At 45.6% G+C, this 141,143-nt stretch overlaps 37 non-coding genes and 2 pseudogenes across 37 annotated transcripts; 15 read left to right on the top strand and 24 right to left on the bottom strand.

Annotated features, from left to right (window-relative positions):
- The first annotated feature begins 4,277 nt into the window (after window positions 1-4,277).
- Window positions 4,278-4,359, top strand: trnas-gcu (transfer RNA serine (anticodon GCU)). The gene has a single exon. It is a non-coding gene; the product is annotated as a tRNA-Ser (tRNA).
- A 1,342-nt stretch (window positions 4,360-5,701) lies between these two features.
- trnas-uga (transfer RNA serine (anticodon UGA)) lies at window positions 5,702-5,783 on the top strand. Its single transcript has one exon. It is a non-coding gene; the product is annotated as a tRNA-Ser (tRNA).
- A 7,213-nt stretch (window positions 5,784-12,996) lies between these two features.
- LOC138226700 (U5 spliceosomal RNA) lies at window positions 12,997-13,107 on the bottom strand (annotated as a pseudogene).
- Window positions 13,108-14,393: 1,286 nt separating this feature from the next.
- Window positions 14,394-14,467, bottom strand: trnai-aau (transfer RNA isoleucine (anticodon AAU)). The gene has a single exon. It is a non-coding gene; the product is annotated as a tRNA-Ile (tRNA).
- A 971-nt stretch (window positions 14,468-15,438) lies between these two features.
- LOC138226673 (U1 spliceosomal RNA) lies at window positions 15,439-15,602 on the bottom strand. Its single transcript, XR_011184633.1, has one exon. It is a non-coding gene; the product is annotated as a U1 spliceosomal RNA (small nuclear RNA).
- Window positions 15,603-17,375: 1,773 nt separating this feature from the next.
- On the top strand, window positions 17,376-17,494 carry LOC138226699 (5S ribosomal RNA). The gene has a single exon (XR_011184656.1). It is a non-coding gene; the product is annotated as a 5S ribosomal RNA (ribosomal RNA).
- A 636-nt stretch (window positions 17,495-18,130) lies between these two features.
- On the bottom strand, window positions 18,131-18,294 carry LOC138226672 (U1 spliceosomal RNA). The gene has a single exon (XR_011184632.1). It is a non-coding gene; the product is annotated as a U1 spliceosomal RNA (small nuclear RNA).
- Window positions 18,295-20,101: 1,807 nt separating this feature from the next.
- On the top strand, window positions 20,102-20,220 carry LOC138226687 (5S ribosomal RNA). The gene has a single exon (XR_011184645.1). It is a non-coding gene; the product is annotated as a 5S ribosomal RNA (ribosomal RNA).
- Window positions 20,221-20,856: 636 nt separating this feature from the next.
- On the bottom strand, window positions 20,857-21,020 carry LOC138226674 (U1 spliceosomal RNA). The gene has a single exon (XR_011184634.1). It is a non-coding gene; the product is annotated as a U1 spliceosomal RNA (small nuclear RNA).
- Window positions 21,021-22,808: 1,788 nt separating this feature from the next.
- Window positions 22,809-22,927, top strand: LOC138226668 (5S ribosomal RNA). Its single transcript, XR_011184630.1, has one exon. It is a non-coding gene; the product is annotated as a 5S ribosomal RNA (ribosomal RNA).
- A 3,759-nt stretch (window positions 22,928-26,686) lies between these two features.
- Window positions 26,687-26,828, bottom strand: LOC138226689 (U4 spliceosomal RNA). The gene has a single exon (XR_011184647.1). It is a non-coding gene; the product is annotated as a U4 spliceosomal RNA (small nuclear RNA).
- A 1,340-nt stretch (window positions 26,829-28,168) lies between these two features.
- On the bottom strand, window positions 28,169-28,310 carry LOC138226690 (U4 spliceosomal RNA). The gene has a single exon (XR_011184648.1). It is a non-coding gene; the product is annotated as a U4 spliceosomal RNA (small nuclear RNA).
- A 230-nt stretch (window positions 28,311-28,540) lies between these two features.
- LOC138226693 (U5 spliceosomal RNA) lies at window positions 28,541-28,657 on the bottom strand. The gene has a single exon (XR_011184650.1). It is a non-coding gene; the product is annotated as a U5 spliceosomal RNA (small nuclear RNA).
- A 5,261-nt stretch (window positions 28,658-33,918) lies between these two features.
- Window positions 33,919-34,088, top strand: LOC138226678 (U1 spliceosomal RNA). Its single transcript, XR_011184637.1, has one exon. It is a non-coding gene; the product is annotated as a U1 spliceosomal RNA (small nuclear RNA).
- An 11,317-nt stretch (window positions 34,089-45,405) lies between these two features.
- Window positions 45,406-45,487, top strand: trnas-cga (transfer RNA serine (anticodon CGA)). Its single transcript has one exon. It is a non-coding gene; the product is annotated as a tRNA-Ser (tRNA).
- Window positions 45,488-58,912: 13,425 nt separating this feature from the next.
- On the bottom strand, window positions 58,913-58,985 carry trnar-ccu (transfer RNA arginine (anticodon CCU)). The gene has a single exon. It is a non-coding gene; the product is annotated as a tRNA-Arg (tRNA).
- Window positions 58,986-66,268: 7,283 nt separating this feature from the next.
- Window positions 66,269-66,342, bottom strand: trnai-aau (transfer RNA isoleucine (anticodon AAU)). Its single transcript has one exon. It is a non-coding gene; the product is annotated as a tRNA-Ile (tRNA).
- Window positions 66,343-67,172: 830 nt separating this feature from the next.
- trnag-ucc (transfer RNA glycine (anticodon UCC)) lies at window positions 67,173-67,244 on the bottom strand. The gene has a single exon. It is a non-coding gene; the product is annotated as a tRNA-Gly (tRNA).
- A 7,862-nt stretch (window positions 67,245-75,106) lies between these two features.
- Window positions 75,107-75,188, top strand: trnas-acu (transfer RNA serine (anticodon ACU)). Its single transcript has one exon. It is a non-coding gene; the product is annotated as a tRNA-Ser (tRNA).
- Window positions 75,189-75,899: 711 nt separating this feature from the next.
- On the bottom strand, window positions 75,900-75,971 carry trnag-ucc (transfer RNA glycine (anticodon UCC)). The gene has a single exon. It is a non-coding gene; the product is annotated as a tRNA-Gly (tRNA).
- Window positions 75,972-78,213: 2,242 nt separating this feature from the next.
- Window positions 78,214-78,355, top strand: LOC138226684 (U4 spliceosomal RNA). The gene has a single exon (XR_011184641.1). It is a non-coding gene; the product is annotated as a U4 spliceosomal RNA (small nuclear RNA).
- Window positions 78,356-82,708: 4,353 nt separating this feature from the next.
- Window positions 82,709-82,779, top strand: trnag-gcc (transfer RNA glycine (anticodon GCC)). The gene has a single exon. It is a non-coding gene; the product is annotated as a tRNA-Gly (tRNA).
- A 5,460-nt stretch (window positions 82,780-88,239) lies between these two features.
- Window positions 88,240-88,381, bottom strand: LOC138226682 (U4 spliceosomal RNA). The gene has a single exon (XR_011184639.1). It is a non-coding gene; the product is annotated as a U4 spliceosomal RNA (small nuclear RNA).
- Window positions 88,382-89,673: 1,292 nt separating this feature from the next.
- LOC138226665 (5S ribosomal RNA) lies at window positions 89,674-89,792 on the top strand. Its single transcript, XR_011184627.1, has one exon. It is a non-coding gene; the product is annotated as a 5S ribosomal RNA (ribosomal RNA).
- Window positions 89,793-90,427: 635 nt separating this feature from the next.
- On the bottom strand, window positions 90,428-90,587 carry LOC138226681 (U1 spliceosomal RNA). Its single transcript, XR_011184638.1, has one exon. It is a non-coding gene; the product is annotated as a U1 spliceosomal RNA (small nuclear RNA).
- A 12,940-nt stretch (window positions 90,588-103,527) lies between these two features.
- LOC138226701 (5S ribosomal RNA) lies at window positions 103,528-103,646 on the top strand. Its single transcript, XR_011184657.1, has one exon. It is a non-coding gene; the product is annotated as a 5S ribosomal RNA (ribosomal RNA).
- Window positions 103,647-104,281: 635 nt separating this feature from the next.
- On the bottom strand, window positions 104,282-104,445 carry LOC138226676 (U1 spliceosomal RNA). The gene has a single exon (XR_011184636.1). It is a non-coding gene; the product is annotated as a U1 spliceosomal RNA (small nuclear RNA).
- A 1,806-nt stretch (window positions 104,446-106,251) lies between these two features.
- On the top strand, window positions 106,252-106,370 carry LOC138226667 (5S ribosomal RNA). Its single transcript, XR_011184629.1, has one exon. It is a non-coding gene; the product is annotated as a 5S ribosomal RNA (ribosomal RNA).
- A 772-nt stretch (window positions 106,371-107,142) lies between these two features.
- Window positions 107,143-107,216, top strand: trnat-agu (transfer RNA threonine (anticodon AGU)). The gene has a single exon. It is a non-coding gene; the product is annotated as a tRNA-Thr (tRNA).
- Window positions 107,217-109,095: 1,879 nt separating this feature from the next.
- trnas-cga (transfer RNA serine (anticodon CGA)) lies at window positions 109,096-109,177 on the bottom strand. The gene has a single exon. It is a non-coding gene; the product is annotated as a tRNA-Ser (tRNA).
- A 1,389-nt stretch (window positions 109,178-110,566) lies between these two features.
- Window positions 110,567-110,648, bottom strand: trnas-gcu (transfer RNA serine (anticodon GCU)). The gene has a single exon. It is a non-coding gene; the product is annotated as a tRNA-Ser (tRNA).
- A 596-nt stretch (window positions 110,649-111,244) lies between these two features.
- On the bottom strand, window positions 111,245-111,358 carry LOC138226695 (U5 spliceosomal RNA). The gene has a single exon (XR_011184652.1). It is a non-coding gene; the product is annotated as a U5 spliceosomal RNA (small nuclear RNA).
- A 393-nt stretch (window positions 111,359-111,751) lies between these two features.
- Window positions 111,752-111,865, bottom strand: LOC138226697 (U5 spliceosomal RNA). The gene has a single exon (XR_011184654.1). It is a non-coding gene; the product is annotated as a U5 spliceosomal RNA (small nuclear RNA).
- A 3,299-nt stretch (window positions 111,866-115,164) lies between these two features.
- On the bottom strand, window positions 115,165-115,306 carry LOC138226686 (U4 spliceosomal RNA). Its single transcript, XR_011184644.1, has one exon. It is a non-coding gene; the product is annotated as a U4 spliceosomal RNA (small nuclear RNA).
- A 1,468-nt stretch (window positions 115,307-116,774) lies between these two features.
- LOC138226692 (U5 spliceosomal RNA) lies at window positions 116,775-116,891 on the bottom strand. The gene has a single exon (XR_011184649.1). It is a non-coding gene; the product is annotated as a U5 spliceosomal RNA (small nuclear RNA).
- Window positions 116,892-122,170: 5,279 nt separating this feature from the next.
- On the top strand, window positions 122,171-122,306 carry LOC138226679 (U1 spliceosomal RNA; annotated as a pseudogene).
- A 623-nt stretch (window positions 122,307-122,929) lies between these two features.
- Window positions 122,930-123,048, bottom strand: LOC138226664 (5S ribosomal RNA). The gene has a single exon (XR_011184626.1). It is a non-coding gene; the product is annotated as a 5S ribosomal RNA (ribosomal RNA).
- Window positions 123,049-131,641: 8,593 nt separating this feature from the next.
- On the bottom strand, window positions 131,642-131,723 carry trnas-uga (transfer RNA serine (anticodon UGA)). Its single transcript has one exon. It is a non-coding gene; the product is annotated as a tRNA-Ser (tRNA).
- A 1,540-nt stretch (window positions 131,724-133,263) lies between these two features.
- trnan-guu (transfer RNA asparagine (anticodon GUU)) lies at window positions 133,264-133,337 on the bottom strand. The gene has a single exon. It is a non-coding gene; the product is annotated as a tRNA-Asn (tRNA).
- Window positions 133,338-141,143: the final 7,806 nt, after the last annotated feature.

The following is a 141,143-nucleotide window of genomic DNA, read 5'->3' as shown; positions in this document are numbered from 1 at the left end:
AATTAAAAAAAAATAAGAGCAATACTATCAACAAGAATATCACAAGCACAGGCTATATACAACCAGAGAAGGAAATTCAGAATCACTATATACACAAGAGATAAAACCGGAGAATACTATATACAAAATGGTAGGGTAGGGTACTTGTTGGTAAATGTGCACAGCGTTATGTTTGGAGATAACAAAACACTGCATACCAACTCCAAAACCTCATCCCACCTGGGAAGCATAGCGGAGGCTGTACGGCTTGCAATCATCGAGGGACCGATGAATTCCAAGATGTATCAGGAAAATCTACAGCAGAATGTCAGGGTGTCTGCCTGTGATCTAAAACTCGAAAGACGCTGGGTCATGCAGCATGACAAAAACAAAGGAGTACATCAACAACAGAGTGGCTGAAACAGAAGAAATTCCGTATTTTGGGATGGCCAAGTAAGAGTCCTGACCCCAATCCCATTGAAGTGCTGTGGCGTGATCTGAAGCAGGCCGTTCAGCGCAAGACATCCCAAAAATATACATGAACTGAAACAGTTTTGCATAGAGGAATAGGCCAAAATACCTCCTAACCGCTGCTCAGGTCTGACCAGCCGCTACAGAAAGTGGGGGTTGAGGTTTTTGTCATAAAGGAGGTTCCACTAGCTCCTTAATATAAGGGTTCACGTACTTTTTCCATCAATGACCTTGATTGTTTAAACCATTTGGTCAATAAAGAAACAGCAATGTCAAATGTTGGGCGTGTGTTGTTTGTTAAATCAGACTCTCTTTATTAATTATTATGACTTAGATAAAGATAAGATCACATGCAACACGGGGAATAGAGATGTAACGCAACGGGGGCTCAGGCGGGCGCCCTTGCCGCATCTGGTCGGCCCCATCCCGACTGGAGGCTCGAACCCGGGACTTCCGCGTCTCTCTGCAGCGACCTAGCCCCGTGAGCTAAAGAGAGATCTCTCAACAGCCCAGTAGCTGTAGTCCTGCTATCACAGGGAAGGGCGGCGACGTCACCTGCTCTGGTACGCCGGCTCTTACACAGTGCCTGTCGGCCGTAAGCGTTACACTCTCCCCCGCTTAAATCGCCGTCCCCGGCGAAGGGCTATCCCATCCCACTGCTAACACCAATGTAACGTAAATTCCTGCTTCGACACGTAACGGGATTATAATCAAGTGCAGGAGCTGAGGGCTTTAGTTTTGTTTCGTTTTCCATGGCGTTCGTAAGCGCGCAAATCAAAGGCAATTCCTGCGTCTAACACGAATGTAAATGCTTTTGAAAGTGCAGTGTGGTGCAGCTTGTAAAATCCTTGTCCACATTTTTGGTTTGTTGATGTTTTTTCTGTCTGCCAAAGTTGCATTTTGACATCCGGACTGGGGGACTTTATCATTTGAACGTGAAGCCAGCCTTAAACCCTCTGAGGCGTGTCTGTCTGCCGGCACAAATCTTGTGAAAGGTATTTTTTTTAACGGAGAGCAACTTTAAAAAGGTTTCCGCAGCCACCTCGCACTCCGTGTTATATTATAGGAGGAATGCGGCGGCAGCGAGCTCACTTTTGTCATGGCCGAGTGGTTAAGGCGATGGACTCGAAATGCGTTGGGGCTTCCCCGCGCAGGTTCGAAACCTGCCGACTCCGGCGTCTGCCGCACGTCGCCTTGTGCCTGCGCGGCAGAAGCGAAGTGCCGCTTCTCCTTTCCTGGTACTATAACAACGCGAAATCACTTGGACCCGCTGCCATGGGAAGCAATTCTTCAGATAACCACACATTTTGCGTTCGCACCTCTGGTGCTCTACTTATGCCTTTGAAAACCTAATGAATAAAGCTGAAAGAACCGACACGATATGTAGGTGCTGGTAAAGCACGCAGTAAAGAACTGTTAACAGCAAGGGTTTCAGTGGGTTAACTGAGGAGAAGGCGTGATCGCTAATTGTTGACTTTTTATTTGGTGTTAGAAACACTCTTACTGTGCATGACGTGCAACAAATGTAGCCACAGAAATTGCATCACGCTTTCATGTATGCTATTGCAGACACCAACGTTGCCTAGATAGAAAACCGAAAAAGCCGTGGGTTTGCTTGCTGGTCTGAAGGATCTCTCTTCGAATCTCTATCATTTGTCAATGGAAGTAAAAGGCGCTGCAATCTCATACGTTCAGAATCAAACTCGCAGCTGTTGTTCGACTTTATTTCTTGACTAATTACAACTGAGTGTCGCATGAGCAGTTATATAAACTTGTCTGGTATATTTGAACACAAATGCCGTTCTTCAATTAAAACTAACAGTACATTGTCAGGGACATTCAGTTCTATACAAACAAGAGACAGACAAGAGAATATTTCTACCGTTCATGTGGACTACGTGTTGACTTACTGATCGGAATAATTGAAAAGTTCGGGCTCATAGCCGATGCAGTGCGTGCTAATTAGAACAGCAACGCTAAGCTCTCAGCACCGTACTGAGCCCAGGTGTTTTTCTAAAGCTGTCAGGTGCAGTTCATTTACATGAAGGAAATCTCTTACTGGGTACGATTACAATGCAGTAAGTAGCACAGACTACTTAGGGAGTAACCCGATGCGTTTAAAAACGACCTGACCCAGGCAGGAGTCAAACCTGCAATCTCCTGATCCGTAGTCAGACGCGTTAGCCATTGCGTCACTGGCCCTGCTGTGACACTGCAGGACTGTAACCCAGCGAGATCAGCACTGCACCTAGTAAAATATTACCCCCGGTCCATTCTTTTCCAAAAGTGAGAAACACCTGTTTTCTACATTTTGTCTGTTTTAAAACCATATCTCTTTAAACCAAACCAAGAGTTTGTCTTTTGCACTGATATTCTGATTCATTTCGATTTCAAAGAAAAAGAAAACATTATCTTCCAAAGCATCATAAAATTGTCCATTCTTCCAGACTCTACTTCTCTCTTGTAGTAGTACAGCAGACCTTTCCAGGTGAGCAGATCACAGAGTCCGAAATATGCTTCCTCCATCAAGCAAAGTACCTGAACATGACTCTGTCTTCATAAAAGCGCCCCTGTAATAAAGAAATTAAATCCGAAATCAAGAGGGCAGTTGAATACTGAAGTTCAAGAAGTCATCAATTTTAACCTAGCAACACATTAAAGGCTGCATCTATACAAGTACGATTCTAGAAATGCTCACCAGATTACGTTTTAAGAAGGAACTGCGCCTCAGGTTCCGCCGAGATCTTAACTTGGATGGCAGGATTCAGAGTCCGGAGTGCGGACTGATGGCGCACAGAGGGTCCACATACTGTGGATCCCTCAGTTTTCTTCCGCGTGTTTAAACCGCCAGCGTGTGACTCCCCTGTCCCCGTGACCTCATTGCTCTGCTCTCGCCTCTGTGCAGCTGAGCCCGACTCATGGTAAAGTGGAAAAAAATATGCCCTCATCGTGGGATTTACTCTGGATCGAGGATAGATGTCACCTTTTTATCGTTGAACAGGATGTATGTGATGTGGCGACTAGGTTCAATTTTGTATCCTTTTAAAAGATTAAGGACTGGGGTGAGCATGATTTACCACCCTTTCAGCTAAGAACCCGACGTGAGCACCGTTTAAGCTGCATAGACTCGGTCGTTTAACTCTTCTCCATTAGCAGGGTTAAGGTTAAAGAAAAAAAAACATTGCTGGCTTCTTTTTTTTGCCAGCCGCTAGCGCTGATTAGCAATGTTTGTATTTCATGTTTTGCAAGTTCCATCCATTTTAAGAAAAACAAGTCGCGTTAAAGACAGGAAATGAATACTTGCATTTAATTAAGTCTAGCCGTAGGCGGTTGTCTGTAAGGACCAGTTCTGTTCGAGAAGACAGAACAAACAAGGCACCACTGGGATTCGGACTCAGGATCTCCTGTTTAAGAGACAAGCGCTTTAACCAACTAAGCAACGGCGCCCCGGTAGTGTTGTCCTTTTGCAGCCACTTGGACACACCACTCAGACACATCTGCATTCGGTGTGTGCTCCGCCTGCTCGCTGAGCAAGTTGCCACCTTTACATACAATAGCAACATCGACACCAAGAGAAAGGATGACAAATGGCTTTTATCTGGAACTTTTCATGTCCAAGGAGCTCAATGTGCTTTCTGTGTACAACAGGGCCACTGAACTCCACACTGGCCACTGAACCACAGCAGTGGCTTGCTGGCTTGACATCTCCCAAGGAAAATGTTGAAATCGCATGTGGAACAGGAAAAGGACCCTCGAGTACGAGGGAAAAAAAAAGAAAAAGATCATCTGGAGCGCGCCAACCCATGTCTGGACAGCCCAGTTTCATCGACAAGGTGGCTGAGTGGTTAAGGTGATGGACTGCTAATCCATTGTGCTCTGCACGCATGGGTTTGAATCCCATCCTTGTCACTCTCTACGTTTGACGTTGGCTCTCCTGTTGTTTGCTCCAGTACTAGAGCCTTACATTTTCTAGCGGTGGCTGAACATGGTATAGTAGGCTAACGTCGGTATCGAGCAGTGGTAGTAACAGTATTTACGTGCCGCTGCTGCCAAGTGGCTCTGGGTTGAGACCGCGTTTTCACTTACTTGCAGCACAAACGGAGAAAGCGATTTTTGACAGTCTCTCGAGAGACTGCGCTAGGTGTTTAGGGATAGACTTTGTCAGTTCCCCCTGGGATGATGGCCTCTCAAATAGTTTGTGATTCCTCTAGACGTTTATACAGTATAAGCCTGCTTCGTGGCTTAAATCCAAGCTAAGGAAACGAGTTAGAGGTCTGATGCAGAACTGCGAATTCAATGAAGGGGAACACTACAGTACATTGCACTGTATGTGTGAGGAAAGCTGCCCCCTTCTGTTCCTTGTCGACCGAACAGAGGACTGTAAAGGATACCGCCAAGAAACTTTAGGATGCTGGTTGGAATCCAGCTCCAAAGAAGCCCCTTTGGGTGTTATGTCATCAAAAAGCAAGAACAGAGAATCTCCCTTGGATCAAAAGCGCAACAGAACTGTTTTCCGTGGAGCAGGTTTCAGACCCGTAGACCTGTTTTATTTGTAGGGCAGGGCGCATTCCCAAACGCGAATCTCCTGTTTTAGAAATGCTTTGGGCGGCGTGAAGTGAAAATAAGTGGGCTCCAGATGCACATGGAAGCAATCAAGTGTTTCATCCGAGCTGTTTCAAAGACTGCTCAACAGCTTTCCTTTTACAGAGGCCCAACGATTAATGATGGGGGTGCACCCTTCAATGTGCCTTACGACTCTAGGGAGTGATTGAGACGATTCGTAGCGTGTGTTCATTTCCCTCTATTCCCCATGTTGCAGTGGTAAGATGACGTAAATTCCTGCTTCGACACGTAACGGCATTATAATCAAGTGCAGGAGCTGAGGGCTTTTGTTTTGTTTCGTTTTCTATGGCGTTCGTAAGCGCGCAAAACAAAGACAATTCCTGCGTCTAACACGAATGTAAATGCTTTTGAAAGTGCAGTGTGGTGCAGCTTGTAAAATCCTTGTCCACATTTGTGGTTTGTTGATGTTTTTTCTGTCTGCCAAAGTTGCATTTTGACATCCGGACGGGGAGACTTTATCATTTGAACGTGAAGCCAGCCTTAAACCCTCTGAGGCGTGTCTGTCTGCCGGCATGTATCTTGTGAAAGGTATTTTTTTTTTAACGGAGAGCGACTTTAATAAAGTTTCCGCAGCCACCTCGCACTCCGTGTTAGATTATAGGAGGAATGCGGCGGTGGCGAGCTCGCTGTAGTCGTGGCCGAGTAGTTAAGGCGATGGACTTGAAATCCATTGGGGACTCCCTGCTCAGGTTCGAATCCTGCCGACTACGGCGTCTGCCGCACGTCACCTTGTGCCTGTGCGGCAAAGGCGAAGTGCAGCTTCTCCTTTCCTGGTACTATAAAAATGCTACATCGCTGGGACCTGCTTCCATGGAAAGCAGTTCTTCAGGTAATTCTACTCTCTTACCAGAGCTGTTAGGTTCCTTTCCGTGGTGAGATGGGTTGTCATGCAACGCTGCCACATAGTGCCGACAGACAAGTGTGTTGCGGGAGAAGAGAAAAGTGTTTGAAGATTTAAGAGTGTCTTAGGTGGAGCCAAAATCAAGTGTCACAAATGCAAGTGGGAAGACTTCCAATGTTTAATATGGTCAAAATAAGCGGAAGTTACCAGCTGGTCCGGCACAGTCTGCCATGCTTTTGTCATATACTGTAAAGTGGTGTGGAACTGGGTGTCGAACTGGAGCCTCACCATTTGCATATGTGAGGCTCCAGTTATACATCGAGTATCACATTAAATGACAAAAATGAAGAGAGTTAAAGCACCTGGAGAGGTTTTCTTACAACTTTTGAGCTGACACAGTTTTGGAAAATGTTTCCTTCACGCTGCACTGAACAACATAGGCAGCCAAGAGTCTCCAAAACAAAACAGAATGGACAGATAGGAGAAAATTCCCACTCGTCCTGAAGTTCCCAAAATCCAGCACTGAGCGTAAACAAAGTGTCTAAGTAGCGTGGGAATGCTAACCCTAACCCTAGCTGGAGTTTGAGCAATCCGGCACTGAGCGTAAGAAGATGAGTCAAAGTAACGTCTAATCGGATTAGTTTCCTTAGAGCTGGTTCAGAGTTTGCTCAAGAGTTTACCTTTCACAGATGCGCAAAGAAGAATGTTGGGGGTGCACGCTTCAAGGCGCCTTACAGCTGTAGGGAGTGATTCGAGACGATTCGTGGCGTGTGCTCGTTCCAATATACCGTACGACCCGGGGTGCAGTGCTAGGATGACGTACAATACCGCTTGGGCACGTAACGGCGTTATATGCAAGTGCAGGACGTGAGGGTTTTCGTTTGTTCGTTTTGTTTTGCTCTGCTTTGCTTTGTTTTGCTTTCCATCGCGTTGGTAAAAGCGTAAATAAAAAGGCGATTCCTGCGTCTACCACTAATGTAAGAGCTATTTCAAGTGCGACGTGGTGCGGCTTTTCAAATGCTTGTGGGCATTTCTCTGTTGTTGATTCTTTTTTTGTGTGTAACAAAGTGGCATTTTCATGTCCGGACGGGGAGACTTTATCATTCCGACATGAAGCCACCCTTAAGTCCTCTGAGGCGTGTCTGTCTGCAAGGCTTGTATTTTGGAAATGTTTTTTTGAAACGGAGAACGACTTTGAAATAGGCTTCCGCCGGCGCCTCGCGATCCAGGTAAGATTGTAGCAAGAATGCAGCGGCGGTGGGGCTTTCTGTAGTCGTGGCTGAGTGGTTAAGGCGATGGACTAGAAATCCATTGGGGTCTCCCCGCACAGGTTCCAATCCTGCCGACTACGTTGTCCGCCTTCAGTCGGTGTGTTTCGGCACAAGCAAAGAAGAGCGCCTCTTTGCTGTTCCTGGTGGTTCTAAAACACCCAATCGCTTGTACCCGCTGCCTTGGAAATAAGTTCTTCAGTGTCTGCAAATGGCATTTTGCAGCTGGAAGCAGATGTCGATGCGTTTTGCACAGAGCACCAAAAAAGCGTCTTTTTTGAAGGCCCAGGCACTGAGCATTGGTGGTTCAGTGGTAGAATTCTCGCCTGCCACGCGGGAGGCTCGGGTTCGATTCCCAGCCAATGCAGTGGCTTTTGCAGCGAGCGGCTCCATCACTTGCATCCCATTGCAACTCGCAACTGAAAACCCACTGAAGCTAAGCAGGTGTGAGCCAGGTCAGTACCTGGATGAGGGTGAGCTACAGGGAAAAACAAAGCTTCCAGCTGGAAGCGGTGTTAATGGTGCCGGCGGGGGGGCGCTCACCCTGAGGTCTGTGCGGGTCCCAATGCCCCAGTATAGTGACGGAGATGCTGTGTTGTAAAAGGGCGCTGTCTTTTGGATGAGATGTAAAACTGAGGTCACAGCGCTCTGTGGTCATTCAAAATGACCACCAAAACCTTTGACAAAAGCTCTTGGTAATTGATGGTCTTCAATAATGCTTCTCCTTTAGGTACATTTTAAATCAGCTGAAAAATGCTGTGAAATGGGGGGGCACTTCAGGCCAGTGTAGGATTTGGGTTACAAGAACCATGAAACTGCACGAGAAAGCCCGTACACTGAATTACACGGCTTTCTATTCAAAGGAGGACAAAAGAAATTCCCTGAGTTTGATTTTTTGCAGCACAGAGAGGAGCACTGTCGTGAGGCTGGTTAGCTCAGTTGGTTAGAGCGTGGTGCTAATAACGCCAAGGTCGCAGGTTTGAGCCCCGTACGGGCCAGGTCTAGGTCCAGGTCCCTGTTTGTGAAACAGGCAAATGACTGTCTCAGGGGCCCATTCCTCATTCTCAAGACACATGTATGCAGTATGTACACCGTGCATTGAGCAATAGGGACTTAATACACCACAGGTAAGGTTAGAAGTCATTCTGAGGTGCTACATGTGAGGGATACAGCTAGGCATCTGAAATGTAGGGTTTGAGACCCTTCAGGAGTACTGCATCCTTTGAGACAGACCCGTGCATGTTAAACAAATGATCATTTCTTTCGGCATTAGGGACTAAATATACTAAACATATGATGCTAAAATGTTATTTTCACATATATTAATGTAATAAATGAATGCTTATGCTTTATAAACAAATCTAATTAAAATAAAAGCTTAAGTTTTGTATTTATCTTGTACCATAGAACATGATTTTCTTTGTATTTCAAGCCCACAAAGTGTCCAAATGACGCACTACATGATATAAGGAAGATTATCACATGCATATCGGTATTATCTTTCTTATGAAAATGCATTCCTTTCATTACCTTTTACTTTTTAAAATGAACTCAAATTGAGTATAATGTAATAATTTAAGTAGAATAGATTCTAATAGTATAATGATCCAGTGTTTTGCACTACTTCACTGCTTCACTGCTCTATTCCATCTGGAAATAAATCCTCAGACTGCTTACTGCCCTGGGCATGTACCAATAAATTAAAGGAGCACATCTGTTTATCACTGCATTGAAGCAGGAGACACACAGTCTCTGCAAACACATCCTAGATACAGTGTTCCAGCACCTTTGACCTCATCCAGAACGTATCATTTCTTGAAAGGGATTGCTGTCCGAATGCACATCTGAATCCCAAACAGAATCTCTAGGAAAATACGATCATTTGTGAAACAGGCAAATGACTGTCTCAGGGGCCCATTCCTCATTGTCAGACACATGTATGCAATGCTTTCACCGTGCATTGAGCAATAGGGATTAAAAAAACGGCAGGTAAGGTTAGATGTCATGTTCTATGATCATTTCTTTCAGCATTAGGGACTAAATATACTAAACGTATGATGCTAAAATGTTATTTTCACATATATTAATGTAATAAATGATTGCTTATGCTTTATAAACAAATCTAATTAAAATAAAAGCTTAAGTTTTGTATTTATCTTGTACCATAGAACATGATTTGCTTTGTATTTCAAGCCCACAAAGTGTCCAAATGTTCTATGATCATTTCTTTCAGCATTAGGGACTAAATATACCAAACGTATGATGCTAAAATCCTGAAAAAAGGATGTGCTCCATCTCGTCAGTAGATTGGATTCCAAAACTGATTTGGGTCAATATACATTACCTTTGAAATTAAAGTACAGTCTACTGTAGGGAACCATCAACCTAGAAAGCATTGGCCTTCCCTGGGGGTCAGGTAGGTGCAAAAGATAAACCTTTATCCTATCTTTATCTTAAGATAAGTGGCCAAGCAGTATTTTTCCAAGTTTCACCAAGCTCATCATGTTGCCATAGTAGACAAAGTTCTATAAAATGTTAAATAACTTTTTAAAAAAGCATCTTGGTCTTTCAGTACTGTACAAGGTGAATTAAACTGTGCCTGGTAATAAAAAGTAATTAGAAGCATCTCAGAAACTTTATCTCTAGAAACATTAGCTGTTTTATATCATGTAATTTAGTGTGATGTTGTCAGAATTCAAGGACATTATCACACACAGAAATTGGTTCAGTTAAATCTAAAAAACACAGCTAAACATGGGTTTAAATGTAACAGAAGTCTTACCTCTTGTCAAAAGATTTAATTCAAGAAGCGATGTAATAAATGATTGCTTATGCTTTATAAAGAAATCTAATTAAAATAAAAGCTTAAGTTTTGTATTTTCTACCATAGAACATGATTTTCTTTGTATTTGAAGCCCACAAAGTGTCCAAATGACGCACTACATGATATAAGGAAGATTATCACATGCATATCGGTATTATCTTTCTTATGAAAATGCATTCCTTTCATTACCTTTTACTTTTTAAAATGAACTCAAATTGTGTATAATGTAATAATTTAAGTAGAATAGATTCAGGTAGGAAATATAGAGTCATGATGTTTATGGCTGACATCATTTCACATGGGTGAATTTTAAGCTAAGAAATAAAAACATTTACAATGAAGATACCATTGCTTAATTTGAAATGCCTTTAAAAAATAAATACCTCCTGAGAATAATTTGCCACTCCCAGATCCTTGGTAAGGTACTGTTTGAATCCAATCAGGAGAGGAGCATCCAGGGAGTGCTTTCTATAGAGTGCAGCTTGGGCCACTCTCTTCTGGCCTGCTGATACTTTTTAACTACTCAGGGCCTGTAAGGATATAAAACACCAGTTTAAACATTTTATACCTATAAGACAAATTAGAATTTTAGTAAAAAATAGATACATCTGAAAAATAAAAAGTCTTACTGCTGATAGAGTTCTTCAGAGCTCACATCTTCCCCTTCCTTATCTGCTTCTGTTTCAGTTTCTAGAGCAGCCTCTGGCATCTCTTCCTCCTGGACAGCGGCCTCTTGCTCAGGGCCGCTGGAATGCAGGTAGATTCTTTTCAACATGCTTTTACATAATATGTTGTAACAATGATTTCAAAAAGAAACTACAGAAGCCTTACAGATTAAAAATATCTCACCTTGCCAATGTGTCTTCAGGCTTCCCATGTACAAAAAGGCCCAAGGACTCTAGCAGTCTTACAACCACTATCCTGTTTGCCTCACCAGACACGATCTCTATTCTGTGGTAATCCACGATGACCCCGTTCTTCAGGTGATTCATCATGTCCTCCCTCGCCTGTTGAGAGGCCATCCTGATCTCTTCTGCCATGGCGTGCTTCATACACGCCCTCTTCAAGTGAGCAGGAAGCTGATCAAAAGTATTCAGGCAAATCTTGCACACCAGGGGAATCCTCGCGGGTTTCCTTTGAAAATAAATAATACCATCTGTGTATAGAAACAAGCTAAGACTGATTTATTAAATTATCCTTAAAATTCTCTCTCATAGTTTGAGCATAATGATTTTATTGCATTTATATAAGAATTGCTTATTGCTCCAAAATAAATAATGGTTTCATAAAAAAGTGAACACTTACTTGGTCTCAGTCACAGACTTTCCAATAGAAGCCATTGTGGAGTTCAGCAACTGCAGGTCCTAGAAGTGGGGAAGGAATTTTAAAAGAGAAATTGAATTACAATACAGAAGGAATGGCTGAGGGATCACTGAAATATATATATATACGAATTCCAAAGACTGAGTCCATATAGAAACAACTACCTTTCATTTTCAGTATAAGAAAAAAAAACATTATCTTCCAAAGCATCATAAAATTGTCCCTTCTTCCAGACTCTACTTCTCTCTTGTAGTAGTATAGCAGACCTTTCCAGGTGAGCAGATCACAGAGTCCGAAATGAGCTTCCTCCATCAAGCAAAGTACCTGAACATGACTCTGTCTTCATAAAAGCGCCCCTGTAATAAAGAAATTAAATCCGAAATCAAGAGGGCAGTTGCCTACTGAAATACAAGAAGTCATCAATTTTAACCTAGCAACACATTAAAGGCTGCATCTATACAAGTACGATTCTAGAAATGCTCACCAGATTACGTTTTAAGAAGGAACTGCGCCTCAGGTTCCGCCGAGATCTTAACTCGGATGGCAGGATTCAGAGTCCGGAGTGCGGACTGATGGCGCACGGAGGGTCCATATACTGTGGATCCCTCAGTGATCTTCCGCGTATCCAAACCGCCAGCGTGTGACTCCCCTGTCCCCGTGACCTCATTGCTCTGCTCGCTGACGGTTGCCAGGCAACCGCGGGGATCCTATGGAAATCGTTATCGATCGTCTCATGGCATGTCGTTGCTATAACGCTTCATATTTGTCGTCTTCTTCTTCTTCTAGCTTGAGGTTTTGAAGAATTTTAGGTTTAAAAAGTCCGATATGAGTAACACTGGGAAAAGAAAAGAGAGTGCTGGGTCTTTGAAGGAGAACTCTAAGATACCTCAATCGTATATGTATAGCACTACAAAAAAATCGATGGCAACTAAAGGGAAAAGTGAAGCAGCTGCAGGGGCAGCAAGAGGGCGGAGGCGCCGCGCGCCCGGCCGACGTGTTGGACCGGTGCGCTTTACGTGCTGAAATAAACACGCGACAGCCCCGAAATGTTTCCAGAGTGCTGTGCACTGAAGACTTGCCTGGTGCTCCTCCGTGCAGATTGTTTGTCCTCCTCCAGTGCGGGACGAGCCAACACAAGGGAGCGCATTCGCCAACATCCAGGCACGCAATGCGATTTGGAAAGCAGCTCCTTTCCAAAGAGTTGCACACGAACGATCCTTCAGTCCCGCTCGGGGGGCACGGAGCCCCCGCCACACACAGCTTCAAGTAGCGAGTCAGGCGCCGGGGCTTTTGCTTACGGCCTCACCACCCTGAACACGCCTGATCTCGGAAGCTAAGCAGGGTCAGGCCTGGTTAGTACTTGGATGGGAGACCAGTGGGGTCCGTTCAGCTCTGGGCTCATTGCCTGCAGCTCTCGGCTTGCGGGCCTGTCCAATCCGTGTGATAACTTGGAAAACACCTGGCCACACTGTGCCAGAAATGGCGCACTCTGGGAAGCCGCTATGCAAAGCGAGGTCCGAAGATCCCCTGCGGCCGGACACTTCCCGCCCCCAAAAGAAGAGAGCGCCAATCAGACAGGTGGAGACCGAGGACTCGCAGAGCAGGCGACCATAATAAGAGCGATTGTGAGCAGTTTTGTTTTCTCTCCTTGACCAGCCCCGCTGCAACCACCCGAAGGCAGGGAAGCACAAAAATTACATGGAACTCATTCATGCTCCTCTCCACGGAAATCTTTAGTAAAAGGCGAAAGATTCTAATAATATAAAGATCCAGTGTGTTGCACTGGCCTGGTCAGCCTGGCCTGGGGGATGGTGCACATAGCACTTTCAGTCCCTGAGGTGTTAATGGCGGAGGTGTTGGAGAGTGGTACCTGTGTGGGATGGGTGGGTGAGTAGCTGTCGGGGGTTGTAGCTTTTCCTTTGCAGCTTGTCCTATACCTTCCTCCTGTAGGCGTCCTTGCTCTCTCTTAACTTCTGTTTTAGCTCCCATCATGTATATGCATTCCTTTCATTACCTTTTAATTTTTAAAATGAACTCAAGTTGTGTATAATGTAATAATTTAAGTAGAATAGATTCTAATAATATAATGATCCAGTGTGTTGCACTACTTCACTGCTTCACTGCTCTATGCCGTCTAGAAATAAATCCTCAGACTGCTTACTGCCCTGGGCATGTACCGATAAATTACAGGAGCACATCTATATATCACTGCGTTGAAGCAGGGGACACACAATCACATCCTAAATACAGTGTTCCAGCACCATTGACCTCATCCAGAACGTATCATTTCCTGAAAGGGATTGCTGTCCGAATGCACATCTGAATCCCAAACAGAATCTCTAGTAAAATATTATAATTTGTGAAACAGGTAAATGACTGTCTCAGGGGCCCATTCTTCATTCTCAAGACACATGTATGCAGTACGTACACCATGCATTGAGCAATAGGGATTAAAGACACCACAGGTAAGGTTAGAAGTCATTCTGACTGTATTCAAAAATATTGGACTCATATTCTTATGATGGCAGACATGATGCTGCGTTTAAAACCGGGGTTAATGGACATTATATGACTGTCAATTCTGTTTTGTTTTGGAGACTATTGGCTGCCTATGTGGTACAGTGCAGCGTGAAGGAAACATTTTCCAAAACTGTGTCAGCTCAAAAGTTGTAAGAAAACCTCTCCAGCTGCTTTAACTCTCTTCATTTTTGTCATTTAATGTGACACTCGATGTTTAACTGGAGCCTCACATATGCAAACGGTTTTGCTCCAGTTCGACACCCAGTTCGACACCACTTTACAGTATCTGACAAAAGCATGGCAGACTGTGCCGGACCAGCAGATAACTTCCGCTTATTTTTACCATATTAAACATTGGAAATCCAACCACTTGCATTTGTGACACTTGATTTTGGCTCCACCTAAAACACTCTTAAGTCTTCAAACACTTTTCTCTTCTCCCGCAACACTCTTGTCTGTCGGCACTATGTGGGAGCGTTGCATGACAACCCCTCTCACCACGGAAAGGAACCTAACAGCTTTGGTAAGAGAGGAGTAAAGGACCTGGCCCGTACGGGGCTCGAACCCATGACCTTGGCGTTATTAGCACCACGCTCTAACCAACTGAGCTAACCGGCCTCATGACAGTGCTCCTCTCTGTGCTGTAAAAAATCGAACTCAGGGAATTTCTTTTGTCCTCCTTTGAATAGAAAGCCGTGTAATTCAGTGTACGGGCTTTCTCGTGCAGTTTCATGGTTCTTGTAACCCAAATCCTACACTGGCCTGAAGTGCCCCCCCATTTCACAGCATTTTTCAGCTGATTTAAAATGTACCTAAAGGAGAAGCATTATTGAAGACCATCAATTACCAAGAGCTTTTGTCAAAGGTTTTGGTGGTCATTTTGAATGACCACAGAGCGCTGTGACCTCGGTTTTACATCTCATCCAAAAGACAGCGCCCTTTTACAACACAGCATCTCCGTCACTATACTGGGGCATTGGGACCCGCACAGACCTCAGGGTGAGCGCCCCCCCGCCGGCACCATTAACACCACTTCCAGCTGGAAGCTTTGTTTTTCCCTGTAGCTCACCCTCATCCGGGTACTGACCTGGCTCACACCTGCTTAGCTTCAGTGGGTTTTCAGTTGCGAGTTGCAAGGGGATGCAAGTGATGGAGCCGCTCGCTGCAAAAGCCACTGCATTGGCCAGGAATCGAACCCGAGCCTCCCGCGTGGCAGGCGAGAATTCTACCACTGAACCACCAATGCTCAGTGCCTGAGCCTTCAAAAAAGACGCTTTTTTGGTGCTCTGTGCAAAAAGCGTCGACATCTGCTTCCAGCTGCAAAATGCCATCCGCGGACGCTGAAGAATTTATTTATTTAGACACCGCTCAGAATCCCCTGTAAGATTCTCCCTCAGTTCCGTTGTGCAGTGCTTTACCTCTTTCAAAAGGCTTCACTTTCCTAGTCACATTCCAAGGCTTATCGAACCCGGGCTCTTTCCTCCAGCGGTATAGTATTGCAGTGAGACCGTGTTGAACCGGGATCCTTCCGCAGCCACGCAGCTCGTGGTGTCCTAACCCTCCCGTATCTGATTTTGGACCAAGCACATCAGGGGAGAGCGCGAACGCAGTCCCCCACTACCAGAAATTATGCAGTCGAGATTCCCACATTTGGGGAATTCGCAGGGGTCAGCACAGCCGGAGTGCAATGGCCGAGCCTCGCCCTGGTTGAATCTCCTTCTTGATCAAGATATCTCCCCTGCCAGGTAAGTATGAGTTGTACAGGCCCCTGCAAGCGGCCCGCACCCACAGCACAAATCGCGCAGCCTAGGCCACCTCCTCGCCCCGCACGCCACCGCCTCCTGCTGGGCCCACTCTTTCGCACACTCACATGCCACACTAACACTCAAAAGTGTGGGCAAAACGAGAAAACGAGCGCGCCGTTTCCTACACATCTGCAGTCGCCGTTGTGCATTCGCAGCATGTCCCGGGATGCAATTCGGCCTCATTTGCATAACTCCAGACCGGCAGATCGCCACGCAAGCTCGCGACGTGCGCCTGCCACACACCGAACAAACCTTTTCAGCAATTTCCAAAAAACGGGCCTGCTCGCCTGCCCACAAGGCTCCGTCTCTTACCTGCTCTCCAGAGCCTGCTGCCTTCTGTGCTTTTCTCTCGGCACCGCTGCAGCGCACACAACTCCTGCAGCGGGAGGGGGGGAGAAAGTTCCCGCACTCCGCCGCAGGGAAGGCTCGCTCCGTGCGCACACGTCCTTTCGATGCCAGTCCAACAAGTGCTCCGCATTAGCTGCGTCGGGGCCTCACCTCACCTCGCACTGCCCCCTCCTTGAATGTCTGCCGCTGGGCATGCCCCGCTCTCCTCCGCCTTATCTTATCGCGTGTGAGCACCGACAATGGCCACAATGCCGGGGAATGGCACCTGTAAAGTGTTAATTGGGGCACAGGAACAGCCCGTCTCGTCTCGGGGGGGCCGGCTTCAGAGACAATACAGCAAACACAGCGGGGCGGGGGAAGAAGACGACACCACACATGCGGGTACATTCAGCTCCGGTGGGAACGAGACATTTGTCGGTCTTTTCAAGTGCCGAGAGCCGAGCAATCCTTCACTTGTATCGTTTCTCCCCGGTGACTAGATCTGGCCCTGCGACTCTCGACTGGGCTCACCCCCGGGGCAGCCCAGCAGGTGTGAGCCTGGCCGGCACCCGGATGGGAGATTCCACCCCGGAAAAGCTCCGGTTGCTGCTGCTCCTGCAAGAGGTGTGACTGGGACCAGTAGGGAGCGCTCACCCTGCGGGCTGTGTGGCTCTCTTACGCCCCAGCCTCCTGATGGCGACACTCTGCTGCACAAACAGAGGTCAAACCGAGGTCCCGACCCTCCTTGGCCATTAGGAAACCCCAGGGCGTCTCTCAAAAAGAGACGCCGGGGGTGTCCCTCTGGTGTTAGTGCTCCCCTTTACCCATCAGTCGGGGTCTCCTCCTAATCCCCGTCTCACCTGTAACAATCAATGACAAGGCCCCCCTGTCCGTGAGATTTAGTACTCGCGCAAGAGACCGGGGGCAGAGCGCGAACGCGGTCCCCCGCCCCCCACAAAGTGCGCGCTCCGGGTTCCCTCTCGGGGCCCTGCAACACAGCGGAAGGGCAGCGAGAAGGAGCCTCTTGCTCTGATGCCGCAAGGCCACAAGAGGGCGGAGGCGCCGCGCGCCCGGCCGACGTGTTGGACCGGTGCGCTTTACATGCTGAATTAAACACGCGAAAGCCCCGAAATGTTTCCAGAGTGCTGTGCACTGGAGGTTTTTGTCTGGTGAAGACTTGCCTGGTGCTCCTCCGTGCAGATTGTTTGTCCTCCTCCAGTGCGGGACGAGTCAACACAAGGGAGCGCATTCGCCAACATCCAGGCACGCAATGCGATTTGGAAAGCAGCTCCTTTCCAAAGAGTGGCACACGAACGATCCTTCAGTCCCGCTCGGGGGGCACGGAACCCCCGCCACACACAGCTTCAAGTAGCGAGTCAGGCGCCGGGGCTTTCGCTTACGGCCACACCACCCTGAACACGCCTGATCTCGTCTGATCTCGGAAGCTAAGCAGCGTTGGGCCTGGTTAGTACTTGGATGGGAGACTGCCTGGGAATACCAGGTGCTGTAAGCTTTTGCTCTCCCGGCCAGCAGGGGTCGCCGTTGGTGCCGTAGGCTTTGGGAGGAAAACCTGCAGGATGGAAAGGTGATCTATAGCCTCATCTCTAGAGATGTTTTGTTGCTGTGGCATGTGTGTGACCCATATTCAAAAAAAAAAACCCGTCTGTAAAACGAATATCGAAGCTGCCTCTAAATCTGCAAATGAAGATGAGTCGATAAACCACTCGTTTTTCGTATAACTAGACATATATTCATTTGTTACCGATTTCATTCATTGAGCACGGATACAATAGAGGTACAGCCATTCACTGTTTGACATGTCTGCACTGGTACAGAACCGAGCAATCAGAAAACGGGTGAAACTGTCTTTAGACTCAGCATACAGTACCGAGGCCCCCCATGACCAAATAAAGGCTAACCTCGATAATCAGCCTAAAGAACGCAGACTACAGCAAAACGACTGACTTTGAAAAGGGAATGAACGTCCGGAAGGAGTAGTGGAACTAGCTTGAGATGCTTCTCCGGACCCCTAACTAAAAGCCAGCGAGAACCAGCAGCGGCGTCCACTCCTGTCAAACCGGGATCCTTCCGCAGCCACGCAGCTCGTGGTGTCCTAACCCTCCCGTATCTGATTTTGGACCAAGCACATCAGGAGAGAGCGCGAACGCAGTCCCCCACTACCAGAAATTATGCAGTCGAGATTCCCACATTTGGGGAATTCGCAGGGGTCAGCACAGCCGGAGTGCAATGGCCGAGCCTCGCCCTGGGTGAACCTCCTTCTTGATCAAGGTATCTCCCCTGCCAGGTAAGTATGAGTTAAACAGGCCCCTGCAAGCGGCCCGCACCCACAGCACAAATCGCGCAGCCTAGGCCACCTCCTCGCCCCGCACGCCACCGCCTCCTGCTGGGCCCACTCTTTCACACACTCACATGCCACACTAACACTCAAAAGTGTGGGCAAAACGAGAAAACGAGCGCGCCGTTTCCTACACATCTGCAGTCGCCGTTGCGCATTCGCAGCATGTCCCGGGATGCAATTCGGCCTCATTTGCATAACTCCAGACCGGCAGATCGCCACGCAAGCTCGCGACGTGCGCCTGCCACACACCGAACAAACCTTTTCAGCAATTTCCAAAAAACGGGCCTGCTTGCCTGCCCACAAGGCTCCGTCTCTTACCTGCTCTCCAGAGCCTGCTGCCTTCTGTGCTTTTCTCTCGGCACCGCTGCAGCGCACACAACTCCTGCAGCGGGAGGGGGGGAGAAAGTTCCCGCGCTCCGCCGCAGGGAAGGCTCGCTCCGTACGCACACGTCCTTTCGATGCCAGTCCAACAAGTGCTCCGCATTAGCTGCGTCGGGGCTCCGGTGTGTCGCACCTCACCTCACCTCGCACTGCCCCCTCCTTGAATGTCTGCCGCTGGGCATGCCCCGCTCTCCTCCGCCTTATCTTATCGCGTGTGAGCACCGACAATGGCCACAATGCCGGGGAATGGCACCTGTAAAGTGTTAATTGGGGCACAGGAACAGCCCGTCTCGTCTCGGGGGGGCCGGCTTCAGAGACAATACAGCAAACACAGCGGGGCGGGGGAAGAAGACGACACCACACATGCGGGTACATTCAGCTCCGGTGGGAACGAGACATTTGTCGGTCTTTTCAAGTGCCGAGAGCCGAGCAATCCTTCACTTGTATCGTTTCTCCCCGGTGACTAGATCTGGCCCTGCGACTCTCGACTGGGCTCACCCCCGGGGCAGCCCAGCAGGTGTGAGCCTGGCCGGCACCCGGATGGGAGATTCCACCCCGGAAAAGCTCCGGTTGCTGCTGCTCCTGCAAGAGGTGTGACTGGGACCAGTAGGGAGCGCTCACCCTGCGGGCTGTGTGGCTCTCTTACGCCCCAGCCTCCTGATGGCGACACTCTGCTGCACAAACAGGCGCCGTCCTTCGGGGGAGGCGTCAAACCGAGGTCCCGACCCTCCTTGGCCATTAGGAAACCCCAGGGCGTCTCTCAAAAAGAGACGCCGGGGGTGTCCCTCTGGTGTTAGTGCTCCCCTTTACCCATCAGTCGGGGTCTCCTCCTAATCCCCGTCTCACCTGTAACAATCAATGACAAGGCCCCCCTGTCCGTGAGATTTAGTACTCGCGCAAGAGACCGGGGGCAGAGCGCGAACGCGGTCCCCCGCCCCCCACAAAGTGCGCGCTCCGGGTTCCCTCTCGGGGCCCTGCAACACAGCGGAAGGGCAGCGAGAAGGAGCCTCTTGCTCTGATGCCGCAAGGCCACAAGAGGGCGGAGGCGCCGCGCGCCCGGCCGACGTGTTGGACCGGTGCGCTTTACGTGCTGAAATAAACACGCGAAAGCCCCGAAATGTTTCCAGAGTGCTGTGCACTGGAGGTTTTTGTCTGGTGAAGACTTGCCTGGTGCTCCTCCGTGCAGATTGTTTGTCCTCCTCCAGTGCGGGACGAGTCAACACAAGGGAGCGCATTCGCCAATATCCAGGCACGCAATGCGATTTGGAAAGCAGCTCCTTTCCAAAGAGTTGCACACGAACGATCCTTCAGTCCCGCTCGGGGGGCACGGAACCCCCGCCACATACAGCTTCAAGTAGCGAGTCAGGCGCTAGGGCTTTCGCTTACGGCCACACCACCCTGAACACGCCCGATCTCGTCTGATCTCGGAAGCTAAGCAGCGTCGGGCCTGGTTAGTACTTGGATGGGAGACTGCCTGGGAATACCAGGTGCTGTAAGCTTTTGCTCTCCCGGCCAGCAGGGGTCGCCGTTGGTGCCGTAGGCTTTGGGAGGAAAACCTGCAGGATGGAAAGGTGATCTATAGCCTCATCTCTAGAGATGTTTTGTTGCTGTGGCATGTGTGTGACCCATATTCAAAAAAAAAAACCCGTCTGTAAAACGAATATCGAAGCTGCCTCTAAATCTGCAAATGAAGATGAGTCGATAAACCACTCGTTTTTCGTATAACTAGACATATATTCATTTGTTACCGATTTCATTCATTGAGCATGGATACAGTAGAGGTACAGCCATTCACTGTTTGACATGTCTGCACTGGTACAGAACCGAGCAATCAGAAAACGGGTGAAACTGTCTTTAGACTCAGCATACAGTACCGAGGCCCCCCATGACCAAATAAAGGCTAACCTCGATAATCAGCCTAAAGAACGCAGACTACAGCAAAACGACTGACTTTGAAAAGGGAATGAACGTCCGGAAGGAGTAGTGGAACTAGCTTGAGATGCTTCTCCGGACCCCTAACTAAAAGCCAGCGAGAACCAGCAGCGGCGTCCACTCCTGTCGAACCGGGATCCTTCCGCAGCCACGCAGCTCGTGGTGTCCTAACCCTCCCGTATCTGATTTTGGACCAAGCACATCAGGGGAGAGCGCGAACGCAGTCCCCCACTTCTAGAAATTATGCAGTCGAGATTCCCACATTTGGGGAATTCGCAGGGGTCAGCACAGCCGGAGTGCAATGGCCGAGCCTCGCCCTGGGTGAACCTCCTTCTTGATCAAGGTATCTCCCCTGCCAGGTAAGCATGAGTTAAACAGGCCCCTGCAAGCGGCCCGCACCCACAGCACAAATCGCGCAGCCTAGGCCACCTCCTCGCCCCGCACGCCACCGCCTCCTGCTGGGCCCACTCTTTCACACACTCACACGCCACACTAACACTCAAAAGTGTGGGCAAAACGAGAAAACGAGCGCGCCGTTTCCTACACATCTGCAGTCGCCGTTGCGCATTCGCAGCATGTCCCGGGATGCAATTCGGCCTCATTTGCATAACTCCAGACCGGCAGATCGCCACGCAAGTTCGCGACGTGCGCCTGCCACACACCGAACAAACCTTTTCAGCAATTTCCAAAAAACGGGCCTGCTCGCCTGCCCACAAGGCTCCGTCTCTTACCTGCTCTCCAGAGCCTGCTGCCTTCTGTGCTTTTCTCTCGGCACCGCTGCAGTGCACACAACTCCTGCAGCGGGAGGGGGGGAGAAAGTTCCCACGCTCCGCCGCAGGGAAGGCTCGCTCCGTGCGCACACGTCCTTTCGATGCCAGTCCAACAAGTGCTCCGCATTAGCTGCGTCGGGGCTCCGGCGTGTCGCACCTCACCTCACCTCGCCCTACCCCCTCCTTGAATGTCTGCCGCTGGGCATGCCCCGCTCTCCTCCGCCTTATCTTATCGCGTGTGAGCACCGACAATGGCCACAATGCCGGGGAATGGCACCTGTAAAGTGTTAATTGGGGCACAGGAACAGCCCGTCTCGTCTCGGGGGGGCCGGCTTCAGAGACAATACAGCAAACACAGCGGGGCGGGGGAAGAAGACGACACCACACATGCGGGTACATTCAGCTCCGGCGGGAACGAGACATTTGTCGGTCTTTTCAAGTGCCGAGAGCCGAGCAATCCTTCACTTGTATCGTTTCTCCCCGGTGACTAGATCTGGCCCTGCGACTCTCGACTGGGCTCACCCCCGGGGCAGCCCAGCAGGTGTGAGCCTGGCCGGCACCCGGATAGGAGATTCCACCCCGGAAAAGCTCCGGTTGCTGCTGCTCCTGCAAGAGGTGTGACTGGGACCAGTAGGGAGCGCTCACCCTGCGGGCTGTGTGGCTCTCTTACGCCCCAGCCTCCTGATGGCGACACTCTGCTGCACAAACAGAGGTCAAACCGAGGTCCCGACCCTCCTTGGCCATTAGGAAACCCCAGGGCGTCTCTCAAAAAGAGACGCCGGGGGTGTCCCTCTGGTGTTAGTGCTCCCCTTTACCCATCAGTCGGGGTCTCCTCCTAATCCCCGTCTCACCTGTAACAATCAATGACGAGGCCCCCCTGTCCGTGAGATTTAGTACTCGCGCAAGAGACCGGGGGCAGAGCGCGAACGCGGTCCCCCGCCCCCCACAAAGTGCGCACTCCGGGTTCCCTCTCGGGGCCCTGCAACACAGCGGAAGGGCAGCGAGAAGGAGCCTCTTGCTCTGACGCCGCAAGGCCACAAGAGGGCGGAGGCACCGCGCGCCCGGCCGACGTGTTGACCCGGTGCGCTTTACGTGCTGAAATAAACACGCGAAAGCCCCGAAATGTTTCCAGAGTGCTGTGCACTGGAGGTTTTTGTCTGGTGAAGACTTGCCTGGTGCTCCTCCGTGCAGATTGTTTGTCCTCCTCCAGTGCGGGATGAGCCAACACAAGGGAGCGCATTCGCCAACATCCAGGCACGCAATGCGATTTGGAAAGCAGCTCCTTTCCAAAGAGTTGCACACGAACGATCCTTCAGTCCCGCTCGGGGGGCACGGAACCCCCGCCACACACAGCTTCAAGTAACGAGTCAGGCGCTGGGGCTTTCGCTTACGGCCACACCACCCTGAACACGCCCGATCTTGTCTGATTTCGGAAGCTAAGCAGTGTCGGGCCTGGTTAGTACTTGGATGGGAGACTGCCTGGGAATACCAGGTGCTGTAAGCTTTTGCTCTCCCGGCCAGCAGGGGTCGCCGTTGGTGCCGTAGGCTTTGGGAGGAAAACCTGCAGGATGGAAAGGTGATCTATAGCCTCATCTCTAGAGATGTTTTGTTGCTGTGGAATGTGTGTGACCCATATTCAAAAAAACGAATATCGAAGCTGCCTCTAAATCTGCAAATGAAGATGAGTTGATAAACCACTCGTTTTTCGTATAACTAGACATATATTCATTTGTTACCGATTTCATTCATTGAGCACGGATACAATAGAGGTACAGCCATTCACTGTTTGACATGTCTGCACTGGTACAGAACCGAGCAATCAGAAAACGGGTGAAACTGTCTTTAGACTCAGCATACAGTAACCACTCGGCCACCTCGTCTAGGAAACTGGGCTGTCCTGACATGGGTTGGCGCACTCCAGTTGATCTTTTTCTTTTTTTTCCCTCATACTCGAGGGTCATTTTCCTGTTCCACATGCGATTTCAACATTTTCCTTGGGAGATGTCAAGCCAGCAAGCCACTGCTGTGGTTCAGTGGCCAGTGTGGAGTTCAGTGGCCCTGTTGTACACAGAAAGCACATTGAGCTCCTTGGACATGAAAAGTTCCAGATAAAAGCCATTTGTCATCCTTTCTCTTGGTGTCGATGTTGCTATTGTATGTAAAGGTGGCAACTTGCTCAGCGAGCAGGCGGAGCACACACCGAATGCAGATGTGTCTGAGTGGTGTGTCCAAGTGGCTGCAAAAGGACAGCACTCCCAGGGCGCCGTGGCTTAGTTGGTTAAGGCGCCTGTCTAGTAAACAGAAAATCCTGGGTCCGAATCCCAGCGGTGCCTTTTTTTGTTCTGTGTTCTCGAACAGAACTGGTCATTATGGACAACCGCATACGTCTAGACTTTATTAAATGCAAGTATTCATTTCCTGTCTTGAACGACTTGTTTTTCTTAAAATGGATGCAACTTGCAAAACATGAAATACAAACCTCGCTAATCAGCGCTCGCGGCTGGCAAAAAAAAAAGAAGTCAGCAATGTTTTTTTCTTTAACCTTAAGCCTGCTAATGGAGAAGAACCTAGTCGCCACATCACATACATCCGTTTCAACGATAAGAAGGTAACAACTATCCTCACTCCAGAGTAAATCTCACGTTGAGGGCATATTTTTTTCCACTTTACCATGAGTCGGGCTCAGCTGCACAGAGGCGAGAGCAGAGCAATGAGGTCAGGGGGATAGGGGAGTCACACGCTGGCGGTTTGAACACGAAGATCACTGAGGGATCCACTGTATGTGGACCCTCCGTGCGCCATCATTCCACACTCCAGACTCTGAATCCTGCCATCTGAGTTAAGATCTCGGCGGAACCTGAGGCGCAGTTCTTTCTTAAAACGTAATCTGGTGAGCATTTCTAGAATCGTAATTGTATAGATGCAGCCTTTAATATGTTGCTAGGTTAAAATTTATGACTTCTTGAACTTCAGTAGGCAACTGCCCTCTTGATTTCGGATTTAATTTCTTTATTACAGGGGCGCTTTTATGATGACAGAGTCAAGTTCAGGTACTTTGCTTGATGGAGGAAGCTCATTTCGGACTCTGTGATCTTCTCACCTGGAAAGGTCCTCTGTACTACTACAAGAGAGAAGTAGAGTCTGGAGGAAGGGACAATTTTATGATGCTTTGGAAGGTAATGTTTTTTTTTTCTTTGAAATCGAAATGAATCAGAATATCAGTGCAAAAGACAAACTCTTGGTTTGGTTTAAAGAGATATGGTTTTAAAACAGACAAAATGTAGAAAACAGGTGTTTCTCACTTTTGGAAAAGAATGGACCGGGGGTAATATTTTACTAGTTGCAGTGCTAAGCTCACTGGGTTACAGCCCTGCAGTGTCACACGAGGGCCAGTGGTGCAATGGATAATGTGTCTGACTATGGATTAGGAGTTTGGAGGTTCGACTCCTGCCTGGCGCTGGTTGTTTTTAAACACATCAGCCTACTCCCTAAGTAGTCTGTGCTACTTACTGCATTGTAATCGTACCCAGTAAGAGATTTCCTTCATGTAAATGAACTGCACCTGACAGCTTTAGAAAAACACCTGGGCTCAGTACGGTGCTGAGAGCTCAAGTTGTGTATAATGTAATAATTTAAGTAGAATAGATTCTAATAATATAATGATCCAGTGTGTTGCACTACTTCACTGCTTCACTGCTCTATGCCGTCTGGAAATAAATCCTCAGACAACTTACTGCCCTGGGCATGTACCAATAAATTACAGGAGCACATCTATATATCACTGTGTTGAAGCAGGAGACACAATCACTGCAAATACATCCTAAATACAGTGTTCCAGCACCTTTACCTCATCCAGAACGTATCATTTCTTGAAAGGAATTGCTGTCCGAATGCACATCTGAATCCCAAACAGAATCTCTAGTAATATACGATCATTTGTGAAACAGGTAAATGTCTCAGGGGCCCATTCCTCATTCTCAAGACACATGTATGCAGTACGTACATCATGCATTGAGCAATAGGGATTAAAGACACCACAGGTAAGGTTAGAAGACATTCTGACTATATTCTAAAATATTGGACTCATATTCTTATGATGGCAGACATGATGCTGTGTTTAAAACCGGGGTTAATGGACATTATATGACTGTCAATTCTGTTTTGTTTTGGAGACTCTTGGCTGCCTATGTGGTACAGTGCAGCGTGAAGAAAACATTTTCCAAAACTGTGTCAGCTCAAAAGTTGTAAGAAAATCTTTCCAGCTGCTTTAACTCTCTTCATTTTTGTCATTTAATTGTCTGTCGGCACTATGTAGCAGCGTTGCATGACAACCCATCTCACCACGGAAAGGAACCTAACAGCTTTTGTAAGAGAGGAGAAAAGGACCTGGCCTGTACGGGACTCGAACCCACAACCTTGGTGTTATTAGCTCTAACCAACTGAGCTAACCAGCCTCACGACAGCAATCCTCTCTGTGCTGCAAAAAATCGAACTCAGGGAATTTCTTTTGCCCTCCTTTGAATTGAAAGCCGTGTAATTCAGTGTACGGGCTTTCTCGTGCAGTTTTATGGTTCTTGTAACCCAAATCCTACACTGGCGTGAAGTGCCCCCCCATTTCACAGCATTTTTCAGCTGATTTAAAATGTACCTAAAGGAGAAGCATTATTGAAGACCATCAATTACCAAGAGCTTTTGTCAAAGGTTTTGGTGGTCATTTTTAATGACCACAGAGCGCTGTGACCTCGGTTTTATATCTCATCCAAGAGACAGCGCCCTTTTACAACACAGCGTCTCCGTCACTATGCTGGGGCATTGGGACCCACACAGACCTCAGGGTGAGCGCCCCCCCGCCGGCACCATTAACACCGCTTCCAGCTGGAAACTTTGTTTTTCCCTGTAGCTCACCCTTATCCGGGTACTGACCTGGCTCACACCTGCTTAGCTTCAGTGGGTTTTCAGTTGCGAGTTGCAAGGGGATGCAAGTGATGGAGCAGCTCGCTGCAAAAGCCACTGCTTTGGCTGGGAATTGAACCAGAGCCTCCCGCGTGGGAAGCGAGAATTTTACCACTAAACCAACAATGCTCAGTGCCCGGGCCTTCAAAAAAGACGCTTTTTTGGTGCTCTGTTAAAAAAGCGTCGACATTACCTCTTTCAAAAGGCTTCACTTTCCTAGTCACATTCCAAGGCTCATTGAACCCGGGCTGTTTCCTCCAGCGGTATAGTATTGCAGTTAGACAGCACGATGCCTGCAAGACTATGTCACGCACTGACGAGACTGTCAAAAATTGCTTTCGACGATTGTATTGCAAACCGGCGGAAGCGGGGTATTGGGAAAAGTTTTCAACTAGCAATAATCGCGCCTCGGCTAAACCTCACAGGCTACGATACTGCCACTGCGCAAAGCTGACGGTTGCCAGGCAACCGCGGGGATCCTATGGAAATCGTTATCAATCGTCTCATGGCATGTTGTTGCTATAACGCTTCATATTTGTCGTCTTCTTCTTCTTCTAGCTTGAGGTTTTGAAGAATTTCATGACAGACAAGGGCTCCGTCGGGAACAAAGGGCGTTGTGAGAAAACTGTTGCTTATTTTCAGCAGCAGAAATACAACCCTTTAAATACAAGATGACAGAACAATGACGAAGGGCATGCCGGGAGGAACTCATGCACTACAGAGGAAAGGGGGCGGGAACGTACAGTTCACATTCAAGCCACAAGTACTCTTCTCGGATGTTGCATAAACAAATCCTAACGTCCTGAAAGCATTGCAGCATGTTTGTGTCCCACTTCCCGTGGCTGCAGGACGACTGACACGAACGGACAAACACAATTTGTGGCGTTTAGCGTGACATAGTCTTGCAGGCATCGTGCTGTCTCACTGCAATACTATACCGCTGGAGGAAACAGCCCGGGTTCGATGAGCCTTGGAATGTGACTAGGAAAGTGAAGCCTTTTGAAAGAGGTAAAGCACTGCACAACAGAAGTGAGGGAGAATCTTACAGGGGAGTCTGAGCGGTGTCTGCATACACGCAGCCCGATACGGGTGCTGAAAGCTTGAGCTACTCTCAATGTCATGCTGCCTTTCCTCGGAGTAAATCTGTTACATTGAAAGAATGCTTCTCGCAGGTTCAAAAAGGGAGGTCCCTTGTTAATTGGAGAAATCAATGATTTCGAATGAATTCTGTATGCGTTAAAAGACAGCTATACACAGAAAACATGCAGGACACTGCTCATGATGTTTCCCGAGCAGAAACACAGTGCGTTTTTCCAAGCCATCTGACAAAGCCCGCCCACTGAAAACTGCAGCAGATCGTGTAAAGACGTTCAACTTTGTAACTACTGCACGCACAGGAAGCAGAATAAATTCCTCTTTTCAAACTGTCAAAGGTTTGCTTTGCGAACACTGCAGGACATCGCACAATCTCTTTTGAACGGGGACAAACGATTTCTTATGGGGCGCAGTAAGACAAGTACAGACAATTAAAAAGCTCCACTCATGCCGACGATGCAGCATGAAGAAGCGCAACCTAACGTTTGACAGACAAAAGCCGGGCGCCCTACGAGCAATATGAAATCAAACTGACAGCACATGGCGTTTCGCGCTGACTCAAAAGTGATCTCGACAGACGCTGTTCTCTGCATAACGCTGAAAGAGCTAAAGAGCGTTTCTGTTGAGACGTAAGAAGCTTGTTTCTTTCTACCATGATGTTACCATGACAAAATCTGTCTTTAAACACCTTGCTCAGTCTCTGACGAGACTGTCGAAAATTGTTTTCGCCGATTGTATTGCAAACAGGCGGAAGCGGGGTATTGGGAAAAGTTTTCAACTAGCAATAATCGCGCCTCGGCTATACCTCACAGGCTACGATACTGCCACTGCGCAAAGCTGACGGTTGCCAGGCAACCGCGGGGATCCTATGGAAATCGTTATCAATCGTCTCATGGCATGTCGTTGCTGTAACGCTTCATATTTGCGGCCGGACACTTCCCGCCCCCCAAAGAAAAGAGCGCCAATCAGACAGGCGGAGACCGAGGACTCACAGAGCAGACGGCCACAGTCGCCATAATAAGAGCGATTGTGAGCGATTTTGTTTTCTCTCTTTGACCAGCCCAGCTGCGCCCCACCCGAAGGCAGGGAAGCACAAAAATTGTATGGAACTCATTCATGCTCCTCTCCATGGAAATCTTTAGTAAAAGGCAAAAGATTTGTACGAGATGAAGAGAAACCAGAGTGCGTGGCAGCACAGCTGCAGGAGCCCAGGCCGCCTTCAAAGCCTCTGCCCTGCCGGTCGTGGTTGGCAATGCACCTGGCCTTACAAACGAGCCAGTGGGGCCCGTTCAGCTCCGGGCTCATCGCCTGCGGCTCTCGGCTTACCTGGCAGGGGAGATACCTTGATCAGCCTGTAGTTAGAGTAGTTGGATTGTTTTCTTGTTTTGTGGAAGCAGTGTTTGTTTTGCAGTTTGAGATGGCAACCTTTGGATCCCGCAAGAATGCTGTACGTTTTGAGCTTTTGGATGACCTCTTCATGGATCGTATGCAGTTCAGCAGAAAAGTGTTACAGAAGGAACTTGGCTTTGAACCTCGGCACTTGGATTTCATTTTCGCTCTCCCAGGTCAGAAAGCATTTGAGGTTGTTTTTGCTACCTATTCTCTGTTTGAACAATGTGTGGATGTGTTTGAGGCAAAAAAAGGGAAAGTTCCTGCCCTTGAGAAGATCAACTTGCAGCCTCTGACACAGAGAGAGAGGAAAACGGTGCATGTTGTTATGTTCTCGGAACTGGCAAAGACGGAGGACATTCACACCTGGCTTAAGCAGTACTGCACCGTCCACCATGGAACTGAGGTTAGAGATGTTGACGGTATAAAAACAGGAGCAAGGAAATTCGAGGTTCGCTTGCTACCGGACAATGTAAATGGAGGCTTAAGGCACCTGCCCTCTACAATCCGGCTGGGCGCCTGCAATGGCTATGTTTTTTATGTGGGACAACCAAAGGTGTGTCGGCGCTGTGGTGCTGTGGGACACCTGGCATCGTCCTGCACTGTGAAATGCTGCAAGACCTGTGGCAAACAGGGACATTTAGCCTCTGACTGTTCAATGCTGCCAAAGTGCAATTTATGTGGTTCGGAAGGACACGTTTTTAAGAACTGCCCTCACGCCTACGCCAATAAACTCAAAATGAGAAAGGATGAGGCAGTGCTTGTTTCAGCCAAACCAGCCCGAAAAGCCAAAGCAAACAACAAGTCAAACAAAGAACCCTTGTTGGACAAAGACTCTCAGCCTCCAGCCAGGATCAGTCCTGCTGTGGCTCCGGGGCCGGTGGAAGAGAAATCCACTACGCTCCCACAACCGCAGACTGCACCAGACAAGCACGAGGGTTTGAAAACCCCCGAGAACAGCGAGGACCCCTCCCCCACTCCTGCTCCTCAGAACGAGGGCCAGTGTGGGGCCCCCCGGTGGAGCGGGTCCAGCGAGGATACCCAGGATTCAGAGGAGCTGCTTTTCTCAGACTCTGCAAGTGCTACAGATGCCCTCCTCTCCTCCATCCAGTCCATCACGGAGGATCTGCAGCAGCTGGTGGGTGAGGGGGAAGAGGAGACTGGTGCATCGGCTGCACCCCTTTCCCCTCAGTGCTCCCAGGAGCTGGACTTGAGGAAAAGGAAAAATGACTCTGTTTTCTCCCCGAGCGAGGAGGAAGGAGAGCATGGCGATGGGGACAGCTGGAACCCCTCCACCCCTCCCTCTACCCCCTTCCTTGAAATGGACTCCGTGAATGCTTTTACTGCTGCCACCCTGATGAAGGCTCATTCAGAGGATGGCTGGCAGGAAATTGGTAAGAAGAAAAAGAAAAAGAAGAAGGTAACAGGTGAGACCGAAGAGAAATGTGTTTTGTAAAGACTGGTTCCACTTTCTTATGTAATATGGATCTAAACATAATATCTCTTAACACCAGAGGTATCAATGACAGAGTTAAATGCCAGTCTGTCTTTGATTACCTCCAGCAGAGAGAGGGAGATGTGTTGATGTTGCAGGAGTGTGCTTTAGCCTATCAAGAGAGGTATAAAACCTTTGAAGATAGGTGGGATAAAGGGCCTTCTGTTTGGTCAGGGGACAATAACAACAGAGCCTCTGGCGTGGCCATTCTTTTCAAAGGATGGGCTTTCAAATTGAAAAGTATTCAGAGGGTCATAGATGGCAGGTTGCTTTGTGTGGATGTGGAATGGGGGACCGTTAACCTGCGGCTAATCAATGTGTATTGTCCTACTGACGTGGGAGGAAGGGTGGAGCTACTCAAGGCACTCTCCCCCCTATTGTTATGTAGCACAGACGTGATAGTGGGAAGGGATTTTAATTGTATCTTAGAGCACACAGACAGGCAGTCTAGCTCGCCGATAAAATTGGATTCCAGCTCACTGGCCCTGCAAAACTTAGTTCAAGACTTTAAACTCTCAGACACATATAGATGTATATATCCCACAACAGCAGGATACATGGTCAGGGAGGAATAGCAGCTCCAGAATTGACTATTGCTTTGTCTCAGAGAGAGTGAAAGTTGTTGGGGTCACTCTTCAGCCTGTCTTCTTCTCAGATCATCAGGCTTTAGGGTGTAGAGTGGAACTCCAGGGCGGGACTGTCTTTGGCCCAGGCCTCTGGAAACTCAACACAAAGCTGCTAGAGAACGAGGGGGTAGTATCCCGCTACAAGGAGAAACTATCACAGTGGCTGTCCTTGCAGTGTCTGTACGGGTCAGTAGGAGAGTGGTGGGAGGAGGTGAAGGTGAGGACAAAGGCCTTTTTCATGGCTGAGGGAAGGAAGGCTGCTGCCAGACGGAGAGGAGTGCTAGCCAGGAAACAGAGGCAGCTGCAGCGTCTCTACACGATGCTGCACAGTGGCTTCGATGTGCTCGAGGATATCACCCTTTTAAAAAAGGACATCGGGAGCATAGCCGAAGAAAGTAGTCGAGGAGTGCTGTTAAGAAGCAGAGTGCAGTTCTTGGAAGAAAATGAAAAGTGTACTCGCTTCTTTTTCAGGAAAGTGGTGGGCTCCAAGTCTGTCATGGAAAGTGTAGTTGATGAGGAGGGACGAGAGAGAACAGAGCCGAGTGCTATCCTCTCCTGCACCGAGGCCTTCTACTCAAGACTGTACAGCTCTACAGAGGTAAAGGATAAAGAAATTCTTTTTTTTACCTCAAAGCTAGCAAACGTTTTGAGTGAAGAAGATAGGGAAGTACTTGAGAGGGATTTGACAGTAGAAGAGCTGAGACAGGCTATGGAGAGCTTACAGAAGGGGAAAACTCCGGGTGCTGACGGGCTCCCTAAAGAATTTTACTGCACCTTTTGGGATCTGCTTCAGGATCCGCTACTGCTCCTATTCGAGGAAAGCTATAAGACAGAATTGCTGCCTGACTCCTTAAGAGAAGGCACTATCTCTCTCCTGTTTAAGAAAGGAGCAAAGAATGACATAAAGAACTGGAGACCCCTCAGCCTGTTAGGCGTGGACACTAAGATCCTGTCCAAAGCCCTTTTCCTGCGCCTACAAAATGTAGTGGCCTCACTGGTAGGGAAAGAACAGACTTGTGGGATAGCAGGATGCCTGATGAGCGACAACCTGGCCTTGTTGAGGGATGTCTGTCTGTACTCAGAGGATCGCTCCCTCCCTCTGTGCATTTTAGGTGTAGACCTAGAAAAGGCCTTTGACCGCCTAAACCGGCAGTACTTAACATCGGTACTTGAGCACATGAAGTTTGGCCCCATCATGAGAAAGTGGATTAACCTGCTGTACACAGGTAGCAACAGCAGAGTAATGGTTAATGGCAATAGATCACGCCCCTTTGAAGTCTGTTCAGGGGTGAGGCAGGGCTGCCCATTATCCCCCTTGTTATTCGTTTTGGCTATGGAGCCCTTAGCCTGTGCCTTGCGCCAGGATCAGGCCATTAATGGGATACCAGTGCCTGGAAGTGGGGGAGGAGAGGTAAAGACATCTCTATACATGGATGACTTCACCCTGCTCCTCTCTGACAATGCCTTAATTAGCAGAGCTCTGCAGTGTTGTGAGCGTTTCTCTTTGGCTTCCTCCGCAAAAATTAACAAATCTAAGAGTGAGATTTTTTATCAGAACTGGAGGGAGCCAAAAGAAGGACATGATCTCAGGCTGCAAGAGAAGAGAATTAAGGTCCTGGGGGTGTATTTTGGAGAAGAGATGGGAACAGTAAATTGGCAGAACAAATTGCCAATCTTAAACAAAAAACTGATGCAATGGAAGGACCGAGACCTCACCATGACAGGGAAGGTGCTGGTCATCAAAGCCGAGCTCTTGCCTGTCTTGAAGTTTCTGGCTTCTACCTTCCCAATCCCACACCGTGTTGCGGCGGTGCTGAGGAGATTGATGTTTCAATTTCTATGGGGTGGGAAGCAGGAAAGACTCAGAAGGGAAATAATGTACAGGCCGCTACCCTCAGGGGGGAAGTCTGTCCCAGATATTGCTACGAAGCTGCTGTGCATTTTCCTGGCCTCTGTGCTGAGAGGCTTTGCAACAGCACCTGCAGCGCGTACCTGGACTTATTTTTCCAGGCTCTGGGTAGGTAAGGAGGTGTTCAGAGCGTGGGGTGTCAGACCCAAGCTGGACGTCCCACTCTCTGACACATGCCCTGCAATTTATGGGACAGTTAAAAGTTTTCTAAGATCTCACCCAATTGGCCATATTCCCCTCCGAGATGTCCAGTTCAAAAACTGGAAGATTTCATTGCACCCCAGAACAACAGGCAGACCCCTGTGGGCATTTTAACATCAGCCCAAACAAGGAAGGTGTGGAAACACACATCCTCTAAGTTTCTGTGCAACATTCACAGAGATTTTGCCTGGAGTGTCGTCCACCAGTTCATACCGGTACGAACTTTCTTGTTCCGTAGGGGCCTCACCCCCATACCTCGCTGCGTTAGGGTGGGCTGCGGCGAGGAGGAGACTGTGACCCATCTCCTGTGGTCCTGCTTTTTTGCTAAGGCCTTCTGGGCACAGTTTGAAGATTGGTTGCAGGCTCTCTCGCCCCAATTTACCCTGACCGCTGCTTTCGTCATATACGGCATCTCTCCTGTCAAACTTCCTCCTGACATGTTTGACAGGATCTGGGCCGTGGTGAACAGTGGGAAAGACGCCCTGTGGAGAGTGAGGAACATGGGGCTGTTCAAAGGCATAGAGGTCCCATTCAAGGCAGCAGGTAGCCTGGCCCTGTTCATCACCTGAGAGAACTATTACCTCAGAGATCTGTGGAGAGAAGGGAGGGAGGAAGCAGAAAATCTGTGGGAAATAGAGAGCATAGGTCAATATCTCAAGAAACTTTGAAAAACATTATCATGTTTAAGTAAAGAATGTGATTTGCACCAGAAAAAAAGAAAATTGTTGCTATGTAACTGTTACCGTGTCAAAATGTAATGAGATGTGATCATATATACTGTTTTAAGTATGTATATTAATGTAAAGCTTTCTGATTTGTGATGTCCTGTATTTTTTTGTGAAAAGAAAATCAAGTTCTTAAAAATCGAAATCGGTTCACCCAGGGCGAGGCTCGGCCATTGCACTCCGGCTGTGCTGACCCCTGCGAATTCCCCAAATGTGGGAATCTCGACTGCATAATTTCTGGTAGTGGGGGACTGCGTTCGCGCTCTCCCCTGATGTGCTTGGTCCAAAATCAGATACGGGAGGGTTAGGACACCACGAACTGCGTGGCTGCGGAAGGATCCCGGTTCGAAAGGAGTCGACGCCGCTGCTGGTTCTCGGTGGCTTTTAGTTAGGGGTCCGGAAAAACATCTCAAGCTAGTTCCACTACTCCTTCCGGAGGTTCATTCCCTTTTCAAAGTCAGTCGTTTTGCTGTAGTCTGCGTTCTTTAGGCTGATTATCGAGGTTAGCCTTTATTTGGTCATGGGGGGCCTCGGTACTGTATGCTGAGTCTAAAGACAGTTTCACCCGTTTTCTGATTGCTAGGTTCTGTAGGTTCTGTACCAGACATGTCAAACAGTGAATTGCTGTACCTCTATTGTATCCGTCCTCAATGAATGAAATCAGTAACAAATGAATATATGTCTAGTTATACGAAAAACAAGTGGTTTATCGACTTATCTTCATTTGCAGATTTAGAGGCAGCTTCGATATTCGTTTTACAAACTGTTTTTTTTTAATATGGGTCACACACATGCCACAGCAACAAAACATCTCTAGAGATGAGGCTATAGATCACCTTTCCATCCTGCAGGTTTTCCTCCCAAAGCCTGCGGCACCAACGTATGCTATTGCAGACACCAACGTAGCCTAGATAGAAAACCGAAATAGCCGTGGGTTTGCTTGCTGGTCTGAAGGATCTCTCTTCGAATCTCTATCATTTGTCAATGGAAGTAAAAGGCGCTGCAATCTCATACGTTCAGAATCAAACCCGCAGCTGTTGTTCGACTTTATTTCTTGACTAATTACAACTGAGTGTCGCATGAGCAGTTACATAAACTTGTCTGGTATATTTGAACACAAATGCCGTTCTTCAATTAAAACTAACAGTACATTGTCAGGGACATTCAGTTCTATACAAACAAGAGACAGACAAGAGAATATTTCTACCGTTCATGTGGACTACGTGTTGACTTACTGATCGGAATAATTAAAAAGTTCGGGCTCATAGCCGATGCAGTGCGTGCTAATTAGAACAGCAACGCTGAGCTCTCAGCACCGTACTGAGCCCAGGTGTTTTTCTAAAGCTGTCAGGTGCAGTTCATTTACATGAAGGAAATCTCTTACTGGGTACGATTACAATGCAGTAAGTAGCACAGACTACTTAGGGAGTAGCCCGATGCGTTTAAAAACGACCCGAGCCAGACAGGAGTCGAACCTGCAATCTCCTGAACCGTAGTCAGACGCGTTATCCATTGCACCACTGGCCCTGGTGTGATACTGCAGGACTGTAACCCAGTGAGATCAGTACTGCAACTAGTAAAATATTACCCCCGGTCCATTCTTTTCCAAAAGTAAGAAACACCTGTTTTCAACATTTTGTCTGTTTTAAAACCATATCTCTTTAAACCAAACCAAGAGTTTGTCTTTTGCACTGATATTCTGATTCATTTCGATTTCAAAGAAAAAAAAAACATTATCTTCCAAAGCATCATAAAATTGTCCCTTCTTCCAGACTCTACTTCTCTCTTGTAGTAGTACAGCAGACCTTTCCAGGTGAGCAGATCACAGAGTCCGAAATGAGCTTCCTCCATCAAGCAAAGTACCTGAACATGACTCTGTCTTCATAAAAGCACCCCTGTAATAAAGAAATTAAATCCAAACTCAAGAGGGCAGTTGCCTACTGAAGTTCAAGAAGTCATCAATTTTAACCTAGCAACACATTAAAGGCTGCATCTATACAAGTACGATTCTAGAAATGCTCACCAGATTACGTTTTAAGAAGGAACTGCGCCTCAGGTTCCGCCGAGATCTTAACTCGGATTGCAGGATTCAGAGTCCGGAGTGTGGACTGATGGCGCACGGAGGGTCCACATACTGTGGATCCCTCAGTGATCTTCCCCGTGTTCAAACAGCCAGCGTGTGACTCCCCTGTCCCCGTGACCTCATTGCTCTGCTCTCGCCTCTGTGCAGCCGAGCCGGACTCATGGTAAAGTGGAAAAAAATATGCCCTCAACGTGAGATTGACTCTGGAGCGAGGATAGACGTTACCTTTTTATCGTTGAACAGGATATATGTGATGTGGCGACTACAGATGCAGCCATTCAAAATGCGCGGTAAAAACCCGCGGTACGGTAACCTACCCACAAGCCACCGCGGGGCACCGGAGGGTACCGCAGGGCAAGTGATTGGCTGGCCAAAATGACCGACAGGGGCACTCGTGGTGCATTGGTTGGTAGTGCAAAGATTTAATCATTTAATGTCTTTACTGTGCACATTTTAATCCGCTTAGTTTTGAATATTTATATGGATTTTACCACTAAAGGGAAATTTTAGTAGCTGAGCATAAAAAGAAGAGGAGCATAACGCATCTGAAGGTCATAAACGATATTAATTTAGGAACATAAACATTACTGTATGTATGTAAACTGTACCGTGTATGGCTTGTCTTGGTAGTTTAAAGAAAAAATACACACCAGTCTTCCATTTCTCCCTAAACATTTTAAGCATGAAAGTTTTATGAAACGGTACCCAAATATACGATTGCTGTATAGAATGAATTTTAATTTTAAAAAATTATTTAACACGAACATTAAGCTGTTTACATCTTCCGCCTGAGAACAGTCACCCGTTGCTACCCAACGCAGAATGGTGATTGGCTGACACCATCTGACACCCCTCTGATTGGAGAAAAAAGACGTGCTGGTTTGCTATACCAGGAAGAGGATTTCTTTCTATTCAAAACGTGTATTTTAAAAGTTTAAGAAGTAAAAACCTTACAGCGTACACAGATTTCTAAACTGATCAGGATCGTTATCTTTGTCTTATGCATAATAATGTTCACCGCTCTGTCCAGCAAATTAATAATAAACTTTATTTTATATAGTTTTTTAAACGAATAAGTAATTAGATTGCTCATAAACCTAATCACTTGCTTTTTCTTTTTATTTAGGCTCAGATTTCAACTATAGATCGTATTATTAATAACCATAATAACAACCAACCAACAAAAACAACCATATAAACATAATACCAACCAAAAACATAGATAACAACCACAATACAAAATCAAATAATCAAACCATTTTACACTCGCAAAGTCCTCCAATTATCATAATCCCGCCCCTTATGCAAAACCAAACCTTCCTCCCATCCCAGTTTATCCTGTTTATCATAAACAAAATCCACCTCAATTTTCAACATAAAGCATTACAAAAAATCAATACCACAACACTCCATACTCAACAACGATAATTCACAAACAGCCAGAACATGTAACTACACATTCCCAAACATACCCAAACATAGCCCCGCCCCTTATGCAAAACCAACATCCCTCCCCTGTTCTCTCTCTCCCCTGGCGGTTGTAATTGTTTTTATTTTCAAATAAATTTTAGCAAAGTCATGTATTTTAAAAATCTTAAGATTTTTCTATTTATGTCTTTATTTAGTGGTTTCATTAGTGACTAAGGCTAAACTTTCTTGGAAAAATGTCTTTTATGTAAACCATGTTTGCTATTAATTCATTCAGGGCTAAAATATGTTCATTGTCTTCTAATGAAAGAAGGGTTCCTTTCGCCGTAGTCGGGAGCCTAGCCTTTAACTAGTAAGTACTGTATTTACTGGGTTTTTTTTTGGGGGGGGGTGTCTTTCGCTGGAAATCTCGCCTCCTACTTTGAAAATACCCGTGAAACCGGTTCAATTCGTCACAGCCAGCACTCCTGCAGAGAGTTGGGTTGTACAGTACTTGCAGTGTATACAGTACACGCGTTATGCTCTTCGTTAATGTCTGTGAAGTTTTATTTAATCTCTGAGCCATACTGATTCTTCTGGAAGCCAGTTTCCGCCAGGGAGTAAAAAAAAAACACACTATGGTATTCTCTCCAATGCAGTGCAGTTAAAAACATACCTCTGATGCTGCTCCTAAATGAATATCGTTTATGACCATCAGAAGCTTTATGCTCCTTTTCTTTTTTCCAGTGGATTGAACAGGGAGAGGCATTTCATGATGTACTTTTCACTGATGAAACAACAGTGGCTCTGGAACAGTTTTCAACCATGTCGTTTTATAAAAAGGGGAGATATGTACACGTTACTGAAGCTAAAAGTTTAGCCTTTGTCACTGATGTAAACACTAAATAAAGACATATAGAAATCCCTACTTTACAGACTGTATATGGCTGGTATTGGTAGTTTAAAGAAAAAATACACACCAGTATTCCACTTTCTCCCTAAACATTTTTAGGATCAGAGTCTTACATGTGGTTATTTCGAAAACGTTTGTACGTGCTCCTTCTTACCATGTTACTGTTTACCGTTACTGACCATATTAAGTTTAAGTGCCTGTGGGCACTTTTCCTGTCCGTGGGGGGTGGACCGTCTTTCATTAGAAGGTTAGTCTGTTCTACTCTGAGAATGTAGAGGGGGTGGGAAGTGTCCGCGGTCATTTAATTAGTATTAAAATCTTAGTTATCTTTCTAGTTCACAGGTTTGCATGCATAATTTAATTTTGAAAGCCACTGAGACATCAGGTACTACTGTTGTATTTATGAAAAAGAAACAAAACAAAAAACATACTAACAACTGTGCCATCCTACTCCTTAGTTAATACATTTTATTATTCATAAACAGTTAACATTGTTAGCAAAATATTTTGAATTATATTTAACCCTATTTTTTCTTTAGTTTTGTATTTAACTTATTATATGATAGTCAGACTTAATGTATATTAATGTATATTTGAACAATGAAAATATATTTTTACAAGATTTTACATTAAGCACTTAAAATTAATATGGTTAATAATAGTAAACTGTAACATGCTGTAACAAGATCGGTTAACTGCGAAGAAAATCCTTTCAGAGAAATTTTTCAGGTGTGAAGAACAAACCTGTTCCCACACACCCTGCCCCCACTACCATTAGAATATACACAAACATTTTAGCGTTTCATTCTGAGCAGAAGACCCTCACACCTGAAGAGTGCTGGCTGTGACGAATTAAACCGGTTTTACAGGTTTCAATCACAGATTGGGACTCAGTAAAGTAACACACAGCGCCACTGGATTTGATAATACTGTACCTAACCAAAATCCGCAATATGGAAACAGAACCTAATTGTTGATAGATGATGTACTCGTAACATTTTTTCAAGACGAACTACAACATTTAAAAAATGACTTGTATGTACTTGATATCTCTAATCAATCCACGGGTTCCAGCACAAAACGAAACTAAAACGCATACCGTTTAGCGCTTCTTATTAGTTGCTCAAAAGTAATATGGCCGTATGAAATGCATAATATAAACCTAGAAACATATACGTGAGCAGTACTTAAGCACTGTAGTATCGGTGTTAAGACATACCTCTCAAATACTGTAAATCAAGTTAAAAATATCTCAAGACCGATTCTGGTCGTAATTAAACCATGTTTTCTTTTTCATCTTGAAATAACTCATTTCTAAATACCTTTTTCACTGTTAACATCTTGTAGCAACTTTGCGACAAAATATACACTCTGACAGTTCATCCTGCTACCAACATTAAATAAAACAAATCTTAAGATTTCTATATTTATGTCTTTATTTAGTGGTTTCATTCGAAGCTTACAATGTTTAGGGAGAAATGGAATACTGGTGTGTATTTTTTTCTTTAAAGTACCGAGACCAGCCATATACTGTATGTTAAGATTTCCCTTCAGTGGTAAAATTAGATATGAATATTCAATACTTAAACGGGCACAGTTAAGACATTAAATATACATATACATATTGTATACAGTACAGTTTGCATACGGTAATATGTTTATGTTACGCGATTAAAAAATAAATAAATAAAACTGGAAGGTCCAGCACCACCATTATGTTTATATGGTTGTTTTTGTTGGTTGGTTGTTATTATGGTTATTAATAATACGATCTATAGTTGAAATCTGAGCCTAAATAAAAAGAAAAAGCAAGTGATTAGGTTTATGAGCAATCTAATTACTTATTCGTTTAAAACGCTATATAAAATAAAGTTTATTATTAATTTGCTGGACAGAGCGGTGAACATTATTATGCATAAGACAAAGATAACGATCCTGATCAGTTTAGAAATCTGTGTACGCTGTAAGGTTTTTACTTCTTAAACTTTTAAAATACACGTTTTGAATAGAAAGAAATCCTCTTCCTGGTATAGCACACCAGCACGTCTTTTTTCTCCAATCAGAGGGGTGTCAGATGGTGTCAGCCAATCACCATTCTGCGTTGGGTAGCAACGGGTGACTATTCTCAGGCGGAAGATGTAAACAGCTTAATGTTCGTGTTAAATATTTTTTTTAAATTCAATTAAACGGGCACAGTTAAGACATTAAATATACATATACATACTGTATACAGTACAGTTTGCATACGGCAATATGTTTATGTTACGCGATTAAAAAATAAATAAATAAAAATGAAAAGTCCAGCACCAGCTGGATTCGAACACACAACCTGCCAGTTGGTAGTCACGCACCTAGACCAGTAGGCTACAAGACAGCTCGCATGACCAGGTAGGCGAAACAGCCCTACATAGCTCTGCCGCAGTACACGGATATAATCATACCGTTATTAAATTCTTTAGATACGCGATTCCATATTATATTCCCTTTTAATCAAATTCTAAAAGTATGCTTGTTGACGTATCCGGTATCACGTTAGTTAAAGACTTCGAAGCTTACAATGTTTAGGGAGAAATGGAATACCGGTGTGTATTTTTCCTTGTGATATTTTAAGCTCTAGTTGAATGATAGGTGTCGCATTTTAAATCATTCTCGTAGCTAGAAATTATGAAACGCCCTGTTAAAAGCAAGGAAGTTTTTATGCCCCGTTGAAGTAAAACAAAATGCCTGACAAAGTATGGCTTGGACAGATTCCAAGTGCTTGTACAAATGTGCTAAAGAAATTATACTTTGAGTATACAGCTTGTCCAAAGTCATCCATTATTAATACTATTAGTAATATCTTCAGTAAAGGTTTTGATGCATAAATATTTCTGATAAAGGTAGGTTGTGTACTTTTGTCCAACTGAGCAGTCTTGCTTTCATAAAATATACCAACATTTGAATGACTGATGATTAACATGCTGTAATACACAGTTCAAAATTAAAGGCTCGAATGCTATACATGAGAGGTTAAGCTCCCCCTGGCGGTTTTACAAGGCGACGCCGGATAGCTAGTCACATGACACACGTGATACCGCGTGATACCCCGGTGGGCGTGTCGCGGTATGCCGTGAAATACCTCACCCATTTTGAATGGCTGCATCTGTAGGTTCAATTTTGTATCCTCTTTAAAAGATTAAGGACTGGGGTGAGCGTGATTTACCACCCTTTCAGCTAAGAACCCGACGTGCGGACCGTTTAAGCTGCATAGACTCGGTCGTTTAACTCTTCTCCATTAGAAGGGTTAAGGTTAAAGAAAAAAACATTGCTGACTTCTTTTTTTTTTTGCCAGCCTCGAGTGCTGATTAGCAAGGTTTGTATTTCATGTTTTGCAAGTTGCATCCATTATAAGAAAAACAAGTCGTTCAAGACAGGAAATGAATGCTTGCATTTAATTAAGTCTAGCCGTAGGCGGTTGTCCATAATGACCAGTTCTGTTCGAGAAGAAAGAACAAAAAAGGCACCGCTGGGATTCGGAGCCAGGGTCTCCTGTTTACTAGACAGGCACTTTAAGCAACTAAGCCACGGTGCCCCAGGAGAGCTGTCCTTTGACAGCCACTTGGACACACCACTCAGACACATCTGCATTCGGTGTGTGCTCCGCCTGCTCGCTGAGCAAGTTGCCACCTTTACATATAATAGCAACATCAACACCAAGAGAAAGGGTGACAAATGGCTTTTATCTGGAACTTTTCATGTCCAAGGAGCTCAATGTGCTTTCTGTGTACAACAGGGCCACTGAACTCCACACTGGCCACTGAACCACAGCAGTGGCTTGCTGGCTTGACACCTCTCAAGGAAAATGTTGAAATTGCATGTGGAACAGGAAAATGACTCTCAGGTGCCCATTGCTCATTTTCAGACACATTTATGCAATACTTTCACCATGCGTTGAGCAATAGGGATTAAAGATAGCAGAGGTAAGGTTTAAAAGTGATTCTGAGGTGCAACACATCAGCGATACAGCTAGGCATCTGAAATGCGGGGTTTGAGAGCCCTTCAGGGAACACCGTACCCTAAAGGTACCAGAAGTCCACTAGTATAAGCATTAAGTCACTGTCACCCCTGTTACAATGTGATTGCTACATATCTTCATTTCTTTGGTTTTTAAGGAGTAAGAGTGCAGGGGGTCTAAATCTGCGATCCAGTGTGTTGAAGTATTTCACAAGACTACCTGTAGCCCGTCTGAAAATAAATCCTCATTCTGATTATTGCCCTGGGCATGTACCAAAAAATTACTGAGCATATATATATCTCACTGTGTTGAAGCTAGAGACCTGTATGTAATAATATGATGCTAAAATGTTATTTTCACATATATTAATGTAATAAATGATTGCTTATGCTTTATAAACAAACCTAATTAAAATAAAAGCTTAAGTTTTGTATTTATCTTGTACCATAGAACATGATTTTCTTTGTATTTCAAGCCCACAGTCCAAAGTGTCCAAATGACGCACTACATGATATAAGGAAGATTATCACATGCATATCGGTATTATCTTTCTTATGAAAATGCATTCCTTTCATTACCTTTTACTTTTTAAAATGAACTCAAATTGTGTATAATGTAATAATTTAAGTAGAATAGATTCTAATAATATAATGATCCAGTGTGTTGCACTACTTCACTGCTTCACTGCTCTATGCCGTCTGGAAATAAATCCTCAGACTGCTTACTGCCCTGGGCATGTACCAATAAATTACAGGAGCACATCTATATATCACTGCGTTGAAGCAGGAGACACACAATCACTGCAAACACATCCTAAATACAGTGTTCCATCACCTTTGACCTCATCCAGAACATATCATTTCTTGAAAGGGATTGCTGTCCGAATGCACATCTGAATCCCAAACAGAATCTCTAGTAATATACGATCGTTTGTGAAACATGCAAATGACTGTCTCAGGGGCCCATTCCTCATTGTCAGACACATGTATGTAATGCTTTCACCGTGCATTGAGCAATAGGGATTAAAGACGCCACAGGTAAGGTTAGATGTCATGTTCTATGATCATTTCTTTCAGCATTAGGGACTAAATATACTAAACGTATGATGCTAAAATGTTATTTTCACATATATTAATGTAATAAATGATTGCTTATGCTTTATAAACAAATCTAATTAAAATAAAAGCTTAAGTTTTGTATTTATCTTGTACCATAGAACATGATTTTCTTTGTATTTCAAGCCCACAAAGTGTCCAAATGTTCTATGATCATTTCTTTCAGCATTAGGGACTAAATATACCAAACGTATGATGCTAAAATCCTGAAAAAAGGATGTGCTCCATCTTGTCAGTAGATTGGATTCCAAAACTGATTTGGGTCAATATACATTATCTTTGAAGATAAGGTACAGTCTACTGTAGGGAACCATCAACTTAGAAAGCATTGGCCTTCCCTGGGGGTCAGGTAGGTGCAAAAGATAAACCTTTATCCTATCTTTATATTAAGATAAGTGGCCAAGCAGTATTTTTCCAAGTTTCACCAAGCTCATCATGTTGCCATAGTAGACAAAGTTCTATAAAATGTTAAATAACTTTTAAAAAAAGCATCTTGGTCTTTCAGTACTGTACAAGGTGAATTAAACTGTCCCTGGTAATAAAAAGTAATTAGAAGCATCTCAGAAACTTTATCTCTAGAAACATTAGCTGTTTTATATCATGTAATTTAGTGTGATGTTGTCAGAATTCAAGGACATTATCACACACAGAAATTGGTTCAGTTAAATCTAAAAAACACAGCTAAACATGGGTTTAAATGTAACAGAAGTCTTACCTCTTGTCAAAAGATTTAATTCAAGAAGCGATGTAATAAATGATTGCTTATGCTTTATAAACAAATCTAATTAAAATAAAAGCTTAAGTTTGGTATTTATCTTGTACCATAGAACATGATTTTCTTTGTATTTCAAGCCCACAAAGTGTCCAAATGACGCACTACATGATATAAGGAAGATTATCACATGCATATCGGTATTATCTTTCTTATGAAAATGCATTCCTTTCATTACCTTTTACTTTTTAAAATGAACTCAAATTGTGTATAATGTAATAATTTAAGTAGAATAGATTCAGGTAGGAAATATAGAGTCATGATGTTTATGGCTGACATCATTTCACATGGGTGAATTTTAAGCTAAGAAACAAAAACATTTACAATGAAGATACCATTGCTTAATTTTTAATGCCTTTAAAAAATAAATACCTCCTGAGAATAATTTGCCACTCCCAGATCCTTGGTAAGGTACTGTTTGAATCCAATCAGGAGAGGAGCATCCAGGGAGTGCTTTCTATAGAGTCCAGCTTGGGCCACTCTCTTCCGGCCTGCTGATACTTTTTAACTACTCAGGGCCTGTAAGGATATAAAACACCGGTTTAAACATTTTATACCTATAAGACAAATAGAATTTTAGTAAAAAATAGATACATCTGAAAAATAAAAAGTCTTACTGCTGATAGAGTTCTTCAGAGCTCACATCTTCCCCTTCCTTATCCGCTTCTGTTTCAGTTTCTAGAGCAGCCTCTGGCATCTCTTCCTCCTGGACAGCGGCCTCTTGCTCAGGGCCGCTGGAATGCAGGTAGATTCTTTTCAACATGCTTTTACATAATATGTTGTAACAATGATTTCAAAAAGAAACTACAGAAGCCTTACAGATTAAAAATATCTCACCTTGTGCTCATTTCCCTCTATTCCCCGTGTTGCAGTGGTGGGATGACGTAAATTACTGCTTCGACACGTAACGGCATTATAATCAAATGCAAGAGCTGAAGGCTTTAGTTTTGTTTCGTTTTCTATGGCGTTCGTAAGCGCGCAAATCAAAGGCAATTCCTGCGTCTAACACGAATGTAAATGCTTTTGAAAGTGCAGTGTGGTGCAGCTTGTAAAATCCTTGTCCACATTTGTGGTTTGTTGATGTTTTTTCTGTCTGCCAAAGTTGCATTTTGACATCTGGACGGGGAGACTTTATCATTTGAACGTGAAGCCAACCTTAAACCCTCTGAGGCGTGTCTGTCTGCCGGCACGTATTTTGTGAAAGGTATTTTTTTTTTTAACGGAGAGCGACTTTGAAAAAGTTTCCGCAGCCACCTCGCACTCCGTGTTAGATTATAGGAGGAATGCGGCAGCGGCGAACTCGCTGTAGTCGTGGCCGAGTGGTTAAGGCCATGGACTCGAAATCCATTGGGGATTCCCCGCGCAGGTTCGAATCCTGCCGACTACGGCGTCTGCCGCACGTCGCTTTGTGCCTTCGCTGAAAAGGCGTAGTGCCGCTTCTCCTTTCCTCGTGCTATAAAAACGCTAAATCGCTTGTCCCCGCTGCCATGGAAATCAATTCTTCAGGTAACCACACACTTTGTGTTCGCACCTCTGGTGCTCTACTTATGCCTTTGAAAACCTAATGAATAAAGCTGAAAGAACCGACACAATATGTAGGTGCTCGTAAAGCACGCAGTAAAGAACTGTTAACAGCAAGGTTTCAGTGGGTTAACTGAGGAGAAGGCGTGATCGCTAATTGTTGACTTTTTATTTGGTGTTAGAAACACTCTTACTGTGCATGACGTGCAACAAATGTAGCCACAGAAATTGCATCACCCTTTCATGTATGCTATTGCAGACACCAACGTTGCCTAGATAGAAAACCGAAATAGCCGTGGGTTTGCTTGCTGGTCTGAAGGATTTCTCTTCGAATATCTATCATTTGTCAATGGAAGTAAAAGGCGCTGCAATCTCATACGTTCAGAATCAAACTCGCAGCTGTTGTTCGATTTTATTTCTTGACTAATTACAACTGAGTGTTGCATGAGCAGTTACGTAAACTTGTCTGGTATATTTGAACACAGATGCCGTTCTTCAATTAAAACTAACAGTACATTGTCAGGGACATTCAGTTCTATAAAAACAAGAGACAGACAAGAGAATATTTCTACCTTTCATGTGGACTACGTGTTGACTTACTGATCGGAATAATTGAAAAGTCATAGCCGATGCAGTGCGTGCTAATTAGAACAACAGCAACGCTGAGCTCTCAGCACCGTACTGAGCCCAGGTGTTTTTCTAAAGCTGTCAGGTGCAGTTCATTTACAGTACGCCCCGTGTCTCAACGGTAGGACGGAGTCAAATACTGCCTCGACACGCAACAGCATTATAATAAACCGCATGACTTGAGGGCTGTTCTCTTTGAATGTTCCAAGGCATTCGTAAGAGCGTAGGTCAAGGGCCATTCGTGCATCTCCTGTAACTCGAGTAAAAATGCTATTCAAAGTGCAGTGACTGAAATCGTCGTCCACATGTCTCCGTTGTTGATTTCTTTCTGTCTAAGAAAGTTCTATTTTCATGTCCGAACGGGGAGACTTTATCATTCCAACTTGAAGCCACCCTTAAGTACTCTGAGGTGTGTGTCTGCTTACACGTATGGCGTAAAAGGTTTCTTAAACGGAGAGCGAACTTGAAAAAAGTTGCCGCCGCCGCCGCCACCGCCGCCGCCTCGCACTCCCTGTTCGATTGTAGCAAGAAGCCAACAGCTGGCATATTCACTGTAATCGTGGCCAAGTGGTTAAGGCAACAAACTTTAAATCTGTTTGGGTCTCCCTGCTCAGGTTCAAATCCTGCCGACTATGGTGTCCTTTGCATTTGCTCTCGTGCGTGCATGAAAAAGGACCAGCGCTGTTTTGTTTTCGCTGGGACCTTTAACACTCTAAATCGCCTGGACCCGCAGCCTGTGAAATCGATTCTTCAGCACCCACGAAGGACGCTTTGCCGCTGGACACAGATACCGATGCTTTTCTACAACGAGCTTTCCAGCTGAATTTTCTCGGCAGCTCCGTACTGAACCTGTTCTCCATTGCAACATAGCGGAGGCTCGTCACGTCTATAGCAAGGCTGTGTAGGACCGCATACGCCACAGTGACTTGTACACAGACCACATGAAAGGCAAGCAAAATACACTTTTAAAATTCCAAAGACTCACAAGGTCAGAGGAACAGCGATGACCTGAACAGATCTGTTACAGAAGTCTAGGTTGACCTTTTTAGAGCTGTAATTGCATTTTTGTTTAATAGAAGATCAAATCTACTCGCATGTACCAGCACCTTACAGTTTATTGATGTTAATTCTATTTAAGTAATAAGATTGCTAACGATGTTTGACTTTAGCTGGTGTTTTTTAGAACAAATTGCTTACTCTTCTGTAAGGAATACGCAGTACGTGCCTTTGTCAGTCATTGCTCACCATACCTGTAACTTTCTTATCTAACTCACTTCCTCAAATGGTGAAGGTCCACAAACATAAATGAAAAAAACCCTTGTTGTAGATGAGGTGCACAAAAAAGCAGCCCCTGATAGTGTATAACACATTTATACTATTGCAGAGACACATGTAACATATATATATATACTGTATATATATATGAAACAGAAATAGAAACAGAAACAGGAATCGCTTACTCACCTGGAGAATCTCTGTAGGAATATCTAGCATTTATCAATGGAAATAAAAGCTGCTTTAATACAGTGCATGTTCAAACTCAAACCCTCAGCTGCTGTTCTTGTTTGTTTTGGGACAAATTGCAACTGAGCATGGCATGAGCCGTTACGTACCCTTATCTGTTAGGGAATTTCAAGGGAGGAGTTAGGTCAGAATGGGTAGGCTGCAAAACAACAAGTAAAGATTTATTCCAAGATGAAACGTTGTGGCGATTTTCTTATCTTTTCAGCATGGACTAAACGTTTATGTGTTCCTTATATGCTATATATGTATATATTAGCACCAATGTCGTTCTTAAAAACTAACATGAAATTGTCAGGGACATTCAGCTATATACAAAGACGAGACAGACAAAGTAATAATTCTGTATTAACGTGGCCTACATATTGACGCAATGATCGAACTAACTGACATGTTCTGATTCAGATCCCCTGCAGTTCATGCCAATTAGAACAATAGCAATGCTGAGTCCTCCCCACCCTACTGAGCACAAATTCAGCTGCTCTCCAGTTCTGTTCTGCATGTTTTTTCATTGCAATTGAGCTCGGAGCTGGAGATGATCTCCATACAGTTCTGTGTTAACTAGCCCGCACTTGCGTGCTAATTTATGGGTTGTGGCAAATGCTTTTCTATAGTTCATATACATGACGGCAACCTGTTACCGAGGAACCTGAGAGGTTTAAAAGCCTTACGAGCCAGGCAGGACTCAGACCTACAATCTTCTGATCCAAAGTCAGGCGCGTTATTCATTACGCCACTGGCCCATAGAACATGCGCTTGGACTCCACCACAGAGAGCTCTACACTGCTACTAGTAGTACACTTCCCCATCTAAATTTTCACAGCAAGAAACTTGTGTTTCCTACTATTTTTATCAGGTTTAAAATATCATCTCCTTAAAACAGAAAAAGTGTTGTGTCGTGCTGAAATTCCGATTGATTTTGAATTCAAAGAAAAAAGGTTTTCTTCCAAAACACCATTAAATTGTCACATCTTGCAGACAATAGGTGTATTCCATGTTGAAAAGAGAAGAAAGAAAACCATGGAGCCTTTTACAGGTGTGAGGCTTCTTCAGGTGTGAGAAGACCTCACAGCTGAAACGCTGTGTTTCCGTTCTTCTCTTTTCAGCATGCAATAAACCTATTACTTGTTCCTTTGCAGCCGAGGCATGCTGACGTAGCTACCCAGCTGAACATCTTGCAGACTCTACAGTACTTCTCTCCTGTAGAAGTAAAGCAGGGCTTGCTGGGTGAGCTTTTGCTCCGGTAAATTAGGTCACGTGTCATGTTAAATCACTTCTTCTAAACACAACATTTTCTGGTGCTAGCTTTCCCCATGAAAAGAGACTGTCACGACCACCAGCCAGCGGAGATCAACACGTAAGCGAGCCAATCAGCACCAGCAGCGGATTACTACTAACAAGCGCCGCCGCACGAGTTAACACACCTGCAATTGCTCTACCGTGCGGCACGCCGGGTTATTTATACCATTCGCACCTGATTCCCGTTGCTCGGTATTGAGTTCTCTTCTTGTTGCTCAGCCTAGCGTTCTCACCCCTCTTTTGCCTTCCTGGAATTCTGCCTGCACCTTTTGCCTTCGGACTTCGGATCTCGTCTCGCCCTTTGGTTTGTTTGCTATCATTGCCTGTTTTGGATTTGACCCTGAAGCTCTCCTTTCGACTACGATTCTGTCTCACGTTTTGGATTGTTCGCCACCAGTGCCTTTACCGGATCTCGACTTACCTTCGCCTTCGGACTACGGCTCAGCTCCTGGATTTGCTCGGTACGTTTACTTACCTCCCTGCGACTCCTGCATCTGCATCGGATCCTTTTCACCTCTACAGAGCAGCGTTACAGAATACCGAGCCAGATTATGGATCCCGCAGACGCACAGACCCTTCGTTCCCTTCTCCCGCAGCAATCCCAGACCATCGCCCAGCTTCAATCTTCTCTCCAACTGCTCACTAACCAAGTCGCCTGGCTTTTTTCTTCCCCTGTTTCGCCGGCTCCCGCACCGATTCCTACAACGCCTTTTTTTCAAACACCTGCTCCAACCACCGCGGCCCCGCCCACCACTCCCTCAACTTTACCATTTGTTCTCCCGGAGAAGTATGACGGCAATCCTGCAGGCTGCAGGGGCTTTATTGCCCAGTGCTCCCTGGCTTTTCAGCTGCAGCCTGAGCGTTTTTCTACTTCTCGACAGAGGATCGGATTCGCACTTTCCTTGCTCACAGGCAAAGCATTGGATTGGGCTGCAGTATTGCTTGCTAGAGGAGAGCAGCTGTTCTCTGACTTTCAGCTTTTCGCTGACCGTCTCCAGGCGCGTTTTTCTCAAAGCAACCCGGATTTGACTTGCCTTCGGCTTTCCTCTCTTCGCCAGGGCGACAGACCACTGCAAGATTATGTGGCTGAATTCCAAGCCCTCGCCACGGAGTCTGCCTGGAACCCGGAAGCTTTGGTTTGCCTCTTCGCTAAGGGTCTCTCGGAGGATCTAAAGGACCACCTGGTGCTCATGTCCTTACCAACCTGGTCTCTAGAGGCGGCTATCGCTGCGGTAGTTGAATTGGACACTCGCATTCGGCTGCGGAGAGCGGAGAGACACCCAGGAAGCAGACCTGTGCGGCCCATGGGTCCTCCCCTCGTGGCGCCCACCCTGCCACATGCACCCCTGTCCTTGGAGGAAAAGGAAAGGCGCCGTCAGGAGGGGCTGTGTCTGTACTGCTCTGCGTCGGGTCACCTGCTCGCTACTTGTCCTTTGAGACCCCCACATCCACCTCGAGCTCCCCCACTGCCTACTGTTAGTGTCAGTAGTGCTGTTTTTTCACAATCCTCTTCAGGGCCTTTATTCCCAGCTGAGATTTCCTGGATGGACACGCACCTTCCCCTTTCGGTTTTGGTGGATTCAGGGGCAGCTGGGAATTTTATGGATGCCTCTTTTGCTAAGAAGTGGGATATTCCTCTTGCTCCGCTTTCACCCCCTATCTGCATTCAAACGTTGGATGGGTCACCGATCGCTCCTGGACGTATTTCCTGGCAGACCATTCCCCTATCCCTTACTGTTGGTGCCACTCATGTGGAGGACATTTCACTCCTTCTCCTGGACTCCCCTGCTTACCCTGTGATCCTGGGCCTTCCCTGGCTCAAAAAGCATGATCCCCACATCTCCTGGGCCAAGAATGAGATCATTGCCTGGAGCCAGGCCTGTCGTGACAACTGTTGTCGTCCTCCACTTAAGGTTGCTGCTTCAGTAAACCTCTTGGAAGAACACTCTATTATTCCCCCCCAATATGCACATTTGAAGCAAGCCTTTGACAAACAGAAAGCTCTATCGCTCCCCCCTCACCGCACCTATGACTGTGCAATAGATTTGCTTCCAGGAGCACTCCCACCCAAAGGACGGATCTACCCGCTCACTCAGACGGAGAATGAAGCCCTGCAGGATTATATCAAGGAGGCCCTGAATTCTGGTTTTATTCGTCCCTCCTCGTCCCCAGCCTGTGCTGGGTTCTTCTTCATAGGGAAGAAGGACGGCTCCTTGAGGCCGTGTATTGATTACAGAGGCCTGAACTCCATTACAGTCAAACATCCCTACCCCTTGCCTTTAATCCCAGCCGCTCTGGAGTCCCTACGTGGAGCCTCCATTTTCTCAAAACTAGATCTACGAGGGGCTTATAATTTAATCAGGATCCGTGAAGGGGATGAGTGGAAGACAGCCTTTATGACCACGCACGGCCACTATGAATATCAGGTGATGCCTTTTGGACTCGCTAATGCCCCGGCAGTCTTCCAATCCTTCATAAATGACATCTTCAGGGACATTATTGGAAAATTTGTCTTGGTATACTTGGATGACATCCTCATTTTTTCCACCGACCCTCAGGAACATGTCCATCACGTCCAGGAGGTCTTGTCCAGACTCATCGACAACCAGCTCTACGCCAAGCTTGAGAAATGCATTTTTCATGCTTCTAAGATTCACTTTCTGGGCTACATTATTTCTCCTCTTGGAGTCGAGATGGACTCAGCCAAGGTGGCAGCTATCAATGATTGGCCTGTGCCACGTAATTTGAAGCAAATCCAACGCTTTCTAGGTTTTGCCAACTTCTACAGGCGATTCATCCGGAACTTTAGCTCCGTGGTGGCGCCCATTACGGCTCTGACCCGCAACCGTCCTAGTCGGGGTAAATGGAATCCGGAGGCTAACCAGGCATTCCTGCGCTTGAAACGTCTCTTCAGCTCCGCTCCTCTCCTACGGCATCCGGATCCCTCCCGGCCTTTCATTGTTGAAGTTGACGCCTCTGCCCATGGGGTTGGTGCAGTCCTCTCCCAGCGCCTCGAAGAGGATCGCCTCCCTCATCCATGTGCTTTCTTTTCCAAGAAGCTCTCTCCTGCTGAGGTTAACTATGATGTGGGCAATCGGGAACTCCTAGCTATCAAGCTGGCCCTCGAGGAATGGAGACACTGGCTGGAGGGGGCTCAGCACCCCTTTGTCATTATTACGGACCATAAGAACCTGTCCTATATTCAATCTGCCAAGCGCCTCAACTCGCGTCAGGCCCGTTGGTCACTTTTCTTTTCTCGTTTCAATTTTGTTATCACTTACACTCCTGGCTCGAAGAATGGGAGGGCTGATGCACTCTCTCGGCTCCATGACCCCCCAGACCTGGACGACACACCTGAACCAATCATCTCTCCTAACAGAATCGTGGCAGCGATTCATTGCTCCATTGAAGATCAGGTCAGGCGTGCCCTCAACGGAACTACAGTTCCTCTGTGCTGCCCCCCGGATAAGCTTTTCGTCCCGAACAACTTACGTTCTGCGGTTTTGCAGTGGGGACATGATTCCCGGTTTGCCGGCCACCCGGGATGCAGACGCACTCTGGACCTCCTCACCAGGGACTTTTGGTGGCCTTCCATGCGATCTGATGCAGCAGAGTACGTCCGGGCTTGCCCGGTCTGTGCCAGGAGCAAGACTCCGCGCTCTAGGAAGGCTGGCCTCCTTCACCCCCTTCCAATCCCACACCGCCCTTGGTCCCACATAGCTGTTGACTTCATTACGGACCTTCCTAACAGTCAGGGTCATACGGTAATCATGGTGGTCTCCGATCGTTTTTCCAAAGCAGCCCATTTTGTCCCCCTCCCAGCATTGCCCACAGCCCAGGAAATGGCATCTTTGTTTGTACAACAGGTCTTTAGGATACATGGTTTGCCTGATGACGTTGTCTCGGACAGGGGACCGCAATTTATCTCGGCCTTTTGGAAGGCTTTCTGTCAAACTCTAGGGACTCATGTATCTTTGACTTCTGGTTATCATCCTGAGGCCAATGGTCAGGTGGAAAGGACCAATCAAAGCCTCCTGACCTTTTTGAGAGCCTTCACCTCCAGCTCACAGGATGATTGGTCATCACTACTTCCCTGGGCAGAATATGCCCACAATTCTCTTACCTCCTCCTCCACAGGTCTCTCTCCCTTCCTTTGTTCTTTAGGTTATCAGCCCACTCTCATCCCTGTCACACCTCCACTCACGGCAGTGCCGTCCGTGCAACAATATATTGCCAAACTGCGAAGGACCTGGAAAATGGCGAGGACAGCTCTTATTAAGTCAACCCAGCGCCACGCCAAATTCGCCAACCGACACCGCAGACCAGCCCCTCGTTTTCGGAAAGGACAGTTTGTTTGGTTATCGACACGGAACCTACCTATACATCAGCCTTCCAAAAAGCTTGGGCCTAGATATATTGGTCCCTTCCGGATTCGTTCCCGGATCACCCCGGTTACCTTCCGTCTTGCTCTCCCCCCTACCCTCAGAATCCACCCCTCATTTCATGTCTCCCTCCTGAAACCTGTTTACCGCTCGCCCCTTGCGGCTCCCCAACATCGCCCGCCACCTCCTCGTCGCATTCAGGGGCGCCCGGCTTATACGGTCCACAAGATCATTGACTCCAGATGGAACCGCGGTACCCTGCAGTATTTTGTCGACTGGGAAGGTTTTGGTGCCGAGGAGAGATCTTGGGTTCCAGAGAAGGATATTTTGGACCCTACACTAATCAGTGACTTTCACAGGGACTATCCTAATCGGCCGTCTCGGGCGTCGGGAGCCGCCCGTGAAGGGGGGGGTACTGTCACGACCACCAGCCAGCGGAGATCAACACGTAAGCGAGCCAATCAGCACCAGCAGCGGATTACTACTAACAAGCGCCGCCGCACGAGTTAACACACCTGCAATTGCTCTACCGTGCGGCACGCCGGGTTATTTATACCATTCGCACCTGATTCCCGTTGCTCGGTATTGAGTTCTCTTCTTGTTGCTCAGCCTAGCGTTCTCACCCCTCTTTTGCCTTCCTGGAATTCTGCCTGCACCTTTTGCCTTCGGACTTCGGATCTCGTCTCGCCCTTTGGTTTGTTTGCTATCATTGCCTGTTTTGGATTTGACCCTGAAGCTCTCCTTTCGACTACGATTCTGTCTCACGTTTTGGATTGTTCGCCACCAGTGCCTTTACCGGATCTCGACTTACCTTCGCCTTCGGACTACGGCTCAGCTCCTGGATTTGCTCGGTACGTTTACTTACCTCCCTGCGACTCCTGCATCTGCATCGGATCCTTTTCACCTCTACAGAGCAGCGTTACAGAGACATTTACCTTACAGTACATGACATATCGTTTTTATTCTACCAATAAGTATAGAAATTAAACAAAAGAAAAAATGGTGTCGCCAAAGAATGCACAGCTCCGTCGCCTTGGGGAGGTGTCAAGGGCATTGAGCTCCTTGGACATGAAAAGTGCCCGATAAATGCCATTTCTCATCATTTCTCTTGGCGTCAGTTCTGCTATTAAACGGGAAAGAGGCAACGGGCTCAGAGATTATGTTAAGTGCACACCGAGCGCAGATGTGTCCAAGTGTCTGTAAAAGTGCGGTGCTCCCTAGTGGCTTAAAGTGCCTGCCTAGTAAGCAGGCGATCCTGGGTCTGAATACCAGCGGTGCCTCTCTCCGTGTCTTGTTGTGCCAAATGTATCATTTCAGACAAACATGTACAGCTTTGTTCAGTTTAATGCAAGAATTCATTTCCTTTCTGGAATAACTTGTTTTTGAAGAAATCCATACATTTTGTGAAAGATGAAATCAATTTCTTGGTTGTCAGTGAAAAAATATTGCTGGCTACAAGAAGCGCAAACGATTGTTTTCTTTGACCATAAACCTGCAAATGTAGGGAGCACAAAAGACCGTCAGACTCTGTGGTGCAATCGGTTAGTACATTTGGCTGTTAACTGAAAAGTTGGTGGTTCAAGCCCCTCCAGTATGCATGTCTCAGTTTTTCCAATGTAAACATCATCACCATCGCTAAAGAAGATGGAGCAGAAGGCTCCACAGCCGAAACGTTGTGCTTCTTTTCTTCTCTTTTCAGCATGGAGTAAACCTTTGCTTTATCCTTTGCAGCCTAAGCATGCTGACGCAGCTACCTTTCTCTTAACGCGCCTCAATCATTATTCACCAAAACGATCAGCAGAATAAGTCGCCTTTGTGGTGATGTCACTCCTCTGCTTCACAAATGTCCTTAGTGACGGGCCATTTCTTTCTGCCATTTTTCCGGAGCGGTTATTGATTGCTCCATCATTTCCCTCTTACTTTCCATCACTAGATTGAAAAAAAAACAGAAACAGGCTGACAGGACGACAATCAAATTGCAAAAACTCATCAAAGCACTCGATAGAGTATTTGAATCCACAAGTAGCTACGAGCAACTTTGTCCTGGCTTGCATGAAAGTCGGAAAATGTCAAAAAGAAAAAGATGGTGGCTTTTTCATATTCGTTCTTTTATTTTTAGTTCGTTGCTGCTTCTGTCCATTGTCCTCCTGCCTGGCTCTTGACCTGTTTGAACGCACACAGTAGACTTTCATGCAGGGGATTTGTCCTGAGCCTCTGTGAAAGACCCACCCACCCCCATAAATAACTGCTCTAGAAACACATGAATGCAAAACTAAACCACAGCTTAAAGAGGAGCTTGTCATGACCGCCAGGCAGTTAAGACCAACTCTTAAGCGATCTAATCAGCACCAGCAGTGGGTGATTATTAACAAACGCCGCCGCACGAGTTAACCCACCTGCACACACTCCACCGTGCGGTACGCAGTGCTATTTTTACCATCTTTACCTGCTTCCCGCTGGTATTGAGTCTACTCCTTGAGAGCTCTACCTGGCGTTTTTTCCATTACCTCGTTTATTCTGGATATTGGACTCCCCTTCTGCCTTTTCGACTTTGGACCTCGCCTCTCACCTCGGACTGTTTGCCACCAGTGTTCTCCCTGGATTACGACTTACCTTACGCCTCTTGACCATGAAACAAAGCAAAGCAGAGCAAAACAAAACGAACAAACGAAAACCCTCACGTCCCGCACTTGCATATAACGCCGTTACGTGCCCAAGCGGTATTGTACGTCATCCTAGCACTGCACCCCGGGGCGTATGGTATATGGGAACGAGCACACGCCACGAATCGTCTCGAATCACTCCCTACAGCTGTAAGGCACCTTGAAGCGTGCACCCCCAACATTCTTCTTTGCGCATCTGTGAAAGGTAAACTCTTGAGCAAACTCTGAACCAGCTCTAAGGAAACTAATCCGATTAGACGTTACTTTGACTCATCCTTTAAGGGACCCTTGTTAATTGGAGAATCCAATGATTTCGAATGAATTCTGTATGCGTTAAAAGACAGCTATACACAGAAAACATGCAGGACACTTCTCATGATGTTTCCCGAGCCGAAACACAGTGCGTTTTTCCAAGCCATCTGACAAAGCCCTCCCACTGAAAACTGCAGCAGATCATGTAAAGACGTTCAACTTTGTAACTACTGCACGCACGCACAGGAAGCAGAATAAATTCCTCTTTTCAAACTGTCAAAGGTTTGCTTTGCGAACACTGCAGGACATCGCACAATCGCTTTTGAACGGGGACAAACGATTTCTTATGGGGCGCAGTAAGTACAGACGTTTAAAAAGCTCCACTCATGCCGACGATGCAGCATGAAGAAGCGCAACCTAACGTTTGCATTCCTAGCAAATTCCTTTTATTTTTTTATAAATAAAGACAGTCTTGTTTAACAAACAACACACACAACATTTTACATTGTCAATTCAGTTCAAATCAATGTATTTCTATATAGCGCCTTTCACAACAAGGGCTTCCCAAGGCACTTAACAATGCAAGTTGTTAAGAACCTTGTGTCTAATATGCCGCCTAGGTAACGTGCTGTCTCTTTGAGGCAAATGTTTAAATCCTCTGAGTTAAGTGCTGAAGTTATAGTAGTCCTATCAGTATTGTTGCCTCCGATCAACAGATCCTCAGTTTTCTCAGAGTTGAGTAACAAAAAGTTTTCACACATCCAAGTATTTCCTTCATTAATGCATTTAACTAAAGTGATAATAGAAGAGCTGTCGTTTGGTGTAAACAAAATGTTTATTTGAGTGCAATCAGCATATGAATGAAAGTTCATATTATTTTTTCGGATTATCCTACCTAGCAGCAGCATGTAGAGAGAGAGAGCAATATTGGTCCCAGCACTGATCTTCTGGTACCCCAAATTGAACTGGTGACATTGATGAAGCAGTACAATTATTAGATATTTGAACATAATGAAAACGATGAGTAAAATGTGAAGTAAACCACTGAAGGACGGTTCCAGATAAGCCAACCTCAAACTCAAGCCTGTGTAACAAAACAGAGAGGTCAACCGTGTCAAAGGCAGCTCTAAGATCTAGAAGCACAAGCACTGTTGCATTCCCCGCATCAGTAGCTAAGAGAATATCATTTACGACTCTTGTTAATGCAGTTTCAGAAACCAGACTGAAATTTCTCAAGTATATTATTTGAATCCAGATACGATTGACGTTGGGCAACAACTATTCTCCCAAGACTTTTAGATTGAAATGGGACCTTTGAGACAGGCCTGTAGTTGTTAAGAACTTGTGGATCCAAATTTGACTTCTTAAGGAGCGGTCTAACAACCGCTACCTTAAATTGATCAGGTACAACGCCTGACGCAAGCAATGCATTCATCATACTAATTATAGGTCCTGCCAGTCCTTCGAGGGAATCTTTGACTAGCTGAGTGGGGATGGGATCTAGCGAACAGGTGGTTGACTTTGTCTTATGTCTGTGTTTATGAGTCCACCATAAGAAGAAATCTGAACAGGAGTGGTGATCATGCGAGGTCACCATGGAGGAAACCACTGCTCTCCCCCCCAAAAAAACCACCACTGCCCCTCTCAAGTTTGCTAAAGACCACATGGATGTTCCACAGCAACTCCTGGAACAATGTTCTGTGGACAGACGTGACAAAAGTTGAACTTGTTGGTAAATGTGCACAGCGTTATGTTTGGAGATAACAAAACACTGCATACCAACTCCAAAACCTCATCCCACCTGGGAAGCATGGCGGAGGCTGTGCGGCTTGCAATCATCGAGGGACCGATGAATTCCAAGATGTATCAGGAAAATCTACAGCAGAATGTCAGGGTGTCTGCCTGTGATCTAAAACTCGAAAGACGCTGGGTCATGCAGCATGACAAAAACAAAGGAGTACATCAACAACAGAGTGGCTGAAACAGAAGAAATTCCGTATTTTGGGATGGCCAAGTAAGAGTCCTGACCCCAATCCCATTGAAGTACTGTGGCGTGATCTGAAGCAGGCCGTTCAGCGCAAGACATCCCAAAAATATACATGACTGAAACAGTTTTTCATAGAGGAATAGGCCAAAATACCTCCTAACCGCTGCTCAGGTCTGACCAGCCGCTACAGAAAGTAGGGGTTGAGGTTTTTGTCATAAAGGAGGTTCCACTAGCTCCTTAATATAAGGGTTCACGTACTTTTTCCATCAATGACCTTGATTGTTTAAACCATTTGGTCAATAAAGAAACAGCAATGTCAAATGTTGGGCGTGTGTTGTTTGTTAAATCAGACTCTCTTTATTAATTATTATGACTTAGATAAAGATAAGATCACATGTTAGGAGCCATTCATGCAGAAATCCACATCATTCCGAAGGGCTGTTTACAAAAGTTTTTCTCCCAACTGTATGTGAGAGAAAAGCAGAGATGCTCACTGAGTAAGGTGGGGTTGCAGCTTTGCAAATCACAAGGACATTTGTACGCTCAAAATGGGACAGGAGCACCCCAGATGGGACTCGAACCCACAATCCCTGGCTTAGGAAGCCAGTGCCTTATCCATTAGGCCACTGGGGCACACTGGGGAAAGCTAGGCAGCAGAAGGTTTACTGTGACCTGAGAAGGACCGGCATCCAATCACGGTGGTACACACACACACACGCTCTCACTCATCTGAGCTACACAGCTACCAAGATGATCTCAGGTGCGCCGAGTTGGTACGGAACATATTGAACTGATCGACGGCGAATTGTCTCTCAGACAGGCTTTTCACCTCTGAGCTCCCTGACTGACAGTAATCAGCTAGGTAGTGAAACAGTCAGCTGCTTCTAAGCCTTAAACAGCTGCATCGCGGCGCTTCCACAGAGAGATGATTTGAAAGCCAAACATCGCCCATTGGGAACACCTTACTATCACTAGTTTAAGAGACTCTTAAGGTCTTGCAGAGGTGCCTGTCTAATAGCATGCGCTTTGCAAGCTATAGGTGTTTAGGCTGAGGCAGAATGCCTGTTAACAAAATGTTTTTCTAAAGGGGCCTCGCACTCTTTTCCAAGCAATGGTCACCATCCCCACCGAGTGTCACAATGTAGTCATGTCCTAGGACATCACCTGTTAGTCTCCATTTGTCTGCCACCAACACTTTAGGTTACGGGGTCACAACCGCACCCCGGAGACCAGAGGAGCCGTTGGCGTTCTGGCGGCGCAGATTGGGCTGAAGGTGGGGCGCTTGAATCTCGCTGTTGGAGGCCGTCTGAAACTGACCCAAGCCTTTCCCTTGAATTAAATGTAAATAAGAAATGAACCCCAGATGCACATGGAATCAATCACGTGTTTCCTTTGAGCCGTTTCAGAGACTGCTCCAGAGTTTACCTTGCACAGATGCGCAAAGATTAATGATGGGGGTGCACGCTTCCAGGCGTCTTACAACTGTAGGGACTGATTAGAGACAATTCGTAGCTTGTGCTCATTTCCCTCTATTCCCCGTGTTGCAGTGGTAGGATGACGTAAATTCCTGCTTCGACACGTAACGGGATTATAATCAAGTGCAGGAGCTGAGGGCTTTAGTTTTGTTTCGTTTTCCATGGCGTTCGTAAGCGCGCAAATCAAAGGCAATTCCTGCGTCTAACACGAATGTAAATACTTTTGAAAGTGCAGTGTGGTGCAGCTTGTAAAATCCTTGTCCACATTTTTGGTTTGTTGATGTTTTTTCTGTCTGCCAAAGTTGCATTTTGACATCCGGACTGGGGGACTTTACCATTTGAACGTGAAGCCAGCCTTAAACCCTCTGAGGCGTGTCTGTCTGCCGGCACGAATCTTGGAAAGGTATTTTTTTTAACGAAGACCAACTTTAAAAAGGTTTCCGCAGCCACCTCGCAGTCCGTGTTTGATTATAGGAGGAATGCGGCGGCATTGAGCTCGCATTTGTCGTGCTCGAGTGGTTAAGGCGATGGGCTCGAAATGCGTTGGGGCTTCCCCGCGCAGGTTCGAAACCTACCGACTCCGGCGTCTGCCGCACGTCGCCTTGTGCCTGCGCGGCAGAGGCGAAGTGCCGCTTCTCCTTTCCTGGTACTATAAAAACGCGAAATCGTTTGGACCCGCTGCCGTGGAAATCAATTCTTCAGATAACCACGCATTCTGCGTTCGCACCTCTGGTGCTCTACTTATGCCTTTGAAAACCTAATGAATAAAGCTGAAAGAACCGACACGATATGTAGGTGCTGGTAAAGCACGCAGTAAAGAACTGTTAACAGCAAGGGTTTCAGTGGGTTAACTGAGGAGAAGGCGTGATCGCTAATTGTTGACTTTTTATTTGGTGTTAGAAACACTCTTACTGTGCATGACGTGCAACAAATGTAGCCACAGAAATTGCATCACGCTTTCATGTATGCTATTGCAGACACCAACGTTGCCTAGATAGAAAACCGAAATAGCCGTGGGTTTGCTTGCTGGTCTGAAGGATCTCTCTTCGAATCTCTATCATTTGTCAATGAAAGTAAAAGGCGCTGCAATCTCATACGTTCAGAATCAAACCCGCAGCTGTTGTTCGACTTTATTTCTTGACTAATTACAACTGAGTGTCGCATGAGCAGTTACGTAAACTTGTCTGGTATATTTGAACACAAATGCCGTTCTTCAATTAAAACTAACAGTACATTGTCAGGGACATTCAGTTCTATACAAACAAGAGACAGACAAGAGAATATTTCTACCGTTCATGTGGACTACGTGTTGACTTACTGATCGGAATAATTGAAAGGTTCGGGCTCATAGCCGATGCAGTGCGTGCTAATTAGAACAGCAACGCTGAGCTCTCAGCACCGTACTGAGCCCAGGTGTTTTTCTAAAGCTGTCAGGTGCAGTTCATTTACATGAAGGAAATCTCTTACTGGGTACGATTACAATGCAGTAAGTAGCACAGACTACGTAGGGAGTTGCCCGATGCGTTTAAAAACGACCCGAGCCAGGTAGGCGTCGAACCTGCAATCTCCTGATCCGTAGTCAGACGCGTTATCCATTGCGCCACTGGCCCTGGTGTGACACTGCAGGACTGTAACCCAGTGAGATCAGCACTGCAACTAGTAAAATATTACCCCCGGTCCATTCTTTTCCAAAAGTGAGAAACACCTGTTTTCTACATCTTGTCTGTTTTAAAACCATATCTCTTTAAACCAAACCAAGAGTTTGTCTTTTGCACTGATATTCTGATTCATTTCGATTTCAAAGAAAAAAAAAACATTATCTTCCAAAGCATCATAAAATTGTCCATTCTTCCAGACTCTACTTCTCTCTTGTAGTAGTACAGCAGACCTTTCCAGGTGAGCAGATCACAGAGTCCGAAACATGCTTCCTCCATCAAGCAAAGTACCTGAACATGACTCTGTCTTCATAAAAGCGCCCCTGTAATAAAGAAATTAAATCCGAAATCAAGAGGGCAGTTGCCTACTGAAGTTCAAGAAGTCATCAATTTTAACCTAGCAACACATTAAAGGCTGCATCTATACAAGTACGATTCTAGAAATGCTCACCAGATTACGTTTTAAGAAGGAACTGCGCCTCAGGTTCCGCCGAGATCTTAACTTGGATGGCAGGATTCAGAGTCCAGAGTGTGGACTGATGGCGCACGGAGGGTCCACATAATGTGGATCCCTCAGTTTTCTTCCGCGTGTTTAAACCACCAGCGTGTGACTCCCCTGTCCCCGTGACCTCATTGCTCTGCTCTCTCCTCTGTGCAGCCGAGCCCGATTCACGGTAAAGTGAAAAAAAAGATGCCCTCAACGTGGGATTTACTCTGGATCGAGGATAGATGTCACCTTTTTATCGTTGAACAGGATGTATGTGATGTGGCGACTAGGTTCAATTTTGTATCCTCTTTAAAAGATTAAGGACTGGGGTGAGCGTGATTTACCACCCTTTCAGCTAAGAACCCGACATGAGCACCGTTTAAGCTGCATAGACTCGGTCGTTTAACTCTTCTCCATTAGCAGGGTTAAGGTTAAAGAAAAAAAACATTGCTGACTTCTTTTTTTTTGCCAGCCGCTAGCGCTGATTAGCAATGTTTGTATTTCATGTTTTGCAAATTCCATCAATTTTAAGAAAAACAAGTCGCGTTAAAGACAGGAAATGAATACTTGCATTTAATTAAGTCTAGCCGTAGGCGGTTATCCACTGGGATTCAGACCCAGGGCTTCCTGTTTACTAGACAGGCGCTTTAACCAACTAAGCCACAGCGCCCCAGGAGTGCTGTCCTTTTGCAGCCACTTGGACACACCACTCAGACACATCTGCATTCGGTGTGTGCTCCGCCTGCTCGCTGAGCAAGTTGCCACCTTTACATACAATAGCAACATCGACACCAAGAGAAAGGATGACAAATGGCTTTTATCTGGAACTTTTCATGTCCAAGGAGCTCAATGTGCTTTCTGTGTACAACAGGGCCACTGAACTCCACGCTGGCCACTGAACCACAGCAGTGGCTTGCTGGCTTGACATCTCCCAAGGAAAATGTTGAAATCACGTGTGGAACAGGAAATTGACCCTCGAGTACGAGGGAAAAAAAAGAAAAAGATCATTTGGAGCATCAAAGGTGCATCATTTGGACACTTTGTGGGCTTGAAATACAAAGAAAATCATGTTCTATGGTACAAGATAAATACAAAACTTAAGCTTTTATTATAATTAGATTTGTTTATAAAGCATAAGCAATCATTTATTACATTAATATATGTAAAAATAACATTTTAGCATCATACGTTTAGTATATTTAGTCCCTAATGCTGAAAGAAATGATCATAGAACATGACTTCTAACCTTACCTGCGGTGTTTTTGATCCCTATTGCTCAATGCACAGTGAAAGCATTGCATACATGTGTCTGACAATGAGAAATGGGCCCCTGAGACAGTCATTTGCCTGTTTCACAAATGATCGTATTTTACTAGAGATTCTGTTTGGGATTCAGATGTGCATTCGGACAGCAATCCTTTTCAAGAAATGATACGTTCTGGATGAGGTCAAAGGTGCTGGAACACTGTATTTAGGATGTGTTTGCAGTTATTCTGTGTTTCTAGCTTCAACCCAGTGATATATATATATATGCTCACTGATTTTTTGGTACATGCCCAGGGCAATAATCATTATGAGGATTTATTTCCATATGTGCTAGAGGTAGTGTTGTGAAATTCTTCAACACACTGGATCGCAGGTTTAAACCTGCACTCTTACTCCTTAAATACCAACAAATGCAGATATGTAGCAATCATATTGTAGCTGACACTCATTTGCCTGTTTCACAAATGATCATATTTTACTAGAGATTCTGTTTGGGATACGGATGTGCATTCTGACAACAATCTCTTTCAAAAAATGATATTACCTTATTGCAGCTTTGCCCCTCTTGCCTCTTTGGAAAATATCTCCATCTTGTGGTCGTTGTTGGTAATGTCTTCTTATGCCCTTTTTTTATTTCAATTCTTTATTAGTTGATTCTAGAATCTCTACAATAGAGCTGAAAATATCAGTTTTGTAGCAGACAATATGACATTAGTTATAGTCCAATTAAGACTTTATTACCCTGTTTGTAACATAACAAATTAAAATTGATTAAAACTAAGTTTGGAACACCAGGGAACATAAAAAATGATTTTTAGGAAAACCATGAGGTTCTCTGTGTCCGATGCCTGCAAGGGGAGAAAGCTAGAATCCTTTGCTTTTTCAAAATTTGAAAATAAACATCATATAACAACAGCTTTCATTCCTAGGAGTGAAAAATAACAATTTTTGAAGACATATTAGTTTCTAAAACACTACAATAAAGTTAAAAACATCCGTTTTATATTACTTTTAGTATTTTTAGTGAAATTAGTCATTTATTGCACTATTTTTAATATAATCTCTAATTAAAAGTGAATAGAATTAAGTTTGGAGCAACAAGGAACACAAAAAAAAAAGATTTTAAGGAAAAAAATGATGTCTTCTGTGCCAGGTGCCTGCAAGGGGAGAAAGCTAGAATCCTACCCAGGCTCCTGGAGCTCTGTCCTGGCTAAAGGAGGGTGAATCCATCCCCTTCAAAGCTCCATGAAAAAATGATCATTTAAAATTTGAAAAAAAAACCATCATATAACAACAGTTTTCATTCATAGGAGTGAAAAACAACCATTTTTGAAGACATATTAGTTTCTAAAACACTACAATAAAGTTGAAAACATCCGTTTTATATTACATTAATTTTTGTGAAATTAGTCATTTATTGCACTATTTTTAATAAAATCTCTAATTAAAAGTGATTAAAATTAAGTTTGGAACAACAAGGAACACAAAAAAAAAGATTTTAAGGAAAAAAATATTGTCTTCTGTGCCAGGTGCCTGCAAGGGGAGAAAGCTAGAATCCTACCCAGGCTCCTGGAGCTCTGTCCTAGCTAAAGGAGGGTGAATCCATCCCATTCAAAGCTCCATGAAAAAATGATATTTTTAAATTTGAAAAAAAAAAACATTATAGAACAACATCTCTTGGTCCACAGAGTGCAAAAATCCAACTTTGAAGAAAATCCATTGACTGATCCCCGAATCCTGAAGTTTCTTCGCATGATATCGGGCTTGCAACCACTTTCTGGAAAATGATGAAAAATGCCAAAAATGAAAAAAAAGTTATCAATTCTAGAGCCTAAGAGGAAACTAAGACAAATGTATATCTCCAAATAATTTTATGTGCTTCAGAAGAGCCCAGGAATGTTTTTTGCATACATGAAACCACGCCCGTTTGCACGTAAGCAGACATGGTTGCACACACGACTGCATGAAAGCACGCGTGCATGCAAAATCATCCTGTTGAGCATTTGAAAAGCCGCACCACGCCGCACTTGAAATAGCTCTTACATTAGTGGTAGACGCAGGAATCGCCTTTTTATTTACGCTCTTACCAACGCGATGGAAAGCAAAACAAAGCAAAGCAGAGCAAAACAAAACGAACAAACGAAAACCCTCACGTCCTGCACTTGCATATAACGCCGTTACGTGCCCAAGCGGTATTGTACGTCATCCTAGCACTGCACCCCGGGGCGTAAGGTATATGGGAACGAGCACACGCCACGAATCGTCTCGAATCACTCCCTACAGCTGTAAGGCGCCTTGAAGCGTGCACCCCCAACATTCTTCTTTGCGCATCTGTGAAAGGTAAACTCTTGAGCAAACTCTGAACCAGCTCTAAGGAAACTAATCTGATTAGACGTTACTTTGACTCATCTTTTTACTCTCAGTGCTGGATTGCTCAAACTCCAGCTAGGGTTAGGTTTAACATTCCCACGCTACTTAGACACTTTGTTTACGCTCAGTGCTGGATTTTGGGAACTTCAGGACGAGTGGGAATTTTCTCCTATCTGTCCATTCTGTTTTGTTTTGGAGACTCTTGGCTGCCTATGTTGTACAGTGCAGCGTGAAGGAAACATTTTCCAAAACTGTCAGCTCAAAAGTTGTAAGAAAACCTCTCCAGCTGCTTTAACTCTCTTCATTTTTGTCATTTAATGTGACAATCGATGTATAACTGGAGCCTCACATATGCAAATGGTGAGGCTCCAGTTCGACACCCAGTTCGACACCACTTTACAGTATATGACAAAAGCATGGAAGACTGTGCCGGACCAGCTGGTAAGTTCCGCTTATTTTGACCATATTAAACATTGGAAATCTTCCCACTTGCATTTGTGACACTTGATTTTGGCTCCACCTAAGACACTCTTAAATCTTCAAACACTTTTCTCTTCTCCCGCAACACTCTTGTCTGTCGGCACTGTGTGGCAGCGTTGCAGGACAACCCATCTCACCACGGAAAGGAACCTAACAGCTTTGGTAAGAGAGGAGAAAAGGACACGGCCCGTACGGGGCTCGAACCCGCGACCTTGGCGTTATTAGCACCACGCTCTAACCAACTGAGCTAACCGGCCTCGTGACAGTGCCCCTCTCTGTGCTGCAAAAAATCGAACTCAGGGAATTTCTTTTGTCCTCCTTTGAATAGAAAGCCGTGTAATTCAGTGTACGGGCTTTCTCATGCAGTTTCATGGTTTCACAGCATTATTCAGCTGATTTTAAATGTACCTAAAGGAGAAACATTATTGAAGACCATCAATTACCAAGAGCTTTTGTCAAAGGTTTTGGTGGTCATTTTTAATGACCACAGAGCACTATGACCTCGGTTTTACATCTCATCCAAAAGACAGCGCCCTTTTACAACACAGCTTCTCCGTCACTATATTGGGAGATTGGGACCCGCACAGACCTCAGGGTGAGCGCCTCCCTGCTGGCCCCATTAACACCACTTCCAGCTGGAAGCTTTGTTTTTCCCTGTAGCTCACCCTCATCCAGGTACTGACCTGGCTCACACCTGCTTAGCTTCAGTGGGTTTTCAGTTGCGAGTTGCAAAAGTTGGGATGCAAGTGATGGAGCAGCTCGCTGCAAAAGCCACTGCATTGGCCAGGAATCGAAACCAAGCCTCCTGCGTGGCAGGCGAGAGTTCTAACAATGAACCACCAATGCTCAATGCCTGTACCTTCAAAAAAGACGCTTTTTTGGTGCTGTGTGCAAAAAGCGTCGACATCTACTTCCAGCTGCAAAATGCCATCCGCGGACGCTGTGAATTTATTTATTTAGACACCGCTCAGAATCCCCTGTAAGATTCTCCTTCAATTCCGTTTTGCAGTGCTTTAGCTCTTTCAAAAGGCTTTGCTTTGCTAGTCACAATCCAAGGCTTGTGACAGCATTTGAAAACACTTGCCACTGCGTTGGCCGGGAATCGAACCCAGGTCAACTGCTTGGAAGGTAGCTATGCTCACCACTATACCACCAACACATGCCCGGGGAGCCCTCCAGGACACCACCAGAGAATGCTCACGATTTCAGAAGCTGTCTCCGGGACGTGCTGGTTCCACACATCCTGAATAAATCATGTTATTGTTAGTTGCTGTAGCTAGACGTTCAAATGAGTTTCATGGCCAGATTAACTGTTTCCTCAAGTGGTATAGTATTGCAGTAAGACAGCACGATGCCTGCAAGACTATGTCACGCTAAACGCCACAGATTGTGTTTGTCCGATCGTGTCAGTCGTCCTGCAGCCACGGGAAGTGGGACACAAACATGCTGCAATGCTTTCAAGACATTAGGATTTGTTTGTGCAACATCCGAGAAGAGTACTTGTGGCTTGAATGTGACTGAGCAAGGTGTTTAAAGACAGAGACTGAAAACTGTTAAAGGATGAGTCAAAGTAACGTCTAATCGGATTAGTTTCCTTAGAGCTGGTTCAGAGTTTGCTCAAGAGTTTACCTTTCACAGATGCGCAAAGAAGAATGTTGGGGGTGCACGCTTCAAGGCGCCTTACAGCTGTAGGGAGTGATTTCAGACGATTCGTGGCGTGTGCTCATTCCCATATACCGTACGCCCCGGGGTGCAGTGCTAGGATGACGTACAATACCGCTTGGGCACGTAACGGCGTTATATGCAAGTGCGGGACGTGAGGGTTTTGCGTTTGTTCGTTTTGTTTTGCTCTGCTTTGCTTTGTTTTGCTTTCCATCGCGTTGGTAAGAGCGTAAATAAAAAGGCGATTCCTGTGTCGACCACTAATGTAAGAGCTATTTCAAGTGCGCCGTGGTGCGGCTTTTCAAATGCTTAACAGGATGACTTCGCATGCACGTGTGCTTTCATGCAGTCGTGTGTGCAACCATGTCTGCTTATGTGCAAACGGGCGTGGTTTCATGTATGCAAAAAACTTTCCTGGGCTCTTCTGAAGCACATAAAATTATTTGGAGATATACATTTGTCTTGTTTTCCTCTTAGGCTCTAGAATTGATAACTTTTTTTTAGGATTCTAGCTTTCTCCCCTTGCAGGCATCGGGCACAGAGGACCTCATGGTTTTCCTAAAAATCTTTTTTTTTGTGTTCCTTGTTGTTCCAAACTTAATTTTAATCACTTTTAATTAGATATTTTATTAAAAATAGTGCAAAAAATGACTAATTTTACTAAAAATAATGTAATATAAAACTGATGTTTTTAACTTTATTGTAGTGTTTTAGAAACTACTATGTCTTCAAAAATGGTTATTTTTCACTCCTAGGAATGAAAGCTGTTGTTATATGATGTTTATTTTCAAATTTTGAAAAAATCTAAGGATTCTAGCTTTCTCCCCTTGCAGGCATTGGACACAGAGAACTTCATGGTTTTCCTAAAAATCATTTGTTATGTTCCCTGGTGTTCCAAACTTAGTTTTAATCAATTTTAATTTGTTATTATGTTAAAAACAGGGTAATAAGTTTCTAATTGGACTATAAATAATGTCATATTGTCTGCTATAAAACTGATGTTTTCATCTCCATTGTAGAGATTCTAGAATCAACTAATAGAGAATTAAAATAAAAAAGGGCATAAGAAGAGATTACCAACAACGACCACAAGATGGAGATGTTGTCTAGACATGTGGAGGGGTGAACCACTTGGAACTGAATGTTACAAAGACAAAGGAACTGGTGGTAGATTTCAGGAGGAAGAAGGTCAAACCTACTCCTGTCTACATCCATGGGAGTGGCGTGGAGATGGTGGACTCGTACAAGTACCTGGGAGTGCACATCGACGATAGACTGGAATGGTCTAAGAACATCGAGGCCATCTATAAGAACGGACAGAGCCGACTTTACTTCTTGAGGAGGCTCAGGTCCTTCAATGTGTGTAGTAAGATGCTACACATGTTTTATCAGTCGGTGGTAGCGAGTGCCATTTTCTACGCAGTGGTGTGCTGGGGCTCTGGGATTAGAGCAGTAGATTCCAAAAGGCTGAACAAGCTCATCAGGAGAGCGAGCTCTGTCATTGGGTCTGACCTGGACCCCTTGGAGGTAGTGGCTGAGAGGAGAATGATGTCCAAACTGGAGGCCATCATGGACAACTTCTCCCATCCCCTCTATGACAGGCTTGCAGGAATGAAGAGCACGTTCAGCAATAGACTGATTCACCCACGGTGCGACAGGGAGCGCTACAGGAGGTCATTCTTGCCGTCTGCCATAAGACTGTACAACGCATCCACCTTGCGTCTTGGCAGAGGCAACAGCGACAGTGACCTGTTTCTGGACTAAACGCATATACACATATACTGCTACATCTGTTCTCTTTCTTTTTCTTTTTCTTTTTCCCGCTTACAACCACTTTTGTGCAATATATGCCAGGGACCTGTGCAATACATTTATATTTATATTTATATCTATGGTTACATCTATATTTATATTCATACGTGTGATACGATTTTCTGTGTACTGTTCTGTTCTAGTTTCCTCTTGTGTGTCCGGACTGTGAGTAACTCTTGTATTGTATTGTATGTATTGTACTATTAGTATATAATTCGTTACACTGTGGCTGTGTTGTGTGTGTTAAGCTGCTGTTGCACTGCAATTTCCCTCACGGGATCAATAAAGTATCTATCTATCTATCTACATTACCAATAACGACCACAAGATGGAGATATTGTCCAAAGAGGCAAGAAGGGCAAAGCCGCGATAAGGAGATTGCTGTCAGAATGCACATCCGGATCCCAAACAGAATCTCTAGTAAAATATGATCATTTGTGAAACAGGCAAATGAGTGTCAGCTACAATATGATTGCTACATATCTGCATTTGTTGGTTTTTAAGGAGTAAGAGTGCAGGCGGTTTAAACCTGCGATCCAGTGTGTTGAAGTATTTCACAACACTACCCCTAGCACATCAGGAAATAAATCCTCATAATGATTATTGCCCTGGGCATGTACCAAAAAATCAGTGAGCATATACATATATCGCTGTGTTGAAGCTAGAGACACAGAATAAGTGCAAACACATCCTAAATACAGTGTTCCTGCACCTTGACCTCATCCAGAATGTATCGTTTTTTGAAAGCGATTGCTGTCAGAATGCACAACTGAATCCCAAACAGAATCTCTAGTCAAATATGATCATTTGTGAAACAGGCAAATGAGTCTCTCAGGTGCCCATTGCTCATTTTCAGACACATTTATGCAATACTTTCACCATGCGTTGAGCAATAGGGATTAAAGATACCAGAGGTAAGGTTTAAAAGTGATTCTGAGGTGCAACACATCAGCGAAACAGCTAGGCATCTGAAATGCGGGGTTTGAGAGCCCTTCAGGGAACACCGTACCCTAAAGGTACCAGAAGTCCACTAGTATAAGCATTAAGTCACTGTCAGCCCTGTTGCAATGTGATTGCTACATATCTTCATTTCTTTGGTTTTTAAGGAGTAAGAGTGCAGGGGGTCTAAATCTGCGATCCAGTGTGTTGAAGTATTTCACAACACTACCTGTAGCCCGTCTGGAAATAAATCCTCATTCTGATTATTGACCTGGGCATGTACCAATAAATCACTGAGTATATATATATATCACTGTGTTGAAGCTAGAGACCTGTATGTAATAATATGATGCTAAAATGTTATTTTCACATGTAAGAAAACCGGCTCAGGGACGCCAAATATGTAATGTTGCCATAGCAAAATTAAATGTAGTGGCTCTCTGAAGGCACCAGTTCTGTAGGGTTTGGGCATTTACTGAGACAATTATTAATTGTAGCAGTAAATCACAAAGTTGATTCTTTTGATGGCTTTAGAATCCAACCATGTGACATAACTCAAACAACGCGCACACACAGGTACTAATACACGAGGATACATTTATTAATACATAAAATATGCATGTAAACCTAACAGATCTTATCGAGAGGGTTATCAGAATACAAAAGATATATATTCAGTCAGTTACGAAGTGTTACACATATCAAGAGGACATACGTTCAGTATATCATTCATTAAGACCGTTTCGTTAATGAACTTGGTTATAACTTCTACATTAGATACTCAAACAAGTACATAACTCTTAGGAATTAAATTGATATCAACTGGTTGGGATAACAATTGAATTCTTGAGCTGTAATGCATTGAAGTTGAATACTCATCCAATCTTTGGGGATTCAGATCTTCCTGCGGGCACAAAGAAACAGTTGCAGGCTGTTGCTGTCCAATCCGCGCTCTCTGGCTCCGTGCCAGGCTGTGCTGTGCGGCTTGCGACGCTGCGCTGCTGATGCTCACTGTGGGCTTTAACTAGCAAAGTTTGTGCACAGGAGAAAAGATGACTGTGGGTCCCAGCAAGTCAGGAAGAGGACCGGTTCGTTTCTGATGAAGAGCTAGTTCTGAATAGTGATTCAGCTGTCCACAGTTCCGACCTGTTCACGAGGCCTGCTGCTGGTGCTAACCTCGGGTGGATCCTCTGGTTATTCTCTGGCAACCTCCGCTCTAGACTCTTAGAACAAAGGAAAGTTCTGGCACTCAGACACACTGGCCGTTCCGTGGTTGTCCGGGCTGAGTCTCAGGATGGTCAGGAGGCGCGCTGCGAGAATGTCCTGCCCTTGGGAGCCTTCTGCTCCTGGGCCGCCCTGCCCTGGAATTCTCCTTTGAATTCCCTTTAGAATTGTCCACAGAATCCTCTGAATCCTCCCTTCTGAATCTTACTGAATCTCACAGGCTCTCTGTGTTGCCTGTTTTTACCTGGAGGAACTTCAGCTCATTGATTGGCTGAAAGTTCCATGGGCATCAGAGTCCCACGTGGGTTACTCGGCCCTACCAGTCCCTGATTGATTGATCAAGGTGAGATATGAGTCACTTAGTCCTGACACTTAGTAATGCAGTCCAGATGTCCAACTGGCACTCCCTAGACAGATAGGCGCCAATGGATGACCATTGATCATGATAGCCAGGCTTAGCTAAGTGCATCCCCCTTTGGGAGCTGTCCTAGGACCTTAAATCACCCTGCATGAATAGTCTCTCTATGGCTGCACCACAGAGATGAACAGAGAAATGGGGCCTCATTTGGGAAGGCTCAGAACACTTAATTCTGCCTTATTAATAAGCCTCGCCGCTACACACATATATTAATATAATAAATGATTGCTTATGCTTTATAAACAAATCTAATTAAAATAAAAGCTTAAGTTTTGTATTTATCTTGTACCATAGAACATGATTTTCTTTGTATTTCAATCCCACAAAGTGTCCAAATGACGCACTACATGATATAAGGAAGATTATCACATGCATATCGGTATTATCTTTCTTACGAAAATGCATTCCTTTCATTACCTTTTACTTTTTAAAATGAACTCAAATTGTGTATAATGTAATAATTTAAGTAGAATAGATTCTAATAATATAATGATCCAGTGTGTTGCACTACTTCACTGCTTCACTGCTCTATGCCGTCTGGAAATAAATCCTCAGACTGCTTACTGCCCTGGGCATGTACCAATGAATTACAGGAGCACATCTATTTCTCACTGCGTTGAAGCAGGAGACACACAGTCTCTGCAAACACATCCTAAATACAGTGTTCCAGCACCTTTGACCTCATCCAGAACGTATCATTTCTTGAAAGGGATTGCTGTCCGAATGCACATCTGAATCCCAAACAGAATCTCTAGTAAAATACGATCATTTGTGAAACAGGCAAATGACTGTCTCAGGGGCCCATTCCTCATTGTCAGACATATGTATGCAATGCTTTCACCGTGCATTGAGCAATAGGGATTAAAAACACAGCAGGTAAGGTTAGATGTCATGTTCTATGATCATTTCTTTCAGCATTAGGGACTAAATATACTAAACGTATGATACTAAAATGTTATTTTCACATATATTAATGTAATAAATGATTGCTTATGCTTTATAAATAAATCTAATTAAAATAAAAGCTTAAGTTTTGTATTTATCTTGTCCCATAGAACATGATTTTCTTTGTATTTCAAGCCCACAAAGTGTCCTTTGATCTCTATTCTGTGGTAATCCACGATGACCCCGTTCTTCAGGTGATTCATCATGTCCTCCCTCGCCTGTTGAGAGGCCACCTGATCTCTTCTGCCGTGGCGTGCTTCATACACGCCCTCTTGAAGTGAGCAGGAAGCTGATCAAAAGTATTCAGGCACATCTTGCACACCAGGGGAATAAGACTGATTTCTTAAATTATCCTTAAAATTCTCTCTCATAGTTTGAGCATAATGATTTTATTGCATTTATATAAGAATTGCTCATTGCTCCTAAATAAATAATGGTTTCATAAAAAAATGAACACTTACTTGGTCTCAGTCACAGACTTTCCAATAGAAGCCATTGTGGAGTTCAGCAACTGCAGGTCCTAGAAGTGGGGAAGGAATTTTAAAAGAGAAATTGAATTACAATACAGAAGGAATGGCTGAGGGTTCACTGAAATGTATAAATATACAAATTCCAAAGACTGAGTCCATATAGAAACAACTACTTTTCATTTTCAGTATAAGAAAAAAAAACTATCTTCCAAAGCATCATAAAATTGTCCCTTCTTCCAGACCCTACTTCTCTCTTGTAGTAGTACAGCAGACCTTTCCAGGTGAGCAGATCACAGAGTCCGAAATGAGCTTCCTCCATCAAGCAAAGTACCTGAACATGACTCTGTCTTCATAAAAGCGCCCCTGTAATAAAGAAATTAAATCCAAAATCAAGAGGGCAGTTGCCTACTGAAATACAAGAAGTCATCAATTTTAACCTAGCAACACATTAAAGGCTGCATCTATACAAGTGCGATTCTAGAAATGCTCACCAGATTACGTTTTAAGAAGGAACTGCGCCTCAGGTTCCGCCGAGATCTTAACTCGGATGGCAGGATTCAGAGTCCGGAGTGTGGACTGATGGCGAACGGAGGGTCCACATACTGTGGATCCCTCAGTGATCTTCCGCGTATTCAAACCGCCAGCGTGTGACTCCCCTGTCCCTGTGACCTCATTGCTCTGCTCTCTCCTCTGTGCAGCCGAGCCCGACTCACGGTAAAGTGAAAAAAAAGATGCCCTCAACGTGAGATTTACTCTGGAGCGAGGATAGATGTTACCTTTTTATCATTTAACAGGATGTATGTGATGTGGCGACTAGGTTCAATTTTGTATCCTCTTTAAAAGATTAAGGACTGGGGTGAGCGTGATTTACCACCCTTTCAGCTAAGAACCCGACTTGCGCACCGTTTAAGCTGCATAGACTCGGTCGTTTAACTCTTCTCCGTTAGCAGGGTTAAGGTTAAAGAAAAAAAAATAGCTGACTCCTTTTTTTTGCCAGCCGCTAGCGCTGATTAGCAAGGCTTGTATTTCATGTTTTGCAAGTTGCATCCATTTTAAGAAAAACAAGTCGCGTTAAAGACAGGAAATGAATACTTGCATTTGATTAAGTTTAGCCGTAGGCTGGGATCTCCTGTTTACTAGACAGGCGCTTTAACCAACTAAGCCACGGCACCCCGGGAGTGTTGTCCTTTTGCAGCCACTTGGACACACCACTCAGACACATCTGCATTCGGTGTGTGCTCCGCCTGCTCGCTGAGCAAGTTGCCACCTTTACATACAATAGCAACATCGACACCAAGAGAAAGGATGACAAATGGCTTTTATCTGGAACTTTTCATGTCCAAGGAGCTCAATGTGCTTTCTGTGTACAACAGGGCCACTGAACTCCACACTGGCCACTGAACCACAGCAGTGGCTTGCTGGCTTGACATCTCCCAAGGAAAATGTTGAAATCACATGTGGAACAGGAAAATGACCCTCGAGTACGTGGGGAAAAAAAGAAAAAGATCATCTGGAGCGCGCCAACCCATGTCCGGACAGCCCAGTTTCGTCAACAAGGTGGCTGAGTGGTTAAGGTGATGGACTACTAATCCATTGTGCTCTGCAGGCATGGGTTTGAATCCCATTCTCATTGCTCTCCATGTCTGACACGTGTGCCTGTTCGACATCGGCCCTCCTGTTGTTTGCTCCGGTGCTAGAGCCGTACATTTTCTAGCAGTGGCTGAACATGGTATAGTAGGCCAACGTCGGTATCGAGCAGTGACAGTAACAGTACTTACTGCGCCCCATAAGAAATCGTTTGTCCCTGTTCAAAAGAGATTGTGCAATGTCCTGCGGCGTTCGTAAAGCAAACCTTTGACAGTTTGAAAAGAGGAATTTATTCTGCTTCCTGTGCGTGCAGTAGTTACAAAGTTGAACGTCTTTACACGATCTGCTGCAGTTTTCAGTGGGCGGGCTTTGTCAGATGGCTTGAAAAAACGCACTGTGTTTCGGCTCGGGAAACATCATGAGCAGTGTCCTGCATGTTTTCTGTGTATAGCTGTCTTTTAACGCATACAGAATTCATTCGAAATCATTGATTTCTCCAATTAACAAGGGTCCCTTTTTGAACCTGCCAGAAGCATTCTTTCAATGTAACAGATTTACTCCGGGGAAAGGCAGCATGACATTGAGAGTAGCTCAAGCTTTCAGCACCCGTATCGGACTGCGTGTATGCAGACACCGCTCAGAATCCCCTGTAAGATTCTCCCTCAATTCCGTTTTTCAGTGCTTTAGCTCTTTCAAAAGACTTCGCTTTGCTAGTCACAATCCAAGGCTCATGACAGCATTTGAAAACATTCGCCACTGCGTTGGCCGGGAATCGAACCCGGGTCAACTGCTTGGAAGGCAGCTATGCTCACCACTATACCACCAACGCACACCCACAGGAAGCCTGCAGGACACCACCAGAGAATGCTTTTTTAATTTTTTTTATTAAACAGAATTTACAAATACAAATACAACAAGAGGATCAGAGTCATGTACAAGAGAAAAAAAACGCAGCAGAAAAAAGCATTTAACTACCAGAGGTAATTAAGTAATTATGTGATCAAATTGTATATTTTACACGTATCATATTTTCCTTGCTTTAATATTTCTCAATTATTTATAAACTTTAGTTTCAACATGCATGCGTTTCCTGTAAAAAATAAAACTCAGCACACAGTTTTTCTTTTAACAACATTTCGAGTACCTCTGGCATTCATGAAAAAGACATACACAAAAGCAAATAACTAACTCTAAGACTGTCTAAACTATTGAGTTTTTCAAAGAACCAGAACTATAACAGTCCTTAACACTTAACTACACCATTCCAAACTAACACTAAAGAAACACTAGTATATACTGGTATAACAAATATAACCAAACATAATCATTAACTGAGCAGTCACTGGGAGCAAATCTCCTTCCCGTCCACAAAGGCCCTCGCTCCCACAAAGTAGGCTCTCCTCCCCTCTCTTCTGGCAGCTTCAACCTGGGGCCACAGCTGGTTCCTGGTGCTCCTGTCCGCGGCAGACAGGTCCTCTGCAAACCTCAGTTTGTTCCCATTCAAATACTCATTCCCCCTCGCCGCTCGCCACAGCACGTCCCTCGCCGTCCTCTTGGTGAACTGTATTATAATCGATCTGGGGCGCACTTGCCCAGACATGTTCGCTCTCCCGAGCCTGTGAACAAAGTCAATGGCCGATATTACGTCCTCCTGGTCCGGCAGGGTCCTTTTACAGATACCCTTCACTGTTGCAACAAGGTCCTTATCACGTTCCTCTTTAACTCCAAATAATTTTAAATTCCATCATCGACGGTATCTATCTACATCGTTCACTTTCAATTCAAGTTCTTTAATATGCTTTTCTTGTTTGGTATTTACTTGTTTAAGAACTTTTACTTCACTCTTTAAGTCTTCAACCTCTTTAAACACACAGTCCATGGACTTTTTAAGACTTTCGATTGCGACTGTATTAGATCGAATCATTTCCTTCAGCTCACCCAAGCTCTGTGCCATCATGTTGAAGATGTTGGTCTGGAGCTCCTCCAGCGTCAGGTCGCCCCTTCCTCTCTTGGCTGCCGGGGTTTTCACAGGTGTGCTGGGCAGGGACTCCGGCTCTTCCTCTGGCAGCTGAGTCTCACTTGGGCTGCGAACGCTCGCGTACGAGCGCATCTCCAGCACTCTTTCCACGTCCCCTCCAGCTGCTTCACTTTTCCCTTTAGTTGCCATCAATTTTCTTGTAGTGCTATACATATACGATTGAGGTTTCTTAGACTTCTCCTTCGAAGACCCAGCACTCTCTTTTCTTTTCCCAGTGTTACTCATATCGAAATTCTTAAACCTAAAAAAAATCGTTTTTTTTTCTTTCAATTATAACTGAAGTTTAAACAAGTAGTGTTAAGTCCTTATTTTTCTGTAGTCAAAAAAAGCAAAAATTAACATTCAGGTCATGAAAAACTCAAAAAAAAATCCTCAACCACTAAACTTTACCTCCCACCTGAGCGCCATCTTGAACGCCCCTACCACCAGAGAATGCTCACGATTTCGGAAGCTGTCTCCGGGACGTGCTGATTCCACACATCCTGAATAAATCATGATATTGTTAGTTGCTGTAGCTAGACGTTCAAATGAGTTTCATGGCCAGATGGACTGTTTCCTCCAGCGGTATAGTATTGCAGTGAGACAGCACGATGCCTGCAAGACTATGTCACGCTAAACGCCACAGATTGTGTTTGTCCGTTCATGTCAGTCATCCTGCAGCCACGGGAAGTGGGACACAAACATGCCGCAATGCTTTCAAGACGTTAGGATTTGTTTGTGCAACATCCGAGAAGAGTACTTGTGGCTTGAATGTGAACTGTACGTGCCCGCCCCCTTTCCTCTGTAGTGCATGAGTTCCTCCCAGCATGCCCTTCGTCATTGTTCTGTCATCTTGTATTTAAAGGGTTGTATTTCTGCTGCTGAAAAGAATCAACGGCTTTCTTTGTTCCCAACGGAGCCCTTGTCTGTCATGAAATTCTTCAAAACCTCAAGCTAGAAGAAGACGACAAATATGAAGCGTTACAGCAACGACATGCCATGAGACAATTGATAACGATTTCCATAGGATCCCCGCGGTTGCCTGGCAACCGTCAGCTTTGCGCAGTGGCAGTATCGTAGCCTGTGAGGTTTAGCCGAGGCGGGATTATTGCTAGTTGAAAACTTTTCCCAATATCCCGCTTCCGCCGGTTTGCAATACAATCGGCGAAAGCAATTTTTGACAGTCTCGTTAGAGACTGAGCAAGGTGTTTAAAGACAGATTTGGTCATGGTGACATCATGGTAGAAAGAAGCGAGCTTGTTCCCAGTGGGCATTGATTCGTCGAATATACGTATATTTACGGTGAAATTACGGCTATACGTATATATACGTCGCCTCGAAGTATAATCAACGTCGAATTGCAACCGTAAAATTGACGACATTAACAAACGCATATATAACGTCGAAAACACATCTAACACAGTGCCTGAGGCTTTTTACTGTATGTATCGTGTGTGCCGCAACTAGGAGTATACGGCACTCTGCACAGTGTACGAAGTAAATTATTTTCGCAGCAATTAATTTACACGTGTATAATAAATATAGTAAATATAATAAATTAATTACTGCGAAAATAATTTACTTCGTACACTGTGCAGAGTGCCGTATACTCCTACTTGCGGCACACACGATACATACAGTAAAAAGCCTCAGGCACTGTGTTAGATGTTTTTTCGACGTTATATATGCGTTTATTCATGTCGTCGATTTTACGGTTGCAATTCGACGTTGATTATACGTCGAGGCGACGTATATATACGTATAGCCGTAATTTCGCCGTAAATATACGTATATTCGACGAATCAATGCCCACAGCTTGGCATACAAGGGTTTTGCTGAGGGGGTCTTGCCACCTGCCTGAAAAAAAACAGTAAAATGTTTGAGTGCCTATAGAGTTTCTATTTTTATTTTCTTGACAAAAGTCCCCCATCAGTGCGCGGTGCCCGAGGAAAAATCTGTAGGGGGGCGTCTGAAATTCTGAGGGGGGAGTGATATTTCGGTTGAAACGGAGCTGTACGGTGCAGCTACCCAAATGAAATCTCGCAGCTATACCATTGATTAGTGCTTCATGATAGAAGATAACGACTAGCAATCTGGTATTTGCGATGAAGTTCAGTTTCACATTTTTCGTCACTCTCAAGGTTTGTATTGCCTGGAGCGAAAAGTACCATAAGCGTTCATTTTTGCAGCTACATGGACGTTCTGAATCGTTAAGAAAAAAATGTTGTAAAACCAACAGAAAGCACAGACTGCTATAACTAGTCCTAGTTATATAACGATTTTAAGTATAATGATAAACTACTGCAAGGAATCGGTCCACCTGAGCAAACAGGATCGTAATGTTGACACTCAATAATATGTGCAGTTCCTGGACGGATAGCCCTCCTGCCCATCAAACAGACTGAGTGACTGTTCGTGTCATTTAGTGTTGTCTGACCATTGACAAAGTACAACTATTTTTTTAGGGTGCAAATTAAGTTAGGTAAAACTTTTTGCCCAAAACTGAAGGGGCGACATTCCCCCCTCCCCCCGTGATGCCAGGCCTGTCCCCATCCTATTCCATAATGTCATTATATATAATACCATACAACAGTGACCGATCCTTACTTATTGCATGCGTTAAAATTGCACATCAGCTCATAGCAGCGATGTATTATCAATGTTAAATTTCAACCATAATATCGACAACATTAATAAACGCATACGTTGAGAAAATATCGAACCCAGCATATTTTCCGGTTATATACCACAATGCATTGCTAGTATTCGTTGGTCACCATTTTGGACACGTTTTTCAAACGTAGAAGTATATCCGAAAATATCTCAGCAATCCTCTTTTGACGAGTAAGTATGAACAATAATAATACTATCTGAATACATACAGATCTTTCTTAATATTATTTTGATTAAAATAGTATGTGAATAAGCAAAAAAATGGCACATAAAATAGTGTGAATGGGGAAGATGACACAAAATCGTTTTGCCGTTTCTCTTATTCTTATTCTATGTTGTACTTTCAAACTTTGGGTACTCTTTAATTAGGACAGACTTTATTGCTCAACTGCTATGATGCAAGCCAAATTTTATACATTTATTTCAGCTTTGAGCTTAGTAAACCGTTCATTTTTTAGATTATACTAAAGAAGATATTAATCATCAATTATTTGGGAAGTAATATTATATAATTTTCTCCTAGCTGCGGTGCTGAAGTCCCACCCTACATCAACAGAAAAAGAAATAAAGGAGCACGCAATGTGTTACTTGAAGAATGCATATGCAAGGCAGGGGGCCAAGAGATCTGGACTCTGAAAATAATAGGTTTTTGGTTCTAACTGTTAGGACAATTAGACAGGGTTTGCAAATAGTGGACAAAAATCGTCTTAACTTCCATTGTAATATTTTATATTTTATGTAATATTTTTTTCTTGGAAATATAGAAGTTGTACATTTTAAAATGTATATCTGAATCAAAATGTGGTTTTGAGTTAGTGTGTTAATGTAATTAGTTTTGTGTTTGTCATTACTATACTGTATATTGCCATGTTACCAGAATTTGAAGCTGAAGTTTAAGACTAGTTGTGTTTTTTATGATTATTGCCCATATGTTGATTGTTGATTGATTGTATACAATGTATAATTTGAAATACATATGTTTCAGGTGTGAATGTGTATTTTCAGAATACATTTCTAAACCTAATCATTGGCTTGTTTTACTTGTTTCTACACCTATAAAATCTATCTTTGATGTATAATAGACCTCTACCCATATACGTATAATAGACCTCTAATGTTATCCCTATAATAGACCTCTAACCATATACGTATAATAGACCTCTAAAGTTATCCGGAACTCCAACCATATATGTATAATAGTCCTCTAAATTTATCCGTATAATAGAACTCCAACCATTTATGTATAATGAACGTCTAAATATAGACGTATAATTGACGTTTAACTTTAGACGTATATTAGAATTTCATTCTAGACGAATTGTAGACCACATTTAGACGTCTAAGATATGCGTTTAATAGACGTATATTATACGTCTTTTGCCCAATGGGTTACGTCTCAACAGAAACGCTCTTTAGCTCTTTCAGCGTTATGCAGAGAACATCGTCTGTCGAGATCATTTTTAGTCAGCGCGAAACGCCGTGTGCTGTCAGTTTGATTTCATATTGCTCGTAGCGGCGCCTGGCTTTTGTCTGTCAAACGTTAGGTTGCGCTTCTTCATGCTGCATCGTCGGCATGAGTGGAGCTTTTTAAACGTCTGTACTTACTGCGCCCCATAAGAAATCGTTTGTCCCCATTCAAAAGAGATTGTGCGATGTCCTGCAGCAAACCTTTGACAGTTTGAAAAGAGGAATTTATTCTGCTTCCTGTGCGTGCAGTAGTTACAAAGTTGAACGCCTTTACACGATCTGCTGCAGTTTTCAGTGGGCGGGCTTTGTCAAATGGTTTGGAAAAACGCACTGTGTTTCGGCTCGGGAAACATCATGAGCAGTGTCCTGCATGTTTTCTGTGTATAGCTCTTTTAACGCATACAGAATTAATTCGAAATCATTGATTTCTCCAATTAACAAGGGTCCCTTAAAGGATGAGTCAAAGTAACGTCTAATCGGATTAGTTTCCTTAGAGCTGGTTCAGAGTTTGCTCAAGAGTTTACCTTTCACAGATGCGCAAAGAAGAATGTTGGGGGTGCACGCTTCAAGGCGCCTTACAGCTGTAGGGAGTGATTCGAGACGATTCGTGGCGTGTGCTCGTTCCCATATACCGTACGACCCGGGGTGCAGTGCTAGGATGACGTACAATACCGCTTGGGCACGTAACAGCGTTATATGGAAGTGCGGGACGTGAGGGTTTTCGTTTGTTCGTTTTGTTTTGCTCTGCTTTGCTTTGTTTTGCTTTCCATCGCGTTGGTAAGAGCGTAAATAAAAAGACGATTCCTGTGTCTACCACTAATGTAAGAGCTATTTCAAGTGCGACGTGGTGCGGCTTTTCAAATGCTTGTGGGCATTTCTCTGTTGTTGATTCTTTTTTTGTGTGTAACAAAGTGGCATTTTCATGTCCGGACGGGGAGACTTTATCATTCCGACATGAAGCCACCCTTAAGTCCTCTGAGGCGTGTCTGTCTGCAAGGCTTGTATTTTGGAAATGTTTTTTATGAAACGGAGAACGACTTTGAAATAGGCTTCCGCCGGCGCCTCGCGATCCAGGTAAGATTGTAGCAAGAACGCAGCGGCGGTGGGGCTTGCTGTAGTCGTGGCTGAGTGGTTAAGGCAATGGACTAGAAATCCATTGGGGCCTCCCCGCACAGGTTCCAATCCTGTCGACTACGTTGTCCGCCTTCAGTCGGTGTGTTTCGGCACAAGCAAAGAAGCGCGCCTCTTTGCTGTTCCTGGTGGTTTTAAAACGCCCAATCGCTTGTACCTGCTGCCTTGGAAATAAGTTCTTCAGCGTCCGCAAATGGCATTTTGCAGCTGGAAGCAGATGTCGACGCGTTTTGCACAGAGCACCAAAAAAGCGTCTTTTTTGAAGGCCCAGGCACTGAGCATTGGTGGTTCAGTGGTAGAATTCTCGCCTGCCACGCGGGAGGCTCGGGTTCAATTCCCGGCCAATGCAGTGGCTTTTGCAGCGAGCGGCTCCATCACTTGCATCCCCTTGCAACTTCCAACTAAAAACCCACTGAAGCTAAGCAGGTGTGAGCCAGGTCAGTACCTGGATAAGGATGAGCTACAGGGAAAAACAAAGCTTCCAGCTGGAAGCGGTGTTAATGGTGCCGGCGGGGGGGCGCTCACCCTGAGGTCTGTGCGGGTCCCAATGCCCCAGTATAGTGACGGAGATGCTGTGTTGTAAAAGGGCGCTGTCTTTTGGATGAGATGTAAAACCGAGGTCACAGCGCTCTGTGGTCATTCAAAATGACCACCAAAACCTTTGACAAAAGCTCTTGGTAATTGATTGTCTTCAATAATGCTTCTCCTTTAGGTACATTTTAAATCAGCTGAAAAATGCTGTGAAATGGGGGGGCACTTCAGGCCAGTGTAGGATTTGGGTTACAAGAACCATGAAACTGCACGAGAAAGCCCGTACACTGAATTACACGGCTTTCTATTCAAAGGAGGACAAAAGAAATTCCCTGAGTTTGATTTTTTGCAGCACAGAGAGGAGCACTGTCGTGAGGCCGGTTAGCTCAGTTGGTTAGAGCGTGGTGCTAATAATGCCAAGGTCGCGGGTTTGAGCCCTGTACGGGCCAGGTCTAGGTCCAGGTCCCTGTTTGTGAAACAGGCAAATGACTGTCTCAGGGGCCCATTCCTCATTCTCAAGACACATGTATGCAGTATGTACACCGTGCATTGAGCAATAGGGACTGAATACACCACAGGTAAGGTTAGAAGTCATTCTGAGGTGCCACATGTGAGGGATACAGCGAGGCATCCGAAATGTAGGGTTTGAGACCCTTCAGGAGTATTGCATCCTTTGAGACAGACCCGTGCATGTTAAACAAATGATCATTTCTTTCGGCATTAGGGACTAAATATACTAAACATATGATGCTAAAATGTTATTTTCACATATATTAATGTAATAAATGATTGCTTATGCTTTATAAACAAATCTAATTATAATAAAAGCTTAAGTTTTGTATTTATCTTGTACCATAGAACATGATTTTCTTTGTATTTCAAGCCCACAAAGCGTCCAAATGACGCACTACATGATATAAGGAAGATTATCACATGCATATCGGTATTATCTTTCTTATGAAAATGCATTCCTTTCATTACCTTTTACTTTTTAAAATGAACTCAAATTGAGTATAATGTAATAATTTAAGTAGAATAGATTCTAATAATATAATGATCCAGTGTTTTGCACTACTTCACTGCTTCACTGCTCTATGCCATCTGGAAATAAATCCTCAGACTGCTTACTGCCCTGGGCATGTACCAATAAATTAAAGGAGCACATCTGTTTATCACTGCGTTGAAGCAGGAGACACACAGTCTCTGCAAACACATCCTAAATACAGTGTTCCAGCACCTTTGACCTCATCCAGAACGTATCAATCCTTGAAAGGGATTGCTGTCCGAATGCACATCTGAATCCCAAACAGAATCTCTAGTAAAATACGATCATTTGTGAAACAGGCAAATGACTGTCTCAGGGGCCCATTCCTCATTGTCAGACACATGTATGGAATGCTTTCACCGTGCATTGAGCAATAGGGATTAAAAACACCGCAGGTAAGGTTAGATGTCATGTTCTATGATCATTTCTTTCAGCATTAGGGACTAAATATACTAAACGTATGATGCTAAAATGTTATTTTCACATATATTAATGTAATAAATGATTGCTTATGCTTTATAAACAAATCTAATTAAAATAAAAGCTTAAGTTTTGTATTTATCTTGTACCATAGAACATGATTTGCTTTGTATTTCAAGCCCACAAAGTGTCCAAATGTTCTATGATCATTTCTTTCAGCATTAGGGACTAAATATACCAAACGTATGATGCTAAAATCCTGAAAAAAGGATGTGCTCCATCTCGTCAGTAGATTGGATTCCAAAACTGATTTGGGTCAATATACATTACCTTTGAAATTAAAGTACAGTCTACTGTAGGGAACCATCAACTTAGAAAGCATTGGCCTTCCCTGGGGGTCAGGTAGGTGCAAAAGATAAACCTTTATCCTATCTTTATCTTAAGATAAGTGGCCAAGCAGTATTTTTCCAAGTTTCACCAAGCACATCATGTTGCCATAGTAGACAAAGTTCTATAAAATGTTAAATAACTTTTAAAAAAAGTATCTTGGTCTTACAGTACTGTACAAGGTGAATTAAACTGTCCCTGGTAATAAAAAGTAATTAGAAGCATCTCAGAAACTTTATCTCTAGAAACATTAGCTGTTTTATATCATGTAATTTAGTGTGATGTTGTCAGAATTCAAGGACATTATCACACACAGAAATTGGTTCAGTTAAATCTAAAAAACACAGCTAAACATGGGTTTAAATGTAACAGAAGTCTTACCTCTTGTCAAAAGATTTAATTCAAGAAGCGATGTAATAAATGATTGCTTATGCTTTATAAAGAAGCTTAAGTTTTGTATTTATCTTGTACCATAGAACATGATTTTCTTTGTATTTGAAGCCCACAAAGTGTCCAAATGATGCACTACATGATATAAGGAAGATTATCACATGCATATCGGTATTATCTTTCTTATGAAAATGCATTCCTTTCATTACCTTTTACTTTTTAAAATGAACTCAAATTGTGTATAATGTAATAATTTAAGTAGAATAGATTCAGGTAGGAAATATATTATATAATATATTTTGACAGACAAAAGTCATGATGTTTATGGCTGACATCATTTCACATGGGTGAATTTTAAGCTAAGAAATAAAAACATTTACAATGAAGATACCATTGCTTAATTTTAAATGCCTTTAAAAAATAAATACCTCCTGAGAATAATTTGCCACTCCCAGATCCTTGGTAAGGTACTGTTTGAATCCAATCAGGAGAGGAGCATCCAGGGAGTGCTTTCTATAGAGTCCAGCTTGGGCCACTCTCTTCCGGCCTGCTGATACTTTTTAACTACTCAGGGCCTGTAAGGATATAAAACTCCGGTTTAAACATTTTATACCTATAAGACAAATTAGAATTTTAGTAAAAAATAGATACATCTGAAAAATAAAAAAGTCTTACTGCTGATAGAGTTCTTCAGAGCTCACATCTTCCCCTTCCTTATCCGCTTCTGTTTCAGTTTCTAGAGCAGCCTCTGGCATCTCTTCCTCCTGGACAGCGGCCTCTTGCTCAGGGCCGCTGGAATGCAGGTAGATTTCTTTTCAACATGCTTTTACATAATATGTTGTAACAATGATTTCAAAAAGAAACTACAGAAGCCTTACAGATTAAAAATATCTCACCTTGCCAATGTGTCTTCAGGCTTCCCATGTACAAAAAGGCCCAAGGACTCTAGCAGTCTTACAACCACTATCCTGTTTGCCTCACCAGACACGATCTCTATTCTGTGGTAATCCACGATGACCCCGTTCTTCAGGTGATTCATCATGTCCTCCCTCGCCTGTTGAGAGGCCATCCTGATCTTTTCTGCCGTGGCGTGCTTCATACACGCCCTCTTCAAGTGAGCAGGAAGCTGATCAAGAGTATTCAGGTACATCTTGCACACCAGGGGAATCCGCGCGGGTTTCCTTTGAAAATAAATAATACCATCTGTGTATAGAAACAAGCTAAGACTGATTTCTTAAATTATCCTTAATTTTCTCTCTCATAGTTTGAGCATAATGATTTTATTGCATTTATATAAGAATTGCTCATTGCTCCTAAATAAATAATGGTTTCATAAAAAAATGAACACTTACTTGGTCTCAGTCACAGACTTTCCAATAGAAGCCATTGTGGAGTTCAGCAACTGCAGGTCCTAGAAGTGGGGAAGGAATTTTAAAAGAGAAATTGAATTACAATACAGAAGGAATGGCTGAGGGTTCACTGAAATATATAAATATACAAATTCCAAAGACTGAGTCCATATAGAAACAACTACCTTTCATTTTCAGTATAAGAAAAAAAAAACATTATCTTCCAAAGCATCATAAAATTGTCCCTTCTTCCAGACTCTACTTCTCTCTTGTAGTAGTATAGCAGACCTTTCCAGGTGAGCAGATCACAGAGTCTGAAATGAGCTTCCTCCATCAAGCAAAGTACCTGAACATGACTCTGTCTTCATAAAAGCGCCCCTGTAATAAAGAAATTAAATCCGAAATCAAGAGGGCAGTTGCCTACTGAAATACAAGAAGTCATCAATTTTAACCTAGCAACACATTAAAGGCTGCATCTATACAAATACGATTCTAGAAATGCTCACCAGATTACGTTTTAAGAAGGAACTGCGCCTCAGGTTCCGCCGAGATCTTAACTCGGATGGCAGGATTCAGAGTCCGGAGTGCGGACTGATGGCGCACGGAGGGTCCATATACTGTGGATCCCTCAGTGATCTTCCGCGTATTCAAACCGCCAGCGTGTGACTCCCCTGTCCCCGTGACCTCATTGCTCTGCTCTCTCCTCTGTGCAGCTGAGCCCGACTCACGGTAAAATGGAAAAAAATATGCCCTCGACGTGAGATTTATTCTGGAGCGAGCCAGTGTTGCGCATAGCTGCCTTCAAAGCAGTTAACCCAGGTTCGATTCCCGGCCAACGCAGTTGCGAATGTTTTCAAATGCTGTCATGAGCCTTGGATTGTGACTAGCAAAGCGAAGCCTTTTGAAAGAGCTAAAGCACTGCAAAACGGAATTGAAGGAGAATCTTACAGGGGATTCTGAGCAGCGTCTGCATACATGCAGTCAGATAAAGGTGCTGAAAGCTTGAGCTACTCTCAATGTCATGCTGCCCTTCCCCGGAGTAAATCAGTTACATTGAAAGAATGCTTCTGGCAGGTTCAAAAAGGGACCCTTGTTAATTGGAGAAATCAATGATTTCGAATGAATTCTGTATGCGTTAAAAGACAGCTATACACAGAAAACATGCAGGACACTGCTCATGATGTTTCCCGAGCCGAAACACAGTGCGTTTTTCCAAGCCATTTGACAAAGCCCACCCACTGAAAACTGCAGCAGATCGTGTAAAGACGTTCAACTTTGTAACTACTGCACGCACAGGAAGCAGAATAAATTCCTCTTTTCAAACTGTCAAAGGTTTGCTTTGCGAACGCTGCAGGACATCGCACAATCTCTTTTGAATGGGGACAAACGATTTCTTATGGGGCGCAGTAAGTACAGACGTTTAAAATGCTCCACTCATGCCGACGATGCAGCATGAAGAAGCGCAACCTAACGTTTGACAGACCAAAGCCAGGCGCCGCTACGAGCAATATGAAATCATACTGACAGCACACGGCGTTTCGCGCTGACACAAAAGTAATCTCGACAGACGCTGTTCTCTGCATAAAGCTGAAAGAGCTAAAGAGCGTTCCTGTTGACACGTAACAAGCTCGTTTCTTTCTACCATGATATCACCGTGACCAAATCTGTCTTTAAACACCTTGCTCAGTCTCTGACAAGACTGTCAAAAATTGCTTTCGCCGATTGTATTGCAAACCGGCGGAAGCGGGGTATTGGGAAAAGTTTTCAACTAGCAATAATCGCGCCTCGGCTAAACCTCACAGGCTACGATACTGCCACTGCGCAAAGCTGACAGTTGCCAGGCAACCGCGGGGATCCTATGGATATCGTTATCGATCGTCTCATGGCATGTCGTTGCTATAATGCTTCATATTTGTCGTCTTCTTCTTCTTCTAGCTTGAGGTTTTGAAGAATTTCATGACAGACAAGGGCTCCGTTGGGAACAAAGGGCGTTGTGAGAAAACCGTTGCTTATTTTCAGCAGCAGAAATACAACCCTTTAAATACAAGATGACAGAACAATGACGAAGGGCATGCCGGGAGGAACTCATGCACTACAGAGGAAAGGGGGCGGGCACGTACAGTTCACATTCAAGCCACAAGTACTCTTCTTGGATGTTGCACAAACAAATCCTAACGTCTTGAAAGCATTGCAGCATGTTTGTGTCCCACTTCCCGTGGCTGCGGGACGACTGACACGAACGGACAAACACAATCTGTGGCGTTTAGCATGACATAGTCTTGCAGGCATCGTGCTGTCTCACTGCAATATTATACCGCTGGAGGAAACAGTCCATCTGGCCATGAAACTCATTTGAACGTCTAGCTACAGCAACTAACAATATCATGATTTATTCAGGATGTGTGGAATCAGCACGTCCCGGAGACAGCTTCCGAAATCGTGAGCATTCTCTGGTGGTAGGGGCGTTCAAGATGGCGCTCAGGTGGGAGGTAAAGTTTAGTGGTTGGGGAGTTTTTTTGAGTTTTTCATGACCTGAATGTTAATTTTTGCTTTTTTTGACTACAGAAAAATAAGGACTTAACACTAGTTGTTTAAACTTCAGTTTTAATTGAAAGAAAAAAAAACGATTTTTTTTTAGGTTTAAAAAGTCCGATATGAGTAACACTGGGAAAAGAAAAGAGAGTGCTGGGTCTTCGAAGGAGAACTCTAAGATACCTCAATCGTATATGTATAGCACTACAAAAAAATCGATGGCAACTAAAGGGAAAAGTGAAGCAGCTGCAGGGGCAGCAACAGGGCGGAGGCGCCGCGCGCCCGGCCGACGTGTTGGACCGGTGCGCTTTACGTGCTGAAATAAACACGCGACAGCCCCGAAATGTTTCCAGAGTGTTGTGCACTGAAGACTTGCCTGGTGCTCCTCTGTGCAGATTGTTTGTCCTCCTCCAGTGCGGGACGAGCCAACACAAGGGAGCGCATTCGCCAACATCCAGGCACGCAATGCGATTTGGAAAGCAGCTCCTTTCCAAAGAGTTGCACACGAACGATCCTTCAGTCCCGCTCGGGGGGCACGGAACCCCCGCCACACACAGCTTCAAGTAGCGAGTCAGGCGCCGGGGCTTTCGCTTACGGCCACACCACCCTGAACACACCCCATCTCGTCTGATCTCGGAAGCTAAGCAGCGTTGGGCCTGGTTAGTACTTGGATGGGGGACTGCCTGGGAATACCAGGTGCTGTAAGCTTTTCCTCTCCCGGCCAGCAGGGGTCGCCGTTGGTGCCGTAGGCTTTGGGAGGAAAACCTGCAGGATGGAAAGGTGATCTATAGCCTCATCTCTAGAGATGTTTTGTTGCTGTGGCATGTGTGTGACCCATGTTCAAAAAAAAAACCCGTCTGTAAAACGAATATCGAAGCTGCCTCTAAATCTGCAAATGAATATGAGTCGATAAACCACTCGTTTTTCGTATAAGTAGACATATATTCATTTGTTACCGATTTCATTCATTGAGCACGGATACAATAGAGGTACAGCCATTCACTGTTTGACATGTCTGCACTGGTACAGAACCGAGCAATCAGAAAACGGGTGAAACTGTCTTTAGACTCAGCATACAGTACCGAGGCCCCCCATGACCAAATAAAGGCTAACCTCGATAATCAGCCTAAAGAACGCAGACTACAGCAAAACGACTGACTTTGAAAAGGGAATGAACGTCCGGAAGGAGTAGTGGAACTAGCTTGAGATGCTTCTCCGGACCCCTAACTAAAAGCCAGCGAGAACCAGCAGCGGCGTCCACTCCTGTCGAACCGGGATCCTTCCGCAGCCACGCAGCTCGTGGTGTCCTAACCCTCCCGTATCTGATTTTGGACCAAGCACATCAGGGGAGAGCGCGAACGCAGTCCCCCACTACCAGAAATTATGCAGTCGAGATTCCCACATTTTGGGAATTCGCAGGGGTCAGCACAGCCGGAGTGCAATGGCCGAGCCTCGCCCTGGGTGAACCGATTTCGATTTTTCGATTTTTAAGAACTTTATTTTCTTTTCACAAAAAAATACAGGAAATCACAAATCAGAAAGCTTTACATTAATATACATACTTAAAACAGTATATATGATCACATCTCATTACATTTTGACACGGTAACAGTTACATAGCAACAATTTTCTTTTTTTCTGGTGCAAATCACATTCTTTATTTAAACATGATAATGTTTTTCACAGTTTCTTGAGATACTGTCCAATGCCCTCTATTTCCCACAGATTTTCTGCTTCCTCCCTCCCTTCTCTCCACAGATCTCTGAGGTAATAGTTCTCTCGGGTGATGAACAGGGCCAGGCTACCTGCTGCCTTGACTGGGACCTCGATGCCTTTGAACAGCCCCATGTTCCTCACTCTCCACAGGGCGTCTTTCCCACTGTTCACCACGGCCCAGATCCTGTCAAACACGTCAGGGGGAAGTTTGACAGGAGAGATGCCGTATATGATGAAAGCAGCGGTCAGGGTAAATTGGGGCGAGAGAGCCTGCAACCAATCTTCAAACTGTGCCCAGAAGGCCTTAGCAAAAAAGCAGGACCACAGGAGATGGGTCACAGTCTCCTCCTCGCCGCAGCCCACCCTAACGCAGCGAGGGCTGGGGGTGAGGCCCCTACGGTACAAGAAAGTTCGTACCGGTAAGCACTGGTGGACGACACTCCAGGCTAAATCTCTGTGAATGTTGCACAGAAATTTAGAGGATGTGTGTTTCCACACCTTCCTTGTTTGGGCTGATGTTAAAATGCCCACAGGGGTCTGCCTATTGTTCTGGGGTGCTACGAAATCTTCCAGTTTTTGGACGCTGACATCTCGGAGGGGAATATGGCCAATTGGGTGAGATCTTAGAAAACTTTTAACTGTCCCATAAATTGCAGGGCATGTGTCAGAGAGTGGGACGTCCAGCTTGGGTCTGACACCCCACACTCTGAACACCTCCCTACCTACCCAGAGCCTGGAAAAATAAGTCCAGGTACGCGCTGCAGGTGCTGTTGCAAAGCCTCTCAGCACAGAGGCCAGGAAAATGCACAGCAGCTTCGTAGCAATATCTGGGACAGACTTCCCCCCTGAGGGTAGCGGCCTGTACATTATTTCCCTTCTGAGTCTTTCCTGCTTCCCACCCCATAGAAATTGAAACATCAATCTCCTCAGCACCGCCGCAACACGGTGTGGGATTGGGAAGGTAGAAGCCAGAAAATTCAAGACAGGCAAGAGCTCGGCTTTGATGACCAGCACCTTCCCTGTCATGGTGAGGTCTCGGTCCTTCCATTGCATCAGTTTTTTGTTTAAGATTGGCAATTTGTTCTGCCAATTTACTGTTCCCATCTCTTCTCCAAAATACACCCCCAGGACCTTAATTCTCTTCTCTTGCAGCCTGAGATCATGTCCTTCTTTTGGCTCCCTCCAGTTCTGATAAAAAATCTCACTCTTAGATGTGTTAATTTTTGCGGAGGAAGCCAAAGAGAACCGATCACAGCACTGCAGAGCTCTGCTAATTGAGGCATTGTCAGAGAGGAGCAGGGTGACGTCATCCATGTATAGAGATGTCTTTACCTCTCCTCCCCCACTTCCAGGCACTGGTATCCCATTAATGGCCTGATCCTGGCGCAAGGCACAGGCTAAGGGCTCCATAGCCAAAACGAATAACAAGGGGGATAATGGGCAGCCCTGCCTCACCCCTGAACAGACTTCAAAGGTGCGTGATCTATTGCCATTAACCATGACTCTGCTGTTGCTACCTGTGTACAGCAGGTTAATCCACTTTCTCATGATGGGGCCAAACTTCATGTGCTCAAGTACCGATGTTAAGTACTGCCGGTTTAGGCGGTCAAAGGCCTTTTCTAGGTCTACACCTAAAATGCACAGAGGGAGGGAGCGATCCTCAGAGTACAGACAGACATCCCTCAACAAGGCCAGGTTGTCGCTCATCAGGCGTCCTGCTATCCCACAAGTCTGTTCTTTCCCTACCAGTGAGGCCACTACATTTTGTAGGCGCAGGAAAAGGGCTTTGGACAGGATCTTAGTGTCCACGCCTAACAGGCTGAGGGGTCTCCAGTTCTTTATGTCATTTTTTGCTCCTTTCTTAAACAAGAGAGAGATAGTGCCTTCTCTTAAGGAGTCAGGCAGCAATTCTGTCTTATAGCTTTCCTCGAATAGGACCAGTAGCGGATCCTGAAGCAGATCCCAAAAGGTGCAATAAAATTCTTTAGGGAGCCCGTCAGCACCCGGAGTTTTTCCCTTCTGTAAGCTCTCCATAGCCTGTCTCAGCTCTTCTACTGTCAAATCCCTCTCAAGTACTTCCCTATCTTCTTCACTCAAAATGTTTTCTAGCTTTGAGGTAAAAAAATGAATATCTTCATCCTTTACCTCTGTAGAGCTGTACAGTCTTGAGTAGAAGGCCTCGGTGCAGGAGAGGATAGCACTCGGCTCTGTTCTCTCTCGTCCCTCCTCATCAACTACACTTTCCATGACAGTCTTGGAGCCTACCACTTTCCTGAAAAAGAAGCGAGTACACTTCTCATTTTCTTCCAAGAACTGCACTCTGCTTCTTAACAGCACTCCTCGACTACTTTCTTCGGCTATGCTCCGGATGTCCTTTTTTAAAAGGGCGATATCCTCGAGCACATCGAAGCCACTGTGCAGCATCGTGTAGAGACGCTGCAGCTGCCTCTGTTTCCTGGCTAGCACTCCTCTCCGTCTGGCAGCAGCCTTCCTTCCCTCAGCCATGAAAAAGGCCTTTGTCCTCACCTTCACCTCCTCCCACCACTCTCCTACTGACCCGTACAGACACTGCAAGGACAGCCACTGTGATAGTTTCTCCTTGTAGCGGGATACTACCCCCTCGTTCTCTAGCAGTTTTGTGTTGAGTTTCCAGAGGCCTGGGCCAAAGACAGTCCCGCCCTGGAGTTCCACTCTACACCCTAAAGCCTGATGATCTGAGAAGAAGACAGGCTGAAGAGTGACCCCAACAACTTTCACTCTCTCTGAGGCAAAGCAATAGTCAATTCTGGAGCTGCTATTCCTCCCTGACCATGTATATCCTGCTGTTGTGGGATATATACATCTATATGTGTCTGAGAGTTTAAAGTCTTGAACTAAGTTTTGCAGGGCCAGTGAGCTGGAATCCAATTTTATCGGCGAGCTAGACTGCCTGTCTGTGTGCTCTAAGATACAATTAAAATCCCCTCCCACTATCACGTCTGTGCTGCATAACAATAGGGGGGAGAGTGCCTTGAGTAGCTCCACCCTTCCTCCTACGTCAGTAGGGCAATACACATTGATTAGCCGCAGGTTAACGGTCCCCCATTCCACATCCACACACAGCAACCTGCCATCTATGACCCTCTGAATACTTTTCAATTTGAATGCCCATCCTTTGAAAAGAATGGCCACGCCAGAGGCTCTGTTGTTATTGTCCCCTGACCAAACAGAAGGCCCTTTATCCCACCTATCTTCAAAACTTTTATACCTCTCTTGATAGGCTAAAGCACACTCCTGCAACATCAACACATCTCCCTCTCTCTGCTGGAGGTAATCAAAGACAGACTGGCATTTAACTCTGTCATTGATACCTCTTGTGTTAAGAGAAATTATGTTAAGAGCCATATTACATAAGAAAGTGGAACCAGTCTTTACAAAACACATTTCTCTTCGGTCTCACCTGTTACCTTTTTCTTTTTCTTTTTCTTCTTACCAATTTCCTGCCAGCCATCCTCTGAATGAGCCTTCATCAGGGTGGCAGCAGTAAAAGCGTTCACAGAGTCCATTTCAAGGAAGGGGGTAGAGGGAGGGGTGGAGAGGTTCCAGCTGTCCCCATCGCCATGCTCTCCTTCCTCCTCGCTCGGGGAGAAAACAGAGTCATTTTTTCTTTTCCTCAAGTCCAGCTCCTGGGAGCACTGAGGGGAAAGGGGTGCAGCCGATGCACCAGTCTCCTCTTCCCCCTCACCCACCAGCTGCTGCAGATCCTCCGTGATGGACTGGATGGAGGAGAGGAGGGCATCTGTAGCACTTGCAGAGTCTGAGAAAAGCAGCTCCGCTGAATCCTGGGTATCCTCGCTGGACCCGCTCCACCGGGGGGCCCCACACTGGCCCTCGTTCTGAGGAGCAGGAGTGGGGGAGGGGTCCTCGCTGTTCTCGGGGGTTTTCAAACCCTCGTGCTTGTCTGGTGCAGTCTGCGGTTGTGGGGGCGTAGTGGATTTCTCTTCCACCAGCCCCGGAGCCACAGCAGGACTGATCCTGGCTGGAGGCTGAGAGTCTTTGTCCAACAAGGGTTCTTTGTTTGACTTGTTGTTTGCTTTGGATTTTCGGGCCGGTTTGGCTGAAACAAGCACTGCCTCATCCTTTCTCATTTTGAGTTTATTGGCGTAGGCGTGAGGGCAGTTCTTAAAAACGTGTCCTTCCGAGCCACATAAATTGCACTTTGGCAGCATTGAACAGTCAGAGGCTAAATGTCCCTGTTTGCCACAGGTCTTGCAGCATTTCACAGTGCAGGACGATGCCAGGTGTCCCACAGCACCACAGCGCCGACACACCTTTGGTTGTCCCACATAAAACACATAGCCATTGCAGGCGCCCAGCCGGATTGTAGAGGGCAGGTGCCTTAAGCCTCCATTTACGCTGTCCGGTAGCAAGCGAACCTCGAATTTCCTTGCTCCTGTTTTTATACCATCAACATCTCTAACCTCAGTTCCATGGTGGACGGTGCAGTACTGGTTAAGCCAGGTGTGAATGTCCTCCGTCTTTGCCAGTTCCGAGAACATAACAACATGCACCGTTTTCCTCTCTCTCTGTGTCAGAGGCTGCAAGTTGATCTTCTCAAGTGCAGGAACTTTCCCTCTTTTTGCCTCAAACACATCCACGCATTGTTCAAACAGAGGATAGGTAGCAAATACAACCTCAAATGCTTTCTGACCTGGGAGAGCGAAGATGAAATCCAAGTGCCGAGGTTCAAAGCCAAGTTCCTTCTGTAACACTTTTCTGCTGAACTGCATACGATCCATGAAGAGGTCATCCAAGAGCTCAAAACGTACAGCATTCTTACGGGATCCAAAGGTTGCCATTTCAAAAACCGCAAATCGAACACTGCTTCCAACAAAAGAAAAACAATCCAAATTTTTTTTTTTTCTTATAAAATATACTTTATTCCGAAAAAAAACCCATCTCAAAAGGAAAACATCTCATACAATAACACTCCACAAGTTAAAACAACGGCGGAACGGCGGTGATTGTCCGTTTTCAATCCTTGCAAGGGTGGGCGGATTTGCGCTATTATGAGTGTCCCTCCAAACCCTACCGCTTGCTGTAACCCATTAATCCCTGTACAGGGTCCATAGGCCTTTCCAGCGCTCCTTTGCCGTGGGGAAACCCCATTTAGCAACGTCGCGCTTCATCCTCCTCCTGAGGTCCGCCAGGATCCTCTCTTCCAGCTCCCTCGCTCCCCACTTGTTGTTGTGCCGGATGAGATTGTTCCTCGCGTCCCACAGGCCTTTCTTTGTGAGGGACAGCAGCAGCCACATCAGGAACTGCGTCCCCCTGTCCAGTCCGGTAGGTGCCAGCCCCAGCAGGATGTACTGGTAGCTGAGCACCGCATTCGTTTCCAGGAGTTGCATTATGTTGTCCATTCTGCCCCACACCGCCTTGGCGAAGGGGCAGCTCCAGAAAACGTGCTCCTGAGTCTCCTCGACGAAACACGTGTCCCGGGGGCAATGCGGATTCCTGGAAATCGAGTGTCTGTAGAGGACCTCTCTGGTAGCCAGTCTCTTGTGAACGGCCATCCAGTTGAGGTCCTTCAGTTCGTTGTCCAGTTCTTTCGGCTGCGTTCTTTCCCAGACTTGTCTGGGAACTCGCAGCCTTTCGTTGGCGACCAGGTGCCCCCTCACCTCTTTGTACAGAGCTCTGTGGTTGGTGCAGAGCTCTGGCTGTCTCGTGGCCTCGTACCTCCTGCTCCACTTGACAGCGTGGGTGTAGAACTCCGGTCGCCTCTCTGCCTTGGGCCCAGTGTTTGACCACTGGACCAAGTGCCTCATCGGGATGGAGAGCCACAGCCTGACAAAGTACTGGTACTTGTGGCCGATGGGCTCCCGCAGCGCCCGACAGAGGTTGCAGAAGAAGATGCAGTCGAGTTTCAGGGGGAAATGTGGGACATCTCGACCCCCTTCCTCGACCGGCTGACACATCCGGTTTCTGGTGATGGACTCGTACCTGCCGCCCCAGACGAAGCCGAAGATCATCCCTTGCAGCGCTCGTCTGAGTCTGGCCGGCAGCGGGTACACCACCGCCAGGTAAACCAAAGCCGGCAGGACGTCTGCTTTCAACACCATCACTTTCCCTGTGTAGGACAGCGACCGCGTTTTCCACAGACCCAGCTTCGCGTTCACCTTGGCGATCCTCTCAGTCCAGTTGTTGGTCTCGTTGTCCTGGCTCTGGAAGGAAACCCCCAGTATTCTGAGGGGCTCCGTGCAGAGCTCGAGACCCTCCGGCGCCGTCGTCCTGTGCTTCCAGGGCCCGAAGAACTTCAGTTTGCTCTTTCGGCGGTTGAGCTTCGACCCCGAGGCTCTGGAGTATTGCTCCATGACCTGCAGGGCCCTCCTCAACCCCCTGTCCGACCTCAGGAACAGCGTCGTGTCGTCGGCGTACTGGGAGATCTTCAGGGTTTCCCCCGCGCCTCCCGGTATCTCCAGGCCGTCGATGACGGGGTCCCGTCTCACCGCCTCTGCTAGGGGCTCTGTGAAGAGAACATAGAGAAGGGGTGAAAGGGGGCAGCCCTGTCGTACTCCGGATTCCTGGGGAATGAAATCCCCCAGGTTTCCGTTCACGTTCACTCTGCTGCCCACGTCAGAGTACAGAATCTGAATCCAGCGGCTGAAACTTTCTCCGAAACCGAAGCGTTCCAGCACCCTGAACAGATAGCTGTGGTTCACTCTGTCGAAGGCTTTCTCCTGGTCCAGGCTGACCACCATCATGGGCACGTTCCGGTCCTCGGCCCAGGCGATGGCGTCTCTGGTCAGCTGGAGGTTCCAGCTGACGGATCGCCCCTCCACCCCACACGTCTGGTCGCTGTGGATGATGTGGGGGAGGGCGGTTCTCAGTCTGCCGGTCAGGAGCTTGGACAGGATCTTTACGTCCACGCAGAGCATCGTGATCGGCCTCCAGTTTTTGAGGTCGGCGGCGTCTCCTCCCTTGAAGAGCAGGGAGATGACGCCCTCCCTCATGGTGTCTCCGAGTTTCCCCCGGCGGAAGATCTCCTGCGCCACTTCCACCAGATCTGCCGCCAGGGTGTCCCAGAAGCAGGTGTAGAATTCCTTGGGGAGTCCGTCCGGCCCCGGCACCTTGCCATTCTCCATGGACAAGAGCGCCGCCTTCAGCTCCTCGGCCGTGATCGGACCCTCCAAGTCCTCCCTCACCTCCTCCGGTACTCGTGCCGTCAGCCCCTCCAGAAAAGCATCGCCTGCCTCCACCTCCGTCTGCTTTTCTGAAAAGAGCTCCGTGTAGAAAGCGGTGGCCGCCTCTACTTTGTCGCTCTCGTCCAGCACTTCCTCTCCATCTCCCCGTCTCAGGCTGTGGATCACCCTCTTTTTCTGGGCTCCCCGGACCTGGTTGAAGAAATAGGAGGAACAGGTTTCATTATTTTCATAATGCTCCCTCTGTGCTTTGACGAGGAAAGCCTTGGCTTTCTCCGTGTGCAGTCTGCGGAGCCTCTCCTTCAGGTCCCGTGCCCGGGCTGAATTGAAGGCTCCTCCCCCGTTAGCCGAGCTGTACTCCTCCTCGAGTTGCCTCTGGAGTCGTGCAGCTTCCTTCCTCTCCCTGGCCGCCTTCCGTCTGCAGTACGTCTGCGCCAGGGTTCGGGTCCTGTCCTTCACCGACTCCCACCATTCCACCACGGAGCTGTAGCCGTCTCTCAGGTCTCCCCAGCTCGCGTAGTCTTTCCGGAACAGTGCCCTGAAGTCGTCTTCCTCCAGTATCTCCCGGTTCAGCTTCCAGTACCCGCGACCGAATGCCGGCAGGCTGGTGTTAGCCACCACCGTCAAGCGCTCGTGGTCGGAATACCACGCCGGGGACACCGTCGCCGACTCCAGGGAGCAGGTCGTGTGCACGAAGATGTAGTCCAGGCGGCTGCACACTCCCCGGGAGTTCTTCCAGGTCGGTCCGGCGTCGTTCGGGCGGCACCGTCTGAAGCCGTCTACTAGGGAGAACTGCTTGAGTAGCGACTCCAGCTCTGCCGAGCTAGCGTCGCTCCCCTTCTCCCGGTCGACGTTGAAGTCCCCGCCGAGCACCACCTGTCTGTTAGTGGTGCAGCAGCTGGCCAGGTCAGCAAACACTTCCTTCCGGATAGAGGGTTCCGTCGGAGCATAGACGTTAATCGCTCTCAACTTCTGCCCCCTCCAGTCGATGTCTGCGACCAGGATCCGGCCCTGCACCACCGAGAAGGAGGAAACCAGCGTCATCTCTGGGTTCCCGAGGAGGATTCCCACTCCGGAAGAGTGGACCCCTCCTACGCTCCAGCATGATTCTCCCTTCGTCCATTCCCTGGTGAATGTCAGCTTGTCGCTTTCATCCTTCAGGTGGACCTCCTGTAAGAAACAAACTGAGAAAGACTTTGAGGCCAGATCCTGAAAGACTCCCCGTCTTTTCACTGGGTCTCTCAGCCCTCTCACGTTAGTTGTCAAGAAGGTTAGTTTCACAGTCATGGTTAAACTAGTGAAAAGTAAACCTCCTCTCTGTACTTACAGTAGGAACTTGGGAGTCTACATCTGGGCACTGTTTAGCCTAGATGTAACTCCTCTCGTTCGGGTCCTGGGGGGAATATACTGGGCTCCCTCCAGGTTTCGCTGGGGACTGAAAGGAAAACATGCTGGACAGGTCCAGCCCTACCATCAGTCCGGGCTCCAGGGCGGCTTCAAAATAATCCTCGTCGTCCTCGAGGATACTCTCAGCCACCGCTTCGGGGAGGCTCCTTTCTTCCCTCTCTCGGGGGGTTTCGGGGGCCTCCAGTTTCTCCTGGGCCTCGGGGGAAGGGGGCTCCAGTTCCTGGGCTGCCTCTTCCTTTTGTCCCTGGGCCTCGGGGGAGGGGGTTACCTCTTCCTGGGCTGCCTCCTCCTTTTGTCCCTGGGCCTCGGGGGAGGGGGTTGCCTCTTCCAGGGCTGCCTCCTCCTTTTGTCCGTGGGACTCGGGGGAGGGGGGTTCCGTTTCCTGGGCCTCGGGGGGGAGGGTTTCCATTTCCTGGAGCGCCTCCTCCGGTTGTTCCTGGGCCTGGAGGGAAGAAAGTTCCGTTTCCTCTAGGACGAGGAAACGGTTTTCCCTTACCACTCTCTTCTTCTGTCCTTCCGAAGGTGGGTCCGTCCTGGGTCTCTTCTCCCGCTTGCGCTTTCCCTTTTTGCTGGGAGTTATCCAGGTCCCTTCCTCCGGTCGGCCATCTTGTCCCTCTTCCTGGCGGCCATCTTGTGGCACCGATGCGGCTGGGGGTGTGGCCTCGGCAGTTTCGGGTCTCAGCGGGGGAGGTGCGGGTTCTTTGTTCTCAGCCCTCTCCCTTTGTCTGGAGACCGGTTTCTGCCTGCCGGCTTCCACCACCTGCGCAAACGAAGGTTTGCTTACCTTGCATTGGCGAAGGAGGTGTCCCTCGGCGCCGCATCCGTCACACTTTTTGGCTGCCCGGCAGGTTTTTGCCAGGTGCCCGTCCTCATTGCAGTTGTGACATCTGACGATGTCACATGTATTTGTCTTGTGGCCGGACCGTCTGCATTTGCTGCAGAAATCCGGCATCCTGGGGTAGTAGAGGTACCCCCTGTCGGCTCCGATGTTGAAGCGAGCCGGGGGGTGCTGGAAACCGTCAGCGCCCTCTGGGTCCTCCTTCAGGAGGACTCGGTACTGGCGTTTGCCGTACCAGACGCCTTCGTCCCTGACCTCTGTCGGTTTCCCCACTACGGTTACATACCTCCCTAGGTACGCTGTTACCCGCTCCGCAGGCACGTAGGGATTGTACGTGCAAACCGTAATGGTCCTCTGGTTCGTCTTCCTCATAGGCTCCGGCCTGAAATCAGAGAAACCAGGGTGCTTACCTTTCTCCCTGACCAGTCTCGTTGCCTTTTCATACGCCGCGTCCGTGGCCATGTAGGCCTCCATGTATCTCTCTGCCTTGTTGTCCTGAAGGCAGTAGAGATCGCCGGCAACCAACTGCAAGATCCCTCGCAGGAAGGTCACGAAAAAGGCCTTAGCAGTCGGCATCGGCTCCGTCTTCTTTGTCCAGTGGAACCGGATCAAAGTTCTCTTGTCCGCCATCTCTGAGGGAGAAAAAAGGGAACAAAAGGGAAAAAAAAGGAGGGAAAGAGAGAGAGCAAAAGGAGCAGCGAGGGAGCCCTGGCCTTTGTCCTTGTGGGCAAAGCCCAGCGAGGTGCAGGCTCAGGAGGAGAGAGAGAGAGGAGAGCGGAAAGTGCTTCCGGGTCTCGAGGTGGAAAGCAAGCACCGCGGGCAGGCCACGTGTACCTGCTCCCAGCCAAGAGGCCAAGGAGGCAGAGAGAGAGAGAGCGAGAGAGAGAGGGAGCGGATAGCGCTTCCGAGTCTCGAGGTGGAAAGCAAGCACCGCGGGCAGGCCACGTGTACCTACTCCCAGCCAAGAGGCCAAGGAGGCAGAGAGAGAGAGGGAGAGCGAGAGAGAGAGGGAGCGGATAGCGCTTCCGAGTCTCGAGGTGGAAAGCAAGCACCGCGGGCAGGCCACGTGTACCTACTCCCAGCCAAGAGGCCAAGGAGGCAGAGAGAGAGGGAGAGCGAGAGAGAGAGGGAGCGGATAGCGCTTCCGAGTCTCGAGGAAGAAAGCAAGCACCGCGGGCAGGCCACGTGTACCCACTTCCAGCCAAGAGGCCAAGGAGGCGGAGCAAGAGAAAGGGGGAGGGGAGAGGAGAGGAGAGAGCAGAGAGAGAGAACGTTGATGCCGGATTCCACCCGGCTCAGCTGCTGCTTGGCCTTAACCCCCTAGGCTCAACCTAGAGCGATACCAGCTCAAGCACTCTTCAGAATCTTCGATCGCCTTCTAGACCTCTGGCAAGACAAGAACTGCGGGCATGCCACTTGAACTTGATCTTAGCCAAAAGGCCGAGAATCCAAATACTCCACCTACAGGCTGATCAAGGTATCTCCCCTGCCAGGTAAGTATGAGTTAAACAGGCCCCTGCAAGCGGCCCGCACCCACAGCACAAATCGCGCAGCCTAGGCCACCTCCTCGCCCCGCACGCCACCGCCTCCTGCTGGGCCCACTCTTTCACACACTCACACGCCACACTAACACTCAAAAGTGTGGGCAAAACGAGAAAACGAGCGCGCCGTTTCCTACACATCTGCAGTCGCCGTTGCGCATTCGCAGCATGTGGATGCAATTCGGCCTCATTTGCATAACTCCAGACTGGCAGATCGCCACGCAAGCTCGCGACGTGCGCCTGCCACACACCGAACAAACCTTTTCAGCAATTTCCAAAAAACGGGCCTGCTCGCCTGCCCACAAGGCTCCGTCTCTAACCTGCTCTCCAGAGCCTGCTGCCTTCTGTGCTTTTCTCTCGGCACCGCTGCAGTGCACACAACTCCTGCAGCGGGAGGGGGGGAGAAAGTTCCCGCGCTCCGCCGCAGGGAAGGCTCGCTCCGTGCGCACACGTCCTTTCGATGCCAGTCCAACAAGTGCTCCGCATTAGCTGCGTCGGGGCTCCGGCGTGTCGCACCTCACCTCACCTCGCACTGCCCCCTCCTTGAATGTCTGCCGCTGGGCATGCCCCACTCTCCTCCGCCTTATCTTATCGCGTGTGAGCACCGACAATGGCCACAATGCCAGGGAATGGCACCTGTAAAGTGTTAATTGGGGCACAGGAACAGCCCGTCTCGTCTCGGGGGGGCCGGCTTCAGAGACAATACAGCAAACACAGCGGGGCGGGGGAAGAAGACGACACCACACATGCGGGTACATTCAGCTCCGGCGGGAACGAGACATTTGTCGGTCTTTTCAAGTGCCGAGAGCCGAGCAATCCTTCACTTGTATCGTTTCTCCCCGGTGACTAGATCTGGCCCTGCGACTCTCGACTGGGCTCACCCCCGGGGCAGCCCAGCAGGTGTGAGCCTGGCCAGCACCCGGATGGGAGATTCCACCCCGGAAAAGCTCCGGTTGCTGCTGCTCCTGCAAGAGGTGTGACTGGGACCAGTAGGGAGCGCTCACCCTGCGGGCTGTGTGGCTCTCTTACGCCCCAGCCTCCTGATGGCGACACTCTGCTGCACAAACAGGCGCCGTCCTTCGGGGGAGGCGTCAAACCGAGGTCCCGACCCTCCTTGGCCATTAGGAAACCCCAGGGCGTCTCTCAAAAAGAGACGCCGGGGGTGTCCCTCTGGTGTTAGTGCTCCCCTTTACCCATCAGTCGGGGTCTCCTCCTAATCCCCGTCTCACCTGTAACAATCAATGACGAGGCCCCCCTGTCCGTGAGATTTAGTACTCGCGCAAGAGACCGGGGGCAGAGCGCGAACGCGGTCCCCCGCCCCCCACAAAGTGCGCGCTCCGGGTTCCCTCTCGGGGCCCTGCAACACAGCGGAAGGGCAGCGAGAAGGAGCCTCTTGCTCTGACGCCGCAAGGCCACAAGAGGGCGGAGGCGCCGCGCGCCCGGCCGACGTGTTGGACCGGTGCGCTTTACGTGCTGAAATAAAAACGCGAAATCCCCGAAATGTTTCCAGAGTGCTGTGCACTGGAGGTTTTTGTCTGGTGAAGACTTGCCTGGTGCTCCTCCGTGCAGATTGTTTGTCCTCCTCCAGTGCGGGACGAGCCAACACAAGGGAGCGCATTCGCCAACATCCAGGCACGCAATGCGATTTGGAAAGCAGCTCCTTTCCAAAGAGTTGCACACGAACGATCCTTCAGTCCCGCTCGGGGGGCACGGAACCCCCGCCACACACAGCTTCAAGTAGCGAGTCAGGCGCCGGGGCTTTCGCTTACGGCCACACCACCCTGAACACACCCCATCTCGTCTGATCTCGGAAGCTAAGCAGCGTTGGGCCTGGTTAGTACTTGGATGGGGGACTGCCTGGGAATACCAGGTGCTGTAAGCTTTTCCTCTCCCGGCCAGCAGGGGTCGCCGTTGGTGCCGTAGGCTTTGGGAGGAAAACCTGCAGGATGGAAAGGTGATCTATAGCCTCATCTCTAGAGATGTTTTGTTGCTGTGGCATGTGTGTGACCCATGTTCAAAAAAAAAACCCGTCTGTAAAACGAATATCGAAGCTGCCTCTAAATCTGCAAATGAATATGAGTCGATAAACCACTCGTTTTTCGTATAAGTAGACATATATTCATTTGTTACCGATTTCATTCATTGAGCACGGATACAATAGAGGTACAGCCATTCACTGTTTGACATGTCTGCACTGGTACAGAACCGAGCAATCAGAAAACGGGTGAAACTGTCTTTAGACTCAGCATACAGTACCGAGGCCCCCCATGACCAAATAAAGGCTAACCTCGATAATCAGCCTAAAGAACGCAGACTACAGCAAAACGACTGACTTTGAAAAGGGAATGAACGTCCGGAAGGAGTAGTGGAACTAGCTTGAGATGCTTCTCCGGACCCCTAACTAAAAGCCAGCGAGAACCAGCAGCGGCGTCCACTCCTGTCGAACCGGGATCCTTCCGCAGCCACGCAGCTCGTGGTGTCCTAACCCTCCCATATCTGATTTTGGACCAAGCACATCAGGGGAGAGCGCGAACGCAGTCCCCCACTATCAGAAATGATGCAGTCGAGATTCCCACATTTGGGGAATTCGCAGAGGTCAGCACAGCCGGAGTGCAATAGCCGAGCCTCACCCTGGGTGAACCTCCTTCTTGATCAAGGTATCTCCTCTGCCAGGTAAGTATGAGTTAAACAGGCCCCTGCAAGTGGCCCGCACCCACAGCACAAGTCGCGCAGCCTAGGCCACCTCCTCGCCCCGCACGCCACCGCCTCCTGCTGGGCCCACTCTTTCACACACTCACACGCCACACTAACACTCAAAAGTGTGGGCAAAACGAGAAAACGAGCGCGCCGTTTCCTACACATCTGCAGTCGCCGTTGCGCATTCGCAGCATGTCCCGGGATGCAATTCGGCCTCATTTGCATAACTCCAGACCGGCAGATCGCCACGCAAGCTCGCGACGTGCGCCTGCCACACACCGAACAAACCTTTTCAGCAATTTCCAAAAAACGGGCCTGCTCGCCTGCCCACAAGGCTCCGTCTCTAACCTGCTCTCCAGAGCCTGCTGCCTTCTGTGCTTTTCTCTCGGCACCGCTGCAGTGCACACAACTCCTGCAGCGGGAGGGGGGGAGAAAGTTCCCGCGCTCCGCCGCAGGGAAGGCTCGCTCCGTGCGCACACGTCCTTTCGATGCCAGTCCAACAAGTGCTCCGCATTAGCTGCGTCGGGGCTCCGGCGTGTCGCACCTCACCTCACCTCGCACTGCCCCCTCCTTGAATGTCTGCCGCTGGGCATGCCCCGCTCTCCTCCGCCTTATCTTATTGCGTGTGAGCACCGACAATGGCCACAATGCCGGGGAATGGCACCTGTAAAGTGTTAATTGGGGCACAGGAACAGCCCGTCTCGTCTCGGGGGGGCCGGCTTCAGAGACAATACAGCAAACACAGCGGGGCGGGGGAAGAAGACGACACCACACATGCGGGTACATTCAGCTCCGGCGGGAACGAGACATTTGTCGGTCTTTTCAAGTGCCGAGAGCCGAGCAATCCTTCACTTGTATCGTTTCTCCCCGGTGACTAGATCTGGCCCTGCGACTCTCGACTGGGCTCACCCCCGGGGCAGCCCAGCAGGTGTGAGCCTGGCCGGCACCCGGATGGGAGATTCCACCCCGGAAAAGCTCCGGTTGCTGCTGCTCCTGCAAGAGGTGTGACTGGGACCAGTAGGGAGCGCTCACCCTGCGGGCTGTGTGGCTCTCTTACGCCCCAGCCTCCTGATGGCGACACTCTGCTGCACAAACAGGCGCCGTCCTTCGGGGGAGGCGTCAAACCGAGGTCCCGACCCTCCTTGGCCATTAGGAAACCCCAGGGCGTCTCTCAAAAAGAGATGCCGGGGGTGTCCCTCTGGTGTTAGTGCTCCCCTTTACCCATCAGTCGGGGTCTCCTCCTAATCCCCGTCTCACCTGTAACAATCAATGACGAGGCCCCCCTGTCCGTGAGATTTAGTACTCGCGCAAGAGACCGGGGGCAGAGCGCGAACGCGGTCCCCCGCCCCCCACAAAGTGCGCGCTCCGGGTTCCCTCTCGGGGCCCTGCAACACAGCGGAAGGGCAGCGAGAAGGAGCCTCTTGCTCTGACGCCGCAAGGCCACAAGAGGGCGGAGGCGCCGCGCGCCCGGCCGACGTGTTGGACCGGTGCGCTTTACGTGCTGAAATAAACACGCGAAAGCCCCGAAATGTTTCCAGAGTGCTGTGCACTGGAGGTTTTTGTCTGGTGAAGACTTGCCTGGTGCTCCTCCGTGCAGATTGTTTGTCCTCCTCCAGTGCGGGACGAGCCAACACAAGGGAGCGCATTCGCCAACATCCAGGCACGCAATGCGATTTGGAAAGCAGCTCCTTTCCAAAGAGTTGCACACGAACGATCCTTCAGTCCCGCTCGGGGGGCACGGAACCCCCGCCACACACAGCTTCAAGTAGCGAGTCAGGGGCTGGGCTTTCGCTTACGGCCACACCACCCTGAACACGCCCGATCTCGTCTGATCTTGGAAGCTAAGTAGCGTCGGGCCTGGTTAGTACTTGGATGGGAGACTGCCTGGGAATACCAGGTGCTGTAAGCTTTTCCTCTCCCGGCCAGCAGGGGTCGCCGTTGGTGCCGTAGGCTTTGGGAGGAAAACCTGCAGGATGGAAAGGTGATCTATAGCCTCATCTCTAGAGATGTTTTGTTGCTGTGGCATGTGTGTGACCCATATTCAAAAAAAAAAACCCGTCTGTAAAACGAATATCGAAGCTGCCTCTAAATCTGCAAATGAAGATGAGTCGATAAACCACTCGTTTTTCGTATAACTAGACATATATTCATTTGTTACCGATTTCATTCATTGAGCACGGATACAATAGAGGTACAGCCATTCACTGTTTGACATGTCTGCACTGGTACAGAACCGAGCAATCAGAAAATGGGTGAAACTGTCTTTAGACTCAGCATACAGTAACCACTCGGCCACCTCGTCTAGGAAACTGGGCTGTCCTGACATGGGTTGGCGCACTCCAGTTGATCTTTTTCTTTTTTTTCCCTCATACTCGAGGGTCATTTTCCTGTTCCATATGCGATTTCAACATTTTCCTTGGGAGATGTCAAGCCAGCAAGCCACTGCTGTGGTTCAGTGGCCAGTGTGGAGTTCAGTGGCCCTGTTGTACACAGAAAGCACATTGAGCTCCTTGGACATGAAAAGTTCCAGATAAAAGCCATTTGTCATCCTTTCTCTTGGTGTCGATGTTGCTATTGTATGTAAAGGTGGCAACTTGCTCAGCGAGCAGGCGGAGCACACACCGAATGCAGATGTGTCTGAGTGGTGTGTCCAAGTGGCTGCAAAAGGACAGCACTCCCGGGGCGCCGTGGCTTAGTTGGTTAAAGCGCCTGTCTAGTAAACAGAAAGTCCTGGGTCCGAATCCCAGCGGTGCCTTTTTTTGTTCTGTGTTCTCGAACAGAACTGGTCATTATGGACAACCGCATACGTCTAGACTTAATTAAATGCAAGTATTCATTTCCTGTCTTGAACGACTTGTTTTTCTTAAAATGGATGCAACTTGCAAAACATGAAATACAAACCTCGCTAATCAGCGCTCGCGGCTGGCAAAAAAAAAAGAAGTCAGCAATGTTTTTTTCTTTAACCTTAAGCCTGCTAATGGAGAAGAACCTAGTCGCCACATCACATACATCCGTTTCAACGATAAGAAGGTAACAACTATCCTCACTCCAGAGTAAATCTCACGTTGAGGGCATATTTTTTTCCACTTTACCATGAGTCGGGCTCAGCTGCACAGAGGCGAGAGCAGAGCAATGAGGTCAGGGGGATAGGGGAGTCACACGCTGGCGGTTTGAACACGCGGAAGATCACTGAGGGATCGACAGTATGTGGACCCTCCGTGCGCCATCATTCCACACTCCAGACTCTGAATCCTGCCATCCGAGTTAAGATCTCGGCGGAACCTGAGGCGCAGTTCTTTCTTAAAACGTAATCTGGTGAGCATTTCTAGAATCGTACTTGTATAGATGCAGCCTTTAATGTGTTGCTAGGTTAAAATTTATGACTTCTTGTATTTCAGTAGGCAACTGCCCTCTTGATTTCGGATTGAATTTCTTTATTACAGGGGCGCTTTTATGATGACAGAGTCATGTTCAGGTACTTTGCTTGATGGAGGAAGCTCATTTCGGACTCTGTGATCTGCTCACCTGGAAAGGTCTGCTGTACTACTACAAGAGAGAAGTAGAGTCTGGAGGAAGGGACAATTTTATGATGCTTTGGAAGGTAATGTTTTTTTTTTCTTTGAAATCGAAATGAATCAGAATATCAGTGCAAAAGACAAACTCTTGGTTTGGTTTAAAGAGATATGGTTTTAAAACAGACAAAATGTAGAAAACAGGTGTTTCTCACTTTTGGAAAAGAATGGACCGGGGGTAATATTTTACTAGTTGCAGTGCTAAGCTCACTGGGTTACAGTCCTGCAGTGTCACACCAGGGCCAGTGGTGCAATGGATAATGTGTCTGACTATGGATTAGGAGTTTGGAGGTTTGACTCCTGCCTGGCGCTGGTTGTTTTTAAACACATCAGCCTACTCCCTAAGTAGCCTGTGCTACTTACTGCATTGTAATCGTACCCAGTAAGAGATTTCCTTCATGTAAATGAACTGCACCTGACAGCTTTAGAAAAACACCTGGGCTCAGTACGGTGCTGAGAGCTCAAGTTGTACCAATAAACTTGACAGTAAAAGGTTGTAATTAGTCAAGAAATAAAGTCGAACAACAGCTGCGGGTTTGATTCTGAACGTATCAGATTGCAGCACCTTTTACTTCAATTGACAAATGATAGAGATTCGAAGAGAGATCCTTCAGACCAGCAAGCGAACCCACGGCTATTTCGGTTTTCTATCTAGGCAACGTTGGTGTCTGCAATAGCATACATGAAAGCGTGATGCAATTTCTGTGGCTACATTTGTTGCACGTCATGCACAGTAAGAGTGTTTCTAACACCAAATAAAAAGTCAACAATTAGCGATCACGCCTTCTCCTCAGTTAACCCACTGAAACCCTTGCTGTTAACAGTTCTTTAATGCGTGCTTTACGAGCACCTACATATTGTGTCGGTTCTTTCAGTTTTATTCATTAGGTTTTCAAAGGCATAAGTAGAACACCAGAGGTGCGAACGCAAGATGTGTGGTTATCTGAAGAACTCATTTCCATGGCAGCGGGGCCAAGCGATTTAGCGTTTTTATCGTACCAGGAAAGGAGAAACAGCACTTCGCCTTTGCCGCGCAGGCACAAGGAGACGTGCGGCAGACGCCGTAGTCGGCAGGATTCGAACCTGCGCGGGGAGTCCCCAATGGATTTCGAGTCCATCGCCTTAACCACTCGGCCACGACTACAGCGAGTTCGCCATCGCTGCATTCCTCCTTTAATCTAACACGGAGTGCGACGTGGCTGCGGAAACCTTTTCAAAGTCGCTCTCCGTTAAAAAAAATAAATACCTTTGACAAAATACGTGCCGGCAGATAGACACGCCTCAGAGGGTTTAAGGCTGGCTTCACGTTCAAATGATAAAGTCTCCCCGTCCGGAGGTCAAAATGCAGCTTTGGCAGACAGAACAAACAGCAACAAACCACAAATGTGGATAAGGATTTTACAAGCTGCACCACACTGCACTTTCAAAAGCATTTACATTCCTGTTAGACGCAGGAATTGCCTTTGATTTGCGTGCTTACAAACGCCATGGAAAACGAAACAAAACAAAAGCCCTCAGCTCCTGCACTTGATTATAATGCCGTTACGTGTCGAAGCAGGAATTTACGTCATCCTACCACTGCAACACGGGGAATAGAGGGAAATGAGCACACGCTACGAATCGTCTCAATCATTCCTGTTAGACGCAGGAATTGCCTTTGATTTGCGCGCTTACGAACGCCATGGAAAACGAAACAAAACTAAAGCCCTCAGCTCCTGCACTTGATTATAATGCCATTACGTGGCGAAGCAGTAATTTACGTCATCCTACCACTGCAACACGGGGAATAGAGGGAAATGAGCACACGCTACGAATCGTCTCAATCACTCCCTAGAGTCCTAAGGCGCATTGAAGGGTGCACCCCCATCATTAATCGTTGCGCCTCTGTGAAAGGAAAGCTCTTGAGCAGTCTTTGAAACAGCTCGGATGAAACACTTGATTGCTTCCATGTGCATCTGGAGCCCATTTCTTATTTTCACTTCACGCCCATTAAAGCATTTCTAAAACAGGAGATTCGCGCTTGGGAATGCGCCCTGCCTTACAAATAAAACAGGTCTACGGGTCTGAAACCCGCTCCACGGAAAACAGTTCTGTTGCGCTTTTGATCAAAGGGAGATTCGCTGTTCTTACTTTTTGATGACATAACACCCAAAGGGGCTTCTTTGGAGCTGGATTTCAACCAGCATCCTTGGCGGTATCCTTTACAGTCCTCTGTTCGGTCGACAAGGGACAGAAGGGGGCAGCTTTCCTCACACATACAGTGCAATGTACTGTAGTGTTCCCGTTCATTGAATTTGCAGTTCTGCATCAGACCTCTAACCCGTTTCCTTAGCTTGGATTTAAGCCACGAAGCAGGCTTCTACTGTATAAACGTCTAGAGGAATGACAAACTGTGATTCTGAGAGACTGTCAAAAATCGCTTTCTCCGTTTGCGTTGCAAATAAGTGAAAACGCGGTCTCAACCCAGAGCCAACGTTAGCCTACTATACCATGTTCAGCCACCGCTAGAAAATGTACGGCTCTAGTACCGGAGCGACGAGGATGGGATTCGAACCCACGCGTGCAGAGCACAATGGATTAGCAGTCCATCGCCTTAACCACTCGGCCACCTCGTCGAGGAAACTGGGCTGTCCGGACATGGGTTGGCACGCTCCGGACATGGGTTGGCACGCTCCAGATGATCTTTTTCTTTTTTTTCCCTCGTACTCGAGGGTCATTTTCCTGTTCCACATGCGATTTCAACATTTTTCTTGGGAGATGTCAAGCCAGCAAGCCACTGCTGTGGTTCAGTGGCCAGTGTGGAGTTCAGTGGCCCTGTTTATTATGCCTAATAAACAGGAGATCCTGGGTGATCCTAGATGATTGCAAGCCGTACAGCCTCCGCCATGCTTCCCAGGTGGGATGAGGTTTTGGAGTTGGTATGCAGTGTTTTGTTATCTCCAAACATAACGCTGTGCACATTTACCAACAAGTTCAGCTTTTGTCACGTCTGTCCACAGAACATTGTTCCAGGAGTTGCTCTGGAACATCCACGTGGTCTTTAGCAAACTTGAAAGGGGCAGTGGGGGCAGACACTTCCCGCCCCCCAAAGAAAAGAGCGCCAATCAGACAGGCGGAGACCAAGGACTCACAGAGCAGACAACCACAATCGCCATAACAAGAGCGATTGTGAGCGGTTTTGTTTTCTCTCTTTGACCAGCCCAGCTGCGCCCCACCCGAAAGCAGGGAAGCAGAAAAATTGCATGGAACTCATTCATGCTCCTCTCCACGGAAATCTTTAGTAAAAAGCAAAAGATTTGTATGAAATGAATAGAAACCAGAGTGCGTGGCTGCACAGCTTCAGGAGCCCAGGCCACCTTCAAGGCCTCTGCCCTGCCGGTCGTGGTTGGCAATGCACCTGGCCTTACAAACGAGCCAGTGGGGTCCGTTCAGCTCCGGGCTCATCGCCTGCGGCTCTCGGCTTGCGGGCGTGCCCAATCCGTGCGATAACTCGGAAAACACCCGGCCACACTGTGCCGGAAACGACGCACTCTGGGAAGCCGCTTTGCAAAGCGAGGTCCCAAGATCCCCTGCGGCCGGACACTTCCCGCCCCCCAAAGAAGAGAGCGGCAATCAGACGGGCAGAGACCGAGGACTCGCAGAGCAGACAACCACAATCGCCATAACAAGAGCGATTGTGAGCGGTTTTGTTTTCTCTCTTTGACCAGCCCAGCTGCAACCACCCGAAGGCAGGGAAGCACAAAAATTGCACGGAACTCATTCATGCTCCTCTCTACGGAAATCTTTAGCAAAAGGCGAAAGATTTGTACGAAATGAAGAGAAACCAGAGTGCGTGGCTGCACAGCTGCAGGAGCCCAGGCTGCTTTCAAGGCCTCTGCCCTGCCGGTCGTGGTTGGCAATGCACCTGGCCTTACAAACGAGCCAGTGGGGCCCGTTCAGCTCCGGGCTCATCGCTTGCGGCTCTTGGCTTGCGGGCGTGCCCAATCCGTGCAATAACTCGGAAAACACCCTGCCATACTATGCCGGAAACGATGCACTCTGCTACAATATGATTGCTACATATCTGCATTTGTTGGTTTTTAAGGAGTAAGAGTGCAGGGAGTTTAAACCTGCGATCCAGTGTGTTGAAGTATTTCACAACACTACCCCTAGCACATCTGGAAATAAATCCTCATAATGATTATTGCCCTGGGCATGTACCATAAAATCAGTGAGCATATATATATATATAACTGTGTTGAAGCTAGAGACACAGAATAACTGCAAACACATCCTAAATACAGTGTTCCTGCACCTTTGACCTCATCCAGAATGTATCCTTTTTTGAAAGGGATTGCTGTCAGAATGCACAACTGAATCCCAAACAGAATCTCTAGTCAAATATGATCATTTGTGAAACAGGCAAATGAGTCTCTCAGGTGCCCATTGCTCATTTTCCGACACATTTATGCAATACTTTCACCATGCATTGAGCAATAGGGATTAAAGACACCACAGGTAAGGTTTTCGCGTTGAGCAATAGGGATTAAAGATACCAGAGGTAAGGTTTAAAAGTGATTCTGAGGTGTAACACATCAGCTAGGCATCTGAAATGCGGGGTTTGAGAGCCCTTCAGGGAACACCGTACCTTAAAGGTACCAGAAGTCCACTAGTATAAGCATTAAGTCACTGTCACCCCTGTTACAATGTGATTGCTACATATCTTCATTTCTTTGGTTTTTAAGGAGTAAGAGTGCAGGGGGTCTAAATCTGCGATCCAGTGTGTTGAAGTATTTCACAACACTACCTGTAGCCCGTCTGGAAATAAATCCTCATTCTGATTGTTGCCCTGGGCATGTACCAATAAATCACTGAGCATATATATATATAGCACTGTGTTGAAGCTAGAGACCTGTATGTATAATATGATGCTAAAATGTTATTTTCACATATATTAATGTAATAAATGATTGCTTATGCTTTATAAACAAATCTAATTAAAATAAAAGCTTACGTTTTGTATTTATCTTGTACCATAGAACATGATTTTCTTTGTATTTCAAGCCCACAAAGTGTCCAAATGATGCACTACATAATATAAGGAAGATTATCACATGCATATCGGTATTATCTTTCTTATGAAAATGCATTCCTTTCATTACCTTTTACTTTTTAAAATGAACTCAAATTGTGTATAATGTAATAATTTAAGTAGAATAGATTCTAATAATATAAAGATCCAGTGTATTGCACTGGCCTGGTCAGCCTGGCCTGGTGGATGGTGCACATAGCACTTTCAGTGCTGGAGGTGTTAATGGCGGAGGTGTTGGAGAGTGATAGCTGTGTGGGATGGGTGGGTGAGTAGCTGTCGTGGGTTGTAGCTTTTCCTTTGCAGCTTGTCCTATACCTTCCTCCTGTAGGCGTCCTTGCTCTCTCTCAACTTCTGTTTTAGCTCCCATCATGTAATGATGAACATGATTTACATGACAAAAGGAAGATTATCACATGCATATCGGTATTATCTTCCTCATGAATATGCATTCCTTTCATTACCTTTTAATTTTTAAAATGAACTCAAGTTGTGTATAATGTAATAATTTAAGTAGAATAGATTCTAATAATATAATGATCCAGTGTGTTGCACTACTTCACTGCTTCACTGCTCTATGCCGTCTGGAAATAAATCCTCAGACTACTTACTGCCCTGGGCATGTACCAATAAATTACAGGAGCACATCTATATATCACTGCGTTGAAGCAGGAGACACAATCACTGCAAACACATCCTAAATACAGTGTTCCAGCACCTTTGACCTCATCCAGAATGTATAATTTCTCTCAGGGGCCCATTCCTCATTCTCAAGACACATGTATGCAGTACGTACACTATGCATTGAGCAATAGGGATTAAAGACACCACAGGTAAGGTTAGAAGACATTCTGACTATATTCTAAAATATTGGACTCATATTCTTATGATGGCAGACATGATGCTGTGTTTAAAACCGGGGTTAATGGACATTATATGACTGTCAATTCTGTTTTGTTTTGGAGACTCTTGGCTGCCTATGTGGTACAGTGCAGCGTGAAAAAAACATTTTCCAAAACTGTGTCAGCTCAAAAGTTGTAAGAAAACCTTTCCAGCTGCTTTAACTCTCTTCATTTTTGTCATTTAATTGTCTGTCGGCACTATGTGGTAGGGTTGCATGACAACCCATCTCACCACGGAAAGGAACCTAACAGCTTTTGTAAGAGAGGAGAAAGGGACCTGGCCTGTACGGAGATCGAACCCACAACCTTGGCGTTATTAGCACCACGCTCTAACCAACTGAGCTAACCAGCCTCACGACAGCAATCCTCTCTGTGCTGCAAAAAATCGAACTCAGGGAATTTCTTTTGCCCTCCTTTGAATAGAAAGCCGTGTAATTCAGTGTACGGGCTTTCTCGTGCAGTTTCATGGTTCTTGTAACCCAAATCCTACACTGGCGTGAAGTGCCCCCCCATTTCACAGCATTTTTCAGCTGATTTAAAATGTACCTAAAGGAGAAGCATTATTGAAGACCATCAATTACCAAGAGCATTTGTCAAAGGTTTTGGTGGTCATTTTTAATGACCACAGAGCGCTGTGACCTCGGTTTTACATCTCATCCAAGAGACAGCGCCCTTTTACAACACAGCGTCTCCGTCACTATGCTGGGGCATTGGGACCCGCACAGACCTCAGGGTGAGCGCCCCCCCGCCGGCACCATTAACACCGCTTCCAGCTGGAAACTTTGTTTTTCCCTGTAGCTCACCCTCATCCGGGTACTGACCTGGCTCACACCTGCTTAGCTTCAGTGGGTTTTCAGTTGCGAGTTGCAAGGGGATGCAAGTGATGGAGCCGCTCGCTGCAAAAGCCACTGTTTTGGCTGGGAATCGAACCAGAGCCTCCCACATGGGAAGCGAGAATTCTACCACTGAACCATCAATGCTCAATACCCAGGCCTTCAAAAAAGACGCTTTTTTGGTGCTCTGTTAAAAAAGCGTCGACATTACCTCTTTCAAAAGGCTTCACTTTCCTAGTCAGATTCCAAGGCTCATTGAACCCGGGCTGTTTCCTCCAGCGGTATAGTATTGCAGTTAGACAGCACGATGCCTGCAAGACTATGTCACGCTCTGACGAGACTGTCAAAAATTGCTTTCACCGATTGTATTGCAAACCGGCGGAAGCGGGGTATTGGGAAAAGTTTTCAACTAGCAATAATCGCGCCTCGGCTAAACCTCACAGGCTACGATACTGCCAATGCGCAAAGCTGACGGTTGCCAGGCAACCGCGGGGATCCTATGGAAATCGTTATCAATCGTCTCATGGCATGTCGTTGCTGTAACGCTTCATATTTGTCGTCTTCTTCTTCTAGCTTGAGGTTTTGAAGAATTTCATGACAGACAAGGGCTCCGTCGGGAACAAAGGGCGTTGTGAGAAAACCGTTGCTTATTTTCAGCAGCAGAAATACAACCCTTTAAATACAAGATGACAGAACAATGACGAAGGGCATGCCGGGAGGAACTCATACACTACAGAGGAAAGGGGGCGGGCACGTACAGTTCACATTCAAGCCACAAGTACTCTTCTCGGATGTTGCACAAACAAATCCTAACGTCCTGAAAGCATTGCAGCATGTTTGTGTCCCACTTCCCGTGGCTGCAGGACGACTGACACGAAGGGACAAACACAATCTGTGGCGTTTAGCGTGACATAGTCTTGCAGGCATCGTGCTGTCTCACTGCAATACTATACCGCTGGAGGAAACAGCCCGGGTTCGATGAGTCTTGGAATGTGACTAGGAAAGTGAAGCCTTTTGAAAGAGGTAAAGCACTGCACAACGGAACTGAGGGAGAATCTTACAGGGGATTCTGAGCGGTGTCTGCATACACGCAGTCCGATACGGGCGCTGAAAGCTTGAGCTACTCTCAATGTCATGCTGCCTTTCCTCGGAGTAAATCTGTTACATTGAAAGAATGCTTCTCGCAGGTTCAAAAAGGGACCCTTGTTAATTGGAGAAATCAATGATTTCGAATGAATTCTGTATGCGTTAAAAGACAGCTATAAACAGAAAACATGCAGGACACTGCTCATGATGTTTCCCGAGCCGAAACACAGTGCGTTTTTCCAAGCCATCTGACAAAGCCCGCCCACTGAAAACTGCAGCAGATCGTGTAAAGACGTTCAACTTTGTAACTACTGCACGCACAGGAAGCAGAATAAATTCCTCTTTTCAAACTGTCAAAGGTTTGCTTTGCGAACGCTGCAGGACATCGCACAATCTCTTTTGAACGGGGACAAACCATTTCTTATGGGGCGCAGTAAGTACAGACGTTTAAAAAGCTCCACTCATGCCGACGATGCAGCATGAAGAAGCGCAACCTAACGTTTGACAGACAAAAGCCGGGTGCCGCTACGAGCAATATGAAATCAAACTGACAGCACACGGCGTTTCGCGCTGACTCAAAAGTGATCTCGACAGACGCTGTTCTCTGCATAACGCTGAAAGAGCTAAAGAGCGTTTCTGTTGAGACGTAACAAGCTTGTTTTTATCAATCGTCTCATGGCATGTCGTTGCTGTAACGCTTCATATTTGCGGCCGGACACTTCCCGCCTCCCAAAGGAAAGAGCGCCAATCAGACAGGCGGAGACCGAGGACTCGCAGAGCAGACGGCCACAGTCGCCGTAATAAGAGCGATTGTGAGCGGTTTTGTTTTCTCTCTTTGACCAGCCCAGCTGCGCCCCACCCGAAGGCAGGGAAGCACAAAAATTGTATGGAACTCATTCATGCTCCTCTCCATGGAAATCTTTAGTAAAAGGCAAAAGATTTGTACGAGATGAAGAGAAACCAGAGTGCGTGGCTGGACAGCTGCAGGAGCCCAGGCCGCCTTCAAGGCCTCTGCCCTGCCGGTCGTGGTTGGCAATGCACCTGGCCTTACAAACGAGCCAGTGGGGCCCGTTCAGCTCCGGGCTCATCGCCTGCGGCTCTCGGCTTACCTGGCAGGGGAGATACCTTGATCAGCCTGTAGTTGGAGTAGTTGGATTGTTTTCTTGTTTTGTGGAAGCAGTGTTTGTTTTGCAGTTTGAGATGGCAACCTTTGGATCCCGCAAGAATGCTGTACGTTTTGAGCTTTTGGATGACCTCTTCATGGATCGTATGCAGTTCAGCAGAAAAGTGTTACAGAAGGAACTTGGCTTTGAACCTCGGCACTTGGATTTCATCTTCGCTCTCCCAGGTCAGAAAGCATTTGAGGTTGTTTTTGCTACCTATTCTCTGTTTGAACAATGTGTGGATGTGTTTGAGGCAAAAAGAGGGAAAGTTCCTGCCCTTGAGAAGATCAACTTGCAGCCTCTGACACAGAGAGAGAGGAAAACGGTGCATGTTGTTATGTTCTCGGAACTGGCAAAGACGGAGGACATTCACACCTGGCTTAAGCAGTACTGCACCGTCCACCATGGAACTGAGATTAGAGATGTTGACGGTATAAAAACAGGAGCAAGGAAATTCGAGGTTCGCTTGCTACCGGACAATGTAAATGGAGGCTTAAGGCACCTGCCCTCTACACTACGACTGGGCGCCTGCAATGGCTATGTTTTTTATGTGGGACAACCAAAGGTGTGTCGGCGCTGTGGTGCTGTGGGACACCTGGCATCGTCCTGCACTGTGAAATGCTGCAAGACCTGTGGCAAACAGGGACATTTAGCCTCTGACTGTTCAATGCTGCCAAAGTGCAATTTATGTGGCTCGGAAGGACACGTTTTTAAGAACTGCCCTCACGCCTACGCCAATAAACTCAAAATGAGAAAGGATGAGGCAGTGCTTGTTTCAGCTAAACCGGCCCGAAAAGCCAAAGCAAACAACAAGTCAAACAAAGAACCCTTGTTGGACAAAGAGTCTCAGCCTCCAGCCAGGATCAGTCCTGCTGTAGCTCCGGGGCCGGTGGAAAAGAATTCCACTACGCTCCCACAACCGCAGACTGCACCAGACAAGCACGAGGGTTTGAAAACCCCAGAGAACAGCGAGGACCCCTCCCCCACTCCTGCTCCTCAGAACGAGGGCCAGTGTGGGGCCCCCCGGTGGAGCGGGTCCAGCGAGGATACCCAGGATTCAGCAGAGCTGCTTTTCTCAGACTCTGCAAGTGCTACAGATGCCCTTCTCTCCTCCATCCAGTCCATCACGGAGGATCTGCAACAGCTGGTGGGTGAGGGGGAAGAGGAGACTGGTGCATCGGCTGCACCCCTTTCCCCTCAGTGCTCCCAGGAGCTGGACTTGAGGAAAAGGAAAAATGACTGTTTTCTCCCCGAGCGAGGAGGAAGGAGAGCATGGCGATGGGGACAGCTGGAACCCCTCCACCCCTCCTTCTACCCCCTTCCTTGAAATGGACTCCGTGAACGCTTTTACTGCTGCCACCCTGATGAAGGCTCATTCAGAGGATGGCTGGCAGGAAATTGGTAAGAAGAAAAAGAAAAAGAAGAAGGTAACAGGTGAGACCGAAGAGAAATGTGTTTTGTAAAGACTGGTTCCACTTTCTTATGTAATATGGCTCTAAACATAATTTCTCTTAACACCAGAGGTATCAATGACAGAGTTAAATGTCAGTGTGTCTTTGATTACCTCCAGCAGAGAGAGGGAGATGTGTTGATGTTGCAGGAGTGTGCTTTAGCCTATCAAGAGAGGTATAAAAGCTTTGAAGATAGGTGGGATAAAGGGCCTTCTGTTTGGTCAGGGGACAATAACAACAGAGCCTCTGGCGTGGCCATTCTTTTCAAAGGATGGGCTTTCAAATTGAAAAGTATTCAGAGGGTCATAGATGGCAGGTTGCTGTGTGTGGATGTGGAATGGGGGACCATTAACCTGCGGCTAATCAATGTGTATTGTCCTACTGACGTGGGAGGAAGGGTGGAGCTACTCAAGGCACTCTCTCCCCTATTGTTAAGTAGCACAGACGTGATAGTGGGAGAGGATTTTAATTGTATCTTAGAGCACACAGACAGGCAGTCTAGCTTGCCGATAAAATTGGATTCCAGCTCACTGGCCCTGCAAAACTTAGTTCAAGACTTTAAACTCTCAGACACATATAGATGTATATATCCCACAACAGCAGGATATACATGGTCAGGGAGGAATAGCAGCTCCAGAATTGACTATTGCTTTGTCTCAGAGAGAGTGAAAGTTGTTGGGGTCACTCTTCAGCCTGTCTTCTTCTCAGATCATCAGGCTTTAGGGTGTAGAGTGGAACTCCAGGGCGGGACTGTCTTTGGCCCAGGCCTCTGGAAACTCAACACAAAGCTGCTAGAGAACGAGGGGGTAGTATCCCACTACAAGGAGAAACTATCACAGTGGCTGTCCTTGCAGTGTCTGTACAGGTCAGTAGGAGAGTGGTGGGAGGAGGTGAAGGTGAGGACAAAGGCCTTTTTCATGGCTGAGGGAAGGAAGGCTGCTGCCAGACGGAGAGGAGTGCTAGCCAGGAAACAGAGGCAGCTGCAGCGTCTCTGTACACGATGCTGCACAGTGGCTTCGATGTGCTCGAGGATATCACCCTTTTAAAAAAGGACATCCGGAGCATAGCCGAAGAAAGTAGTCGAGGAGTGCTGTTAAGAAGCAGAGTGCAGTTCTTGGAAGAAAATAAGAAGTGTACTCGCTTCTTTTTCAGGAAAGTGGTAGGCTCCAAGTCTGTCATGGAAAGTGTAGTTGATGAGGAGGGACGAGAGAGAACAGAGCCGAGTGCTATCCTCTCCTGCACCGAGGCCTTCTACTCAAGACTGTACAGCTCTACAGAGTTAAAGGATGAAGAAATTCATTTTTTTACCTCAAAGCTAGAAAACGTTTTGAGTGAAGAAGATAGGGAAGTACTTGAGAGGGATTTGACCGTAGAAGAGCTGAGACAGGCTATGGAGAGCTTACAGAAGGGGAAAACTCCGGGTGCTGACGGGCTCCCTAAAGAATTTTATTGCACCTTTTGGGATCTGCTTCAGGATCCGCTACTGCTCCTATTCGAGGAAAGCTATAAGACAGAATTGCTGCCTGACTCCTTAAGAGAAGGCACTATCTCTCTCTTGTTTAAGAAAGGAGCAAAGAATGACATAAAGAACTGGAGACCCCTCAGCCTCTTAGGCGTGGACACTAAGATCCTGCGCCTACAAAATGTAGTGGCCTCACTGGTAGGGAAAGAACAGACTTGTGGGATAGCAGGACGCCTGATGAGCGACAACCTGGCCTTGTTGAGGGATGTCTGTCTGTACTCAGAGGATCGCTCCCTCCCTCTGTGCATTTTAGGTGTAGACCTAGAAAAGGCCTTTGACCGCCTAAACCGGCAGTACTTAACATCGGTACTTGAGCACATGAAGTTTGGCCCCATCATGAGAAAGTGGATTAACCTGCTGTACACAGGTAGCAACAGCAGAGTAATGGTTAATGGCAATAGATCACGCCCCTTTGAAGTCTGTTCAGGGGTGAGGCAGGGCTGCCCATTATCCCCCTTGTTATTCGTTTTGGCTATGGAGCCCTTAGCCTTTGCCTTGCGCCAGGATCAGGCCATTAATGGGATACCAGTGCCTGGAAGTGGGGGAGGAGAGGTAAAGACATCTCTATACATGGATGACGTCACCCTGCTCCTCTCTGACAATGCCTCAATTAGCAGAGCTCTGCAGTGCTGTGATCGGTTCTCTTTGGCTTCCTCTGCAAAAATTAACACATCTAAGAGTGAGATTTTTTATCAGAACTGGAGGGAGCCAAAAGAAGGACATGATCTCAGGCTGCAAGAGAAGAGAATTAAGGTCCTGGGGGTGTATTTTGGAGAAGAGATGGGAACAGTAAATTGGCAGAACAAATTGCCAATCTTAAACAAAAAACTGATGCAATGGAAGGACCGAGACCTCACCATGATAGGGAAGGTGCTGGTCATCAAAGCCGAGCTCTTGTCTGTCTTGAATTTTCTGGCTTCTACCTTCCCAATCCCACACCGTGTTGCGGCGGTGCTGAGGAGATTGATGTTTCAATTTCTATGGGGTGGGAAGCAGGAAAGACTCAGAAGGGAAATAATGTACAGGCCGCTACCCTCAGGGGGGAAGTCTGTCCCAGATATTGCTACGAAGCTGCTGTGCATTTTCCTGGCCTCTGTGCTGAGAGGCTTTGCAACAGCACCTGCAGCGCGTACCTGGACTTATTTTTCCAGGCTCTGGGTAGGTAGGGAGGTGTTCAGAGTGTGGGGTGTCAGACCCAAGCTGGACGTCCCACTCTCTGACACATGCCCTGCAATTTATGGGACAGTTAAAAGTTTTCTAAGATCTCACCCAATTGGCCATATTCCCCTCCGAGATGTCAGCGTCCAAAAACTGGAAGATTTCGTTGCACCCCAGAACAATAGGCAGACCCCTGTGGGCATTTTAACATCAGCCCAAACAAGGAAGGTGTGGAAACACACATCCTCTAAATTTCTGTGCAACATTCACAGAGATTTAGCCTGGAGTGTCGTCCACCAGTGCTTACCGGTACAAACTTTCTTGTACCGTAGGGGCCTCACCCCCAGCCCTCGCTGCGTTAGGGTGGGCTGCGGCGAGGAGGAGACTATGACCCATCTCCTGTGGTCCTGCTTTTTTGCTAAGGCCTTCTGGGCACAGTTTGAAGATTGGTTGCAGGCTCTCTCGCCCCAATTTACCCTGACCGCTGCTTTCGTCATATACGGCATCTCTCCTGTCAAACTTCCTCCTGACGTGTTTGACAGGATCTGGGCCGTGGTGAACAGTGGGAAAGACGCCCTGTGGAGAGTGAGGAACATGGGGCTGTTCAAAGGCATCGAGGTCCCAGTCAAGGCAGCAGGTAGCCTGGCCCTGTTCATCACCCGAGAGAACTATTACCTCAGAGATCTGTGGAGAGAAGGGAGGGAGGAAGCAGAAAATCTGTGGGAAATAGAGAGCATAGGTCAATATCTCAAGAAACTGTGAAAAACATTATCATGTTTAAGTAAAGAATGTGATTGGCACCAGAAAAAAAGAAAATTGTTACTATGTAACTGTTACCGTGTCAAAATGTAATGAGATGTGATCATATATACTGTTTTAAGTATGTATATTAATGTAAAGCTTTCTGATTTGTGATGTCCTGTATTTTTTTGTGAAAAGAAAATAAAGTTCTTAAAAATTGAAGTGGTTCACCCAGGGCGAGGCTCGGCCATTGCACTCCGGCTGTGCTGACCCCTGCGTATTCCCCAAATGTGGGAATCTCGACTGCATAATTTCTGGTAGTGGGGGACTGCGTTCGTGCTCACCCCTGATGTGCTTGGTCCAAAATCAGATACGGGAGGGTTAGGACACCACGAGCTGCTTGGCTGCGGAAGGATCCCGGTTCGACAGGAGTGGACGCCGCTGCTTTTAGTTAGGGGTCCGGAGAAGCATCTCAAGCTAGTTCCACTACTCCTTCCGGACGTTCATTCCCTTTTCAAAGTCAGTCGTTTTGCTGTAGTCTGCGTTCTTTAGGCTGATTATCGAGGTTAGCCTTTATTTGGTCATGGGGGGCCTCGGTACTGTATGCTGAGTCTAAAGACAGTTTCACCCGTTTTCTGATTGCTCGGTTCTGTACCAGTGCAGACATGTCAAACAGTGAATGGCTGTACCTCTATTGTATCCGTGCTCAATGAATGAAATCGGTAACAAATGAATATATGTCTAGTTATACGAAAAACGAGTGGTTTATCGACTCATCTTCATTTGCAGATTTAGAGGCAGCTTCGATATTCGTTTTACAGACGGGTTTTTTTTTTTTGAATATGGGTCACACACATGCTACAGCAACAAAACATCTCTAGAGATGAGGCTATAGATCACCTTTCCATCCTGCAGGTTTTCCTCCCAAAGCCTACGGCACCAACGGCGACCCCTGCTGGCCGGGAGAGCAAAAGCTTACAGCACCTGGTATTCCCAGGCGGTCTCCCATCCAAGTACTAACCAGGCCCAACCCTGCTTAGCTTCCGAGATCAGACGAGATCGGGCGTGTTCAGGGTGGTGTGGCCGTAAGTGAAAATCCTGGCGCCTGACTCGCTACTTGAAGCTGTGTGTGGCAGGGGTTCCGTGCCCCCCGAGCGGGACTGAAGGATCGTTCGTGTGCAACTCTTTGGAAAGGAGCTGCTTTCCAAATCGCATTGCGTGCCTGGATGTTGGCGAATGCGCTCCCTTGTGTTGGCTCGTCCCGCACTGGAGGAGGACAAACAATCTGCAAGGAGAAGCACCAGGCAAGTCTTCACCAGACAAAAACCTCCAGTGCACAGCACTCTGGAAACATTTCGGGGCTGTCGCGTGTTTATTTCAGCACGTAAAGCGCACCGGTCCAACACGTCGGCCGCGAATGGCATTTTGCAGCTGGAAGATGTCGACGCTTTTTGCACAGAGCACCAAAAAAGCGTCTTTTTTGAAGGCCCAGGCACTGAGCATTGGTGGTTCAGTGGTAGAATTCTCGCCTGCCACGCGGGAGGCTTGGGATCGATTCCCGGCCAATGCAGTGGCTTTTGCAGCGAGCAGCTCCATCACTTGCATCCCCTTGCAACTCGCAACTGAAAACCCACTGAAGCTAAGCAGGTGTGAGCCAGGTCAGTACCCGGATGAGGGTGAGCTACAGGGAAAAACAAAGCTTCCAGCTGGAAGCGGTGTTAATGGTGCCGGCGGCGGGGCGCTCACCCTGAGGTCTGTGCGGGTCCCAATGCCCCAGTATAGTGACGGAGATGCTGTGTTGTAAAAGGGCGCTGTCTTTTGGATGAGATGTAAAACCGAGGTCACAGCGCTCTGTGGTCATTAAAAATGACCACCAAAACCTTTGACAAAAGCTCTTGGTAATTGATGGTCTTCAATAATGCTTCTCCTTTAGGTACATTTTAAATCAGCTGAAAAATGCTGTGAAATGGGGGGGCACTTCAGGCCAGTGTAGGATTTGGGTTACAAGAACCATGAAACTGCACGAGAAAGCCCGTACACTGAATTACACGGCTTTCTATTCAAAGGGGGACAAAAGAAATTCCCTGAGTTCGATTTTTTGCAGCACAGAGAGGAGCACTGTCGTGAGGCCGGTTAGCTCAGTTGGTTAGAGCGTGGTGCTAATAACGCCTAATCGTACGGGCCAGGTCCTTTTCTCCTCTCTTACCAAAGCTGTTAGGTTCCTTTCCGTGGTGAGATGGGTTGTCATGCAACACTGACACATAGTGCGGACAGACAAGAGTGTTGCGGGAGAAGAGAAAAGTGTTTGAAGATTTAAGAGTGTCTAAGGTGGAGCTAAAATAAAGTGTCACAAATGCAAGTGGTTGGATTTCCAATGTTTAATATGGTAAAAATAAGCGGAGGTTATCTGCCGGTCCGGCACAGTCTGCCATGCTTTTGTCATATACAGTAAAGTGGTGTCGAACTGGGTGTCGAACTGGAGCCTCACTATTTGCATATGTGAGGCTCCAGTTATACATCGAGTGTCACATTAAATGACAAAAATGAAGAGAGTTAAAGCAGCTGGAGAGGTTTTCTTACAACTTTTGAGCTGACACAGTTTTGGAAAATGTTTCCTTCACGCTGCACTGTACAACATAGGAAACCAAGAGTCTCCAAAACAAAACAGAATTGACAGATAGGAGAAAATTCCCACTCGTCCTAAAGTTCCCAAAATCCAGCACTGAGCGTAAACAAAGTGTCTAAGTAGCATGGGAATGCTAACCCTAACCCTAGCTGGAGTTTGAGTAATCCAGCACTGAGCGTAAAAAGATGAGTCAAAGTAACGTCTAATCTGATTCGTTTCCTTAGAGCTGGTTCAGAGTTTCCTCAAGAGTTTACCTTTCACAGATGCGCAAAGAAGAATGTTGGGGGTGCACGTAACGGCGTTATATGCAAGTGCGGGACGTGAGGGTTTTCGTTTGTTCGTTTTGTTTTGCTCTGCTTTGCTTTGTTTTGCTTTTCATCGCGTTGGTAAGAGCGTAAATAAAAAGGCGATTCCTGCGTCTACCACTAATGTAAGAGCTATTTCAAGTGCGGCGTGGTGCGGCTTTTCAAATGCTCAACAGGATGACTTCGCATGCACGCGTGCTTTCATGCAGTCGTGTGTGCAACCATGTCTGCTTACGTGCAAACGGGCGTGGTTTCATGTATGCAAAAAACTTTCCTGGGCTCTTCTGAAGCACATAAAATTATTTGGAGATATACATTTGGCATTTTTCATAATTTTCTAGAAAGTGGTTGCAAGCCCGATATCATGCGAAGAAACTTCAGGATTCGGGGATCAGTCAATGGATTTTCTTCAAAGTTGGATTTTTGCACTCTGTGGACCAAGAGATGTTGTTCTATAATGTTTTTTTTTTTTTAATTTAAAAATATCATTTTTTCATGGAGCTTTGAATGGGATGGATTCACCCTCCTTTAGCCAGGACAGAGCTCCAGGAGCCTGCGTAGGATTCTAGCTTTCTCCCCTTGCAGGCACCTGGCACAGAAGACATCATTTTTTTCCTTAATATCTTTTTTTTTTTGTGTTCCTTGTTGTTCCAAACTTAATTTTAATCACTTTTAATTAGAGATTTTATTAAAAATAGTGCAAAAAATGACAAATTTCACAAAAAATAATGTAATATAAAACGGATGTTTTTAACTTTATTGTAGTGTTTTAGAAACTAATATGTCTTCAAAAATGGTTGTTTTTCACTCCTAGGAATGAAAACTGTTGTTATATGATGTTATATGATGGGTTTTTTTCAAATTTTAAATGATCATTTTTCATGGAGCTTTGAAGGGGATGAATTCAGCCTCTTTAGCCAGGCCAGAGCTCCAGTAGCCTGTGTAGGATTCTAGCTTTCTCCCCTTGCAGGCATTGGGCACAGAGGACCTCATGGTTTTCCTAAAAATCTTTTTTTTTTGTATTCCTTGTTGTTCCAAACTTAATTCTAATCACTTTTAATTAGATAGTATATTAAAAATAGTGTAATAAATGACTAATTTCGCCAAAAATAATGTAATATAAAACTGATGTTTTTAACTTTATTGTAGTGTTTTAGAAACTACTATTCTTTACTATTGTAGAGATTCTAGAATCAACTAATAGAGAATTGAAATAAAAAAGGGCATAAGAAGACATTACCAACAACGACCACAAGATGGAGATATTGTCCAAAGAGGCAAGAAGGGCAAAGCCGCGATAAGGTAAAATCATTTTTTGAAAGAGATTGCTGTCAGAATGCACATCCGTATCCCAAACATAATCTCTAGTATAATATGATCATTTTTGAAACAGGCAAATGAGTGTCTGCTACAATATGATTGCTACATATCTGCATTTGTTGGTTTTTAAGGAGTAAGAGTGCAGGGGGTTTAAACCTGTGATCCAGTGTGTTGAAGTATTTCACAACACTACCCCTAGCACATCTGGAAATAAATCCTCATAATGATTATTGCCCTGGGCATGTACCAAAAAATCAGTGAGCATATATATATTTATCACTGTGTTGAAGCTAGAGACACAGAATAAGTGCAAACACATCCTAAATACAGTGCTCCTGCACCTTTGACCTCATCCAGAATGTATCGTTTTTTGAAAGGGATTGCTGTCAGAATGCACAACTGAATCCCAAACAGAATCTCTAGTCAAATATGATCATTTGTGAAACAGGCAAATGAGTCTCTCAGGTGCCCATTGCTCATTTTCAGACACAATTATGCAATACTTTCACCATGCGTTGAGCAATAGGGATTAAAGATACCAGAGGTAAGGTTTAAAAGTGATTCTGAGGTGCAACACATCAGCGATACAGCTAGGCATCTGAAATGCGGGGTTTGAGAGCCCTTCAGGGAACACCATACCCTAAAGGTACCAGAAGTCCACTAGTATAAGCATTAAGTCACTGTCACACCTGTTACAATGTGATTGCTACATATCTTCATTTCTTTGGTTTTTAAGGAGTAAGAGTGCAGGGAGTCTAAATCTGCGATCCAGTGTGTTGAAGTATTTCACAACACTACCTGTAGCCCGTCTGGAAATAAATCCTCATTCTGATTATTGCCCTGGGCATGTACCAATAAATCACTGAGCATATATATATATATATCACTGTGTTGAAGCTAGAGACCTGTATGTAATAATATGATGCTAAAATGTTATTTTCACATATATTAATGTAATAAATGATTGCTTATGCTTTATAAACAAATCTAATTAAAATAAAAGCTTCAGTTTTGTATTTATCTTGTACCATAGAACATGATTTTCTTTGTATTTCAAGCCCACAAAGTGTCCAAATGACGCACTACATGATATAAGGAAGATTATCACATGCATATCGGTATTATCTTTCTTATGAAAATGCATTCCTTTCATTACCTTTTACTTTTTAAAATGAACTCAAATTGTGTATAATGTAATAATTTAAGTAGAATAGATTCAGGTAGGAAATATAGAGTCATGATGTTTATCATGGCTGACATCATTTCACATGGGTGAATTTTAAGCTAAGAAATAAAAACATTTACAATGAAGATACCATTGCTTAATTTTAAATGCCTTTAAAAAATAAATAACTCCTGAGAATAATTTGCCACTCCCAGATCCTTGGTAAGGTACTGTTTGAATCCAATCAGGAGAGGAGCATCCAGGGAGTGCTTTCTATAGAGTCCAGCTTGGGCCACTCTCTTCCGGAGAGCCTGCTGATACTTTTTAACTACTCAGGGCCTGTAAGGATATAAAACACCGGTTTAAACATTTTATGCCTATGAGACAAATTAGAATTTTAGTAAAAAATAGATACATCTGAAAAATAAAAAGTCTTACTGCTGATAGAGTTCTTCAGAGCTCACATCTTCCCCTTCCTTATCCGCTTCTGTTTCAGTTTCTAGAGCAGCCTCTGGCATCTCTTCCTCCTGGACAACGGCCTCTTGCTCAGGGCCGCTGGAATGCAGGTAGATTCTTTTCAACATGCTTTTACATAATATGTTGTAACAATGATTTCAAAAAGAAACTACAGAAGCCTTACAGATTAAAAATATCTCACCTTGCCAATGTGTCTTCAGGCTTCCCATGTACAAAAAGGCCCAAGGACTCTAGCAGTCTTACAACCACTATCCTGTTTGCCTCACCAGACACGATCTCTATTCTGTGGTAATCCACGATGACCCCGTTCTTCAGGTGATTCATCATGTCCTCCCTCGCCTGTTGAGAGGCCATCCTGATCTCTTCTGCCGTGGCGTGCTTCATACACGCCCTCTTCAACTGAGCAGGAAGCTGATCAAAAGTATTCAGGCACATCTTGCACACCAGGGGAATCCTCGCGGGTTTCCTTTGAAAATAAATAATACCATCTGTGTATAGAAACAAGCTAAGACTGATTTCTTAAATTATCCTTAAAATTCTCTCTCATAGTTTGAGCATAATGATTTTATTGCATTTATATAAGAATTGCTCATTGCTCCAAAATAAATAATGGTTTCATAAAAAAGTGAACACTTACTTGGTCTCAGTCACAGACTTTCCAATAGAAATTGAATTACAATACAGAAGGAATGGCTGAGGGATCACTGAAATATATATATAAATTCCAAAGACTGAGTCCATATAGAAACAACTACCTTTCATTTTCAGTATAAGAAAAAAAAACATTATCTTCCAAAGCATCATAAAATTGTCCCTTCTTCCAGACTCTACTTCTCTCTTGTAGTAGTATAGCAGACCTTTCCAGGTGAGCAGATCACAGAGTCCGAAATGAGCTTCCTCCATCAAGCAAAGTACCTGAACATGACTCTGTCTTCATAAAAGCGCCCCTGTAATAAAGAAATTAAATCCGAAATCAAGAGGGCAGTTGCCTACTGAAATACAAGAAGTCATCAATTTTAACCTAGCAACACATTAAAGGCTGCATCTATACAAGTACGATTCTAGAAATGCTCACCAGATTACGTTTTAAGAAGGAACTGCGCCTCAGGTTCCGCCGAGATGTTAACTCGGATGGCAGGATTCAGAGTTCGGAGTGCGGACTGATGGCGCACAGAGGGTCCATATACTGTGGATCCCTCAGTGAACTTCCGCGTATTCAAACCGCCAGCGTGTGACTCCCCTGTGAAAAAAAATATGCCCTCAACGTGAGATTTACTCTGGAGCGAGGATAGATGTTACCTTTTTATCAGTGAACAGGATGTATGTGATGTGGCATCTAGGTTCAATTTTGTATCCTCTTTAAAAGATTAAGGACTGGGGTGAGCGTGATTTATCACCCTTTCAGCTAAGAACCCGACGTGCGCACCGTTTAAGCTGCATAGACTCGGTCGTTTAACTCTTCTCCATTAGCAGGGTTAAGGTTAAAGAAAAAAAACATTGCTGACTTCTTTTTTTTTTGCCAGCTGCTAGCGCTGATTAGCAAGGTTTGTATTTCATGTTTTGCAAGTTGCATCCATTTTAAGAAAAACAAGTCGCGTTAAAGACAGGAAATGAATACTTGCATTTAATTAAGTCTAGCCGTAGGCGGTTGTCCGTAAGGACCAGTTCTGTTCGAGAAGACAGAACAAAGAACGCACCGCTGGGATTCGGACCCAGGATCTCCTGTTTACTAGACAGGCGCTTTAACCAACTAAGCCATGGCACCCCGGGAGTGCTGTCCTTTTGCAGCCACTTGGACACACCACTCAGACACATCTGCATTCGGTGTGTGCTCCGCCTGCTCACTGAGCAAGTTGCCACCTTTACATACAATAGCAACATCGACACCAAGAGAAAGGATGACAAATGGCTTTTATCTGGAACTTTTCATGTCCAAGGAGCTCAATGTGCTTTCTGTGTACAACAGGGCCACTGAACCACAGCAGTGGCTTGTTGGCTTGACATCTCCCAAGGAAAATGTTGAAATCGCATGTGGAACAGGAAAATGACCCTTGAGTACGAGGGAAAAAAAAGAAAAAGAGCATCTGGAGCGCGCCAACTCATGTCCGGACAGCCCACTTTCGTCGATGAGGTGGCCAAGTGGTTAAGGCGATGGACTGCTTATCCATTGTGTTCTGCACGCATGGATTTGAATCCCATCCTCGTCGCTCTCCATGTCTGACACGTGTGCTCGTGAGGCTTTTAAACCTCTCAGGTTCCTTGGTAACAGGTTGCCGTCATGTACATGAACTATAGAAAAGCATTTGCCACAACCCGTAAATTAGCACGCAAGTGCGGGCGAGTGAACACAGAACTGTATGGAGATCATCTCCAGCTCCGAGCTCAATTGCAATGAAAAAACATGCAGAACAGAACTGGAGAGCAGCTGAATTTGTGCTCAGTAGGGTGGGGAGGACTCAGCATTGCTATTGTTCTAATTGGCATGAACTGCAGGGGATCTGAATCAGAACATGTCAGTTAGTTCGATCATTGCGTCAGTATGTAGGCCATGTTAATACAGAATTATTACTTTGTCTGTCTCGTCTTTGTATATAGCTGAATGTCCCTGACAATTTCATGTTAGTTTTTAAGAACGACATTGGTGCTAATATATACATATATAGCATATAAGGAACACGTAAAAGTTGAGTCCATGCTGAAAAGATAAGAAAACCGCCACAACGTTTCATCTTGGAATAAATCTTTACTTGTTGTTTTGCAGCCTACCCATTCTGACCTAACTCCTCCCTTGAAATTCCCTAACAGATAAGGGTACGTAACGGCTCATGCGATGCTCAGTTGCAATTTGTCCCAAAACAAACAAGAACAGCAGCTGAGGGTTTGAGTTTGAACATGCACTGTATTAAAGCAGCTTTTATTTCCATTGATAAATGCTAGATATTCCTACAGAGATTCTCCAGGTGAGTAAGCGATTCCTGTTTCTGTTTCTATTTCTGTTTCATATATATATACAGTATATACATATATATGTTACATGTGACTCTGCAATAGTATAAATGTGTTATACACTATCAGGGGCTGCTTTTTTGTGCACCTCATCTACAACAAGGGTTTTTTTTCATTTATGTTTGTGGACCTTCACCATTTGAGGAAGTGAGTTAGATAAGAAAGTTACAGGTATGGTGAGCAATGACTGACAAAGGCACGTACTGCGTATTCCTTACAGAAGTGTAAGCAATTTGTTCTAAAAAACACCGGCTAAAGCCCAACATCGTTAGCAATCTTATTACTTAAACAGAATTAACATCAATAAACTGTAAGGTGCTGGTACATGCGAGTAGATTTGATCTTCTATTAAACAAAAATGCAATTACAGCTCTAAAAAGGTCAACCTAGACTTCTGTAACAGATCTGTTCAGGTCATCGCTGTTTCTCTGACCTTGTGAGTCTTTGGAATTTTAAAAGTGTATTTTGCTTGCCTTTCATGTGGTCTGTGTACAAGTCACTGTGGCGTATGCGGTCCTACACAGCCTTGCTATAGACGTGACGAGCCTCCGCTATGTTGCAATGGAGAACAGGTTCAGTACGGAGCTGTCGAGAAAATTCAGCTGGAAAGCTCGTTGCAGAAAAGCATCGTTATCTGTGTCCAGCGGCAAAGCGTCCTTCGTGGGTGCTGAGAATCGATTTCACAGGCTGCGGGTCCAGGCGATTTAGAGTGTTAAAGGTCCCAGCGAAAACGAAACGGCGCTGGTCCTTTTACACGCACGCACGCAACCAAATGCAAAGGACGCCGTAGTCGGCAGGATTTGAACCTGCGCGGGGAGACCCCAACGGATTTCAAGTCCGTCACCTTAACCACTCGGCCACGACTACAGCAAGCGCCGCGGCCGCTGCCTTCTTGCTACAATCGAACAGGGAGTGCGAGGCGGCGGCGGCAGCGGAGGCAACTTTTTTCAAGTTCGCTCTCCGTTTAAGAAACCTTTTACGCCATACGTGCAAGCACACACACACACACACCTCAGAGGACTTAAGGGTGGCTTCAAGTTGGAATGATAAAGTCTCCCCGTTCGGACATGAAAACAGAACGTTCTTAGACAGAAAGCAATCAACAACGAAGACATGTGGACGACGATTTTAGTCACTGCACTTTGAATAGCATTTTTACTCCAGTTACAGGAGATGCACCAATGGCCCTTGACCTACGCTCTTACCAATGCCTTGAACATTCAAACAAAACAGCCCTCAAGTCCTGCGGTTTAATATAACGCTGTTACGTGTCGAGGCAGTATTTGACTCTGTCCTACCGTTGAGACACGGGGCGTATATGGAAACGAACACATGCTACGGATCGTCTCTAATCGGTCCCTACAGTTGGAAGGCTCCTTGAAGCGTGCACCCCCATCATTCATCTTTGCGCATCTGTGAAAGGTAGACTCTTGAGCAATGTTTGAGCCAGCTCTAAGGCAACTAGTGCTATTGGACAGACGCCTCTGGAAGATCCTAAGAGTCTCTTAACACCACTTCCAGCAGCAAGCTTAATTGTTCGCTGGAGGTCTCCCACCCAGGTACTGACCAGGCAAAGAATCACCACTACATTGAATGAGGAAGTTAATCCTGAAATCCAATTACATATCTCAAGGTAAGACAAATCCATAAGAACATGTCTTAGTATTACTTCGTTTACATTAGTATGGCACTGAGTTGGAGCTCCTCTTTAAGCTGTGGTTTAGTTTTGCATTCATGTGTTTCTAGAGCAGTTATTTATGGGGGTGGGTGGGTCTTTCACAGAGGCTCAGGACAAATCCCCCGCCTGAAAGTCTAATGTGTGCGTTCAGACAGTCACAGGTCAAGAGCCAGGCAGGAGGACAATGGACAGAAGAGCCAACGAACTAAAAATAAAAGAACAGATATGAAAAAGCCACCATCTTTTTCTTTTTGACATTTTCCGACTTTCATGCAAGCCAGGACAAAGTTGCTCGTAGCTACTTGTGGATTCAAATACTCTATCGAGTGCTTTGATGAGTTTTTGCAATTTGATTGTCGTCCTGTCAGCCTGTTTCTGTTTTTTTTTTTTTCAATCTAGGGATGGAAAGTATGAGGGAAATGATGGAGCAATCAATAACCGCTCCGGAAAAATGGCAGAAAGAAATGGTCCGTCACTAAGGATATTTGTGAAGCAGAGGAGTGACATCACCACAAAGGCGACACATTCTGCTGATGGTTTTGGTGAATAATGATTGAGGCGCGTTAAGAGAAAGGTAGCTGTGTCAGCATGCGTAGGCTGCAAAGGATCAAGCAAAGGTTTACTCCATGCTGAAAAGAGAAGAAAAGAAGCACAACGTTTCGACTGTGGAGCCTTCTGCGCCATCTTCTTTAGCGGTGATGCTGTTTACATTGGAAAAACGGAGACATGCGTCCCTGGGTGGGCTTGAACCACTAACCTTTCAGTTAACAGCCGAACGCGCTAACCGATTGCGCCACAGAGACTGACGGCTGCTTGTGCTCCCTACATTTGCAGGTTTATGGTCAAAGAAAACAATCACTTGCGCTTCTTGCAGCCGGCAATCTTTTTCCACTGACAACCAAGAAATGGATTTCATCTTTCACAAGCTGTATGGATTTCTTCAAAAACAAGTTATTCCAGAAAGGAAATGAATTCTTGCATTAAACTGAACCAAGCTGTACATGTTTGTCTGAAATGATACATTTGGCACAACAAGACACGGAGAGAGGCACCGCTGGTATTCAGACCCAGGATCGCCTGCTTACTAGGCGGGAAAAGGCGAAGTGCTGCTTCTCCTTTCCTGGTGCTATAAATACGCTAAATCACTTGGCCCCGCTGCCATGGAAATGAGTTCTTCAGATAACCACACATCTTGCGTTCGCGCCTCTTGTGCTCTACTTATGCTTTTGAAAACCTAATGAATAAAGCTGAAAGAACCGACACGATATGTAGGTGCTCTTAAAGCACGCAGTAAAGAACTGTTAACAGCAAGGGTTTCAGTGGGTTAACTGAGGAGAAGGCGTGATCGCTAATTGTTGACTTTTTATTTGGTGTTAGAAACACTCTTACTGTGCATGACGTGCAACAAATGTAGCCACAGAAATTGCATCACGCTTTCATGTATGCTATTGCAGACACCAACGTTGCCTAGATAGAAAACCGAAATAGCCGTGGGTTTGCTTGCTGGTCTGAAGGATCTCTCTTCGAATCGCTATCATTTGTCAATGGAAGTAAAAGGCGCTGCACAGAGAGGACCACTGTTGTGAGGCCGGTTAGCTCAGTTGGTTAGAGCATCGTGCTAATAATGCCAGAGTTGCGGGTTCGAACCCCTTACTGGCCAGGTCCTTTTCTCCTCTCTTACCAAAGCTGTTAGGTTCCTTTCCGTGGTGAGATGGGTTATCATGCAACGCTGCCACATAGTGCCGACAGACAATTAAATGACAAAAATGAAGAGAGTTAAAGCAGCTGGAGAGGTTATCTTACAACTTTTGAGCTGACACAGTTTTGGAAAATGTTTCCTTCACGCTGCACTGTACCATATAGGCAGCCAAGAGTCTCCAAAACAAAACAGAATTGACAGTCATATAATGTCCATTAACCCCGGTTTTAAACGCAGCATCATGTCTGCCATCATAAGAATATGAGTCCAATATTTTAGAATATAGTCAGAATGACTTCTAACCTTACCTGTGGTGTCTTTAATCCCTATTGCTCAATGCATGGTGTACGTACTGCATACATGTGTCTTGAGAATGAGGAATGGGCCCCTGAGACAGTCATTTGCCTGTTTCACAAATGATCGTATTTTACTAGAGATTCTGTTTGGGATTCAGATGTGCATTCGGACAGCAATCCCTTTCAAGAAATGATACGTTCTGGATGAGGTCAAAGGTGCTGGAACACTGTATTTAGGATGTGTTTGCAGTGATTGTGTGTCTCCTGCTTCAACGCAGTGATATATAGATGTGCTCCTGTAATTTATTGGTACAAGCCCAGGGCAGTAAGCAGTCTGAGGATTTATTTCCAGACGGCATAGAACAGTGAAGCAGTGAAGTAGTGCAACACACTGGATCATTATATTATTAGAATCTATTCTACTTAAATTATTACATTATACACAACTTGAGTTCATTTTAAAAATTAAAAGGTAATGAAAGGAATGCATTTTCATGAGAAAGATAATACCGATATGCATGTGATAATCTTCCTTATATCATGTCGTGCATCATTTGGACACTTTGTGGGCTTGAAATACAAAGAAAATCATGTTCTATGGTACAAGACAAATACAAAACTTAAGCTTTTATTTTAATTAGATTTGTTTATTAAGCATAAGCAATCATTTATTACATTAATATATGTGAAAATGACATTTTAGCACCATAATATTACATACAGGTCTCTAGCTTCAACACAGTGATATATATATATATGCTCAGTGATTTATTGGTACATGCCCAGAGGAATAAATCAGAATTAGTATTTATTTCCATACGGGCTACAGGTAGTGTTGTGAAATACTTCAACACACTGGATCGCAGATTTAGACCCCCTGCACTCTTACTCCTTAAAAACCAAAGAAATGAAGATATGTAGCAATCAGGGGTAACAGGGGTGACAGTGACTTAATGCTTATACTACTTAATGCTTATACTAGTGGACTTCTGGTACCTTTAGGGTATGGTGTTCCCTGAAGGGCTCTCAAACCCCGCATTTCAGATGCCTAGCTGTATCGCTGATGTGTTGCACCTCAGAATCACTTTTAAACCTTACCTCTGGTATCTTTAATCCCTATTGCTCAACACATGGTGAAAGTATTGCATAAATGTGTCTGAAAATGAGCAATGGGCACCTGAGAGACTCATTTGCCTGTTTCACAAATGATCATATTTGACTAGAGATTCTGTTTGGGATTCAGTTGTGCATTCTGACAGCAATCTCTTTCAAAAAATGATTTTACCTTATCGCGGCTTTGCCCTTCTTGCCTCTTTGGACAATATCTCCATCTTGTGGTCGTTGTTGGTAATGTCTAGACAATATCTCCATCTTGTGGTCGTTGTTGGTAATGTTTTCTTATGCCCTTTTTTTATTTCAATTCTCTATTAGTTGATTCTAGAATCTCTACAATAGAGTTGAAAACATCAGTTTTATAGCAGACAATATGACATTATTTATAGTCCAATTAGAAATTTATTACCCTGTTTTTAACATAATAACAAATTAAAATTGATTAAAACTAAGTTTGGAACACCAGGGAACATAAAAAATGATTTTTAGGAAAACCATGAGGTTCTCTGTGTCCGATGCCTGCAAGGGGAGAAAGCTAGAATCCTTTGATTTTTCAAAATTTGAAAATAAACATTATATAACAACAGCTTTCATTCCTAGGAGTGAAAAACAACCATTTTTGAAGACATATTAGTTTCTAAAACACTACAATAAAGTTAAAAACATCCATTTTATATTACATTATTTTTTGTGAAATAATTAAATTGGCTTATTTCTCTCGCATTAAAATGGCTACAAATGCAAGAATTCAACCAGATATTCTTGTAAAATGTATACTGTTGCATTGCAGTTAGTTAATGTAGTTAGTCCATAGTCAGCAATCTAAACTTTATTGTTAAGCTTTAATGATTGATGTTGTACCAGTAACCTTTAGAAATACTATAGTACTTCACAAATGCTTTGTGTGTTTGGAAATCTTTTGAGTAAAAGCCTTATAAAAATAGGTTTAGTTTTTACAGGACATCACAAAGAAATAGGATGGTATAATTCTTATAATTGCTTAGTGATTGTATTTGGAAGATTATGCACTAAACAGACTTCAGGGATGCCAGTGGATCATTGTGCTATTTGGAATTATTCCAAAAATCAAGTGACCTCTTTGCTGTAGTATTTTTAGTATTATTTATTTAGTATTAATAAAGAATAGATTTATTAAAGTCATGCGATGTGCAAGCGGGATATGTAAAATAATTTTAAATAAAGTTTTTTATTATTGTTATAGAGAAACATGATCAGATTTTCCCTGGTTCAGAAAAAAGACGATTAAAATCTGTAATCTTTCCACTTGTATGTCATCAGACATTAACGAGTACAACCCCCCTCTCTGCCGGAGTGCTGGCTGTGATGAATTAAACCAATTTCACAGGTATTTTCAAAGTAGGAAGTACAGTGTTAACTAGTAGATGGCCTCCTCAATGAAATCACTTCAACATGCTAATGGGTTGGTGTAACAGTCCCGGCGTGGCAAGCTTCCAATGTCAACTCGACTCGATTGGAAGACAATGAACGTATTTTAGCCCTAAATGAATTAATAGCAAACATGGTTTACATAAAAGACATTTTTCCAAGAAAGTTTATAATAATACGATCTATAGTTGAAATCTGAGCCTAAATATAAAGAAAAAAGCATTTTCAGAGAGCAATCACACTGTGTTTATGTAGAAAAAGCGATTAGGTTTATGAGCAATCTAATTACCGATTCGCTTAAAACGCTATATAAAATAAAGTTTATTTAAAGATGAATGATAAGTGTCGCAGTTTAAATAATTTTCGTAGTAGGGCTTGGACAGATTCCAAGTGCATTTTTGCAATTTAAGTTGCATTGTCCAATGTGATGTTGTAATACAGTTTAGAATACAGTAAGTCTAAACTGTATCAGCTTTATTTATGGGTTGCAATTTAGAAAAAGTCAAAAACCGCACTCAAAATGCAATTTAGAGCTTTCTGGCAAGAGGAGACACCCAAATTATAATGTAACATGCCACTGTTTGTGCATGAACAAAGTTATACTGCAATTTTCCTTAGATACGCGATTAAAAAAAATATTTTTTTTGAATCCCCGGCCGAACACATTCCATAAGAATCAGCGCTTTTATACAGTATATCGCCTTTAAACACATATATTTAAACACGCGTTTACGATTTAAATCAAAACGCGATTCAAATCAATATAAATGTTTATTTTGTAACGCATAGGTGACTATTCATTGTTATTAAAAAGACGTAAATTCGATCATGTTGTGATATTTAGAAATATAAATTTGTTTTGATGCGAGTGAGGTTTTATTTAATCTCTGACCAAGGGAAATGTTTCATTTTTTCAAAGAAATGTTTGTTAAAAATTAAAGTCATAGTTCCATGAGATTCAACCACAGACCATGTGACATAGGAGTCAGGAACCTAACCCACAGCACCACCAGCACAGACACATGCTGAGGGCTGAAAAAGCACTACAGAAACATTATCGACTATAAAATAATGTAATTAGGCACAGAAGAAGTTTACAGCACAGTACAATAATAAATGCTGACCATGACTTTAGAAGCATAAATTACCTTACACTCAATTTAAACACAAGCTGTCTTTAGCCCTCTAAGCTGGTTCATACAGAAATGTAGAGAACCAGGCTCAGAACACACAGCTTCATTAGCGAATACATATGCAGACCAACTAGAGAAGATGTTTTACAGAGGATGGATTTTTAGAAACATCCCATCAATGACATCACTGAAGTCAACTCCTAGGTAACTGTCGTGTGGATAGTTTCACAAGAATCAGACAAAGGTTTAAGCATCGCTTATTTTAGATAAAACTGCAAAAAAACAACAACAACCCATAATGTACTTCTTTGCGGCTCTGTTTGCCCAAATCATATATTCACAACGTGAAATTAGAAAATAATATTACGTAACCAAAAACCGCAATATGGAAACAGAACCTGTGTAATTGTTGACAGATGATGTACTCGTACCATTTTTACAAGACGAACTACAACACTTAAAAAATGACTTGTATGTACTTGATATCTCTAATCAATCCACTGCACTGCATTAAAACAAAACGAAAACTAAAACGCCCTGGGCATACCGTTTCGCGCTTCTTATCAGTTGCTCAAAAGCAATTTGACCGTATGAAATGCATAATATAAACCTAGAAACATATACTTGAGGAGTATTTACGTAGTATCGGTGTCAAGACATACCTCTCAAATACTGTAAATCAAGTTAAAAATATCTCAAGACCGATTCTGGTCATAATGAAACCATGTTTCGTGTATGTTTTCTTTAAAGTACCGAGACCAGCCATATACTGTATGTTTATGTTCCAAAATTAATATCGTTTATGGCCTTCACACGCGTTGCAGCATGCTCCTATTCTTTTTATGCTCAGGCACTAAGATTTCCCTTCAGTGGTAAAATTCCATATAAATATTCAATACTTAAACGGGCACAGTTAAGACATTAAATATACATATACATATACATATACAAACTGTATACAGTACAGTTTGCATACGGTAATATGTTTATGTTCCTAAATCAACCTCTTTTATGAGCATGTGAAAGGCATGGTGAATCGATTCTCAAAAATTACTGTACTTTGCATGATTGGAAAAAAATGCGTGATTGCGAAATGCTGTGGTGTTACTTTTACAAAGACGGTCAATGAAAAAAATAATGTGGACCAGGGCAATACTTTGAGTTTACAGCTTGTCCAAGGTCATTTATTATTAATACTATTAGTAATATCTTCATTAAAGACTTTGATGGCTACAGCTCAAACATGAGAAGTTGAGCTTTATTAGCTCCACCTTGCGGAAATTCCGGATACTATTATTTTGCTAGCGGTATTTACCGGTAACTCGCGGTATATACCGGTAACTTGTGGTAGACTGCGTACAGCGTACGCCCGCGAATTTTGAATGGCTGCATCTGTAGCAATCATATTGTAGTAGACACTCATTTGCCTGTTTCACAAATGATCATATTTTACTAGAGATTCTGTTTGGGATACGGATGTGCATTCTGACAGCAATCTCTTACAAAAAATGATTTTACCTTATCGCGGCTTTGCCCTTCTTGCCTCTTTGGACAATATCTCCATCTTGTGGTCGTTGTTGGTAATGTCTTCTTATAGATAGATACTTTATTGATCCCGTGAGGGAAATTGCAGTGCAACAGCAGCTTAACACACACAACACAGCCACAGTGTAACAAATTATATAATAATAGTACAATACTGTATATATACTGTATATATATATGAAACAGAAATAGAAACAGAAACAGGAATCGCTTACTACCTGGAGAATCTCTGTAGGAATATCTAGCATTTATCAATGGAAATAAAAGCTGCTTTAATACAGTGCATGTTCAAACTCAAACCCTCAGCTGCTGTTCTTGTTTGTTTTGGGACAAATTGCAACTGAGCATCGCATGAGCCGTTACGTACCCTTATCTGTTAGGGAATTTCAAGGGAGGAGTTAGGTCAGAATGGGTAGGCTGCAAAACAACAAGTAAAGATTTATTCCAAGATGAAACGTTGTGGCGGTTTTCTTATCTTTTCAGCATGGACTCAACTTTTACGTGTTCCTTATATGCTATATATGTATATATTAGCACCAATGTCGTTCTTAAAAACTAACATGAAATTGTCAGGGACATTCAGCTATATACAAAGACGAGACAGACAAAGTAATAATTCTGTATTAACGTGGCCTACATATTGACGCAATGATCGAACTAACTGACATGTTCTGATTCAGATCCCCTGCTGTTCATGCCAATTAGAACAATAGCAATGCTGAGTCCTCCCCACCCTACTGAGCACAAATTCAGCTGCTCTCCAGTTCTGTTCTGCATGTTTTTTCATTGCAATTGAGCTCGGAGCTGGAGATGATCTCCATACAGTTCTGTGTTAACTAGCCCGCACTTGCGTGCTAATTTACGTGTTGTGGCAGATGCTTTTCTATAGTTCATATACATGACGGCAACCTGTTACCGAGGAACCCGTAGAGGTTTAAAAGCCTCACGAGCCAGGCAGGACTCAAACCTACAATCTTCTGACCCGAAGTCAGACGCGTTATCCATTACGCCACTGGCCCATAGAACATGCGCTTGCACTCCACCACAGAGAGCTCTACACTGCTACCAGTAGTACACTTCCCCATCTAAATTTTCACAGCAAGAAACTTGTGTTTCCTACTATTTTTATCAGGTTTAAAATATCATCTCCTTAAAACAGAAAAAGTGTTGGTGTGTCGTGCTGAAATTCTGATTGATTTTGAATTCAAAGAAAAAAGGTTTTCTTCCAAAACACCGTGAAATTGTCACATCTTGCAGACAATAGGTGTATTCCATGTTGAAAAGAGAAGAAAGAAAACCATGGAGCCTTTTACAGGTGTGAGGCTTCTTCAGGTGTGAGAAGATCTCACGGCCGAAACGCTGTGTTTCCGTTCTTCTCTTTTCAGCATGCAATAAACCAATTACTTGTTCCTTTGC

The sequence above is a fragment of the Lepisosteus oculatus genome, unplaced genomic scaffold, assembly GCF_040954835.1.
Source record: "Lepisosteus oculatus isolate fLepOcu1 unplaced genomic scaffold, fLepOcu1.hap2 HAP2_SCAFFOLD_160, whole genome shotgun sequence".
Lineage (NCBI taxonomy): Eukaryota > Metazoa > Chordata > Actinopteri > Semionotiformes > Lepisosteidae > Lepisosteus > Lepisosteus oculatus.
Note: the sequence above shows the minus strand (reverse complement) of the source record. Positions and strands in the feature narration are given on the sequence as shown.